General features: G+C 61.2%; 3 protein-coding genes across 12 annotated transcripts; all 3 read right to left on the bottom strand.

Annotated features, from left to right (window-relative positions):
- Positions 1 to 1127: 1127 nt before the first annotated feature.
- Positions 1128 to 79381, bottom strand: ARHGEF11 (Rho guanine nucleotide exchange factor 11). Of its 9 annotated transcripts, XR_006815521.1 has the most exons (43): positions 78660 to 79381; positions 40044 to 40058; positions 39651 to 39739; positions 38741 to 38839; positions 33097 to 33146; positions 32475 to 32532; positions 32063 to 32241; positions 31325 to 31396; positions 27209 to 27337; positions 25710 to 25755; positions 25190 to 25266; positions 24592 to 24729; positions 22800 to 22874; positions 22495 to 22596; positions 21558 to 21656; positions 20523 to 20565; positions 19443 to 19539; positions 19188 to 19310; positions 17662 to 17685; positions 17348 to 17492; positions 16688 to 16787; positions 16046 to 16075; positions 13845 to 13971; positions 11462 to 11641; positions 11333 to 11380; positions 10998 to 11185; positions 10637 to 10783; positions 10310 to 10389; positions 10085 to 10210; positions 9477 to 9594; positions 8656 to 8834; positions 8257 to 8332; positions 8001 to 8168; positions 7516 to 7606; positions 6892 to 7011; positions 6488 to 6549; positions 5478 to 5696; positions 4971 to 5297; positions 3822 to 3917; positions 2903 to 3111; positions 2543 to 2729; positions 2038 to 2175; positions 1128 to 1832 (listed from the first exon to the last, which is right to left on the bottom strand). XR_006815521.1 is itself a non-coding variant. In XM_045982503.1 (42 exons), exons 1-42 carry the CDS (start codon positions 78689 to 78691, stop codon positions 2117 to 2119), a joined length of 4626 nt encoding a protein of 1541 aa, XP_045838459.1. In that variant the 5' UTR covers positions 78692 to 79381; the 3' UTR covers positions 1128 to 2116. The 9 variants fall into 9 exon arrangements, 8 of the variants coding, with proteins under 8 accessions (XP_045838459.1, XP_045838458.1, XP_045838460.1 ...); XM_045982503.1 differs by having other exon boundaries at positions 1128 to 2175; positions 16688 to 16784; XM_045982502.1 differs by having other exon boundaries at positions 1128 to 2175.
- An 18244-nt stretch (positions 79382 to 97625) lies between these two features.
- ETV3L (ETS variant transcription factor 3 like) lies at positions 97626 to 102883 on the bottom strand. Its single transcript, XM_045983215.1, has 5 exons — positions 102823 to 102883; positions 102481 to 102718; positions 102162 to 102351; positions 101701 to 101818; positions 97626 to 99400 (listed from the first exon to the last, which is right to left on the bottom strand). Exons 1-5 carry the CDS (start codon positions 102881 to 102883, stop codon positions 98922 to 98924), a joined length of 1086 nt encoding a protein of 361 aa, XP_045839171.1. The 3' UTR covers positions 97626 to 98921.
- Positions 102884 to 121239: 18356 nt separating this feature from the next.
- Positions 121240 to 135390, bottom strand: ETV3 (ETS variant transcription factor 3). Of its 2 annotated transcripts, none has more exons than XM_045983037.1 (5): positions 135318 to 135390; positions 133494 to 133552; positions 132731 to 132968; positions 131407 to 131522; positions 121240 to 125925 (listed from the first exon to the last, which is right to left on the bottom strand). In XM_045983037.1, the coding sequence occupies exons 2-5, from the start codon at positions 133537 to 133539 to the stop codon at positions 124796 to 124798; spliced, it is 1530 nt and encodes a 509-aa protein (XP_045838993.1). In that variant the 5' UTR covers positions 133540 to 133552; positions 135318 to 135390; the 3' UTR covers positions 121240 to 124795. The 2 variants fall into 2 exon arrangements, with proteins under 2 accessions (XP_045838993.1, XP_045838994.1); XM_045983038.1 differs by having other exon boundaries at positions 133494 to 133549; positions 135318 to 135383.
- Positions 135391 to 137530: the final 2140 nt, after the last annotated feature.

Below are 137530 nucleotides of genomic sequence, written 5' to 3' on the forward strand. Positions count from 1 at the left end.
TGACCTGCGGCTGTCACAACCGCACAGGCCGGGTGAGGGGCACGGGGAGGGCTTGGGCTCTGCCACTGCAGGTCCCTCCTATTCTGCGTTTCCATGTCGGCTGAGGTGCCCGGTCACTTTGGAGGGGACAGGGACTCGGCTAGGGACATGAAGAATTGGAAGGCCACTCTGGAGTGGGTGTTAAGTCTCTGTGCGTCGACGTGGCAAAGGCCAAGCACCTCGAAGCCCACAAAGCCCAGTGCCTTTGCCCGCAGGTGATGGCAGCCCGAAGCCAGGGTCGCCCCAATGGCGGGAGGGCCGGAGGAGCGTGGAGAGCTGGGGGCCTCCCCCGGGATCCGCTGTGGATGGGGCCCAGGGAGCCTGGCGGATGGAACCTGGCCTATCCCTCAGCCCACGGAGATGCGCTCTCCCCGGCCCCCACTCCTGTCTGCGAGGCTTGGTGAGGCTCTGCGGCTCTCACGGGCCTCTCTGCGCGTCTGGGTACCTGGCCGCTGAGCTCCAGCTTGAGTGGCCCCCCTTCCCCTGTCCCGAGCACACAGCAGGGCTCCTTGGGGGGAGTGCCAGATGTCCCCTGGACCCTCAGCCCACGGGGTTGGCAGGTGGCATGCGCTAGGTCTGGGAGGGAGCGCGAGGCCGAGCTGGAATTCGGCCCTCTCGGTCTGTCAGCGACGGCAGGAGGGCCGGAGGTCTGGGGAAAACGTGGCTTCTGGGTCCCGTCAGAGCGGTGGGACGGAGTGGAGCCTGAGGCCAGTGAGGACTGGCCAGGCCTCGGACACGGCCTCCCCCCGCCGGCCCCCATTTTGCCTTAAAGTCCTGGGGCCCGTGGAGAGCAGATGCTGGGGTCTCCCGACTCTGTACCCATTGCCCGTGTGTGTCTCGATGGTGTGGGCTCTGTCTGTCCCCGCTTCGGCCGCGGGGCCGTGAAACGTGGTCTGCCCGATGGTGGCTCGGAGAGCGCACGTCGGAAGCTCTGGGCCCGGAGTCTCCGGCCACGGTGGGGCTGGCGGCTTGAAGCCGGGCGTGGGGGCTGCCTCCTGTGTCTTCCCCAATCCTGAGAACCACACTATCTTTATCCGAGCAGGTCCAGAAATCACACACACACCACCGCAATTGAAGAATATTTAACTTTTCTTAAAAAAAAAAAAACCCACAAAACTTAACCATGAGAGAAAGAAAATAAAAGAGTATACATTATTTTAACAGCAAAACAGTCATTTCCAGCTCTGCATTTTATATATTATATATATATTTATATATATACGTATATATACATCTAGCAGTGTGTATATCCTACAGGCCGTGGGGAGGGGGCTGGCACGGGGACAGGGGCCCAAGCCGCCACGGCCCCGCGGATGGGCCCGGGTTACTGCGGGGACTCCAGCACTCGAACCCCCTGCCCCACCTCCTGGACCTGGTTTTTGGGGCCGCACCCGATGCACTGGTTTTCCCCAGCGAGAGCGTGTTGAACGGCGGACACAGGTGGGCTCAGGAACCGCCCCCCAAAGAGGACTGTCCTGGGAGGGGAGAGACACTCTTGGCTCAGGCCACAGGGACCAGGCTCTCAAGCCAGGTGGGCCAGGACCTCCTCCTGCCCACGGGGGACCCAGTGCTCTGGTCTGGCTCCCCCTTTGCGCCCTGACCCCGGAGCAGGCCTGTTAACTAGGAGATGCAAGCTGTGCCCTCTGGGCCTGCCTCCAGCCCCCCAGGAACACAAACAAAATGGGTCAAAGTTATTTACAGAGCTAGACGCACATACAGTACGTACATATTTATAGGAAACCGAAGTGACGATGAGGGGAGAGGTGGAGGGAGCCCGCCTCAGCCCTGGGGTCCTGCGGGGAGAGGGAGGGAGGAAGAAAGTGCATTCACACAGAGACCCCTCCTTTCACCTGTGTCGGGGGGGCCCTTCAGATGCACTCAGCATTCTCGGGAGAGGCCTTCAGGGGAGCTGGAGGGCGGGGAGACGCTGAAGCTGCCCCGGGATCTGAGCAGACCACGCGACATGTGGGGCGCCCCCGGGGTCTCGGCTGGACCCACCTTCCGCGGCCCACGAGGAGGTCTGGGCTCCCACTGCCCTGTGCCCCTTTCGGGCCAGCCCCCAGAGGAGCGGGGACGGTTACAGTCCTGGGGACGAGGCTGGGAGTGCTGCACCGTCTTCCAGGGGTGTGTCGGAGCCTGTGGGGGAGGCGGGGAGGACAGCTGAGGAACCCGCCTGGTGGCGTGGGGACAACCCGCCCCGGGGGCATCCATCTGGAACAAGGCACAGGGTCTCTCCTGTGGCCCGGAAAGGGCTGTCTGCAGCAGCGCACTCCTGCCCGCCCTGAGCCCGCGGGCAGCTGTGTCGGGGCCCGCCCTGTAAGAGCAGGTTTCGGGGGGCGACCTCCCTCTAATCCAAAGAGAGTTTCCAAGTTTTCGGCGAGCTCCTGTGGGGGTTCCCTGCAGATCCCTTTCTGAAGCTGAGGGGAGGACTTCACTGTACTCAGGGAGGAGGAGGACCCCCGTCCGTCCCCCACAGGCACCCAGAGGACATCGCCTCGCTCACCATCCTCTGAGCACGGCGCTGGCTGGTGGCCGTCCCTGGAGTCGGAGGCCAGGGTTTCCCTGGCTGGAAGTGGCAGAGAGCTGTCTGTCCATCTGGCTGCCTCCGTGTGGAAACTGCCCACGGGCGTGGTGCCGCCGGACTCTCCCGCGAGGGACCTGAGCAGCTCTCGGTGGGCCAGCTCCATGTCCTGGGAGGGTGGCAGGGGACAAATGAGGCAGGGCCCGGCTGCCTCTCCCTCGCCATGCCCCGGGGTAGCTCTGGCTCCCGGGTGGCTGGCAGGAGGACCCAGGCCAGAGGACGCCCCTCCCTCAAGGACGGGAACTGAGCACCCCGCCACGCCCCCCACCACACTGGGCCCACCTTGAGCCTATTGAGCTTGACGGTGAGCTGCTCGATGGTGTGGAAGACGCTGCCCACGTCCCGGAGGGCCAGGCCGGGCGCAGGGCGGCTTGGGCGCCGGCGACCTCCACTGCTTCCCCAGGGCTGCCAGGCCGGGAGGCGGTCGGGCTGCGAGGGCTCGGTGCTGGAGTCGGGGGGGCCCACCGGCATGCTGACGTAGAAGCAGTTCCCTGTCCCCGTGGCAAGCAGAGGAGATGAGGGGGCACGGGGACGTGGGAGTCACCTCCCGTGCCCCCAGTGCACCCCACACTGACCCAGGGCCGCGGATGGCGTCCTGTGGACCAGCTCAGCGCACGCCGGCCTCACAATGCCCACCCGTCATCCCCTAAAGGCCTTCCTCCTCCAGAAAGCCTTCCCGGTGACCCATGTGGAGGGAAGATGCTCAGGGGCGGCGGCTAGGGAACCGGGAGTGCCCCCCAGTCCTTGAAGGAGGGGGAGAGGGGGGCTGGTCGGGGTCAGGAGCTCCCTCACGCCTGTCCCACCGCAAGCTCCGCCGATGAACGTCCACACAGCCCCCGGCCCCCACCACCCTCTTCCACGGGATCCCGCAGACCCCTTGGCTCCCACGGGACACAGAGGATCCCATGGGACCCCAAGGACCCCTTGGCTCACACAGGGCTGAGGGGAGACACCAAAGACACAGGGCTCCCGGCCCTCTAGGCCTCCCTACCGTCTCAACTCCGTTCCACCTGGTCTCCCGACTAGGGCCTGGGCTCTCCCCTGTCCCTGGGTGCTACTCCTCCCCCACGCTCTCAGGGAACACCCTGGGAATGCAGGCAGGGGCCAACCCCCCGGAGCCTGGCTCTGCCCATGCCCCACCCCCCTTCCTGCAGGCCCCACAGTGGGATCCTGGCTCTGGGTCCAAGGGGAAATTCGTTACCCGCAGCCTCTGCTCCGCCTTCCACGTCGGGTGGCTCAGGCCCTGACCGGCTGCGCTCTGGGAGCCTGGCCTTGCTGCCCGCCACCTCCGCTGCGTCTGTGCCGCCACCAGCCGCCACCACCAGCCGCCACCACCACCAGGGAGAGCAGAGACCAGGAGAGCAGGGCAGGGGAGAAGGAGGAGAGGAAGGGAGGAGGAGCATGGGAGGGAGAGCGGGGGGGGGGGGGGGGGGGGGGGGGGGCAGGGGAGGGAGAGCGGGGGGGGGGGGCGGGGGAGGGGGGGGGAGAGCGGGGAGGGAGGGGGGAGAGCGGGGGGGGGAGGGGGGGAGAGCGGGGGGAGGGGGGGGCAGGGGAGCAGAAAGGTGGGAAAAGGCAGCAGAGGAGAGAAAGGAGGGACGATAAAGTGAACACAGGTCGCACGTGCGAGCGCCCAGAGGGCTGCAGAGAAGCTGTCCACCAGCTCACCGAAGGGCAGAGAAGGAAGGTCAGTTCCCAGAAACCAGGACAGGGCAGACCCCGGGCAGACGGGGCCAGAAATGCAGCGGAGGTCGGAGGCCGGGACCCCTCCCTGGCCCCCGCCTCCAGGACCTTCTTCAGGCTTCACTCCACCCTTTCCATGGGCCGCCTCCCTCCTCCCACCGCCACAGGGACCTCCCCTCCCTCGGCTCCCTGCTCTGCCCAGAGCCCACCAGGGCACCCATCCCAGCTGCTCCAGGCTTTTCCGGCTGCCGTTGCCCACGGCCTCCATCCTCCACATCGGCTCGCCACGCACCCTCCCCTGCCGCGGGGCCCTCAGTGCGGCCACGAGCATCTGCCCAGTGTCATCTGCCCAGTGTCGGGGGAGCAGCCCCCCGCAGGGGAGCCACGGGACTTCCTTAGACCCTGAGCAGAAGCTTTCTGGGACGGCTGGCTCGTGCGGCCATCCTCGGGCTACCGTCAGGTTCGGGGGCTCGGCCTTTGTCTCGGGTCCCACAGATGTTAAGGGACAGGCTCTGAAGCCCTCCGACCCCAAAGCCTCTGCGTGGCGGCAGCGTCATCCCCAGGACCCCGCGCCAGCCTCCGCACTACAGCGCCGCCTGGCGACTTGCCCTGACCCTGGCGAGCTGGGGGGGGGAGTCTGTCTCCGCGGGAGGCGTCCCCTTCACTTTACCTTTTCTCACCACCTTGTAACCTCCTGCTGCCTCGGCGCTCGAAGCCTCCTCCTCGGGGTTCCTGTCCAGCTCAGGAGACTCCCAGATCCCCGAATTCCGGGCCCGCGGGGGCAGCCGCTCCAGGGAGCAGAGAGCCGCGTCCCCCTGCTCTGGCTCCTCCCCCGCCAGGGGGCCATGACCCGGGGAGCCGGCGTCCGCGGGGTGACAGGTGCTGCTCCCAAGGGACGGTGTGGGGGTGAGGTCGTCTTCAGGCTCCCTGGCAGGCTGTGCCTCAGGGCGCTGACCCTGCAGCAGGCTCCCCAGGATGAGGCATCGCAGGCTCTCCACTGGATGAGAAAGAGGGCGGTGGCGTTCCAGCACGGGGCGCGTCCGCTCCCCGACTCCCCACGGGCCAGCGCTGGGCACGGGACGTGGGGTCCCAACCGTCTGGGCCGCTTCTCTCCTCAAGCACATGCAGGGAGAGCCCTCTGGCCGGTGGCGAAAACAAGGGGCCACCAGGCACTCACCGTCCTCCAGGGCTGAGTCCGCCAGCCCTTCCGTGAACAGGGGGCCTGGGAGGGGCAGGAGGATGGGGTCTCTCGTCCGGCCGCCCCTGTGCTCTCCATCCAGAGACGTGGAGGGGCGAGGCAGGGCACGCAGCTCCTCCTCCAGGCTGCCCTCCCGCTCGGGATCCTCCGGCCCGACCGGGTGCATCCCCTTCACCCTCTGCTGGGGCCCAGGGCCTGTTGCGGGTGGGAGGGCGGCGTGAGGCAGGGGAGGGAATGTCCATGGGGGCGCTGACCCCATGCCCAGCTCTGGATCAAGGGGAACCAGAATACTGGCTGATTCGTTCCGGGGACGATTACTGATGTTTACTGAGTACCAAGTCCGGCCAGACACTGGCCCAGGCTCTGGGCCCACAGCGGCGATAAAACAAGGATCTCCGCCCACGGGGAGCCTAAGTTCTAGCGGGAGACACCCATGAACAACAGCACTCAGGGCCTCTGTGAGAAACAGGGCAGGCAGCGCGGTGGGCGTGGGGAAAGCAGAGCGCGGGCCGCGGCGGGGGTGGGCCGGGGCGCCGCTTACACCGCGGACCGAGAGCCGGAGAAGGCCCATGGCACAGACCCACAAGAGGCAGGAGGGACCTGGAGGTATCTCTCGAAATCCAGCGTCCTACATCCTTTCCCAGAGAATTGCTCAGCGGGACCCCATTCCCTTCCTCTCCAGCCCGGGAACGCTGTCCCCCGGCATGTCATTCTGCACAGAAATGCCCAGCAGCAGGAAGCGGGGGCCCCTGGACTCCACTCAACGGCCAAACACCTGTCCCCACAGAGCCAGGGTCAGAACCTCTGTCCACGCGAGCTCGTCTACACTCGCTCAGGTCGGTCGGACCCCTGCCCGCTCACTCCTCTGTTCTACCCAGACCTCACACATCAGGCCCCGAGGGCCTCCCCCGTCAGCTCCTGACCTGCCCTCCTAACACCGGACGGCGGGAGCAGGGGAAGCTTCTGCACAGACAGCTCAGGGCACATACCTCCGGGCAGCTCCCCGGGCTCTGGTTCACTGTGGAACACTTCTGAGCCATCCAGCTGGACCCTGACGGAAGAAGGCACCAGAGGTCACCCGCTGGGGTTCTGACTCTCTGCCAGTCAGAAGGGGTGAGGTCTTGCATGCCTCCTGGCCTCCTGCATCAGCACAGGCAGCGAGGGGGGATCTGAACAGGGAGGTATAAGGCTTCGGCACCTGCCCTTGGCCGGTAACCTTGAGGGGAGGACGGACGCTGCTGGCCTCTGCCAGTCCTGGCCGTATACCCCGCACCCGCGGCCAGTGTGGTCTCCAGGATAGCCAGGCAGGGGGAGAGTAGACAGGGCGGACGGCAGAGGTGGGAAGGGCTCGGAAGCAGCAAGCAGGTGGCCTGCAGGGAGGACGCGTGGGCACCTGCTGGGTGTGGGGCTCTGGTGCGCCGGCTCCTGGGTGGGCGGGGGATGGGCGAGCGTGGGGGCACCTCCCGGGCGCCGGGTGGCATTCCGCACGGCCTCCTCCAAAAGCTCCATCCATCTGTGGCTCGGCAGGAGCAGAGAGGACTGGTGGTGAGAACGAGGCCGGGCCGGGGTGCACCCCCCTCCACCACCCGGCGGCGCACGAGCCACGAGCAGGGAGCCTCTGCTGGGCTCCGGACTCAGCGCTGTCGAGCTGCTCGCTCCCCCCACACGACCGGAGAGACCAGACCCACGCTCCAGAGCACGGCCCTGACACCCAGACGCCGTCTGACTCCACCAGTCACGCCACCTCGTCGGGCCGCCGAGAGGCCACACAGGGCGGGTGGGTGACGGCCCGGGAGGCAGGCGTCTGCCAAGGGCGTGTGGATGAAGGGAGCTTAGAGGAGCAGACAGACCCCGACGGCAGGAAGCAGGCGGCAGCGAGAAGAGCAAGGGGCGCTGGTGACACGGGACTCGGGCGAGGACAGTGGCCCCTGGGGCCCCCTGCCCCCGTGGTGTCCCCGCTGGCCCGTACCCCGCTGGCCAAGGGGAAGGCAACTACGCGTGGCCCTTCAGTTCTCACGTGTTCTTGTCCGACGACGTCAGTGCCACCAGCTCGTAGATCTGGGGGGGCCCCAGCTCCGAGGTGCAGATGACGAAGAAGGCCCGTTTGTCTGTTGGGGGGGGAGGGTCGGCGGGGGCGACGGAGGGGACAGCGGCCCTGGAGCCCCGACCCTCGACCACGGCAGGACACGCACTGGGTCAGTGCACCCCGTGGGGCCCACGCTGGGACGGGCACGCACAGGTCCCTGTCACAGCCACCCCCCACCCTCCGCTCCTAACAGGGTGCGAGCACCAGGGCCTTCATCCCCGCCCCTGCCTGCGAGCCCCGGAGGCACGGCAGGTGTCATTCCGGGGCCCCTTCCTGCCTGTCTGCCTGTGTAGCCGGCATGAGACCCCCCGCCCCCCCGCGCCCTCCGGCCCCGTTCCGGCCGCATCCTCTGGCTCAGGGGGTCCGCGGGGGAGGCGGGGAGCTTGACCCCGGGCTGCCCCCACCCCTGTGGGTACCGGTGGCCACGGAGCGGACGAGCACGGCGTTGAGCTTGAGCACGGGGCTGAAGGTCTGCTTGCTGTCCGACGAGCCCGCCGCCGTCTTGCTGTGGCATTTGAGCAGCAGCTTCTCGTCCTGCCTCTGCAGCAGCACCAGGAGGTTCTCCAGCAGCAGCACGTGCAGGTCTACGGGGGGGGGGGGGGGGGGCTGCCGTCAGGGGCTGCTCCGTCCCCGCCCCCGGGGGAGCCCTGCGGCCGCCGTGCCAACACCTACCCAAGCTCTTGTCCTTGCTGATCCTCCAGCTCAGCGGCCCCTCGTGGACCATCCTGCTGGCCGTGAGGTCCAGGCTCTGGAGGGAGAAGCCACTCACGGGTCCACTCGTCGAGCACGTGCAAGACACGCCCAGGCGCCAGACGCCCCGCGGAGCAGCTGGGGGCCAGCGGCGGAAAGGAGGCCCTCTCCGCTCGGATGCCCCCGTGGGGCACGGGTAGGACCAAGGCCTCTCCCTGCCCCGACCCTGTCCCTTCCCTCCCCAGCGCCCCAGGTTCCAGCGTCTCGTCCCGCCACTGGGGCTGTCTGCCTGGGTGTGTGTGGGGTCCCGTCGGGCCAGCCCACCCCAGACTGGCCATGCCGCCCGCCCCAGGTCCCTGCAGGACCCGGGTCTGCTCCCACCTTGAACTCTGCCGCCAGCGGGTTGCTGGCCCTTTCCAGGGATGTGGTGTCCAGCCGCTTCTGGTAGCCCTCCAGCCGGTGCCGGTTCTCTGTCTGCTTCACTGCTTCGTTCACGTACTTGAGGATCTCCCGGCACCGGTCCCGCGCCCGGCAGAGCTTCTCGTGTTCAGCGGTGCCACCTGCCGACGGGGCGGAGGCGGCGGTCAGGGGCTCCTGCCTGGGAAGCCCGTTGGGAGCCTGACGCACCTGGCGAGCCGGCAGGCGTGGGCACGGGGCGCTGCCTCTGCCTGACTGAGGCCCTCAAACGTAAGCGTCTCTGTCATGCAGGGGCCTCGGTTTCAGACCGCCCCTCTCTGAAGAGAGCAGCTCTTGGGAATTGCCGCCTGACCTGCAACCAGCTCTGGGGACGGGGGCGGGGCAGGGCCGGGGACCGGCTGGGGGCAGGGACAGCCTCCGGGGGGGCCACTCCATACTCGGACTCCAACACCCCAAGTCCAAGGGCAGGGAGGCATCCAAGAGGGGGATGGGCAGGGTGGGCGCCGACTGTGCCTTGGCCCTGGGGTGGGACCACGGTCACGGGAGAGTCCACGTGCCAACCTGGCGTGCGTCCAGATGCTTCCTCGGACCCCACGCAGGCTGGAGGCCCCCCTTCCCTCCTCTCATCTCTGAACACCTTATCTTCCCAGGGCACAGCTGTGATCGCTTTCTTGGAGACGGACCCTAATGAGCCCAGGAAGCAGACCCGGAAAGTCTCGCGAAAGGTCACAAAGCAGGGCTGTGCTGGGAGGAGGTCCGGTGGGGCCACGCCCCCGGTGCCCTACCCTCTGTGTGCTTGAGGACGCTCTCCAGCAGCAGGGGGTACTTGGTAAGCCGCTGCATCTCCGAGATGATGAGGTCCCTGAGCTGCAGCCGTCGGCACTGGGGGTGGCTCTCAGCCTCCTGGACGGACGGGGGTGCGGACGGACGGGTCAGCCCAGTCAGGAGCCGGACGGACGGGTGTGCGGACGGACGGGTCAGCCCAGTCAGGAGCCGGACGGACAGGGGTGCGGACGGACGGGTCAGCCCAGTCAGGAGCCGGCCAGTGGGCTCGGGGCCCAGAGGGGTGTGAAAATTCCAAGTGGGTCCTGATCCCGGAGAGCAGCTCCTTAAATATTTAGGGGAGGTGGGTGCGGGCAGGGAGGGAACCCAGGCACCCCTTTCGGTGGCCAGACAGGCGCCCCTGTGCAACTGCCGTGCCCACTTTATGGACGAGGAAGTGGACATCGCCTCCGGGCCCGCGGGCCCTGGGAGTGAACGGGGCCTCCTGACTGCGGATCGGGTCCCTTTTGGGGAGCAGTGGTCTGTCCTGCGAGCGGGGCCCGGGGCCAGGTTTCTGAGCGTGGATGGGCAGGGGGCGGCCCGGGGCTCCCCCTGCTGGCCGAGGGCGCACCTGCATGAACAGCTGGAAGCGGCTCTCCTTGCGCTGCTTGGCCTTGATGAGCCCCAGCGCCGCTGACTGGCAGGAGCAGAAGCGGGCGGCCACCTGCTGGAGCTCCTCCCGGGCAGGGCCGTCGAACTGCGGCACGAGGGGCACCGTCTGGGCGTCACATGCCCCAAACCCTCCTCCGCCACTTGTGCAGCCGTGGGAAAGGGGACCCATCCCGTCCGGGCGTACCCGAGCCAGCATGAGGTCACCGATGTCCCTGACAATGGGGCCCTCCTCCCGGAGCTTCCTCATGGCCTCGCACCAGGAATCTGGGACGGAGAGAAGGGACGCGGGGGTCTGGGGCAGAGCTGTGTGGCCGGACCCGGCGCCACCCTCCGAGGGGCCTCGTGGCACCAGTAAGGGGAATGCTGGTTTCCAGGCCAGGGAGCACTGGTGAGGGGCGTCTGCTCGAGCGGGCCCTGGCGTGTGGGTGGACGAGGGACAGAGACCTGGAGGACAGCTGGAGCAGGCATGTGTGCGTGTGGGGGGCGGCAGGTGGGGAGGACGGCCCCTCACTGTGGATCTCGATGAGCTCGGGCAGGTTGGGGAAGAGCCGGGCCAGCTCCTCTCGGGGCATCAGATTCTCCTTCTTCATCCGCTGGTAGAAAATCAGGTCGAGGACCCGGAGCGTGCGCAGATGGGACGCTTCCGTCACAAACAGCTCTGAGCGGGGTGTCGCGGGACGGGAGGAAGACAGAGCGGGGGACGTCAGCGAGCAACCGAAGGGACGGCTGTCACCCCCAACCACCGCACTGCTGAGGCATCCGGGCGCTGGCGTCCCAGGGGCTATTTCCGCCACCCCCGGGGAAGGCACGGGGACGCGGAGCCAGTCCCCCCCCACCAGGGCACCGCCTGAGTGTTGGGCGCACACCCTCACCGTTGATGACCTCCTGCCGGTCAATCTCCCTCTGGCTTAGCCCGGCCACCACATCCTTGCCCACCGTGTGCTGCCAGTTCTGGGCGTCGGGCTCCGGCTCCAGGTCTGACAGCTGGCCCAGATCGTCCTCTAGCAGGTGCGGGAGGAGGGCGTCCGTGCAGAACCCCAGGCTGGGGGACTCAATGCTCCTGCGGGGAGAGGGGCAGCTCCGCGAGGAGGAAGAGTGCACACAACGGCTGGTCCGACCTGCCTGCCCCATGCTCGGGGGAAACCACCAGCCGTGCAGACGGGTGCATACACCCAACCGGCCGCTCGGGGCCGGGCGCCTCACTCACCTGCGGCCCATTTTGGGGGTGAAGGGAGGGGTCGGGTTCTCCAGAGACCTGTGGAGGAAGTCAGCCCTCAGCACCCGCTGCCCCAAGAGCGCACCCTCCCCCCTGTCAAGCCGCCCAAACCCTGCCCACCTGGTGGAGAGACTGGAGGCAGAGGAGGAGGCGGACTGGTGGAGACGGGCAGCTTCTGCGGCCGCGTCCATGTCCACGTCGCTGCGAGAGCGCGGCACGTTCTCCGCCTTCCGTGACCGCTTCATCTCCTCCCGGCCCTTCAGGCTCTCAGAGCGGCCCAGGCGGATCTCTGAGCGGGAGCTGGGGAGCAGGGCAAGAGACCCAGCGTCCGACAGCCTGGACGGCTTATACCTGTGACCCTGACTCAGGGGTCCTCTACCCCCAATGCACGGGGCCTGAACTTCCCAGTGACAACTCCTGCTGCTGCCCTACAGTCTCGGTCCAGAGGACAAGGGACATGTGGGACCAACAGACCAGACTTGTGCTGTGTTCAGCTGCCGAAGACCGGAGCCGCCAGGACAGCTGTGGGCCCTGGAGGCTGGATCCTGGGCCGTGCGGTGGCCAGTGCCCCTTGCCCTCGGCTCTGGAGCAGGTCAGCCCCTACCGCCGACTCTGCTGGAGGCAGGGCTCTCCTTTCCTGGGGTTTCCGCGACCCTCTCGCCTGCGTGCCAGCCTCCTCACTGGCAGGCCTGGCACAACGTCTACCCGCTGCTGGCCTCCTGCCCCAGCCGCGGCGCAGGGTCTCCCGCTCCTGCCTTTGCACGCTTCCCGGCTTCTGCTTCCCCTCCCGGGGCAGGCCGGCTCGGGGGGCGGGGGGCCGGCTTCTGACGGCGGGAAGCTGTGCCCTGGCAGCCACGTTTGCCACCGAGTGTCTCTGGGACGTGAGACGCCGACGGCCAGTGCTGCTCTCCTCTGCGTCCCGCAGTGCGGGTCCACGGTGGCGACCGGCACCTCGGACCCGATTGCCCCGGGGTGGGGCCTCCCCGCCCGGCCCTGCTGCCGCTGTCACCCCCCACCCCAGCCGGGAGCTTAGTCGCACAGCACGCTGCCGCCGAGAAAGAACCACGTAGCTCGGTCCCCGATTGTCACGTCTCTGCGAACCACCAAGGACCCAAACGGAGCTGCCCCTGGGGTCCTGAGAGCTAGGAGCCGCCGCCAGCCGATGGCCTCTGAACGCCCCCGGGGTCAGCGAGAGCGTCTCTGGCCGAGCCCTGCCACCAGCACTCTGGCCAGCGCCCCACAGTGGCCGCCGGAGCCCGGTGAGTGACACTCCTCCCCACCAGCAGGGAGCAGGGCGCACAACCACCTCCCGCCCCGTCCCTAGAAGGAAGGCTGCCTTCTGGAACGGCGGCTCCTGGCACCTGCCGAGCCCGGCCCCACTGTGCCGCGGAGAGGACCGAGGGCTCCGCCGACCGTGGACTCAGGAGCCTAGTGAGGGCCTCAGGGCACGGTTTGCTCCCTGGCAGCCTCAAGAACACGAGTTTGCAGAAGGCCTCACCTTACTCCCCAAACGTTATCACGTCTACAGACGCGTTCGTTTGACGCACTTGCTGACACACTCAATCTCTCAGCTCGGGACAAACGTAACCTCCCTCTTCCCCGACTCTCCGTCCGCCTCACTACGGCAGAGTCGTCCCAGCGCACGAGGCTCACAGACGCGGCCTGCAAACGAGCAGCCTCGGATGCGAGCGGGAACGGCAGACCCGGTGCGGTACTGGTTTCGGAGGGAAGACGGTCTGGCCCGGGGACTGCGTGTGCGCCTGCTCAGGGGCTCAGGCTCGAGCGCACACGCGTGTTCTTTCTGCACACGCAGGACCGCGGGGACCACAGCTCGAGCGTGACTGAGGGAACGTGCTCGGAGCTTCCCGACCAGAGCGTTTTCACTGAAGTGCTGGCTGCAGAGTCCAAGACGGGACGTGGCTGCTGTCACTCTAGGGTCCGGGGCAAGCCCAGGCCACGGCAGGGCTCTCATCAGAACCCAGCGGGCACGCTGCAGACCCTGCGTTTCCTGAGAGGGGAGAGTGCTGTGCTCGGCGGCGGGGGAGCCCCATCTCCAGCGCTCTTCCTCACGGGCGCCCACAACCGTCTCCGCGGGACCTCGCTATTGCCCAGGACCGCCTCCCGCCGCCCTGCCCCACGGCCTTCTCTCGCCTTGTCGCCCGTGGCGACCCGATCAGCAGCTCTATTTCAGCCTCTAGCTCGTTCCTGGGATGGATGCTGCTCAGCAGCCCCGGAGGAACCCAGAGCAGACGCGGAGGGTGAGCTGCCCCAGGCTGGGCGGTCAGGGGCCCGGCTCCGTCCTCTGCGGGCCTCACTGCCAGCACGGAGTGCGTCCTTTCCCAACGGTCCCCAGGCGGGGAGGCTGAGAGAGCGCTTGCGAGCCCTGCAGCGGGCACCTTCCGGGATAAGGAAGCAGGTGAGGCAGCGGGGTTGATGTTGCCTGCAGTCCCTGCCTGGGCTCCCCTCCTTGGGGAGATGGCCCCCACCACGTGGCCCCCCTCACCTGTCACTCTCCAGCAGGTCCTCGGGGAAGCTGCCGGTGGACAGCCGCTGCGTCCCGGGCTCTGGGGCGTCATACGGCTGGTTGTTCTCGAAGTGCTGAATGATGTTCCTCACATTGCCTGGCTTGACTGGAAGCAGAAAGACAAGGGAGGGCACTCGGCTTTCTGTCCGGGGGCGGCGTCCCGGGACCCTCGCTCCCGCCTGGCCCCGAAGATAGAGCTGTGAGCAAGCAGGATGATAGCAGCCCTGGGTTAGGAGCCGGGAGACATGGGGCTCCTCCTCTGCATTCGTTCCTGGGACCAGAGCCCGGGACCAGACTCGGCCCTGGGACCAGACCCCAGGACCAGCTCCAGATCCGCCCCCACTAATCTGTAGCATGGGTGGTCTCTCTCACACGTTTCTTATTCAAAGAAACAGGACAGGTAAGAAACTCAAAAAGCTCGTGTGATGCCCCAGAGAGGGGCTCTCCTCCTCAAAGACAGTGAGTTCAGCTCCAGGGACGTCAGAACAGGAGCTGGGGAAGCCCTGATCCTACCTACGCGAACCGGAGCCCGCCTATGGCAGCGCACATCTCCCTGAAGAGCCGACGCTGGGTTTTGTAAGGGGCGCCAGGCCAGAGGAAGCGGAACTCAGTACCTTTTGGGCAGCAGCTGGGGGAACAGTTTCCCAGACCCGCTACGAGGGGGCCGTGAGGGTGTCTGGACGAGGGGCTGCGATGCTACCCTCGTTCTGGGGACCGGGGCCACATCCACTGGGACCGGGGTCAGCTACGTAGCTCACACCCTGAGCAGCGCTGCTGGGACATGGCGTGGGGCCCCGGAACACCCTGGGACACGCAGCCGGCGGCAGAGCCCCTGCTCCCCTCCTGTGGGCCACGTGTCCTCAGCAAGTAGCCGCACGCCATGACGAGGGACAGCGCGGTCTGGGAGCCGGCATGAGCGAGTAAGTCAGGGTAACGGTCAAAAACAGGCAGGAAGGAACATAGTTTGTTAAGACGAGCCCATTTTCCCCTGCTGTCCCCCGTTCTCCCTCGTCCATCCTCTGGGTGACGGTGAGACAGGACAGAAGTCGAGTCCACGTTACTGACAACCAGACACACCCCCTGCTGACCAGGGGTGACCCCAAGCCGTCCAATGCTCAGTGGTGGGGTGTCTGCCTCGGGGAGGGCGGGCTGGTCCTCAGAGGCAGATCCAGACTTTCCTGAGGTCCCGGGAACTCGAGAACACCAAACCCAATCGTTAAATTACCGGGACTGCCAGGCCCCTCGCCCTCACGGGGCCCCAGGCGGCAGATTGGTGGGGCTGCTCTGTCTCGGGCAGGACGGACGGGCCGGGGTGTGGGAAGAACAAAGGACCTGGGACTTAAGCCGTTCTTTTATTTTTCTGCCGTTTTTATAGACCTTTTGTCAGAATTTTAAACTTTTTCTTCTTTAAAGTAGCATAAAGGATCTAGGAACTTAAAACCTTGAAAAAATTTTGAGTATCGCTATTTTAACTGTCATTTTACAGAAAATGATTTCCAGTGCCCAGATGACTTCCTGACTGCACCCCGCGCTCTCTCCATAGACACCCACTGCAGAGCCAGAGGGTCCCCGTCGTGATGGTGCTCGTGCGGGGGTCGGGGGGGCGCATCCATGGCACCTGGGCTCCCCCTGCCTGGAGACACTCAGCCTCTCGGGGATGATGTGAGGACGTGATTTTTCCGTGCGTGGAGCCTAAGCCACCCGAGGCTACCTGCACGGCGGGCCGCTCCCTCTAACGCCGTACTGACACGGCGCCGTCCACATTCGGAGTCAGGGGCGGGCGGGCGGGCTGCAGCAGAGCCGCGCACAGACAGTATAAAAGCCCCGGAGTACCGCTGGAGCCCCGCTGTCTACGCAAGGAAGCCCGCAAAACCCTCGAGAATGAGGAGTTCTGTCATTTCAAGGAAACAAAAATCCGAGGAGACCGTGGGACATGGCCTCCCGCGAGCACACAGAGCCCCAGCACTTCTGGAGCCCGTTCCCCGAGACGGGAGGGAGGCGGAGAGCAGCGCCCGGAGAGGGCTGTGTCACAGGGCCGCTGGGGCAGCAGGGACGGACAAACAGAGGAAAGGGACCGACGGACGGAGGAGGGGCCAACAGGGAGAGAAGGAGACACAGACTTGAGAGATGGAAACTCAAAGCTAAAGCAAAGAAAAACCCACAGAAAATGGTCCTTTTACCTTCCACAGGGGACAAGGGAATATGAAATGCTAAAAAAAAACAAACAGAAACAAAAGTAAACCATGAAAAGTCAAACCAATGCTTCAAGACTCAAAACAAAACTTACATCGAGCTGGAAAGTGAAAAGATAGCGGCAAACCTCCGGTCTTACCCAGAAGACACGCCCCCCCCCCACCCCAGAGCAATTTCCGAAGGGGCCGCCGGCCCACCGCAGGGCCCTTCCCAGACTCCTGAGACTAACGGTGGCGGCTGAAGACGCTGCCCGGGGGCCGGCGGCACGTTCCGGAGCAATGACAGAGCCGGGAGACTGCGAACGGCCCACCCGAGTTCCAGGTACGCGGGAGCATCCCCAAACCTGCCCCCATCCGCCTAGCTCTGCTGCATGGTCACTTGGATGTCCCATGTGCCCCCCCCCCGGAGAAGGTGAATGGGGCAGTTATTGCCGCTGGCAGGGGGCGGGGGTGGTGGCCACACGGGCTCTGAGTTTCTAGACTCAGGCCCAGGGACCAGCACGGCCTTCTGGTCCCTGTCCCTGGAAAAGCCCGCACGCACCGACCAGGGGAGACTGAGCAGCAGGGACAGGAAGTGGCGTGCGGGCCCGAGGCTGCACCCTGCCCAGGCCGCCGCCCCCCTAGACTCACTGCTCTGCGAAGAGCTTTTAGGCTTCCCGATGTACTTGAGGATAGGGTTTCGCCTCTTGTCCTCCAAGGCGTCCTTGTCTTTCTTGGAATTGCTGCTCTGCTGAGACAAGAGACACCGGGTTTGGAGAAGGTCCCAATCCCCAGACATGGCCAGTGGCCCCAAGGCGCGCCCCGAACTGGGAAGCAGACTTCCGCATGTTCCTGAGCCGGCCTGGGTGCTACCGGCCTGGTTCTGATCTCATCTGCGGGTCCTCACGGACACCCATGTGAGGGCAGTGGGGGTCAAGGGCAGGGATGGGTCAAGGGCAGGGATGGGGTGGGGGTCAAGGGCAGGGATGGGGTGGGGGTCAAGGGCAGGGATGGGGTGGGGGTCAAGGGCAGGGATGGGGTGGGGGTCAAGGGCAGGGATGGGGTGGGGGTCAAGGGCAGGGATGGGGTGGGGGTCAAGGGCAGGGATGGGGTGGGGGTCAAGGGCAGGGATGGGGTGGGGGTCAAGGGCAGGGATGGGGTGGGGGTCAAGGGCAGGGATGGGGTGGGGGTCAAGGGCAGGGATGGGGTGGGGGTCAAGGGCAGGGATGGGGTGGGGCCTTTCCCAGCGTGTCCCTTCCCCGCCCCCGCAGAGAAGCCCACCAGAGGATACTTTCTAGAGAGCTCTGTCACCTTCTTGGTCTTTGGGAAGAAGGGCAGCCACTTGTCCTTGTCGGGAGCTGCCTGGGCCTTTTCAGCTGCACCGGAAGGCCGTGCCTCTCGGAGACGGAGCCCGGCGTGGCTCATGTAGGTGTTGAGGGCGAAGTCCATGGGGGCGCTGTGACGGTGGGGGGGAGGGGCGCAGGCAGAGTGCTTGTGTCGTCCCTGCCACCCAGGCGGTGGTCCCGGAACAGCAGTGTCCTGACCCCCACACCCCGCTGTGACTGGGGGGACATGCAGACTGTGACCCCCGAGGCCAGGGGCCCCATAACATCACACTCACTCACCTCCTGTCCTCCTCGTACTTGGACCTGGAACAAAAAGGACAGGTGACTCGCACCGTGGGACACAGCTGTGTCCATCCGTGGCCGTGTCCGCCACGCAGATGTGGAGGACAGGGGACGGAGGGGGACAGAGGCTGGGCCTCGACTCTTGGTCTCCGCTCGGAGCTGGTGAGGGGCCCAGGCAGGGACGGCTCTCCCTCCCCTAGGGGCCTCCGCACAGCCCCAGCAAGTATTCTGGACAAAGGGGCTCTGCCGTACCCACTGAGGGAGGACAGAAGGTCGTACCCTGAGACCGGATCTAAGGGAACCGGTTTACCAGCAAACGGTACCGGCAACAAACGCTGGAGGGTCGGCTTGGGGCCAGGTGCTGCCTGCCATGTGAGAACTCGACGCACGTTAACGCATCGGATTCTCAAAATGGCAGGTGAGCCAGCAGCAGGTCTCCGTGATTGAGACCGAGGCTTCCCTGCCCGGCCCCATCACAAGCGGGCGCTCACGCTGTCGGCGATACCGATCGCCGTACAGGCCGGCACCGCGCTCACCCCTGGAGCGGTCAGGTGGACTCCTGCCGTCAGACTGCCAGGGCAGTGGGCCTGGGAGGTCCGAGGCGTGGCTGAAGGCTCAGTGGCTGCCCCTTCCGGCCCCGGATGTCAGCCCAGACCTTCTCCACGAGCCCCAGCCACGTGGCTCCCTGCGGCCCCCAGACGCCAAGCACGCCCCCCTCCCGTCCCGCCTCCCTCTGCCGGGGATGCTCTTCTCCCAGGAGCCGTGAGGAAGGGGGGCCCACGCCCGCAGGTGGCCCAGTGCTGCTCTCCGGGCGTGGCTTACCCTGACCCCTTCCTGGGGCCCGCTGCCCCCCACCCCCTCATTCCGGACGTGCTACAGAAGGTGCGCGTCAAACGCGGCCGTCTGCCCCGGCTACGACGTCGGCACCACGGGAACTGCTGTTCTGCTCATGAACACATCGCAGGAGCCCAGAGCAGACTCCATAAATCTCACTGCTCGGAACGGCCATGAGAACAGACTACGGAGACCGTCCTGTCCCCCTTTGGTCAGTGTGTAGCCGAGACCGAGGTCACACAGGCCTGAAGCCTGACGTGTGCCCACAAAGTCAGGCGGGGGCGCTGTCGAGACGGGTCGGAGAGGCACGGCCGCTGTGCCCCGAGCTCCTTCCTCGCGCTAGGCCGGTCTTTCGTTAAAAACGGCCCCTCGCCGGTCCTCCAGCTCATCTGCCTCCTGAAGGCGGCCCCCCTGCAGATACGCGGCGTGGGCCTCCCGCTGGCGTCCACGGAATGTGCTGGCAGGAGGCGGCGCAGGCAGGGGGAGGGCTTGCGAGGCAGCAGAAGGCTCCCGTGGGCAGCCCCAGGCCCCGCACCCGCCACGGAGTGCCACAGCCCTTGCCCAAGAAAGGCAGCGGGAGAGCCAGCGGGGAAGGGGCGTGGGGTGGACGTGGAGGGGAGACGCTGGGGCCCAGAACCACAAGCGCTCGTGTGTGTTCGTGCAGGGGTGGGTTTGGAGAGCGCACTCACAGAATGTCCGCCAGGGCGGCCAGCTGCTTCTCGGCCACTTGGCGTTCTCGCACAGGGTCCCCGTCCAGGCCCAGCAGGTCGTTCTCCCCGTACAGACTGCCCAGCCCCAGGGTGCGCTTCGCCCTGAGTCAGACGGAGACGCGCACACAGATGCCCGACAGAGGCCCAGCAGGGGCGAGGTGTGCGCGCACGCATGGGATGCGCTCGGCACGGGCACAGTGGGCGCCGAGGCGGAGGGGGCGGCGGGACCGGCACCTGTAATCCTGTATCTGCTCCTGGATCTCGGGCATGGCCGCCTCCTGAGCTTCACGGAGCGCGATGCGGACGTCCTCACTGGCGCGCAGACGTAAGTCTGTGGGAACCCAGGGAGGACAGAAGTGGGGCGTCAGAGGAGGGGCCCACATCAGGGAGCCCCCCAGCAGCCCAGAGGGAGGCCGGCTTTCTGCCCTTCAGTGAGCCAAGGGAGGCGGAAGCCTGGATCCAGCCGGTCACTCCTGAATCTAGGACCGGAGCCCTGCCGTCTGGGTTCTAAGGTGAGGACACAACCCCTGGGTGTTCCAAACTACATGACGTGGAGGGACCTTAGAGCCCTGCCTGCCGTCAAGATGTGCCCCAGGGGCTGCCCGGCCAGTGCACGAGCCTGAGGAGGCAAGACCCTCATAGGACCTGGGCGGAGTCTGTCCTGTCCCTGCGGCAGCATCACACAGGCAAGGGCCAGTCCCTGCCCAGCTCTGTTCACCCTCGACCGTGGGAACCCTATCATCTAGAAAGCTGCCTGGGACCCACCCCTTGGGCTGCTGCCCTCTAGGCCACCTTCCCTTAGCTCTTCTATTCACAAGCTGAGCGTGAGAAGGGAACGGAGCGACCACCGAACCGGCCAGGTCCTCTGGGGGCTGCTCTCAGCACCAGTGAGGAACTTACAGAACCCAAAATGCCGACCCTGAGGTGGGATGGAGGACGCCCCGGTTTCTGGACTTTGTAGAACTCCCCAAGGGATTCTGATGCTCGACCCCTGGGAACCCCTCAAGTCCCACCTCCCCTTGGTACAGACGACCCCGCTGGGTCCAGGGGGATGGAGGGCAGAAATGAACGCATGTTTAAGGGGGTCACGTCTTCCCTCCCTGGGACGAGCTCCCCAGGCAGGGCCTGTCCCCTGGTGCTTGTCCACCAGCCACCGTGAGGCACTCTGGAGGAACGGCCCCTACCTCCCCTTCCTGGGGGGGGTGCCCAAGGATGGGCTACGCGCCCTCCGTGCTCTGGAGCCCCCAGGATGCAGGCCGACACTGAGCGGCCCAGGACGCAGGCCGACACTGAGCGGCCCAGGAGCTGACTTACCAAGTTCAGCCTGCAACACCTCTGGGACGTTTACTCTCAGCGGCTACAAGAGGGGATAGTAGGGGTGAGTGGTGAGACCCCCATCCCAGGGCATGTGGGAGACGTCACCCTGCGGCAAGGAGGGCCTCCCAACCCTCCTCGTCTCCTTCCCTGACACCTGCCGCTTGTCCCCCCGTTACTCCCCTGTGAGTCTGCACATGAGGCTAGGGCGTTTGAGAAATGGAACCTGAAGCCCCAGGGCCCGCTGGTCACCTTCTGGGCGGCCCCGCAGGTCTGCCAGCTGCCCACTGTCGCCAACTGAGCAGCAACAGGGAAACTTCACTGGGCCCTCTCCTCTGCTCCCTCCTACGGCCGAGCGTCCCACGGAGCATGGAGCACGGGGACCTGGCCGCGGGGACAGGCTGGCAGGCGCCACCCTCCTCCAGACCCACGCAAGGGGACGGGCATGTGAGTCCCGAGGAGCACAGCTCACTCCCCAATCTCATTAATCCCACGAGCTCCCACTGGAACTGGAAGACTAAAGTTACTGGGCAGACTGTAGGCCCGTGGTGCCCTGTGTGGGGCAGGGGGGGAGGGGCACCGTCGTGGCCTTGTCCCCTCGCACGGTGCTCCTCTGCCCACACTCTGGGTTTCTTCCTTGCAAACCCCGCTTTGGGCGGTATCCCCAAGGGCTCTGGGTGTCAGCACCCTGGCTCCTTGTCGTGGCTCACTGATCTCGACTGCCACCGCGGGGGGGGGGGTGTTCTGTGTCTTTGCTGCTCTGTCCCCTGACGGGCAGGCAGGGAGGGTTGGAGGGAAGCAGCTGTGGCCCAGGGAACAGGCAACGTGACTTCTACCGTGCACATGGGGAATGAAGGAGCCAGGACAGGAGCTCAGGGTTGAGAGCAGGGCGTGAACACGACCCAGGAGCCCTCGGACCCGACTTCTCCTCAAGAACCTGTCTCCATCCAGCCTGGAAGTGTGGCTTCATTTTCCCTCTGCTCCTGAGTGGCCTCAAGGGACCAGTAAAATTAACTCAATCTGTGATTGCCTTACCGCATTTTTCTCTAGAAAAATGTTCCAGATGTCTTTTGCTAAGGTTCGAGAATCCTTGGGGTTTGCCTGCTGATATACATCTGTGCATAGGTAAAAAAGCTGGGAGGAGAGAGAAAACGGGTTGGAGCAGCGCTTCCCCATGCCCCGACTCTGGAGCGGGATTCCAGCCCCAGGGGAAGACGGGCAGGGCCTGGAGACCTCCGTGTCCCTTCCCGGGAGAGGTGCTGGGATGCCAGGCGGGCGCAGCCTCATGACGCAGCCGACAGGCCCAGTGAGCAAGCTACAGCTGAGGAGGCCACACGGAGGCTGAGAAGCCCTGGCTTCCTGTCCAAACCCTCCGGCAAATCCGCACCAGCCTCGGCCGGTGGCCTCCAGCAGAGGACTCTGCGTGCCCCGCCCCTGAGCTTTGGCCTCGTCCTCGTCTGTCTCCCGTCCTCTGAGGGTCCGTGTTTTGCTCCTGTCCCGCAGCTCGGTCAGGTGCTCAGGGTGCACCTGCGGGGTGTGAGGTTGACCCACACTCCCGGCGGCTGTCAGCCCCACAGGAACCAGCGGTCTGGGGCTTGCGAGGGACACAAGGTCCTCCTCTCTCATCCATCTTTCTCTGAGCACGGGGCAGCACGAGAAAAGCCGCTGGGGCTCCCGGCCCCGGGCGCCCCTCATCACCTTTGTCCCCTAGCCCACGGGAACGCTTGGATCTGCTGTCCCCAGTGTTGCCTGGGAGAGACCGTGTCCTCCAACCAGACCGAGAATGGGGGCAGGGGTCCCGCCTCGCCCCCCGGCACCTCCCCAGGCTACAGGAAGCCCTCCGGACTTGCACCTCCTCGGCTCGGTGTCCATCCCTGAGCAACCTGCTGTGGCCCGCGGGCCCGACCTCTCGAGGGCGGAGGCGGGAGGGAGGGCACCGCAGGCCCCAGTCAGGACGCTGCTCCTGACTCACCAGTGGACTGGGGTCAGCCTGAGAGAAGATGTAGCGCAGGAAAACGGCCAGGTGCGCGGGCCGAGCCTTCAGCTTCTCCAGGTCCTGGAAGACGCTGTCGCTCTGCAACGCAGGAGCACAGGGGCGGCTTGACGTGGGGCACAGCAGCTCGGCCTCCTGCCGCTTGGCCCCCATGGACCCTGCCGCCCCCAGCCGACAAGCGGCGGCGCCCACCCTGCACCCCCCCCACGGCTGCGGCGGCTCTCCCTGCCTCCAGCAACGGCAGCTGGCGGGACCATGACGAAAGGAGACCAGGAAACCGTTACCTCGTTGTTGAAATAACCCGGGTCATAATCTTCCTCTGGGCCAATAATTAAAGGCTTCGGGCTCTGGTCTGTGGCCTGGGGAGCGAAGCCAGTGGCAGGGAGCAGAGGTTAGGGGACAGGAGTCAGCAGCGCAGCACCGGCAAGGAGGCCGCGCGGTCTGGCGAACGTGGCATCTCCCCACCTCCCCCAAATCTCAGAGGACAGGACGGCGACTCCCACTTGCAGAAGTCAAGAGCTTCCGGGCGGGGCTGCCAGGGCACGTGTGCGGGGGCGCGGGAAGCGAGAGAAGCGGTGCTCTTCCTGTTTGCGAAAGCCCCGGGGGCAGTGCCGGCACCCGAGTCGGTGGGCTAAGTCTCCGCTGTCCCCTCGGCAGCCACGCCTGCGCCCACCACAGCCCCCACCAGCGCCTGCAGCCACCAGCCGCTCTGTCTGTCTCACGACAGCTCCCCACCCCTGCCTCCTGGAGCGGAAGGGCACAGAGCTGACCTCTGCTCCCTGCCGCCTGCCCGAGGCTATGACCGGTCTCAAATCCAGGTTTCTCAGTGTGACTTGCTTCTCTGCACCAATTTTACTAAGACTGAGCCCTAAACTGTGAGCCGACATTAGGAACGAGAGAGTTCATCCTGAGCAAGCCTTCCGGACGCTTCCCCGGATGGTTCCTTGAGCTTGCAGAGGTCCCTCCCAGCCATGTTCTCCACTCAACCCAACTGCCTCATTTCCACGGTCTCCCCAGGTCGCTCAAACCCACCCTCTCCCTGGCCTCAGAGGCCTCCCGCCCCTTCCCGCCAGCAGCCTCCCCTGATGGGCCTCCCGGGGGCCCCTCGCTCATCCTGTTCTCCTGGACGTTTGTGGACCTGACCCCCAGCACGGGAGTCAGAGAACCCAAGGCCCAGAAGGTAGGTCAGTGACCAGAGCCCGGCACCTGCTGACATGGGAAAGAGCGTGGCCCAGAGACACTGAATGGAGAGGCAGCCTGCGTTCCAGCCCCCTCTACCCGTCCCATGGCACCATGGGGCCCGGGATCCCCAGGGGACGCTGGATGACCACCTGTGGCTCTACCTGGCTCTTGGGCGAAGCGTGAAAACACCAGGTTTTTGCTTGTTGGGGTGGGGGGAGGGAAGGGTATTTTAAAAGTCTTTACAAAGATGCAGTTTTTCTGATCACGAAGGCAGAAGACGCTCGTCAGACGCAGGGAGACGCTGCGGCACAAAACCGGGAGCTCCTACCCTGCTGCTCCCACGCGGGGACCCAGCTTCTGCCTCCAAAACGTCAGACGACCCCACAACAGCTCAGAGTCCCTGCACTGAGCCCAGGACGCTCCTCCCGCTGCCCCCTGGACCCAGGGTACCCCTGCAGGCAGCGGCGGCCACACCAGGTTTTCAGGGCCGTGGGGGCACAGGGAAGCACCCCGGCGGGCGGACTCGCCTGGGGCCGGCCCCCAGGTAGCTGACATCTGTTTGGCTCCTACGTTAGTGCGCCGAACAGTACGATCTGGTGTAAGACCGAGCACTTTCCTAAAGGAGGAAGTGCGCGTGAGCATCCTGGAGACCCCAAACAAAGCTGCTCTGTGCGTTTCGCAGAGACGCCGCCTGCCCCTCCCCGTCCTGTCCCTTCCCCGCGGACGTGTCCGTGCGTCCTCACCAGCAGCCGCTCACACCACCTTCTTCCCTCTCTCGTTCTCTTGGCAAAGTCTCCCTTCAAGGGGGTTTAGCTGGAGTACTCCTGGCCAGACCCCGGGTAAGCCGCTTCTGGAGGCGGGAGGGAGAACCACAAGGGGCTCTGGACTCCTCACCTGGTCACTGGAGCCGGGCACCGGCGTGTCCGAGGCCTGCCGCCGGTGGTGCTGGGCCAGCCGGGCCATGATCACAGGTGAGGTGCGGGGGCTGTCCGGCCCAGGGTCCGACAGTGCAGAGTTCCGACTCAGTAGCGCCTGGAGGAACAGAAAGCCCATCCAGGAGGTCCCCCTCGGCTGGTCTGGTGATGCCCATGCCCAGGGGTGCACACACGCCCAGTGGCACGCGGAGCCTTCGGCTACAGGCCGCCCCGCTCGGCGCTCACGATGGGGCTCTGCGGCCGGCTCCGGGCACGCGTCCAAGATGGCACGGCCGCAGCCGGGAAGGAACCACGTGTGCGGCCCCGACCGCGGCCGCTTCCTCACGCCCAGAAGCTCGCCACTGTTCGTGCGCCTCTCTCTGCCCGACTCTTTCAGAACAGACGCCGAGTCGGACAGTCCTGCACGCAGGGCGCGTGTAAAACCCCTTCTGCACGCAGAGCAGAGCGGCTCAAAGTCCAGGAGCTGGGAGCGTGGCTGAGGCACAGACGTGGTGGGTCGGAGGCCACGGCACAACCGACCACGGTTTGACACGGGGCTGGCCGCCGCGGGCACTCACCTCGTTGAGGGACGGGAAGCGCTCTGTCCCCGAGTCCAGGCCGCTGTCCCCCTCCTGGGAATCCAGGGAGAGTTGGCCTGGGGAGGAAAGAGTGGACACGGGAGGTGGTGCCGTGGCCTGGGGGCCTGCGTGGGGTCAGGAAGGCGAAGCTGACACCTTCCCTCCTTTCCCGGTTTCCCTCAGGCCAGACGCTCCACACCCAGCTTTCGGCTCCCTGGGGGCCAGTGCCCGGTCCCACCACCTCCTGGGGCGAAGGTCCGCGGCTCTGTCACCGCCAGACTCGCCCTCAACCCACCGCAACCCTCTCTGGCTCGACTCGCTTCCTATCATGTGAGCGGCTCCCGGGCTCTCGAGCACCGGGGGCTGGTGGGCAAGCTGGGGTCCAGACCCCCATCAGCCAGGAGCTCCCCAGCATTCACCCTCCGCGGGAAGCTCCCACCTCTGCGGCCCCCGTCCCTGTGCGCCAACGCCGCTTTCTCTCCCCATTCTCCTGCCCGGAGAGCTGGGGTGAGGACCTCACCTTCTGATGCTCTCTGGCTGGCGTCACCATACTGGAGGGGCACGTCCTGCAAAAGAAGGTCAGAGGATGAGCACGATGCACGAGCCTCTCCCGGACTCGGGCCTTCCTGTGGGTCTCCCGCCCTCCCCTCGGTCTCAGCACCCGCAGCAAGCAGTGGCCCTTCCTGCTCTGGCCGCAACAACGCCCGGGCTGGGAGCTGCCACGTCCCTGGCAGAGGGTGAGGAGGCGGGAGCCCTAACGTGCAGACGGAGCTTCGCCCTCACAGGAAGCCTCCAGGCTCTCGGACGTGCCGCCCCGACCCCTCAGCGCCCACTGCCTTGGTCAGCAGGATGCGGGGGGAGCGTCCCGGCAAAGACCCGAGGAGCTCCGGTGCGGGGCCGCAGGTGGAGGAGGAGCGCCGGCCCTGAAGGACTGAACTGCGGTGACTGCGCACCATGCTCGCGAAGCACGCTTCTCTGGGCCTCACTCAGGCTGTCGGCAGTGCTGGGGCCCGTGTGACCAGGGAGCAAATGGGAGCCCAGACCGTGGGTGACTTGCCGGCCCAAGCCGCGCAGCAGGAGGACCGACACAGGGGGTGGAGCTCCGCCCCGCAGCCCTCAGCCGGGTGTGTCCGCCTCTCCACCCCGTGGAGCCTGCGAGCACAGCTGCGGGGCAGATGCACACGGCCGCGACCGGGGCTCGCTTTGGCTCCGACCATCAGCCCCCTGCAGGCCCTGCTGGGCTCTCCAACTCACAGACAAGGACACCGGGGCTCCCGGGGTCAAGCAGCTGGCCCGAGAGGCCGAGAGCTGGTGAGCTCAGAACCTGAACGCCTATCGGTCACCTGACACAGACGTGCCCTTCAGGAGACAGAGCAGCTTGAATTTGATCAGCCTGTGGCTCCCAGACGCTCTGATCTGGGTGTTCTAGCAAACAAAGGAGGTGACCCTCAAGTCCTCCACTGGCTTTGCGAATACTGTTCTTGGAGACCTTCGTTTCCGGAGAGTTCCTTCTTATCTGCCCGCAGGACTCAGGCTGACGGAGACGGTGCGGGACGGGAGGCATTCCCTGACTGGCGCAGGTCAGGGTGCCTCCTCCCTGGGGCTTCCCTACAGACGTGGCTGTGTGGCGTGGCTGACATGGGGGGGCCTACGGTCTGGGAGACCCCGAGAGGCCGCCATGAGTGAGCGGGGTATAACCAGCGTGGGAATGGCAACACTCCCCGGAGTGGACAACGAGGAGACTCAAGCCAGTGGTCCGGCTGAGCTCGCAGGTCCTTCTTTGCACCACGACGGCAGGCTCCCAGAGGGCGAGAAACGGTCCCCCGCCCGCCGGCGTGGCACCCCGCCCCGTGCCCCCAAAGCAAGAATCGCTGCCCCGTGTCTCTGAGACACTAACTGCCCACTGGTCCATCCGGGGTCCGGCATGACTCAGGAGGCCTCTTGCCCAGGCTGACCTCCCAGTTCTGCCCGCGGCCCCCCGCGCGGTTCCCCTCCCTGGCGCCCGGCCGTGGCACTCACCACGCCGCCGCCGCCGCCGCCCGTCTCCTGCTGGATCTTCAGCTGCAGCTGTGTGACGCGCCTCCGGGCCCCCTCGATCTGCTCTTCCAGCGGGCTGGCGGGGTTCCGGCTGTACACCTCGCAGATGCGCTGGGGACGGCGAGGACGACAGGCAGGGAAAAGCACGAGGTGGTTAGTGGGGAGCACGACTCCCTGGGGGGCAGCAGGCCGTGACCCCCAACCGAGAGAGGACACGGCGCGCTCTGCCTGCAGAGAGCACGTGAGCTCACGGTCGCTCGGGAGGAGAGAAAGGAGCAGAGGCGACGGGAAACGTCGCGGAAGGCCAACCGGAGACAACAGCACACAAGGGCCCGTCCTCTCTGAACCACCGTTCGAGGCCGGGCGTACGCCTCACGCTAACAAGGTCGTCCCCGGCTCCACCTCCGGCTCGGGCGTCGGGTGCTCAGTGTCCGTGCGCGATAGTCCACAAAGAGCTCCCGCGCAGCCGAGTCCCAGGTGCCCCGTCCGGCCGCAGGTGCAGCCGGGAGCTGCTCCGAGGCTCACCTGTGCGTACCTGGTGCGCACGGAGAGCACGGAGCTGGGCCTTGCCGTCGGGGGCGGGGGCTCCCTCCGAATCCTGTCCCCATGCTCGCTAGCTCTGTCAACCTGGGAAGCTTTCCCATGTCCTCCCGGGTAACACGGGCATCCGTCCTCGCCCGCTGGATGAGCCCTGGCCTGGGACGCCTTCCCCGAGCGCAGGTGCGGCGGCCCTGCAGAAGGAAGCGCTCGCGGGGCCGGCACGTCAAGCACGTGTATAAAGCTGGGAGCTCACCCGGGCCCCCAGCCCCGGTAGGCGCTGTCCCCCAGCGGGTTTCCCAGCCAGCATCTGCGGCCCCTCCGGCCCCACACAGCAACTCTGCCTCCAGCCGTGGGGGCTTCTGGGGACCCTATTTGCGCCCTCAGTCCCCCCCATCCCATAGTTCCTTCCCTCAGCCTGCAGGAACGCTCCTTTCTGTGCTTAAAACGGAAACCAGTCGCCACCACGAGGCCCTTCCGCCCTCCTTCCACAGACTCGTCCCCAGACAGTGCTCGACCCTCAGGGCCCAAGGTCTGAGGCCTGCACACGGTCTCCCTCCTCGGAAACCGTCCTGGTGCCCCCCACCCTCCCTCATAGCCTGTCCGCAGCTTTGGCGGGTCCCGTGCCCCGAAATTTGCATGGGCCATGTCGCTGACAGGAAACACACGCGGAGACGTGGTTCTGGCCTGGACGCTGCTTAGTCCCACAGACAGAAGGACAAACGAAACAGCCGACACAACAGGGATGCGGCGGGTGCGTGTGGTGGGCCGCAGAAGCCCCTTCCGGAATCCCACAGCATGCGCTCTCCTCCTCCCTATGCGGGCCCCCAGGGGACCCCACTTGGTCCCCAGTTCCGACGACCACCTTCACGCCGAGGACACCCGAAATGGTCTCAACCCTGCACTTTCCTTCGAGGCTCACCCTCTCACCTCCATGTGGCCGGTGGCCGGTCATTTTCTCAACGTCCCCTGAGCACGCAGAGCTGACCTTCCTGTCTCCCGCCAAGGGGAGGCTCTGCTGCCTCCCTTCAGCGCCAGCATCGCTGCCGTCCCGGCCCCCAGACTCGGGTTCTCCTGCTCTTTCTGCCCTGCTCCCTGCCCCCCGCAGGCCGCGTGTTCACCCACGTAACCTCCGCGATGTCCCCCACGGCCCTACGTCTCCTGTGCCGACTCCTACCCCTCCGGCTCGGTCTCCTGTAGCGGCCGCAGGACGTCTCTGGGGAACACTGGTTTGGGGATGGGACCAGTCCCTGCTCAAAATCCTCTGACGCGTCCCAGAGTCTTCAGAATAAACTCCAAGCTCAGCAGGGGTTCAACGCGCCTTCCAGAGCAGAACAGGCTGAACCCAAACTCAAGCGCCACCTCGGGAAGCCGTCCGCGATGGCTGTGGGTCCGTCCTCCTCTCGGGCTTCCGTGCACCAGCACCTCAGAGACGGCTGACGCGGAATTCACGTAAGATAGACCTCGGCACGAGGGAGCGCACCGCTGAGGGGCCTGCGCACACGGTCCCGGCGCCAGCCCCCCCGCGAGGTTCCGGAGCACGGCGGGTCGCGTCCCGGCCACCTCCTCCCCCGCCACCCCTGCAACCACTGATCTACTTTGCGTCCTCGTGGACGTACGTGTTCTGGACTTCCCCTTAAAGGGGCTCACATGACCCGTTGTCTTTTGTGCCCAGCTCCCCCGAGCCTCACGCGTTCTCGGTGCTTCCTGCCCGGGGGCGGGGGCGAGAGGTGAGTCGGTCCCGTGGTCTGGACAGACCACCCTGGGCTGTTGCTGGACGTCGCGTGGCTTCCTCTGGGGCTGCGCTGTCACGAACGCTGTTGTGATGGTCCGCGGACAGGTGCGCGTCTGGCCCTGTTTCCAGTTCTCCGGGGTCAGACCCGGGAGCAGGGCTGAGGGAGCGTCTCTGCGCGTCTCTGTGCTGACCGTTCTCAGGAGCCGCCGAACCGTGTCCGTGGCGGCCGTGTGACTCCGTGTCCTCCCCGGCAATGGTGGGGATCCATCAGGATGAGGGGCACACGGACGGTGCGTACACCTGCATTTCCCCAACTTCTCCCCTCCCCCCATACCAGCGCTGCCTTGGCTCTGGCCATCCTGGCGGGTGTGTAGTGCGGCTATGACCAGCACTGGCCTGACGACCAGTCGCCGCGAGCTCACCAGGCGTCCGTGCACGTCTCTGCCGTCTGTCCCACTGGCTCACGAGTCTTACTATTACGTTTACAGAGTCCCTAATGTATCTGGCGCCAGACCTGGATGGGACAGATGAGTTATAAGTATTTCCTCCCATCCCGGGGGTGGTCTTTTCACTTTCTTGATTGTGTCCTTCGATGCACAAAGACTTTTAAGTTGCACGAAGGACAATTTGCTTATCTTCCGGTTGCGTCTACTTTTGGTGTCACGCGTAGGCAAGAGCGGCCTGATCCAAGCTCATGAAGACTCACCCCCGTGTTTTCTTCCGAGCGTTCTGCGCTTTTCGAGAATGGTTTCAGTCCTTACGTCTGTCTTTGAGAGGTCTGGGGTAAGATTCCGCTCACACCGCGAAGTACGGATCCACGTCTGTCCTCGGCACGTGGACAGCCGGCTGGTCCAGCCCACTGCTGGAAGACGGTTTTCTCCACCGAGCGGTCGGGATGCCTTTGTTAAATCCAACTGACCCTCTACGTGTGCTTCAACGTCTGGACTCTGAGCTCTGTCCCAGGGACCGACAGGTCTGCCCCGACGGCCCCACGTTGCTGAGAACTTACTACGACGCAGTTTGCCTGCATTTCTGTCCACCCACAGACACCCCACCAGTTCATACCCCCACAGAAGGAAAGCCCCCCGCCCCCACCTTCCCGGATAACCCTCTGGCTTCTACCCCGGCGTCGCCCGCCCTGCCCTCCTCCCCCGACATGAGCAGCAGCTCAGTCCTGCCAGGCGCGGGAGCGTGGTTCCACACGTCCGTGCCCTTGGCCTGTGCTGTGCACTCACCGCTGGACCCTCCCCACCTGTCGGCCTGCAGGAGGCCCTCCCAGGGCCCCGCTGCTGAAGTCCCCCTGCGTCCCTGTGGTCCAGGGACTGCTGCCTTCTTCGTCCCCCCACTGACTCTCCTACTGTGCTGAGAGTTTTCTCTGCCCCGTCAGAGCCGTGCTGAAGGCAAGGACTGTCTAATCTCCCCACGTCTGTGTACCACCGACCTAAAACCCTGCTTTATATGCAGCTTCCAAAACAGTGATGAATGGAAACGAGGGGCCATGCACCCCACCCCCCACCAACGGGGTCCCGCTGCCAGCAGCCTGCCCACCCCGCCTCCCTCCCGGGAGACCCTGAGACCGCCCTCGGCTCTGGTGTTCCCTCACTGTGTTCTCCCCACCGTCTCCTGCTGGCAATGGGCTGCGCATCCACCATTTCGACCTGTTACCCAGGACCTCTGGTCCCTATTTACTGTCTCATCCGAGTTCTGCTTTAACACGGTCCCACGGTCACAACTGATCAGCGGGCCTCAGGTTTTGGGTGCCGGGGTTTGGGGGACAGGGGTCCCGAGAGCAAGGCCATGGCCGGCTGCCCTCGGCAGGACCTCACCTGTAATTCTTTCTCCTCCTGCCTCAACATGTTGCGAAGGATCTGGGTGGCATGTTTCTGGAATTCGGGATCCTGGAACGGAAGAGACCAGTGAGCGGTGAGGGAGGAGATAGCCTTGTGGCCGCTCTCCCACCTGCCGGATCTCGGCAGGAAAACCCAGTAAGGCTGTTGGGGTCGCCCGTACGTCTGAGGGACCCTCAGCCACTCACCTGACTTCAGGCACCTCCCGAATTCCCGGAGGCCTTGGCGGCAACCACCCCCAGTACCGAACCGCTCCAAGGCTCCCTGCCCCGTTCCTCACCGCATCTCGTCCCTCCTCTGCCCTGTCCCCCACTGCTGCCTGAGCGTTCCCGACCTGCTCTCCTTTGTTCCCGTTTCCTCCCTCAAGCAGCCTTTCCCCTACGGCTCCGTGTGTCCCATACTCTATGACAGGGGCTGGCCGTAATCTTTAACGATCACCTCTGTCCGTGCCTGGAGGGGTGCACTCTCCCTGCTGGCGGGCAGCACCCCCAAAGGCCTCCTTAGGGTTCCCTCTGTTGAGGAAGCACGCTGCCCTCCGCTGTCCGGGGAGCAGGGTGCATTCACAAGGCAGGCGGGCATGAAGGGCGGAGTGGCCCTCCCATGCGGCCAGCCCTCCCTCGTCCTGCCGACGCTCTTCCCGCGTCTCTGGCCCGCTTCTGCTCACCAGCACACCGGCCATTCCTGCTTCCCACCTCGGTGACGGGCGGGGACCATCACCTGCAGCGGTTTGGGCCCTGTGATGCGCTGCGGGGGCGGCAGAGGCGGCGGAGGCGGAGGTGGTGGGACGGCAGGCGTGGCTCGGGGCGCTCCGGTGGGGGCGGGGTCCTGCGGCAGCCCAGAGACGCCCAGGGGCGACGGGGAGGAGCCCAGGAGCGTCAGGGCGACGTAGGCGCCAGCTGGAGGCAGACAGACAAGGACCCGCTAGTTCAGGGCATGTCTGTCGTCCTGGAGAGCGGACACTCAGGCTACAAACTGGGTGGGAAGGGGGGTGAGGGGGGAGAGTCTTCTCCCTCCTCCTTTCATGAAGCTGAAAATTCTGCAGATAAAACCGCACTTGAGTGCCCTGCCGTCTCCTAGCTCCAGCCACCAGCCCTGCGTCCACGCCGGTGCCCCGTCCTCCCTGACTCACATTTGATAAGCTTCACCACCTCCAAGTGTGAGCTGTTGGTCACCATGGTGCCGTTCACCTGCGGCAGGACAAACACCGGAGTGACCGGAACGGACGCCACCAGTCCTTCACAAAGCCACTTTCCGGTGCCCCCAGACCCCGCCGGTCATTGTGAATCTGCTCCCGTTCACATCGCTGTACGTTCTGTCTTCCCGGGTGGCCCGTGCCCCTGCCCAGGGGCCTCCTCCCCACTGGAGGGCTAAGGTGTCGATTCACCTAGGATCCCCTGAGTGCCTCCAGGACTGTGTGGCCCCAGAGGCCGGGCAGGTCCCAGCAGGTGGCAGCTGGCAAGGCCCTCAGGTCAGCACCATGTGGCGACAGAGTCTGAAGGCCCTGGGCCCCTGGCTGGTCTCAGCCCCTCCCCCCCCGCATCTTAAGTGTATTTTGCTTGTGTGTTAAATGGGAACATAAAACCCATTCCAGAAGCTTGGTTAGAATCAAGAAAGGCCGAGGATGGGGCTCCTGGGGCAGGTCCCCACATTCCTGGGGTCCTCTTGTGGCACTGCCCCCAACCCAGTAGCCAAGCACCCTGGGGGCAGGGCAGGAGGGTGCAGGGAGCCAGCCAGAAAGGGGGGGCACTCACTTTGATGATCCGATCGCCCTCTTGGACACCGGCTCTCATGGCTGCCCCTCCTGTAGGGAGAAGATTTGGTCAGGAGGGCCCAGCCCCTCGCTCCTGAGGTCAGTGACTGCCCTGTAGTCCCTCAGCCCATTGTGCCAGGACCTCAGAAGCTGGGCATCCTCCTGCCCTGCTCCGGGGATGGCGGCCCGTGTGCTGCAGTGGGCGTTCTCGCTGGCTGGCTCAGAGGCCAGGCTGCTGGGAGCCAGGCCACGGGGCCAGAGGGACAGGCCCGACTCCGGGCCCAGACCTGTGCTTTCTTGGAACATGTCTCTGTGGTTCCCACAATCCAGCGGGACGAATATGTTCACTGCACGAAATGTAACCGCTAGCCTAACAGTAATTATTAAGAGTAGGGAACAATGGGTGAAAACAAGTTTTCAAACTGTACTTCCTGAGCCAAGACAGGCCCCTTTCGGAGTTCACAACGCCGAAGATGAGGTCACGGCTTTAGTGTTAAAATCCGCTTTAGGGCCTCTGCGATCCCTCCCTCTACTTATTGAAAGATCTCACTTATTTGGGAGAGAGAGGGACAGCACAAGCCGGGGGAGCAGCGGACTCCCCACTGAGCAGGGAGCCTGATGCAGGGCTCGGTCTCAGGACCCTGGGATCATGACTGGAGCCGAAGGCAGACGCTTCCCTGAGCCCCCCAGGCAGCCCACTAGCTCCCTTGAAAAGGGGCTGGACCCAGAACCCCTGCTGTGGCTGGTGGCTGTCCCTCGGCTGGAGGCCGCAGCAGTGGCCGCTGGTGTGCAGTTTCTAAGCACTCAGTCATCCAAGAAGCAAGAGGCAGCGGGGCCGAGGCAGGCTGACGAGCGGCCCACAGACTGTTTCTGTGGATCCGCCCCAGACGATCATTGAATCTGTCAGCTGCGTTCATCGGATCAAAACAACTCCCACGAAGCACACGGAGATGCTTCTGGTCTAAAAGAAGCTTCTCCGGCGGAGTTGCGTTCCAAGTCGGGTTTCCTTCGGGACTCAGGATCGCACCCTCGTCGGCAGCCCACTAGTCACGAAGGAGCTCGCAATGCTCCAGGCTGTGTCTGGAAACCAAAGCTGGGAAGAGCTGCCTCGCCTGCAAGTCTGAGACACACGTGGCGAGATTTCGAGAAAAAAGCAAAGTCTCCACAGGAACGGAACCGGAGCAGCTCTCCAAAGTCGGTGAGCGCGACGATCGCTGGGGGTTTTGTTCAAAGGCTTGTCCCCTGGCCCCCTTGCCAGAGAGTGACTCAGCCCTTCTGGGTGTGGGCCCGGGACAAGGATGGCAGCCACCGGGGGTCGGACAGGCTCTCGAGGCAGCACGGACCACACGCTGAGAAACGGTGAGCTAGAGAAGCCTCGTGCCGTGGAAAGATGGTACCAACCGCTACTCCTGCGACGTCCACGCTGATGCAGGTGTCTCTTCGCGTCTCCTCCAACACACGCATGCACGCGCGTGCACTCACACTTTCCACAACTCAGGCTCCACCGGCAAGCCACCTGTCTGCCGTTCTGTCTCTGGGTCAGGCCTCTGGGCCATGCGAGCTGCTCCGAGGCGGCCACAGCTGCGAAGACGCGTGACTGTCCTCCCAGCAGCGCCGTCCCCGACCGGACCAGGGAGAACGAGGGAAGCGGGAACAGACTGTCTCCTCGCAGCTCCGCCTCCGGCAGGAAGCTGAACAACCGCGCCCCCACGGAACGGGCAAACAAGCGCAGCCAGTTCCGTCCGTGCGACCCTCACACCCGGTTCTGGTCCTAAGTTTGAGACGCTCCTTTCCCCTTCCCCATAAATGAGTCGCAGATATTTCTCCAGAACTACGTAAAGCACATTTTTCCTCCCATTTTGCCACACACTGAGAGTGAAACGCTAACCTGCTCCCAACCTTCCTCGTGCAGACCTCGTCTCGCAGTGCTGGGCCGTGGAGCGCGCGGCCGCTGTTGGGTTTTTAGAAACGGAAGGTTCGGGGCCATGGGTCGGCGCCGGTGTTCCGACGGCAGCTGCTCTCCCGGTCTCTGTCACACTCTGGTGACTCTTGCAGGACCTAAAATTGTTCACTGTTCCATGTCCGCGGGGATCCGTGCCGGGCGGTCGTGGATGGCACCGGCGTCACTGGGGACCCCGCAACCTGCCCCGCGAGACGGCAGACCTGACGGACGCACCCGTGACGCCGGCTCCGCCCACGGCCGCTCCTCCGCCTCCCGCCCCGCGGGCCTCCCTCGTCCCAGAGACGCCGCAGTGTGTCCACCAGGCCAGTTCGTAACCTGACGACGGCCTCGACGTGCTCGTGCGAAAGGAAGAGTCGCACGTCCGAAGCTGGAAGTCAGAAGCGAGCAGGGGTGAAGCTCGGCGAGGCAGGCGTGTCTGGACCCAACACCCCGAGAGCCTGGGCCGGCCTCGGGCGCCAGCCGTCAGCCGGGCTGTGAGCGCAAAGGAGAAGCGATTGAAGGAAACGGAACGTGCGGTTCCAGTGAGCACACGGGGCGACGGGAAAGCTGGCTGGACGTCGCCGATGTGGGGAAGGTCGGAGCGGCCCGGGCTAAGTGACCCCGTGGCCACCGCATCCCCTTCGGCCAAAGTTCAGTTCAGGGTCAGTGGGGTCTGAGCCAAGCGTCCCAACGGCCACCATGTCCCCTTTGACTAAAGTCCAGTCCTGAGTCAGAGCCGTCTGGGCCAAGCGTCCCAGCAGCCACTGAGTCCCCTTTAGTTCAAGTGTGGTCTGGGGTCGGAGCAGTCTGGGCAGGCATCCTGGCGGTCACTGCATCCCTTTTAGCTAAAATCCAGTCCAGGGTTAGAGGGGTCCAGGCCGAGCGTCCCGGCGGTCAGCATGTCCCCTTCGGCTGAAGTCCAGTCCAGGGTCGAAGTGGTCCGGGCCGAATGTCCTGCTGGCCATCATGTCCCCTTCGGCTTAAGTCCAGTCCTGGGTCAGAGCGGTCTGGGCCGAGTGTCCCAGCAGCCACCACGTCCCCTTCGGATGAAGTCTAGTCTTGGGTCAGAGCGGTCTGGGCCAAGCGTCGCAGTGGTCACTGCGTCCCCTTTGGTCTAAGTCCAGTCCTGAGTCGGAGGCGTCTAGGCCGAGTGTCCTGGTGGCCACTGCGTCCCCTTCCAAGTCTGGTCTGGAGCAAAGCCCAAACACTTCCGCCTCTGGGAAGGCCAAGCGCGGGGAGGACGCTGCGGGAGCGCGGTCTGGAGCAGGCAGGGGTGGGTTCAGGGGGTGTCGGGACAGAAGCCGTGTCCGTGACCCAGAAGTGGCCGGTGAAGCAGCAGGTGCTCCAGAAGGCGTAGCTCCGAGAGTTCCTGAAGGTGCCACACTGACCAACAGATTTTCCGTGGGGACGAAGCAGCCTTCCCCGGGAAGGGGGCGCAGCCAGGACTCCCGCAGCTGGAGAGCAGAGGGCAGGGCGCCTGTGTCATTGGGGGCGGTGAGCGGAAGCCGACGCTGGGGGCCGCTCCCGGAATCCCAGGGCCCTGCGGGATGACGCGGACTCCATGCCGCCGGGGCTCGAGAAACAGCCGGGCAGAGCCCGGAGGGCCACACGCCTGTCCCCGGCAGGGTTGACGGAATGTCTGCGCTCCACCGCCGAGACCTGCTCGGAACACAGACCCCTTTCAAAACGCTCCTGACGGAGGGCCCTGGCTGCTCAGTTGGTATAGCATGCGACTCCTGATCTCAGCGTCGGGAGTTCCAGCTCCACGCTGGGCACGGGGCCCGTTTTACAATAAAATGCACGTGGCCACCCGGAGCTCTGCCGGAGACGGATGAGGGAGCGGTGTTGCCTTCGTGCCCGCCGATACACCTGCTCTGTAGCTCATGGGATCAACAAGTGGTTTCACCATTCAAGTCTTTGTTTTTAAAGACTTTGTTTTGTCAGAGAGAGAGCACGAGCAGGGGGACCAGCAGGCAGAGGGACAAGCAGACTTGCCGCTGAGCAGGGAGCCCATGTGGGACTCGATCCCAGGACTCTGGGCTCACGCCTTGAGCTGAAGGCAGACGCTTCACCGACCGAGTCCCCCAGGCACCCCGACTCTCAAGTCTTATTATTTGACAAATACGTTTTGTGAGGCCGTGGCTGCCACAGAGGATTCTGCTGAGGGATCCGGGCAAAGTCACCAGGAAACCTCGTGGAAAGGATTCGTCATTCCTGATGTCACTGAGAACATCAACGGTTCGTGGGAAGACATCCAATACCAACGTTCCGTGGGGTTTGGGGACGGATCGCAGTCCTCCTGGAGGACCGTGAGGGGCTCCGAACTCCGCAGGAGCAGAGGCCGCCGACGTGCCAACAGCAGCGGAACCAGAGCCAGACCCGGGGCCGGGGGAGGGGTGTGAAGCCGGAAGGGCTGCGGTCTCCCTGTGAGATCGGAACGTGCTCCTCGAGGAGCGCTCCTCACAGAGGCCGCGAGCTCGAGCTCTCCCCCGGAGGGGGTGCTGTGAGAGCCGCCGCGACCACTGAGGGTCTGGGGAGACCCCGCGGAGCGCGCCGCGGCAGGCGGGAGAGGACCGTCCCCGGTTCTGGGAAGCGCTCCCGGGTCTGCGGGGCTATCGGGCCGCCTGCACAGGGCACGGTGCTGCAGGGGCCTCGCTCACGGAAGGGGGCGTCTGCTGAAGCCGCAAACTTCACCGTGTGACTCTAGGAAACGCAGCCTTCAGCGGCCGCCAGCATGGAGCTCACGACCGGTGGATGAGCGAGGTTTCGTGAAGACGCGAACACCATGCTTCTACGCCTAGTGCGACCGCACCCGGCAAAGCAGTGTAGCGTACACGTGCTTCACCTGCTGGGAACCCGAGACACGCGTGACACGCTTGACGGCGCGATCTGCTCTACCGCGGCCGTCCGCCGGGTGCCGCCGGGTGCCGAGCCCGCCTCGCCTTGCCGGGGCTGTGTTCTGGAGCCCGTACGCTCTCCACGTCAGCGGCCCGGCCCATCTGCCACAGCGATGGTCACTCCTTCCGGGACACGGGCCTCACAGGCTTCCGTGCTCCTTCCTGCGGGTCGGCGTCCGCCGCAGTCACCGGCCAGCACGGTCCTGCCGCCTGGTGGCTCTTCCTCTGGTGCGCGGTGGCCGGACTGACCTGTGTGCGGGCCCTCACTCCATTCCCTTCCCACCGGATCCCTGTCCCACCAGCAAGCTTTCATTTCCACCTTCCAGACGAGTCCCGAAACCACCTCTTCCAGGAAGGCTTCGGGCACGAACGGCCCGCACACAGATCTCCCAACACTGCCCTTCCCAGCTGTCCCGCACTCGTCATTCCCCCTACGGTCACGTTTAAGGTCGCTGCACCCACCAACGCGGTGACCGCAGGGACTGGCACGGTCCATCCTGCACGGTGAGGTGCCGCGCAAGTACGAGGAAGAGGGGCTCTGACCCAGCGCGGGCCCTGCCATCCCAGGGTCGCCGGCTGTTCCCACCCTTCCCAGCAGCGACGCGAGCGTGCAGCGCGACCCCAGGAATCCCCTGCAGGTGTGCGGCGCTCTGATGATGCCCCCAGGTGCCCCCGGGGACCGTGTCTAGAGGCAGGCATTCATGCCCAGAACTCGCCACGCCACAGCGAAGGCACGTGCCGCCTGGCTCCGGGCCTGCGGCACACGCGGCTGTCGCACGCAGACGGGCCGGGGAGGCAGCACTCACCAGGCCGCACAGACTGCACCAGGACGATACGGTCCCCGCTGACCGTGAAGCCGAAGCCATGCTGGTCCTTCTGGATGATGACGCAGCGCTGGACGAGACCTGACAAGAGGCGACAGACGACTCGGTTACGGAGGCGCGGCTGCTGGAAGGCTGGTGCGCACAAGCCAGGACAAGCCCAGGAAGGCCGCAGCGCTGCCTCCTCCAGAAAGCCTTCCCAGACTGACTCCCCAGACTCCTCCTGTCCAAACACTACGCTCGGCGAGGGACAGCACCCGGTCCCCGACTCTGTGTTGCGCCCCAGGAGCGACCCTCCTCTGCGCACTGGGCTGGCTCTCTGGGTCTGGCTGAGGACCGGCATGACAGAAAGCAGCCCTGTGACAGGCCCGAGGGAGGCTGGGGTTTTCCATCAAATGAAGCCCCATGGGCACGGCACACTACACCAGCTCACTGACGGGGGTGACCCGGGGGGACCCTGCCAAGTCCAGGGAAGGGTGCGTGGAAAGAGAAAACCCCTCCTTCTCACACGAACGTCTGTGCACAGAACGTGGAGGACAAAAAAGCTGGAACGGTCGGCCGGCCCGTCCCTGTGGGTGTGAACGGACTCACACGCGCCTGCCGACGTGTGACCATCTCCTGTGATGGACGGAGCGTGAGCTCTAGAGTGGGAACCCAACGGGCTTCATACCTGCCTCCGTCCCCTCTGAGCTCGTGCACGGGGCCGGTTTCTGAGCCCTCTGTGCCTCTGCTTCCTCAGCTATAAAGCACGGCAACGTCTACTCTCTAGAACCGACAGGAGGACGACTGAGGCAGTTTACATAAAACGTGTAATGTCACACCCCACACGCGTCGTGAGCTCAGACCTGTCTGTGGCGGCGCTCCCGTCAGTGCCGGTGTTCACGCGCAAGCTCACCTGCTGTCTCAGAGGGGTCCGACGGCTGGCGGAGCTGGGAAGGGGACCTGCGTTCGGGCGCCGGGTCCCCCAGAGACAGGCTGCTCAACCTGGGGGGTAAGGAAAGCACACTGGTGAGCTGCGCGGGGAGGGACCAGCTTTGGCTCTGGTAAAAGGGGCCCCGAGTCTTGGGTAAAGAGAGGCCAACCCTCTCAGCCCAGACCCCGCTGAACCTGGTGGGAGATAAACCAGGTCTACGCCACTGGCAACACCACCTATCTGGAAGCCTGGGCAGGCAGGGCAAGCATGGTCTGATACCCAGCGAGGCATGAAGGGCGAGAGACCTCCCCGGAGTCGGGAGACAGACGCGCGAAGATGGGATGTGCACAGACAAACACGCTTGTTGGGTCTTACCAGGCCGCAATGGGGCTGATGGAATGGAAGGAAGCAGCAGGGAAATGAATGCAAGAAAAAGGAAAACAGGAAAAACAAAACACTCGTTAGTTCAAGGCGGTGATTTGTAAAGGAAAGGGAGACTGCAGAGCGAGACCGTGGAGGGTCAGAGCCACAGGGAGACCCACGTGCACCCAGCAGAGGACGGCGGTGGGTACGGCGGACGGCCTCCCCGCCTCGGGTTCCATCTTGCTCCCCCCCAAAACCGGCATCTCCAGGAGGCTCACTGGGCATCTGATACTGAGCTGTCGGGGAACCAGCACACGCCTCTCTAGAAAGGAGGGGCCCAGTGACGGCCCGAGCCTCTGAATACGCACCTATCCTGTGGGCTACGGAAGGAGCCCAGCCTGTCCAGTGGCCGTGTTCCAACCCACACACACCCCGCCGGCAGCCAGCCTGGGGTACCTCGTTCAGCAACCGTTATGACCCTAAAACCTCAAGGTTACCAAACCAGATTTACCACCCGAGCTTGTGTTGAACGAGTCCCCTGTGGGATGCAGTGAACTCGGTCACGGCCATGCCTCTCCCTCCTGGAAGAGCGCACCTGCCGCCCTCCGACGGCCTCCCTCAGGGGCACCTCCAGCGAGTGACCAGGCGGGCACCGTGGGCAGAGGCGAAGCGCGGACTCGTGGGACGGCTTCTGTGGGTGGTCGGGCCAGTCCACCGCGGTGTGACCGGGGGGGGGGGGGCGCAGCGCTCAGCCGGGTGTGGGGGGCGACTGGCGAACCCAGTGGCCTCCGGGATGTCTGGTGGGGTGAAGGGAGCAGAACCGTGCGCACAGAACAGGTGTGCACAAGAGCGGGGGAGGGAGCCCTGTGCTTCTGTGTTTACAGACTCGTTGGCGTATAGGCAGGTGTCGGAAGCACCTCTGGGAAGACCCGAGAGAAGCCCCCGCCCAGGCCGCCCGAGGCCGGAGGCTGAGTGTCCGGGGCGCAGGGCGGGAGCGGCGAGCTTGAATGCACCCGCCACACCGTCAGCCCTGCGAAGGTCGCTTCCAGTAGCACACGCGCAGTGTGTAGCCCAGTTCCAGTAGCCCAGCGTGAACAGAGCCCTCGGACACTTCGAAGAGAAGTTCCCCTCACGCTGGTGCCCCTCCTACCCGGGCAGGCGAGACTGCCATTTACTGGCTGGTCTTTGGATCAGAGAGAGGACACCAGGGAAGAGGGGAGCGCGGGGCCCAGGAGAGAGTGGGAAAGGAGGATGAGAAACAACCAGACCAGACATTGGAGCGGCTCGTTCAGAAAAAGCCACAAGGGAGCCCGGAAAAGCCCGGGAAGGAAACCGGCCACAGCACAGCAGAGTCGCCTCGCGGAAATGCAAACCCGCCTGCGTCCTCTCGCTGCTCAGGACCTCGCAGAGCTTCCCAGGGTCCTCGGGAAAGCTGGGCCGCGGCGTGGAGCAGGGAGACTGCCGGCCCCCACACGGCCCTGGGCCGCCTGCGCCGCACCAGCGAGTGCACAACGGGGCTGCCCCCTCCTTCGACGGCCGGGTGGCCTGGGGCAGTTGCAGGCCCAGGGTGGCGCTGCTTCTCACTGTCGGTCTACGGTCCCGTCACCTGCTCTGGTTTCTGGCTCCTGCCTCAGCCCGAGCTGGGCCTGCTCCCCGGACGCCAGACACGAGGGTGCAGGCCTGCTGCTCCCACTCCGGCTGTGTTCCAAGGACCTGACTCCGGGGGTCCCTGCCCACCTGACCCCTCCACCCACAGCGGGCTCTCCGCTGAGTTCAGCATCCAGCGTTCTAGAAGGTGCGGGAGGGAGCGGCACTCACCCCGTGACCATTCTGTGTGACGTGCGTCCCGCCACCATCGCGCTGCAGCCCGCGTGTCACTCGCGGTGCCGTGAAACTGAATGTGTCCTCGCACCCAGACCCGTGCCGTCGAACAGCCGCCAGCCACAAGGAGCTACGCAAATTTACACTTGAAATAAAATTTAAGACTCAGTTTCAAAGCTGCACGAGCCACACTTCAAGCTCTGCAGCTACGTGGACCTGGACCACGCACGGCACCACAGAACGTTCTACCGGACGGCGCCGCTCCAGACACGGCGTGAGGCGCAAACCTGGGGCGCGGTCGCTGCGGCGAGTGGAGGAGGCACCGCAGAGCTTCCACAGACTCGGGGTCAGCGCTCCGTCGCGGCCCCCCGGCCGGGTTCTCAGAACGGGTCTCCGTGGGAAGTCTCTCATCCCAGCCGCTCCTGTGCTGTCTTGGGTTGGATCCACGCCGCCCACCACGGGGCGACCCCACACAGGTGTGAATGCCTCCTTGCCAGCTCAGGATAAGGCCCGTTTCGTCCTGGGGCCGGTCAGGCCCCCTCGAGGCCTCTGATGAACTCTGCGGCCCTGGGGACACGCCTGTCCCGAAGCCGGAAGAGATGGGGACTCTCGGCCTGCTTCCCTCTGCCCCGAGCCAGGCCGAGTGCTGTGGCGCATGATCGAAGGCCCCCCAGGCCGTGGGGGGAGTCCGGAGCGTGGCCAAGAATCCCTCCAGCAACAGAGACGGACACTTTTCTCTCCGTGAGAGCTTCATGGAAAGAAAACCCACCCCAGAGCCAGGGAGGGAGACTCGCCAGCGGCAACAAGCTCAGCTGGACGCAAATGACCCTTGGGCTGCTGGGTCCCTGGGCTTGGAGCCTAAGCAGAGGCAGGAGGACAGTTTGGCATGAAAAGAAACCATCAGAGAAGACGACGACTTCCACGCGGGCCCCCCCTTCCGACATGCCCACGGAAATGTGGCGGCAGAGACGGGATTCCAAAGGACCGACACCTGACAGGTGTGGAGAAGGCCTGGGAGAGAGCGGACTCTCCCCCCGAATCTGGGGCTTGCTAAACGGCCATTGCGAGACAGCGGCTGGCTGGCCTGGCTTCTCAGGGAGCCCTGCGCCCTGGAGTCCCCATCAGATGCGGCCAAGCCTCTGGCCTCGTGCCACTATGGCCGACCGTGGCTTCCAGCCACTCGCCTGGACGACCGCAAGAGCCCCGTGTCGGCGGCCCTGCCGCGGACCGGCCGGTCATTGCCACATCACTCCCCAACGCCCCGGTGTGCAGGCCGTGCCCCCAGCACCGAGCGCCGAGGCCCCTCTCCAGGCGGCTCCAACGCCGTGCTGGCTCCGTGGTCCCCGCCACCACGGGACCCCATGCTCACTGTGTGGCTGCGGGCGACGGCCCCACCATGCTCCCCGGGCCGCGGCAGCCTACACGTCCTCCACCCCAAGATTTTATGCTGAAAAATTTCAAACCCACGTTAACGCTGCGGGAGTAGCCGGCGAACACGCACGGACCTGACGCTGGAGTCTCCCGTTAACGTGTCACACCTGCTTTATTTTTCTGTGATTAGCATTTTTTCCCTTTCAAAGCCAGAAGACCGCACGGTACTTTATCCCTAAGTACATCGGCATCAATCTCCCAGGCCCTTCGGCTTCCACACGACCACAGTGATGTCGGGACAGCCAGGAGCTCACCTCTGACCCCATAAGGTGACCTCGGACGTGTCCCCACTCCACCCCGGACTGCCTATCACTCCTCTACACGGCTGGGCTCCAACGGCCTTGGCCAGGGTCCCAGCGCGGAGCGCGTTTACTCGGTCTCCGTGGTGTTCGTCCGATCCAGGACTCCGCCCACGCTGGTCGTCCTCGAGCACGGCCAGCAAAGGACTTGTCTCCACACCAGGGATTCACATCAAGCCTTTGAAAGGAGTGTCACGTGAGCGATGCTCACTTCTGGTTCCACTCGGCTCAATCACTCCCGGGAGCCGGCAGCGGTACAAGCAGATCTCGCGTCCGAATGAGCAGCCGACCCGCGCTGAGGTTTGAGCTGGAGGCGCACGTTCTCCGGGGCCCCACGCCCAGCGGCTGCCCCATCCACGGACGTCCGTCCCTGACCCGCTCGATGCACTGAGGGCTGCGAACAGGCCGTCTGCTGACTCGATCTTTCCTTCCAGGTCTACCAGCTTGCAGCGCCGTGTAGAGAACACGTCTTCACCGTCCCCTGGAATGGTGCGTGAACGCATGAATTTTTTCTCCGATGCAAAATGCGTTATAGTCCGCTGTCGTCAAGACCTTTTTCATAAAAAACATCTCCATGCCCAATACGGGGCTTGCGCTCAAGACCGCGAGATGAAGAGCGGCACACTCCACTGACTGAGCAGGCCAGGCGCGTGTCGTCATCGCTTTTTCAAAAAAGGATTTTATTTATTTGAGAGACAGCGAGAGAGAGACTGACTGAGCAGAGGGCGAAGCAGACTCCCCGCGGAGCAGGGAGCCCGACGTGGGACTCGATCCCACGACTCCGGGACCATGACCTGAGCCGAGGGCAGACCCTCCACTGACGGGGCCACCCGGGCGCCGCACTCGGCTTCGGGAAGCTCTTGCCCAAGGTCACCAGCTGTGTCCGAGCACAGCCCTGCAGGCTGGACGGATGCTCCTGGCTCAGCTGGTACCTTCCCTGAGCCAGACCCGAGTCGAACACTGCTGCGGGGAGTCCTGGCTGTCCCTCCTCTGGCCCCTTTGGGGGGCAAGATATTTGTGCAGAACGGGTGAGTTCACACGGAAATCCCAGATGTGACTGCAGCACGACGGGGTCCTCCCTCGTCTTCCCCGAGCCCGGGGCAGACTAGCTCCCACAGTGAGAACCCGGTTCCCACACAGAAGCGCTTACTGGTTCCCCCGCTGCGGGGGGGAGCGCCGCCCAGACTCCCGGAGTGCGAGTCTCCTGCGGTTCCGTCTGGCCCCAGACAGCCTCCCGCCGACCTCATGCCACCCACCCAAAACGCGGGCAGGCTTCCTTTCAGACTTGCGCTTAGTTTGGGGTCTGCTTTTCTCTTTCATCTAATTTCATTTTTTGAACTTGCTAAGCGTAAATGTGTAAATGCAGTCGAAAACTCAAACAAGACTTAGAAAAAAGTACATTCAGGGCACACCTGGGTGGCTCAGTGGGTTGAGCCTCTGCCTTTGGTCATAATCCTGGGGTCCTGGGATCAAGCACCGCATCGGGCTCTCTGCTCAGCAGGGAGCCTGCTTCCCCTCTCTGCCTACTTGTAATCTCTCTCTCTGTCAAATAAATAAATAAAATCTTTAGAAAAAAAGTATATTCAGAACTGTCCCTACTCTGTCCTCCCCTTCCTCCAAAGACACTTTTTTAAAAAAAGATTTTATTTATTTATTGGACAGACAGATCACAAGTACACAGAGAGGCAGGCAGAGAGAAAGGAGGAAGCAGGGTCCCCACCGAGCAGAGAGCCTGATGTGGGGCTCGATCCCAGGACCCTGAGATCATGAACCAAGCTGCAGTCAGAGGCTTTAACCCACAGAGTCACCCAGGCGCCCCCAAAGACACGTTTTCATTTGCCTTCGGCTTCCCGTCTGGGTTTGCTCCTGGGAAGTTAAGCAAACACGCGGAACGTTCTCATTCTCCCCTCCTGCTCACCAACCGGCAGTACCTCACAGGCTCACACTTCGTCTTTCCCATATAACCAATCCTCGAAGTGACTCTGGGTCAGTCTGCAGGAATCTGCCATTTCCTTGTCCTTCCACTGGGCCCACACCTACGCTGGCCTTCCCGCCCCCTGCCCCCCTGCTCCCCGTCACCTGCTAGAGGGCAAAGGTCGCGCGTGTACTTTCCGGAGCCCTCCAGCAGCACCGGGCACCGGGGACAGCCACACTGCAAACACGTGCCCAAGAGCCCCTCCACCCGCCTCGTGGGAGCCTGCGAGACACGTGAGAGCGCGGAGACGGCTGGCGACCTTCCAGAGAGCAAAGTCGAAACTGCCCACATGTCCCTGCTGTTGGCCTATGGGTGGGTGTGTGCGTATTTTAAAAAATTAGTTAAAAACTGCAGATCAGGCCATTTCACGTTAACAAGACACAGGTGTCTGGTGTCTGGGAAACGGGGGGAGTTCCGACACCACTGTGTCCCTGGGCTCACTCGGCGACTGTCGGCTGCCCTCCCCACCCTCACTCCATCCCGCCGGCCACGTGGGCCTGAGGAACCGCCTAGCACGTCCCTGTTCCGTGGTGCCGGTTACTAAGTGCTTCCCACCTTCCAGGCAGGGGCTGACACGCAGCGAACACAGGGGTGAGGCGGAGTCAGGACACACCTGACTTCGAGGTCTGGGCCCCTAAGGGAAGAGCTATCTGACCTGTGGCCCTAGGAAGAGCTAACTGTGTTTACTGGAACTTCCCTCCTCTTCTTTTCCATACACGCATACATGGCCACAGAACACACGCACACGGGACAACACACACCTCACACGCGACACACACACCCCAGCTCACGGGATGCAGACGTAGCACACACACGTCCTACGTGTCTGGAAAGATAACACGATAAATACAGAGACCAAATCGCACACCACATGTGAGCTGGAGGTCTCCTGCGTCTGGGGAAGTCACATTCCCAGGCCCCTCCCCGAAGCCAGGAGCAGCCGTAAAGCAGGAAAGAGCTACCTGACCAGGACCTCCGTTCCAGATAAGTCCACACGCGCTGAACCCTGCCCTGGTCTTACTGGACTGGTTTTCCTTATCTTCCAGGGTGGAGGAGCTCGAAGCAGCCTCCCAGGGCCCTCACGGCCCCATGATTCCGTGTCTGGGTGGCCTCCAGGTCAAGGTCACACAGGGTGCCCGTGCCGCACGTCTGCTGAAGGGCCGCGCACGTCCCTCCTTGCAGAGCTGGTGTGAGGGTCACAGGGGCCTCGTCCATCGGCTTCCCTGACGGTGCAAATGCTTTCGAGGTCCACACCGGACGGCTGACCGTGTGGTAGCGGCGAGGGCCACAGACCGGTGAGTGCACGAGGGACAGAACAGTGAGCACGAGCCTGGTGCGCCCAGTCCTCCCTGCGCCCACACAGCTCTCAGAGGGCCGGGTCTCCGCGGCTCACAGCCACGTGTGGGGGGAGGCTGAGCTTCCACAGCAGTGTTTCACACGTGGCCCCCACGGACTGTTCGGCAAGCGCACTTTCGGGCGCAGTGAAATACGGGCTCAAGCCCAGCCTTCTCCTGGCTGTCACCGCGCCGAGAAGCCCCAGTTTCTCAATGACAAATGTGGAGAATAACGACTTTCCTCCAAGGGAGCGCGGAAGCACGGTCAGCGAGACTCGAAGCCAACCTGTCTGAGCGGAAATCCAGCTCCCAGCCCGAGCCCGGCCCAGCCTGAGCCCAGCCCAGCACCTGAGCAAATGTGTCCTCCCCAGGTGAACGCTGGGGCCCGACAGCCATCTCCGACAGCCCTGCAAACCGCATCATCCCCAACTCCTATGGCTACTTCCCTCCTCTAGGTCTAGACCCTCCTGTCTCTGTCCCTCCTGCCCCTCCTGCCGTGCAGTGTCCTCTCCCCAGAATCCGCCCGTTGTCTACAATCAGCGATCTTGTTAAAAGACAAATCAAAATGTCACCCAGGAGGGCTTTCGCACCACTGCCTTCTAGCGCAGTCTATAGGTCCCCCAGCAGGCAACCCAGGCCCTTCCTCCCTGCACCGCAGCCCCGCCATGCTTCTCCCCTGAAGCCTCCCCCGGGCGCTCACTCAGAGCTGACCTGTCATTTGGTGCTTTCTGGGATCGGTTCAGATCTACTTTCCCGGTTTGCCAATCAGCTTCGCTGTCTCCCGCCCTAGAGCACTCGGCTCCAGGACGTGGCACACAGCAGCCAGCCAACAATCGGGAGGTTAGAGACAGAATCAGACACATCACGCCAAGCTCTGCAGACAGCCAAACGTCGGAAGCACCCGCTTGTCATCAACAGTCGGGAGTGACCGCCGCAGTGCCCAGAAGTGAGGACCAAATTGACAGCCTCCCGGTTTGGAGGAAGGCCAACCGAAGCGGGAAGGTGCTCGCTTCTCCAGGGTCCGCGGGGAGGGCCCCCAAGCTGGCCATTGGGACTGTTTAAGGTCCAAAGCCTTCAGTCTCCCCGATTTCCAGAATGCCCGCACACAAGGCGCTCAAACAGAAAATGTGTGTTGGAGTGTGTAACGACAAGGTGGGCTGGGGAGAAAGCAGGCCAAAGAAGGAACGGGAGAGGCGGCCCGCCGTGCCTGGCGGGAGGATGCTGGAGGGGAGGGAGCGTGAGACGGCAGCTCCGAGGCTGTCTGTGCCAGCGGGGGCAGAGGGAAGGCTCAGACAGGAGAGAAGAGGAGAGAAAGCGGAGAAGACGGAGAAGATGTGGGTCTCCACCCCCGCGCCGCCATGTGCTAGCGGGGGGGGGGGGGTAGCTCAGGAAACCCTCCAAACGCTGAGTTTCTGCGCCTGCACCCTGGACAGTCCACTTGCCTGCTCCACCTGTCCCAGGAGCGGCTGTGGGAATTACACACGGGGGCGTCGGGAGGCTCGGGAAATGCTGGGGCACAGGGCAACGGCCAAGGGGAGGCTGGGCCGGGCAGCGGCTGAAGGCTTCCTGGGGCTCACGGGATCCGAGCAAGACCTGAGAAGTACAGGTCTGACGGGGGAGGCCCAGAGAGCCTGGGGGACAGAGCTGGCGTGCGCCTGAACGCGAGCACTGCTGTGGGGAAACCCGGGAAGGGCACGACCGCCCCCTCGCTGTCCAGGGGGGGTCAGGAGCCTCGGGGGCCACTGCAGGGCACCGCCAGCGTGCTGACTGGAAGTGAGAGACTCCGTGTGAACACCCACAAGGTTGCAGAGACTTAGTACGAACCGTGGAGAAGTGGACGGGATCAGCACTTGCGATGCTGCACGTCAAGACGGCGACCCTCGAGCACACAGAGCCAATGACACGTGACGCTGAAGTTCGTTTCTCCGACCCCTCCCTACGGTTCCGACTCTTCCTATGAAGTGACCTCCACACCCAACGTGGGGACCTCGAATCACAGCCCCGAGGGAGTTGCACCTCCCCGGACTGAGCCAGCCGGGCACCCCCTCCTTACTACTTTAATGTGGCTACTAGAACGTTCCCAGTGCCACATGTGGCCTGCGTTCTGCCCCACCAGGCACACGGGCGCTGACCTCTCTCCCCTACTCTTGTCCGCTGGGCTGTGAGCTCTGGAAGGGCTCCTCTCGGCAACCCCGGGAGGAACGAGGGAGGGGCTCTGTGGGTTGGCCCTCTCCAGTGCTTGGCAGAGAACGGGATGCTGGCGGGCACGCAACCTTCACGCAGGACCAGCACCCGCTGCCTCCCCGCTCACCAGCACGGGCACAGACTCACGTTCGACTCACCGAGCTGGTCACTGGTCCTCAGAAGCAGCCCCGGGCCTGGGCCGCCCCCAGGAAGTCAAGGGGGTGTCGAGGAGGGGGCGGGCGGGCGTGGAGCTGGACGGGGTTCGTGGGCATCGTGGCTCTGGCCACCCGTGGGGCTTAGGGCAAATCACTCCCTGGCCATGACCCTCGGTGTCCTCACCCCCACAACGGGAACGCTAGACCCCCGTCCCACGGGACGTGCTGCGCTGGGGTAAGTCTCTGGTGTAGGTCCGGGACGTGGCTGAGCCCGAAAAACAGTTGCCGTTCCTGCCCCAAGGCCCTCGGTCCCGCAGCAGGAGCGCGGCCTGACAGGAGAGATGACCCGGAGCGCTCGCGGGTCCATGTGACTGTGCCCGGGCCTTCGCAGGACAGACACCCCACCGCGGGCTCTTCTCCCCGGGGCCCACCCCCGTGCTCCCGGCTCCGTGTCTGCGGATGTCGGGGCCGAAGTCACCCCCCACGGACGTGAGTGCGGATCGTGAGACGAGTGTATCCCCAGATCCGGCCGGACGTGCGGGTGGGAGGCGGCGCGGCCAGCACACGTGAGGGAAGCCACGGAGGCCGCCACGGCCGCAGGGAGGGGGTGGCCGGGCCGTCTAGACATGTGGGCTCTAGACCAACTCTGGCCCCGTTTTATCGTACGCCCTTGGAGAAGCAGAAGAAAATTACACGGATAAGCATGTGATAGGACACAGGCCTTCATTTAATCCTCGGTCAACCTGACGAGACACACGCTGTTATTTCCCTTGACAGGTGAGGAAAACCCGAGTCCGAGAAGCCGGGAAGCCACTCAAAGGACACGAGCTACTGAGCGGTGCAGCCGGACGTGGGAGCCGAGCTTCTCCCCCGGGCGCCGTGGCTTCACCCCGACGCTGCAGGGCTGGGCCAGGTCTCCCCCCCCACCGCCCGCCCGGCTTGTTCTCATCATGCCCCTCCTTCTGCCCCTCCTGGGTGTCCCGGACACACCGGTCTGCGCACCCCGGGCCACGCACGCAGAAGTGCAGTTACTCAATGGACAGGAAACCGCCAGACGCCGTCCTCAGCAGTGACCCAGAAGCACGTCAGCGTCTGCGCTGGGGACACCGGCAAGCGTCAGGAAGACACAAAGAGTTTTACTCCGTTTCCCGGTTTTCACAAGGGCCAAGGAAGAGCAGAGCTCAGAACCCACAAGACAGGCTGAGCCCGTATCCCAGGGCCTGAGGGTGGAGGGCCTCGGTCTGGGGCTGGACGTGTCCTCGCCTGCGTACTGCCTGTAGCGTGACAGGGGATGAGCCACCAAACGCCTCCAGGTCCCAGCTTCCGTGGCAGCACCGTGGGAAGACGGAGTCCTGCCCCTCGCATGGGGCCCTGCAATGGCGCCATTATTTGGAAACCCCGAAGCCCTCTGCAGGTGCACGCTGTCTCTCCCCAGGTTTTCCTGAAACGCGACTACACGTTCTTAGCGAATCCTCCGGAAGTGGGGATGGGACACAAGGCGCGGTTCACTGGGGACTTGTATCCACAGAGCTGTGTCCATTCCCCTTTAAAAAGTCTGTCATCTGGCTCAAAATTCACTTTCCTAATTTACTTTGTTCGGGTGGATACACCTGGGCGGCTCAGTCTGTTGGGCGTCTGCCTTTGGCTCAGGTCGTGATCCCAGAGTCCTGGGATCGAGTCCTGCATCGGGCTCCCTGCTCGGTGGGGAGCCTGCTTCTCCCTCTCCCTCTGCCTGCCTCTTCCCTGCTTGTGCGCCCTGTCTTTCTCTCTCTTTGGCAAATGAATTAAAAAATCTTTAAAAAAATTTGTTTTTGCTCCAAGTTCGTATCAAAATTGAGGGGAAATGGTGGGAGGGGAAAGCTGGCCCCTGATTTGAAAACGGATGAACTTAAGCCACAGAATGACAGCTGAGGCACCTGCAGAAATGGGGTCACAACGCAGGAGCCCCCAGTGGTACTGGGGAGTCCCCAAGTCAGAAGAGGAACAAAGGTGGGCGGGTGGGAGAGGGTCCTCTGAATTCCTTTCACCCTTCTCAAGACTGCCCGGAAACTCCCTGCCTTCCGGAAGCTTCCTTCAGCTAACGCCCGGTGATAGCCCCTCCTGTTGTCTGCACTGCCCGGCCCTTGGGCTTCTGACTTGGCTGTAAGGACACATCCTTGCCCCCAGGTTACTTTAGAAAGGAACCAGTAAGAAAACACCTGCTTGGCAGGCGGGACTTCTGTCCTCTATTTTGTGTTCCTTCGGCTCCCCTGACCAGGGCCCCCAACCAAGAGCCCGAGCTCCACACCGGACGCTTCGCAGACATAGCTGGTTAGGACGCCGACGGAAGGGCAGCCAGAACGCTGGGACCGCTCTGAGCCGTGCACCCCCAGGGGACCCCTGGTGCTGGTGGGACGGGGCCTGCGGGACAGGACAGAGGGTGTAGCGGGACCGGCCCTGGCCGTGGACTCTCCCCAAGTCTGACACGCTCGGAGGCCGTGTTGTGGGAAGACAAGCAGGGCTCCCACCACTTCCAGCAAGGGTGGCCTCGTGCCCTTTCCTACGAATCCTATCTTCCGAGTGGAGGCGCGTCAGGAAGATGGAGTCACCGGAGCTGGGAGACAGGAGACGGGACACGGCCACCCCGTGTCGGGGAACAGATAGAAGCATCTGTTCTGTGAGGCTACATTTCAGGGCCCTCTGTGCGCCTCAAAGGTTACCATCGGGCCGTGCGTATGTCTCAACATGGCCTCCCGGCGATCCGAAGCTTGGGTCGGAACCTCAGCGGCGGGTCTTGGCTTCTTCACAAGCAGAGCAGTGCATGTGCACACCTGCGCGGGGCGGTGACGGGGCCGCATGAGCCAGAGGGTCCCGCAGCTCCTTTCTGGGACCTAGACACACACACTCACTCCCCCAGGCACGAATCACACCACAATGAGGGCCCCCACCCCCGGCACGGTGAGAAGGGTATTTCAAGTCGGAACCTGCCCATCTGCGGGATATCATCTTGAAGGAACCAACTGGACTGACCGGGAGAGGGTCCCCGGCACCTGGGATGCTCTGCGGATTCTCCCCGTCGGGCCAGACACGTAGGCATGTCCGTGAAAATGCGCTGAATGGCGGAAGACCAACCTTGACATTCCAACTCCTCCCACACCCCTTGTGCAAAAGGCAGGCCTGTGCCCCTCGCCCCGTCTCCAACGGCGGAGCTCACGTCCTCCCCGACCTCCCTGGTCAGCTGGTCTGGGGACCTGTGGTCGCGTGGCTCCCAGCCGCTGGGCCTGGTGCCAGTGTGTCTCGGTGCCTCACTGCTCTGAGTCACCTCTCCCGACTCCATCACGTCTCCCTCCACAGGCAACATCGCACCCCGAGTGCAGCCGGGCTCCAGCCAGGCTGCGACACGCACGTCTCGAGCACCTCCTACGACAACACGTGGCTGCTGAGCGCTGTGGGCCCCGGGGTCCCCCAGAGGAGAGGGCCGGGCCTGCGGCCCCTGAGCGCGCCCCATCCCCGTCCCCTGCTTGCCCTCTCCGGGGCTGCTCTGAGGACCGGACTGTCTGAACACGAGACAAGGAAATGCTCGGGCTGGGGCAGGCACGGAGAGAACTCAGAACTCCAGCCGTTTATGCGACTCACACTTCACGACGCCGCCGGGGGGGCAGAGATATTGGTGTGGGGTGACTTCACAGCGGAGGAAGCTGGCTGCGGGAATGCCGCCGCCAGGCTGGACTTCACGTGCGCAGCGGGCGAGGGGGCACAGGTCCACGAGCCCCGCCAGCCCCGGCGGCCCAAGAGCGTCCTTACCACCCGTGCCCCCTGCTCAGACCCGTCCTCTCCCTCCACCTGCATCCCGAGGCCCAGAGGGCAGAGCCGGCCGCTCACTCCCCTCCACTGGTGGCCCCCCAAGGTCCCGGGGTCAGTGGTGGTCTGTGCCAGGGCTGGCACTTAGAGCCCCAAGCCCCAAGCTCGATGGCAGCCCCACGAGGCCAGGCCGGCTCTGGGCGTTCCCTGGCCGCGCGCACAGCACCACGGGCACTGTGGTCTACGCGTCTGCAGGCCAAATGCTCCGGCTTCGCGGTCCCCGGGTTGGACGTCCATCCTGCGGCCGACGCTGCCCTGGGACCTCAGGCGCCCTCGCCTGCTGCAGAGGTCACGGCTGTTTCACAGATCGTCTCGAGATTGCATGGAGCCGTTCCTCCCGCGCTGGGCATCCGACAAGCCCTTAGAGTAGCCTCTGCTCTGACTCCCGCCGCGGAGAAGAGAGTGGAGCTCCCGCCCCGTCTGAGGTTCGCACTTCCCAACCCGTGACGACGGATGTCCAAGGCACAGAGACGGGTCCTCCCCTGAGGGCAGGGCCGATGGGCTCTCCCAGGCCCTGCTGCCTCCCTGAGCTCTTCCGTACCGTGCGGGGTTTCAGAGTACACAATCTCGCACCCAGAGGAAGGCCTTACGCCCTACGCCTCTCCTAACTGCCCCGTCAGAGCTTTACGGGCTCACCCTACCCCCCAACTGAAAATGGGGGCTGGGCACACTGTTCCAAGTGGAAAATCCAAGCCCATCCCAGGCGGAAACCCCAAGTCTCTGCTGCTGCAGCAGATTTCCAACATGCGCCGGCTCCCCGAAACCACAATTGCAGGCAGCTCGAGGCCGAGGAGTAATTAGGCCCATACCGTGGGCTCAGCAGTCTCGGCCTCTCCCAGCCCTCGGCCGAGCCCACGGCAGCCCCGCGCGGCGGGCCGACATGTTGGGGGATCTCCACTCCTCCTCTCTTCCAGGAAACTGAGGCAGCGTGGGTGAGGGAGGAAAGAAGCCGCCTCACGGGTGAAACTTGAGAGGAATGGCAGCAGAAGCCGCAAGTACCTTGTGCAGAAAGCAAGCTTTCTTGAGGGCCCTCCCTCGTTCCACCGCTTTCCACAAAGACGACACTGGGAAGGAGTTCCCTGGTGAGACCAACGTGACAACGAAAGGGACGCCAGAGAACAGGAACACGGTGTCCCGTTGGTGTCCTCAGACAGGGAGCGCTGATGCAGGAGCACGGCGTCAGGGGCCAAAGGAGTCCGGGCTGCGGGCTCTCACTTCAGTATCCTGGAGGGACGGGGTCCTGAGTAAATACCCGCCCCCAGGGCCCTTCCTAATCCTGGTGGGCAGGGAAGTCGGACAGGCTTGCCCCGTGTCGCTCCCAGGATGGCTCCAGACACACCATTAATAACAAAACGCTGTCCCTGCTGTCCCCACTCCCACCCGCTTTATGTTGTGGCTTTCGACGGGGCTAAAAGCCTGGGATCATCCACGGGGACCCCCCAGAGGTGCAGTGGGTGCTGGATAGTGCAGAGGACAGGGACAGGGACATCCCAAATAGGGCATGGACCTCAAAATCCTAAAGGACCCTGAAGCAGTTATGGTGGGACAGGAGGCTGTCCGGGGGGGGGGGTCTCTCGAGGCCAGTCCAGAGGCCCCAGAATCGTGGCTGACAGAGCAGACTGGCGAGGGCAAGTCCCCCCATCGAATCCAACCGCAAACAGTAAAATCCCTAAAAGCTTTGCTTGGTGCGGTCTCTCCTGGCCAATCTCCCCTGGGCCCAGGCACGCTGCACCCCCGCCCGCACAAACTCACCCGCGTCCCTGGTTCCACGCAGCAAAAGCGGCAAGAACAAACAAGCGGTCCACCCACGTATCCCGAGCTGCGCCTGCCATCCCGGGTGGCGGCAGAGATGAACACAGCCCGGAATCCCTCTCCAAAGACCTGAGTTGTGACCGAATGACACTTGTGTCAGCACCCTAAATCAGCTTCCGCGCCTCGGGGCCCCAGCTACGCTAACCCGTACACGGCTTGAGAGGAGGGCATGTGTCTTGCCCTGCTGGGGCTTCTCTGCATCTCTCCTCCCCACGGGCCATCTGGACAACCTGGGTGTCCTGGCACAGGCAGGGACATGTACGCACACCCACAGGACCCACGGACGGCACCCACAGACAGGTGCGTGCACACACGTACACACATACGCACAGCACCCACGGACCGGTGCACACACATGCACGCATGCATACCCACGGACTGGTGCACGCAGACACACATGCACACACAGCACCCACGGACAGGTGCACACACAAGCACGCAGGCGCACAGAGCACCTACAGACAAATGCGCGCGCACACGCACGCACACACAGCACCCACGGACCGGTGCGCACGCACGCACACACAGCACCCACTACAAGCTCCGGGACTCTGCGCACAGAGCACTGCTCGTCCACCTCTTGGGCAGACCAGCTGATATGCAGTCACTGGCACGCGTCCAAGGGACCAGAAGCCAAAGAGAAACAAGACACAGAAGACGGAGCCACGGCCACGCCGGCTGAGAATCACGGCCGGATTCCATGCGGTCCCAAGGCTGTTCGGGATGGGCAGACAGAGGGGACTGAGGGAGAGTGCCAGGAGCAAGGACACGCCCCATCAAAGGCGCTGGAATCACCGGATGCAAGTGGCAGAATCTAGTTTCTCCGGGACTCTTTCCAGTTCTTAGAGGACTCCTGGGGCGCCTGGGTGGCTCCAGGGGTTAAGTCTCTGCCTTCGGCTCAGGTCATGATCTCGGGGTCGTGGGATCGAGCCCTGCATCGGGCTCTCTGCTCAGCAGGGAGCCTGCTCCTCCCTCTCCCTCCACCCCTTCCCCTGCCTATGCTCTCTCTTGCTTTCTCTCTCAATAAATACAAGAAGAAAACCTTAAAAAAAGAAGGAAGAAGAAAAGGAGTCCTCTCGGGGGCAGACAGCTGGTGGGGAACCGGCCTCAAGGCTCTGGTTCTCGGTGGCACCAGGCGGTCAGGTGGCCTGCCCTCCTGGGCCCTTACGCAGGCCTCAGGTCAGAGACGGGGATGGCCAATGAAGGTTTCTGCCAACGGCCGGACCCTTCCCCGGAGCAGGCTGAACCTTCAATGATTTGACTGACAGGGGACACCATCCCCATAGCCACGGGCTGTAAAAGTGCCCGGGGCCTGAGCCAGAGGACGAAGGACCCAACGAGGCAGCCCGGGGTCTGCAGTCTGAGTCCCACGGAAGGCCAGTGAGGCCAGGGCTCCTGCCGGGCCAAGGGCCCAGAGCAGCAGCCGTTCAGGTCCTAACCGACTGGGGTCAGTGCACGACTGGGGGCAGTGTGGCATGACCCGGCGCGGGGACCCGGAGAGCTCCGGCCCCACAAGGAAAGGGGCGGCAGCGAACACGTGAGGCGAGGCGAAGAAAGAGAGGAAGGCCCGAGAGAAAAGCAAGGGGAATGCCTGCATAAAAACACCTGGGACGGACGGCTTCCCAGAAGGATGTGGAGACAGGGGTGAGCCAGGGCCACAGAGGCAGGTGGCCAGGGAGGAGGGGCTTAGGGGCACTTCCAGACACCTGACGACCTCAGGACCCGGTCTATAGCCTCTCCCGACTGGCGGCTGGGGCGAGGTGGAACTCCTCATTACCAGCTTTGGGTGGAGATTTTTTTAAAAAGGCTGCGAAATCATTAGTTAGCGCAGAGTGTCTGGCACAGAAGTGGGTGATGGGGGTGGGGCGCAGGGCTGCGGGAGGAGACGCGGGCAGCCCGCGAGCAGGCGGCAGGCGCGCTGCGGGGTGCTGGGCCAAGGCACCGGCCTCCGTGGGCTCCCAGCTTCCCACCCCGCCGCGCAGACTCCCACCCCTCGACTCAAACAGCACTTTCCCGAAAACGCCAACCCCACGTTCCTGACACTGTCTCTTTAGCACGGTTACCTAAGGCACTATACTTTAATTTCTCATTTTTTAAACAGATTTTATTTATTAGAGAAAGAGAGAACGAGCAAGGGGAGGGGCAGGAGGAAAGGCAGGCTACCCGCCCCCCCGCTGAGCACAGAGACCGAAGTGGGGCTTGAACTCCCCACCCTGAGATCATGACCTGAGTTGAAATCAAGAGTTGGACCTTAGTAACTGAGCCACCCAGGCGCCCCAATTTTATTTTTTTAAGATTTTATTTATTTGACAGACAGAGATCACGAGTAGGCAGAGAGTGGGAGGGGGAAGCAGGCTCCCCACTGAGCAGAGAGCCCGATGTGGGGCTTGATCCCAGGACCCTGGGATCATGACCTGAGCCGAAGGCAGAGGCTTTAACCCACTGAGCCACCCAGGCGCCCCCCCAATTTTATTTTTTTTATTTAATTCGCCTCAAATGGGAGCTCCAGGAAGGCAAAGAGCTCTGCTCTGTTCCGAGCTCACAGCACCAGATGCACAGAAACACCCGGGCATGAAGGAACACACCCAGCTCCCATGACGGCAAACGGTCCGGTTCTGCGCGGACAGAATGTAGTCGGGGGCATCTCGCAGGGCTCAGAACAGAAAACAGCGCCCGCGCACCGCCCGCACCGTCATCCTTAGGAGGGAGGGAGCTTCTCGACACCCCCACTCTCGTGTCACAGACAAGGAGACGGAGGATCCTAAGAGCCTTTGTTGCGGGCCACACGTGTGTCCCTGCACAGCACTGGGCCCTGACCCCCGGTGAGTGGAAGCCGGGCCTCTGGGAGAGGAGTGTGGAATGAGGTCATGGAGGGCCCTCCTGACACGGGACAGCGGGCCCCCAGGTGTGTACACGCCAAGGATAGGCGGCGGCCATCTGCAAGCCAGGACAGGGCTCTGCAGGACACAGACACACGGCTGACCTCGGACTTCCAGCCCCCAGCACCAGGAGGAAGTCACCACCCGGTCTGTGGTACTCGTTACGGCAGCCTGAGCGCAGCAAGGCAGCCTTGGCGTGACACGTCTGGGGTCCCCTGGTGTCAGAACCGGAACCCGGGGCTCCGGGCTCAGGCCCAGGGTGTGCGAGCACACCAGCGTCAGCGTGCTGGCCATTCTGGAAATGACCACCTTGGGGGAAGCCGCAAAGGCGGGCTCGGCGTCTCGCCCTCTGTCCGACCCAGCAGATCCTCCTGCTCTGGGCCCAGAGCCCACGGCCTCAGCCCGGGGAGGCCCGCAGGGGACTCCTTCACAAGGTGGGGAGAGGACGAGAGCCGGCCCTGGCTCTGCTTTCGTGCCCCCCACCCCCGCTGGGTCACGAGGCTGTACAACGCGTGGCACTTGGTGCAGATCAAGTCCACGGGAAGTGAGACGTCGGACGGCCTGAACTTAAACTCTAGAGGCAGCTTAGAGTAACGCCCCACACGTCTGTAAAACCCAAGACTGCACGAAACTTAAACACCTGGACTTTCAGGTAAAGTCCTTCTTCTCTGCCAGAAGTCTGCTGACCGAGGACAAAACGGATTGACACTTTATGTACTTCCCAGTGACTCAGTCACCCGTGCGTTTACCATCAGTCACGAAGGACCACTCATCAGTCCACGGAGGTGAGTCAGAGGCCCAGGCACACAGCCGGCGCGCGTGGGACTCTCGTCCTTGGGAAATTCGCCAGCCTGAGGCGTCAGGGCCGCAGTGTGCAAGGTACAAGTGCGAGAGCCGAGCGTGAATCCACAGCCAGCCGTCTGCGGAGAGCACTGAATCACCAGCGCTGGGACCAGAAATCGGGGCTCTCTGGCGATGCCGGGGGCAGTGGACCGTGCCGAGCTCTTAAAGCGGCAGAGAGCGCGGATGCCTCGTCTGATCTGCCGAGCTTCTCCCCCCCGTGTGAACCACGAACGGACCCCAACGCTGGAAGACTCCTCAGCGCGGACTCATTCGCCGGTCGAAGCTGGCGGATGATTCCGCCGAGATGCAGCCAGGCTACCTGACTGCGAGACTGAAAACCCACGGGGTCCAGGACTGGTCATCTTCGCGCCGAGCTGTGCGGCTCACCATCGTTCACCATCAAAGCACCCACCCCACCGCCAGGCTCAGCATTCCCTCGCTGAACCTCTCCTGCCGTCTCCCAACATGACCTTGCTCCTGGGGCACCCAGCTGATTCCTCTCACTCTTCCCCCAAACAACAAAACCCACGGCATCAAACTCCCATCCTCCAGTTAAAGGACGACATCAAGACAGGGAAGCAGCACCGTGCACAGCGGAAGAGAGATGTGCCAGCCGTGTTCTGGGAAGGGACGCTAACCAGAATACATACGAAACTCTCACAAAACAATAAAAAAAGGTTTTTTTAAAACAGAGAAAGATCTGAATAGACCATTCTCTAAAGGAGACACACAGATGGCCATAAGCATGAAAAAATGTGCAATATCAGTCTTTCGGGAAATGCAAATCAAAACCACAATGAGACGCCACCTCACCCCACTAGGATGGCTGAAGCCAAAATAATGGGAAACAGCGAGCGTGGGGACGTGGAGAAATGGGGACCTGGTCTGCTGCCGGGGAGGATGCGGAGTCACACGGCCGCCGTGGACACGGTTCGGCGGCTCCTGAGAACGGTCAGCACAGAGACGCGCAGAGACGCTCCCTCTGACCCCGGAGAACTGGAAACACGGCCAGATGCGCACCTGTCCGCGGACCATCACGACAGCGTTCGTGACAGCGCAGCCCCAGAGGAAGCCACGCGACGTCCAGCAGCAGCCCAGGGTGGTCTGTCCGGACCACGGGACCGACTCACCTCTCGCCCTCGCCCCCGCCCCGCCCCAGACAGGAAGCACCGAGAACGCGTGAGGCTCGGGGGAGCTGGGCACAAGGACCGCACGTTACGGGGGTCCTGCTGCACGTGCCGTGTTCAGAAGAACCGTGTTCCTGGACACAGGAAGGGCAGCAGGGGCGCTCTGGGGCTGGGGCGAGGGGGGCAGGACAGGGGAATGACTGCTAATGAGCACACGGCTGCTTCCCGGGAAACTGGAAAATTCTAAATGACTGGGGTGATGGCCCCCCCACTGTGACTGTCCCCAGACCGCCTAACGGTTCACTCTCACGGGTGAATTTTATGCTCTGGGGACCAGAGCTCAATAAGGCTGTAAAATACACACGGCTCCCCTGGTTTTGCTGAGTGGAGGAGAAGGGCGCCAGGACGCTGGTGGACACCCAACCCTTCATCATCCCACGTCAGGAGTTTCTCTCAGAGCGGGTTCAGGGTTTGGGTCGAATCCCCTCTGCTGAATCCAGAAAGCACCACTTCACAGGCTGGTTCTGAGCCGGGCGGCATGTGGGGCCGTGGCTGCTCGGGCTCAGTGACCCGCAGGACCCCCTGCGCGCCGCTCCCTCCCGGCCCGCGTTGCCTCTCCCTCCCGGCCCGCGTCGCCTCTGTCACAGGCGCCTGAGAGCGGGAAGTGCCCCCCCCAATCTGGGGCGCACAGGCTCCCGTCTGTGGCCATCCTGCCACTTCCCCTGCCTTGCCGGCCGCCTCACCCCACTCCGGCCACTGCCCCCGGGCGTGTGTGCAAGTCACCCTCCATCCCCAGGTGGGCTCACCTCCCGCCTCACTGAGGAACGAGGGCCTCTTCAGTCCCCCCCGAATGCTTCTCAGGACACACTTGGCCGACTCCTCACCCCTTCCCCCATCCGGACCCTGCCCTGGCCCCACTCCCCTCTGCTTCTTCGGGAACCTCCTAAACCCTCACCGTCCGTCCAGTTCCACAGTTCGACCCCCAGCCCAAACGGACCCAAATCCCTCTCGGCCTTTGGAGAACGGCTGCCCGGAGGCAGAAAGCTCCTCCAGCCCCACCAGCTGGCCCCGGCCCCCTCGCCTACCCGGGCTTCTGGGAAGGGTCGTCTATCCTGCTGGCTCGCCCTTCCCCTCCTATGCCTCTTTAGCCCGCTGTGCTCTGGCCTCTGCCCCCAGAACGGACTGTTCTCAGTGAGATCACTGACCCCCAGCCTGGCGTGTCCCACAGCCGGCAGGCCTTCTGCACATCCAACCAGGCCCCGCTCCGTCGGACCGTGTGGACCGCTAGCCCTGCCCTCCGCCCCCTTCGTAGGGACGCTGCCTGCTCCGGCGCCTTCAGCCGGCTCCAGAACACGGAGGATCCCACATCCGCTTGCCCTCAGTCTCCCGCAGGTTCCCGACTCCCATCTGTAACTTTCAGGGGCGACACTCAACCCGCAGACACTCAGTCGAGGCCCCGGAGTCCTCCAGCCTCCTCCTGCAGCCTCTCCCGCAGGGCAGACTCCCGGGGTGCCTGGGGTCGTCCCTCTCTCCCGCTGGCCAGCGGAACCACGGCTGCCATCAGTTCCGTGCTAAGGTCTGTTCCTCCCACCGCAGACGGCAGTGAAGACCTCCAGCCTCACCGCCCGGGCTTGGGTCCTCCTCCCCGACTTCCCAGCCGTGCGACCCCGACTCCCCTGCAGCTGCGACGCGGGGACGCTGCTGGCACCTGCCTCACAGGGCCATGGGCAGGCGGCTGAGGGAGTCATCGGCAGCAACAGCTCCCGCTGGGTCAGCGGTCTCCGCGCTGGGCCCGAGCTCTGCGCAGCCCGGCCCCGACCCGCGTGGCCGACTCTGGGACGGCAGGGGAACCGCGGGCTTGTTCCAGAAGTACGCTGAGCCCCGCGGGGCGCCATAAGTCGTCCCCGTGGCCTTCACAGTGTCGTCTTCCCTCCAGCTCACTTCACAGGAGGAACACGGCGTGGGACACACACAGCCGACCAAGCGCGTCGTCGCCACGCTGTCGGCGAGGCTTCCGGTGATCAGGCTACTGGCAGTTAAGTGTTTGGGGAACCAGAAGTCCCCAAACCCAGAAGGTGGGTTTCTGCCCGGGGCGGTGGTTGGCGCCCGACGCTTGCGCTGTTCAAGGGTCAGCTGCGTGGTCCGTCTAACGGCCTGCGAGCTCCTGGAGGCCCGACCGCCTGCTCCGTGTTGGCAGCCCACAGGCTGCCGCCATCCTCTAGGGGCTCCACAGGTGGGGTCGTGAGGTCATGGACGGCCCCATCACGCTCGGCCCAGTATAGGCAGGGGCGGTCTTCCTAGCGCCCCAGGGGAAAGAGGACCGGGTGGAAAACCCACCGCCAGCCTGACGCCCGCTCGACCGCTGGGCTTCCCTGCGCTGGCCCGGGAGCACCACCCCCGCGCCGCCCCCACGCGCCAGCCGCTTCCCGGTCAGTCTGCGCCCTCGGCAAGGCCTCGGTTCAGGAAGGGGAGAGACTTCTCGCAACAGGGTGGTAGGAAGCCGGAGGTCACGGCTGCCCGGGTCTTGGACACAAATGGGGAGCAGAGGCATCGGCAAGCTCCCGTCAAGCCGCAAAGAAAGAAGCTGGGTCAGGCTCTCCGCGGGGTCCGCAGCACCAGCATCCGCCTGGCTCACCGCCCACCCCGCCGCTTGCAGGCCTGGCCTCCCGCCCTTGCGCTGGGGAGGGCGCACTGTGGAACATGGCTACTCCTCAGGTTGCTGGTTTTCAACCGTCTTCCTTTGCTAGGCTCCCCACCTCCGAAACGAGCGGTGCTGGTCTAGGTTAGTGTCGCCTAAATCATCCCATTTTAACAAACCCATAAAATATGAACTTCTCGGGGCGCCTGGGTGGCTCAGTGGTTTAAGCTGCTGCCTTCGGCTCAGGTCATGATCTCAGGGTCCTGGGATCGAGTCCCACGTCGGGCTCTCTGCACTGAAGGGAGCCTGCTTCCCTCTCGCTCTCTCTGCCTGCCTCTCTGCCTACTTGTGATCTCTCTCTGTCAAAATTAATAAATAAAATCTTTAAAAAAAAAATATGAACTTCTCTACCGAAAAACGTACCTGCTTCCACTCACTCCCTGGTACCCACAGACATCTCCTTATCTGCAAAACGGGAACGATCCCATATTACACGAAAGAGCGCAGAGCAGGACAACCAGGCTAAGAAGAACCAAACCAGTACCCGTACCTCCCACACACCAGGTCCTGGGAGATATGCTGGGGCCACAAGGTCAAAAGCGGCTTCCCCATTCCACGAGGGAGAAGAGATGCAGACGTCTCAAGAGCCGTGGGGCGCCCTGGCGGCTCGGCCAATCATGCATCCGACTCTTGGGTTTTGGCTCAGCTCCAGATCAGGGTCTTGGGATCCAGCCCCAGTCACCTGCCCCCCTCGGCCCAGGTCAGGTCTGTGCTCGGCGGGGAGGCTGCTTGGGATTCTCCCTCTCCCTCTGCCCTGCACGCACACACGCATGGGCTCTCTCTCTCTCAAATAAGTAAGTGAATCTTAAAAAAACCCAAGATCTCAAGAACTGCTACGAGGACAGGCACTGCCGTGTGTTTAAACGAAACAGAGCCTCGCAGAAGGGGGTGGCAGGACCCAGCTCACAGGGCCCTCCCAGGACGTGGCATCTTTCGGGACCAAGACTGATGCTCACGTTGCCCTTGGCCTTGGGTCAGGGAGGTTTCCGGCCAGAAGCACACGGAGACTGTTAAGAGAAAAAACAGGAGAAAGAAAAAGAAGCGCAGATAAAGGTAAATTCTTTCAGACTCTTGGTAATGAACTGAACCACCAGTGCGGACTATAGGAGGTTCCACTATTTCCCTGTCGACTGTCTGTGAGTGCTCACTCCTGCGTCAACCACGCCACCCAGGGCGGCAGGCCCGCGACACCATCTCCTTGTCCCCGGCTCTGAAAAGTCCTGCCTCCAAGCGCCCGACACGCTCAGGTCACAAGCACGGTGGTCCAGTCTCTGCTCACCAGCTCCCATGTCTGCCTCCTCCCCCGTCACCAGGGAGTCTGACACACACACACACGTCTGATCCTGCTGGAGAGAAGGACTTAATGATCTTCTTGCTTCCTTGTTTTTAAGGATTTCCTGGGGAGGGAGAACCCAACATCTACTCCACAGGTCTAACAGGAAGTAGAAAAATCCCGACTTTCTCCAAAACTCAAAAATACACAGATTGGAAACGACGAGGTAAACTGATTTAGAACCAGACACGTGGATTCTAAAATCCTGGGGAATTAACAAGAAATGTGTAAGACCTAAAAAGTGAGTTCCGCAAGGCTGCAAGATCCAAGGTCAACATACAACAATCAGGTGTGTCTACACATACTGAAATAACGAAAAAGTGGTTTGTAAAAACTGCCCTTTAAAATATGAACCACGGATGGGAGTGGGGGGCAGTGGCGGGAGGCCTGGGTGGTGTCATCAGGTAAGTGTCTGACTCTTGGCTTCTGCTCAGGTCATCTCAGGCCCTGGGATCGAGCCCCCGCTTGGGCTCCACACTCGGTGGGAGGTGTGCTTGGGGTTCTTGCTCCCTCTGCCCCTCCCCTGCTCATGCACACTTTCTCTCTAAAATAAATAAACAAATAAATAAAATAGGGCCAAATCTGACAAAAGCTGTAGAAAGACCAGCACATCAGAAAGCACAAAACAGTACCGAGAGAAACAAAGGACCTCCGTGCCGGGAAACCCGCACACGCTCGTCTGTACAAGACGGGGTGGCCTCAAACGGTGCTGAGTGACAGAGGACGGACAGGGAAAGGGTCACCGTGTGTGACACAGAATTACACAAGACGTGAGTCAATCTACCATGAAAGAAAGCCAATCTACGCCGGAAAGTTCCAGGTGGCGGACGAGAGAGAGACTACAGGAGCATCTGGGGGAGACGAGAAGACTCGTGGTCTTGGTGGGGGGACGGCATTGGAAGCACACATCTGTCCAACTTCGTCGGGGCACGTACTCTGTGCATTTTGACGGAACATCAAATATACCCCAATAGAGCTATCAAAAGGGTAAAAAAGCAGCTTTAAGGGAAACAGGCCCTCTGGGCCCATAGCAGAAGCGAAACGCTGCCCTTCTCTGTTGTCCAGATGGAAACAGACGCTTCTGCCCGGTAATTCAAGCCTCCACCCCGAGACATTCTGCTCCTGACCCAGGTCGCAGCGCTGCTAGGTCATAAACGAGGCAACACGGCTTTGTATTTACAACAGGGGAAACTGCCACACGCACACACTCCTTTGCGTTCTATCTCACACGAGCGGGGAGCTAAGGCGATCACAGCACGGCGGCCGGCGCGCAGGAGGCAGCTGAGCGGCGCGTGGACAGTGAGCGTGCGGCAGCCTCCGTCGCATCCGCCACGGTCACAGCCCTACAGGTGACCGTCCACGTGCCATCCGCTCACCCGCCCGAGCTCCCCACAGCCGTTCCGGGTCTCCCTGCGCGTGCACCTCAATGGGGCCTGCACTTCCGTCTGCTGATGCTCACATCAGAAGAGAGAGAAAAAGCCAAAGATTTAATGCTGAGATTCTGTCCGTAAATTCTCAGCAATTACAGTCTGATGACCCGGTCGCGCTGTGGGAAGGAGACAAGCATGACAGGGCACACGGTCCAGGCAGAGGATGCCGCCAGGTGAGCACTCGACCAGCCGGGGACGCTAGGGACATCTCAGGGGAGCTTTCAGGAGGGCGCCCCGTGCACCCCTCCTCTCCCACGGCCTTTAGTAAGGCTTCGTAAGTTATTTCTCTGGACGTGGGAAATGCTGAGCACTCAAGGACGGAGCATCACACCTATGATGCTCCTGACTCCACAAAGGGACAAGGACACGTTTACAATCAAATCAATGACCCTCAAGGATATAAACTTCATTATCATCCAAAGCGTACCCAGTGCGGAGTCCTAACTGGGGGGGGGGGGGGGGGGGCATGGCACGAGCACTCCTGAGACCACACCCTCTGGGAATGCTCAATCTCCGACGTCACAGAGAAGTTTCAGACAAGGACAGTGCCCAGGAGAGGAAATCAGCTGCTGGTTGTCTGCACCGAGAAGAGGGCCAAAGTGAAGCACGTTCGAAAGTCTGCGTTCCCAGAACGCGCCGCCGCTGTGCAGTCCCAGGCACGCTGCCTAGCTCGTGTCAACCTCTCCATGGGGACCCTGACCTCAGAGCGTTGGCATCACCATTGAACAAGACTCTGCACACAAAATTCTTCAGAGTACGAGCGAATCCAATCCAGCGACGTGGGAAAAGGACTGCGCGTCATGAGCAGGTGGAACCCGAACCAGGAACGCAAGGTCGGTTCAGCACAGACGTTTCTCTCAAGCCGGTATGCAAAGCAGCGACAGGCACATGAAAAGCTGCTCAACCTCATTAGTCATTAAGAAGATGCAAGGTCAGGGCGCCTGGGTGGCTCAGTGGGTTAAAGCCTCTGCCTTCGGCTCAGGTCATGATCCCAGGGTCCTGGGACCGAGCCCTGCATCGGGCTCTCTGCTCGGCAGGGAGCCTGCTTCCTCCTCTCTCTGCCTGCCTCTCTGCCTGCTTGTGATCTCTGTCAAATAAATAAAATCTTAAAAAAAAAAAAAAAAAGAAGATGCAAGGTCAGGGAGCCTCCCCCCCACCCCACCCCCAGGCATCTGGAAGACACTCAAAGGCTAGGAGTGGACGCTGACTGACGGAGGGTTGCCAGTCAAAGTGAGACAGGCTGGAAGTCTGCCGGAGGGAACAGAACCTCGGATTCCTGTGGCATCCGGGCTGCCGGTGGCTGTCTCATCCTTGCCCCCTCACCCCGTCTCCTGCACGCTTCCCTGAAGCTGTGGGCCCCTGGCCCCAGAGCCGGCCATCTCTCCGCCCTAGCCAGTTGATTTCCCAATCCTGTAGCTCTTGTAGAAAAGGCTCTCCACACGACGATGGGGACAGATGGGGCAGCCCGACGAGCGGGTCCCCCCGGGGAGGGACGGTCCCCCACCCGCGGGAAGACAGAGGCGCAGTGTTGTATCAGAATGGGGGTAATTCCAATTCTGAGAAGAGCTGTCAAGGTCGTGTGCCCCGAGGCCACCAGGCCCAAGGAGGGAGGGGGGAAGGGAAACCAGGTCAGCCTCCTGCCGCGGGCTCTCCGCAAGCCCACGGTGAGGTGAAAGTCCAGGACAGGGGCCGAGGGGAAGCGCCGCACTGGTGCTCGGGGTCGACGGTTGCCACGTTACCGGGGTTCTCAGCCTCGGCCTGCAGCCGGCTCGTGCCGCAGCACCGGACAGCCTGTTATCTTGCTTAGCGAGGCAGGAAACGCGACGCAGCAGGGCCGACCACCCAGCACGGGTCTGCAGGCCGTGAGGGTTGCCAGCAGGTCGGACGCGCACAGACTGTCCGTCCTGCACCTGCCAGGACTCTTCTCCTGGGAGGAAGGACTTCACGGTCACCGCCTCCCTCTTCTCTACCCTCCAGCCTCCTTCCCACCCTGTCACCCACCACTTCTCCAACCGTTCCAGAACGGGCACACGCGCATGCACACGCACTCTTGCACGCACACACTCTATCCCGTGCTGGAGCACACTCTTCCGAAGTAACTGAGCTCAAGGGGCTCCCAAGCAGGTCAGTCTCTGGGGTAACTGGCGGGGCAGTGGCAGGACCCAGGGGCGAAAACAAAGCTCAGAGTCCCAGGTCAGCACGATGACGGTTCCAGACAACGTGGCGACCGCATCGCAGACATCAACTCCCACTCCTCCACGTGACGGTGAAACGGAGGCCTGGCGAGGGTGAGCGATTTGGCTTAAAACTATACGCGTTCCTGGGGCGCCTGGGTGGCTCAGTGGATTAAGCCTCTGCCTTCGGCTCAGGTCATGATCTCAGGGTCCTGGGATCGAGCCCCGCATCAGGCTCTCTGCTCCATGGGGAGCCTGCTTCCTCCTCTCTCTCTGCCTGCCTCTCTGCCTACTTGTGATCTCTCTCCGTCAAATAAATAAATAAAATCTTTAAAAAAAAAAAAAAAAAACTATACGCGTTCTCAACAACACAGAGAGAAACAATCCAAACAAACCTGGGCCAGGGGTTTGAACGGACGTTTCTCCAAGGAAGACCCACAAACAGCCAACGGGCGCACGACAAGATGCTTGATGTGAGCTGTCCCCAAGGGGACTCAGATGCGAGTCACAAGGAGAACCCGCCTCAGGCCCGCGAGCGCGGCTCCAACAGACACACATCAGCGGGCGTCGGCGAGGACGCGGGGCTCTGACACTTGGAGACGGGCTGAGGGTGCCCGCGGGACTTCTGCGGAGCCATCGGGCAGTTTCTTTAAAGCTTAGAACACGGAGCTGCGTGGGATCCAGCAATCCCTTCCCCCTGGGCACGGACCCGAGAGAGCCGAGAACACATGTCCCCACAAAAACCCACATACGAATGTCCCCCATGGCGTCATCCACACCAGTGGAAGCGGGAGCCTCCAGGTGCCTGCGGGCAGAGGACGGGCGGACAGGTGGACGACCCACAGGGCGGAGCACCCTTCGACCACAGGAAGGAACCGACGGCTGACACACACACCACGACGTGGATGAGCCCTGGGAAGATCAGGCCAGGCCCAAGGGGCCACGTGCTGCCGGATCCCTTCACAGCGAGAGTCCAGATTAATGAACCCGCGGACACAGAAAGTAGATTAGTGGTTTGCTGGGGCTGAGCGAGGGGCGGTGGGAGCAACCGCTTTGGGCACAGGGTTCTCTTCGGGCTGATGAGAATTTTCCACAATTAGCGAGTGATCGTGCTGAGCGACAGCGCACGGCACACTCGAACGTGTGGAATTCTACGCGCAGGATTTCTCGCTATGAAGCTGCGAACGGAGACGCCGTCGGGGCGCCTGGCCCCGCTGGTGCAGTGAGGGCCTCCCAATTTCGGGCTTATCAGTCCGAGTCCCACGGTGGGTGCAGAGATCACGTAAAAGTAGAATCTTTAGAAAAGTTGCATCCATTCACTCGAGAACTTCACAAGCGACCCCCGCGACACAGCCCTGGCACCCCAGACGCAGAGAAGCTCCGCAGCTGCTGGCAGGTGTCACACCGCGTGGTCGCGCGCACAGTGACCTCTGAGGGCACCGCGCCCCCACCCGCGTGCCACCCTCTCCTGGCAGGGGACCAGGCAGGAGGCAGGAGGAGGGTGGAGTCCTCTGCCTCCGGGACAGTCCCGAGTGGCCCGGCACACCTGCTGGGAAGAGGCCCGCTGGGTGAGGGAGGCCGTGCCGGGCTCTCATCCCTGCGTCCAGACTCTGGTGAGTGGCCAGAGCCTCTCTGGACTTGCCTCCCTGTCTGCAGTGAGCACCAAGCCCTGCCTGACGACCGCTGTAACACAGGACAAAACCGCACCACCGACACGTCACCGCCCAAACCCAGAGGAGCGCCATCGGGGCCCTCTCTCCTGGGTCCCGAACCTTCCATCCCTCTCTCTGACACCCGCGTCCTCCCCTGCTTGGAACACTGACCACCCTCTCGACTCTGATCTTCCCTTCTGCGCAGTTCTGAACCCAGCTTTTACCAAATTCACTTACGTCTGCATCATAAACAGGCTTCCCTGTTGTCTGTCTTCCCTAACGGCCTCTAGTCCCCACGCGTCCCCAGCGCTGAGAACACGGCATCCTGTTCATACGCGTCTGATGAACATGTTGAATACGTAAAAAATCCCCGCATCCCAGACCAAGGGCTGTGCAGGGGGATCTGACAGGGGAGGGGTCTCTGCCCCCATACCCCGTGCAAGCGTCTTTCTCACGCTCTCGGGCTCTGGGTTCGGAGCCGGAGAGGGACCAGGCCCGGCACACATCCTGCCGGAGAACCGGGATCTCCTCTGGGTTTCTGCCACGATGATCCAGAGGCCTGGAGTGGGGTGAGGAAGCTCACGGGGGCCGGTAGGCCTCGTCCTGCACCAGCCGCGGTCCGCTGAGCTACGCGGACAGCTGCGCAGACGCCACCTGGGAGGTCGTCAGAGACGCAAACGCTCGGGCCGAGCCCAACCCCGCGTCACCGAGTCAGACACAGCCGGGTGCGGCCCTGCCCTGCGGGAGGGACGAGTCTGGCCCATACTGCGGCATGCCTGCCGGCGTGCCTGCTGGTGTAACTGCGCCTCAGGCCGCCAGGCTTGCCTTGGAAAAGTGAACTCGAAGTCCTACCGACAGGGACCAGGAGCCAAGTCTTCCCCCCGCTTCCTCCTGAGCCAACTTCAGAAACGACTGGACGGGCCCATCACCATTTCTTTCTTTTTTTAAAAAAAAGATTTTATTTATTTATTTGACAGATAAAAACAGCGAGAGAGGGAACACAAGTGGCGGGGGGGAGGGGGAAGCAGGCTCCCCGCTGAGCAGGGAGCCCGATGTGGGGCTCAATCCCAGGACCCTGGGATCACGACCTGAGCCGAAGGCAGACGCTTAACGTCTCTATCACGGTTTCTTCATCTCCTCTTCTCCGGCTCCTGCCTGCCCCCACACCCAGAGGCCACGGAAGTACCCCCACTTCAGACAGTTCTCTCTCCCTTCTCTATGCCCCCTCCCCCCAGCCTCTTCTGTGGGACCCCCCCGTCTGCCTCACCTGCAGGCGTGAGCACCGCACACGTGTGCTTCTCCACCCCGGCCCGCCAGGCCCAGGGCCCGGCTCACACTCAGCAGCTGCCCTTGGCTCCGCCCCGGAGGGCTGCGGCCCACCCTGCGCCTCCTTCCCTCCAGAACCCTGACGCGTGAGCGGGACTCCCAGCCCACGCCCAGACCAGGTGCGCTGTCCTCCCCCACACAGCCACCTGCTGAGTCTCCCACCCGTCCTTCCCCACCTGTGGGGACGGCTCCCTGCCCCATCGCCCTTCTCCGCTGCAGCTGCTGGGACGTGGTTTCCCAACAGCACACCTGACCACGTCCCTCCCCACGTGAGTAAGTTTACCGATGGTGCTCTGTGGCCCTCGGGACAGAGTCCAAACGCCCTAACCCAGGCTTCCACAGTCACCAAGCCCCGGCTCCTTCCCGTTGTCCAGGCTCACGGATCTGTTGCTCTGCGGTCCCATGACAGAGCTCGGTGACCCCCAGCCCATGGCAGCACGTGTGGCCCTCTGCCTGGACCCTGGAGCCCTCTCAAGCCCTCTCAAACCCGGCTCTCTGATTTAGGCCTCCATTTAAAGTCCCTTCCTCCAGGAAACCCTCCTCAGAGGCCCTCCCATGTGCTGCAGCCGGACTCACAGAAGAGTGCGCTGTCACGCACCCCCCCGGGTCCTGTCTGCCAGCCCCCAGCCACGGGCACCTGGACGGCACAGCGTGCAGCTGACTCACGCTGAACCCCACGGCCTGAAGATCCGAGAAGCTGACCGATGTTCTCATCTGAGGGACGGCGCGGACGCTCTCAAACCTCGGCCTGCTGCTGGCGACCCTGGAAGCTGAGTGGTTCCTGTCCCCGGCCTGGGGCCTGAGGAGAAAGGGTCCCATTCACAAAGCTACTTACTCCACTCTCTCCACCACCTCCCCTAGAACAACAGTGGCCTTTCTCTGCAGGGCAGGCTGCTCTGGGAATGAATGGGGCCAGCCCGGGGCAGGCGGGACAATGGCAGGGTGGGCCCCGGTGCCGTCAGACCCCTGTGGGGAAAGGCAGCCGGAAACCGGGCCGCCGAGGGGGAAATCCCCCAAGCAACCCCAACAAGGGTGCTCTGTCCCTACAAGAAGTACCAAGGTGCCAAGTGCCCCAGACCTAGCAGCACCAAGAACAAGGGCAATTTTGGTCTTGGTTCCCGGCAGCTGTGCTTAGAGCTGCTTTCCTGAAAACCCCGGCTCGGCAGGCAGGGGACGCGGCAGGTCCCGAAGCAGCGGCAGGTCCCGAAGCAGCGGCAGGTGAGGGCGGCTCGCGGCGGGCAGGCGTGCGCTCCTCCGCAAGCCGATGGGGCACCAGGAAGCCATCCAGAAGGACCAACAGACACTGCTTCGAACCCCGGGCAGCAGAAGGCGTGATCGCCAACACAGGACACGGAAAGAACCGAAGATCGCCAGCTGGCTCACCGCGGCGGACCGTGGGCAGGGCAGCGCATTCCGCGCGAACCTCTCCACGAGTTACTCTACACACTCAAGTAAGACAGAACAGAGTCCAGACGCTGTGTGCGCGAAAGGAACGCTGAACGACGGAAACGTCCCGGTCCGTGGTGTGAGCCTGCAAGGTCCCCCTGCAGCGGGGGACCGGGGGACAACACCTGTGGACAGGTGCGCAGGGAGGCGCATGGGCCCAGGAAGCCGGTGGGGGGCCCTGGAACAAGACCTGTGGCAGTCAGAGGCGGCTGAACTGAAGGGAGGAGCCGCAATCCCCGGCTGCGGAGTCAGGGCCGGAAGGGAAAGGCCACGCGGGGGGCCAGCGAGGAACGCGGTTAGGATGAGATCCCACACCCCGTGTTCGTGCGGGGTCCCCAGAGCCATGTCTGCAGGTCCCCTGTGTAGGGCGAGCACAGGCCGGAGCCCCCAGCCCCAGGTTGTCTGTGGCAGCTGAGCAGAGCTCAGGCCAGGGGGGTCCTTGCCCAAGCAACCGCCTTCCCAACGCCCACCGTGGCACGCACCACGGAAGCCACTCAGCTAGTTAGTGGCCGGCGGGGGGTGGGGGGCTCCCCCAGAAACCCTCTTGCTCAAGGTCCCAGACTCTGGAACGCTGGTCCCAGCACCCTGGGGCTGGGTGTGACCAGTTCATGGTGCTCGGTCAGACACCTGCGCTTCCGCAGATCAGGACGTCTCCTGAGCCATCTCTGGCCCTGGCTTCCTCGCTGCTCCCCTCAGGACGGCTCCAGGAACCACTGCCTGGGGGAGGCCCTGCGGGAGGGCGACACTGGCCGGGGGGGGTCCTCACCAGCCGTGCCTTGGCAGCCCACTGCTGGGCGTCCATGGAGACGGGAGGACTTCTGCGCAGTCTTCTCTCTAGCGACAGCCCGACCCTTCTCCCAGCCAACCAGCCTCAAAACCACAGGAATCAGGGGCGCCTGGGTGGCTCAGTGGGTTAAAGCCTCTGCCTTCGGCTCAGGTCATGATCCCAGGGTCCTGGGATCGAGCCCCACATCGGGCTCTCTGCTCTGCAGGGAGCCTGTTTCCTCCTCTCTGCCTGCCTCTCTGCCTACTTGTGATCTCTGTCTGTCAAATAAATAAATAAAATCTTTAAAAAAAAAAAAACAAAAAACACAGGAATCAAAGTTGATTCAGCCTTAACAGGCCCTGCTGATTTTCTTTCCAAAACGTGTTTTAGATCCTGCCCCTCCTCCTTCCTCAATGTTATCTCTCACCACGACTCTGCAAAACCTCCCTGCTGCCCTCCTGGGCCCAGGTCCTCTCCCACGACCGTTTCAACGTCAGAACTGTCTCTGCGAACAGTTTTTCTGACCTTGTAACACAGGACCCTCCCCGGCACCCAACACCTTCATCCCCTCATCCTGCCCACCCCCACGACCTGTCCTCTCTCCGCTCCACCAAGACCAACAACCCCGCCATCCCGACCCACCCCTCGCTTGGTCCCACCTGCGACGGCTGCCCAGGCTGCTCCCGTGTCCGATGGGCCCCGCTCTTCTGTTCCCAATCTCTAACCACCGTCCCAGCTGTGCTCCTCCACGCCAACCTCCTGCTCGTCTCTAACTGTACTTCCCGGTACGCGACGAGACTCGGCAGTTACGAACTACGCCTTCGCTGTTTCCTGCTGCTTCACCAATAACCTTTCACACCAGGAACGTGAGCTCGCCATGCTTGCGCGTCACCGGCTGCAACAGTGAGAACCGAGCGAGGTGCGGCTCTGGAACCAATACTTGTGGTGCCGCACACTGACTGCAGGTCGGGCCGGGTCACGGGGCTGTGTACCCTGGGTGGTCGTTGGAGCCATCACGTCCCCCCGACTGGAGCCAGGCCACGACTGGTGATTGGAGGTCCCATCAGACCACTTTAGGGTAGCGGCACTTAGTGCCGGAGAAAGTGCTAGAAATCACAACTCGGAAATCACTTGCTCTGGCTTTTCAAAGCTCCTCCCTGGTGCCTGAGAGTCTCGGTTTCCTGTTCTTTAGAACGAGACGGGAAATCCTGAAGAAGTCAGTAAAGATGACGGGGGAACACTTAGATTTTAGGGACTGCGCTGAAATCAGGGTTAAAAGACAACGAAACGAGCTTAAACTGTAGCAGGGGTAAGTCTGAGACCCTAAAGGAGGCTCATACAGGTACTGCATGGTACTTCCTCCCACGATGGAACACGGGACACGGGACAGACCCCCACCTGCTGTGAGTAACTCCAAGGGAGTCCTCTCAGAGCCAAGAGGAAGCCCCTTCTGACTTGGGAGGCATGTGATTTTCGGGCCACGGCTCCAGGTGCTTCTCCAAGCGGGAGAGTGCCCTTCGGGTCCCACGAGGGCCACGGGTCTGCAGCCCTTCCTGCCTCCCTCACAGTCCTTCCACGCTCCTCCCTCATGTCGGCGCCCAGCGACTCCCTGGTCTCTCCAAGCTTTCATTTTCAGCAATTCCGGGAAGGCCAGACAAGATTCCTGGAGAAGAGCCCCAGCTCTGGTGTTCTCAAGCGGCCGGGGCACTTGCCGGGAGCTCAGAGCGTGGAAGGTCCCCTCTCCTGGTGGATCCAGCGTGACTGTGAACAGGGAAACAGTTCCTTTTTTCTTCCAAGACAGAACCCGCACCTTCTTTAGGGCTGCTCCCCCCACAGGGCGCAGGAGGGACCCGGGAGGCCAGAGCCGTCGGGGTGTGGGTCCTTCTGCACATGACTCGGTGAAAAGGAAGTGTGCATGGTTCCCGGGGCGTGGGGCTGGCAGGCCACAATAAATCCTGGAATCAAGCTTTTAAAGTAACAAATCAATAAATGGAGTTTTAAAGGCAGCGAGTGCCCTGTGAAGACCTGAAGCAGGTTCCGCCAACACAGATGAAATGCCGCCTCCTCCCTCCTGTCCTCCAGGACTGCACACCGAGCAAAGCCCTTCCCGCACTGGAATCCCAGACCTTCAGAGGGCCAGCCGGGGAGCGCCCCTCAAAGCTTCCAAAGACCGTCCTGCGCAGGTGAGGGGCTTCCAGGACTCCCCTGTCTTTATGCTAACTTGGGAGCTGGCTATTACCCTTCATGGAATCTTTTTTATTTTTGATGAAATCATACTGTCACGTAACTTTTCCTATTTTCTAACGTACTCTCACAAACGGATGGCAGGGACTCTGACCACGATCTGACAGTTTAAAAAAAAGAAAGGCTAAAAAATTTGTTAATCAGAGGGTACTCTTGCAGAAACGTTTCTGAGTATCTGAAGTCAAGCTTAGCCTGCTCCTGCCCGTCACGGTGATCACCCACCAATACGCACGCAAATCCGTGGCCACCTCTCGTCTCACCCAGACAGCACAAGGGTAGGTTCTGGAGAAGACTCAGCATTGCAGGGCTTTGTATCTGCAGCTCTGAATAGGACGCCAACCACGTCAACCCTGCTGACTGCGGATTCTAGGGCCCATGACAAGAACATGAGGCCAAGGTGGGAAGCCACCTTGTTCTAGGAGCCACCCCTTTCCTTTCTAGATAAGCCCAGTCTGAGCAACCAGCATCTCCTCTCTGAGACCTTCCCTGAAGCCCAAGGCCGTCTCCCAGCACCTGCGACCAGCCTCCCTCCTGTGCCTCTCCTCCGACCTCACCGAACACCGTGCGGCTCCTAAAAGAGGGAAAGGTACCTTCAACCTCAGATCCCTGATAAGGACGGTTGCTGGCTTGGATTCATTCTGAACTGGGAATGGCCAGAGATTACTAAACACATCCTTTCTATTCCGGTCTAAGGGAGCCAAGGTAGCGGCAGCCTCTCCCACTCAATGGAATTCTAGGCAAGGCACCCAGGACCATCACCCGATGCTCTCCTCCAGTCCCAGGCGCCTCCGCACACCAGGCCTGCTCACTCTGGCCACACGCTTCAGAACAGCACGACGCTCCCTTGGCTGCTCAAACTGTTTGCGGCTCGTTCGGAAGGTGGTGTGTGAAGCTAAACCAAACTCAGAAGTCAATGGCCTGAAATGAAGAGCTTTACTGCTCAGAAAGCGATTCGAAACATATGAGCGCGTTTGCTTGGCTCTTCCCAACAGTCCCACGAGACGCAATAAATGTTATAATCCTCAAACGACGCACGGCGTGAAAGTGCTTGTGAACCAGAAGGCCTTTCATGTACGTGAACGCTCGCAACGCCCAGGAGGAAATGACAGGAGGTACGTGGCATGTCCAAGTGCGCGGAGTTGAGCGAAATGCCAGGGTTCAAACCTTCCCTGTCTGCGCTGGCACAGAGGACAGCGGTTTTACAGATGCTGATGTCTAACCGCCAGCTGGGAAACACCTGCCACGGGAGACGAGGCCTAGAGACGGCTCAGCAAAGCTCATCATCACCCCCACAGAAGTAACTCGGCGTCCTCATCTCTGCTTGCAGCATCAAACACGCTTTCAGAAATATTGAGAACACGCGTCCACGGGCAACATGCCGTCCGCCGACAGAAGGACGGGCTGAGCAGCTGCGTGAGCCCACGTGTCAGTACAGAAAGATCAAGAGTCGTCGCAAACACTTGTCCATCCTACGGACCCAGGTGTCAGTCCCCAAGAGGAAGTTAAAAACGCTTCTGAAGAAAAATTCCAGAGGCTTCTTTGGGCCACACGTCTTCTCCACACGTCTTCCGGCACATGGCTCCTCCCTAGGAAATACACACCAGCAAGGGGGCCGTCTCGGGCCTGGCTCTCTGTGGGCAGCCAAGCCAGGAGTGCTGGAACACTGTGAGGGGGAGGGACGTACACTTGCTGCCACGCTTGCTCACCCCAGCATTCTGTCCCGCACGGATGGAATGCTCACCGCAGGCCCACCGCTGAGCCAAGGGGAGGCAGTCCCTGCCTTTCTGGGGCTTACTGTTGAGTATCAACAGTTCCTCGGTCTTCGTTGGGAGCCCTATCCTTCCCTGGCTCCCCAACTGGACTGCGCACCCATTGTGACACCCGTCGGGTACCTCCCACTGGACTCTCTGCAGCAAACCGGGGGTGCGGTATCTAGGTGACCCGAGCCTCTGACCAGGCAGAGGTGGCGAACGCTCTGTCTGCAAAGCTATGCTACCCCAGAGGAGAAATGGGCGCTTTCCTAGAGAAATGACAGCACCGTTCCCAAGACTGTTGAAAAGACCAGTGCAAAGGGAACACCGGACAGTGTCATACGCTACCATCAAAAGGAGATACGGAAAGCACATTCCACAGGACCAGTACACAAACCCACTAAGCCAGCATGGGGCAAGCAGAAGAGCCTGCAGGGGTCAGGAGATCCGCATCTGGGCTCAGATTCTGCCCCTAGTCCAGCAAGATGGCACAGGGCAAGCCAGGTGTCCTCCCAGAGCCTCAAGGACCCCCCACTGGATAGCGGGACTACCACCATCCACCTTCAGACCCGTTCCACGAAAGCACATGGGGAGAAACGTCCCACGCCGTACCTCGCAGACAGTGAAGGTGTACGAGCTCCCCCAGGAGCATCTCACATCAGCCCAGGAACCCTCCTGCCTCCTTCCTGCACCCCCAAACCTGGGTTTCCATCTGCTCACATCCCTATTTCAGAGAAATCACTCACCAACCCCATCTCACAAAAGGCAGATGTACTAATTCCCAAACTCCAGCAGGATGAAATGAGAAGGTGGCCCCGGGACCATGTCACCCCCCTGCCCGGACGCACCTCGGGCCTCCCTTTACAAGACGCGAGCTACAGGGAAGCCAATGACAAGGGGAGGGGACACGCGTTTTATGCCCTTTGTGGCTGGCTGCCTTCAGCCCACTGACAACTCAGGGTCCAGGTGGGGGCGTGGAGCCGATCAAGCAGGACTCAGAGGCGATCCACACATTAGTGTTCAGGAGGGACTATGTTTATACCCCATCCCACAGCCGGAAAGAAACCACTACTACCATGGATCATCAAAGGTTAACTGGCATGGAGAGACCTCGGCTCCCCGCTGTTCCCTGCGTATCCAGCAACACGGCCAGGGCTTCCATCTGCTTGCTCGGTCCTCTAACCTCCACCCATCCAGTCAGGCTATGTACAGAATCCAAGATTTTTAAGGAGAAAGGGTGTGTGGGGGGGCTGGGGAAACAGTCACCTCACAAAGTTGTAAACAGCAGGGCTACCGGCGCTGCCCAGGCTGGTAAGGGGGCTGGATCCTGGGCCCGGGGCTCCCAGGACCAGGACCTCTGCCCATCAGGCCTGAGAATCCCAAACAACTCATTCCCGCTCTAGGCGGAGGGAAGGCCCACCCTGCAGAGTCAAGCTTATTAAGGCCGGCTTGGAAGATTAAACCCTAGAGCGTCCCCTGGTCCGCGGGTCTCAAGTTAAACCCTAAGCTTGGAGAGGAAGAAATTCTAATGCACCCTGTGCATTTGGGGGCCATTATCATCAGTCCCTGGCAAGAATCCAGACCTCTATGGGTGCAAAGGGTGCCTCTGTCCCATCAGTCAGGCCTGGAACATCCTCCCCGGCTCTGGAAATGGAATGACCCCCCCACCAAGCCCCACCATTCCGTAGCAACCAGCCCGCAGAGGCCCACGCCCCTGCCAGGGCCCTTCCCCCAGCAGCTCAACACCTAAAGCCAGTCCCAACCCACCCTGGGGACTCACGTGACCAGGCCCGGGCGGCCTCCAGCCCCTTAAACAGGCAAGTTAGGGGCTCAAATTCAGCCTGTAGCAGGGCAAAAGTCAGAGACCGAGGGAAGCACTTCCCCTCTGTGTCCTCTCCCGGCCTCACTGTTTATCGCTCGTTCAAAAAAAGCACCGAATCGGGACACCGACGCACCCAGAGGACACATCAACACACATGGCCGTACTGTCCCCGAGACCCGCGCTCCCACCCCAACCCCTCCTTTGCAACCTTTTACCCAAATGCAACACCCTCTCCCCCAGTCTCCGGTTAGGAAAGTGCGGGAAAGCCCATTCCCAGCGCGCCTACCTGTCTATGCTCTGGGGCAGCCTCACACTCATGGTTTCTCAGGGTCTCCGCGCGGCCGGGATCCTGCAGTTCTGGCGTCCTGATCGCGGCTGGGTCGGCTGCAGTCTCCAGGGCAGGCGCGGGGGGGCCTCCCAGCCTCGCGGCCGGACAGTCGGACGCTCGGACGCGCTCCGCGGGCCCTCAGGACCCCGGGAACCGAGGCTCCCCGCTCCGCGGACCGGCCAGCATGGTGTCCGTCCCCAGCCCCCCGCCCCTCCCCCGTCGCAGAAAAAAAACCGAAAGAAAAAGAGGAAAAACTGTGACCTCCTCAGAAACCAAACACCCCACCACAAATCTGTTCAAGCCTGGCGCCGGGGCTAACGCGGGTCACACAAGAATCGCCCTCAGAGCGGCCGTCCTCGCTGCAAGACCCAGGCGGAGCCCATGCTCGGGACGCCGCTCCCGCCGCTGTCCTGCCGCCGCCGGGCGCCGGGGGCCGGCGGGGCCGTGCGGGGTCGCCCCGCGCTCAGCACGACGGAGGGCCGGGCGGGCGGACAACCGAGCGCAGACGCCGGGCCGCCGCGGCCACACCGCTCAGGTCCGGGCCGGCCCCGCCGCCGCGCGGATGCAGCGCCTTCAAGACAACAACAGAAACAGCCTTTGCGCCACAGCTCGGGGGACCCTTCCCGGCGCCCGCGCCCCCCGCCTCACGCCCGCCGGGGCCCCGGCCTCTCCGCGCCCCGCGCCCCGCGCCCGCCGCCCGCCGCCCCGGCCGCCATCAACCGCGGACGCCGCTCGCGTGCCCGCCCCGCGGCCTCCTCCGCGCCGGCCCGCGGGGGCCCGGCCCCGGCTCCCCTCCGCCCCGCGCGGCCCGGCCGCTCGCCCGCCGCCGCCTCGGCTCCGGCCCCGCGCGCGGAAGGCGGCTCGGAGGCTCCTTCCGGGCCCTTCCCCCTCGGCGCGCCGCTCCTCGGGGCGCAGGCCCGGCCGGCCGCCCGTGCCCGCGCCGCCCCCTCCGGCCCGCTCCGGCGGCTCGGCCCGCAGGCCCCTCCCCCGGCCCGCCCCGGCCCTCCCCTCCTCCGCCACCACCTCCCCTCCCCCCGGGCCCGCCCCCCTCCGCCTTTCCTCCCGGCCCTCCCCCTCTCCCGACACGCCCCTCCCCCTCCGGCCCCTCCCCCCGCGCCCCTCCCCCTCCTCCCGCGGCCCGCAGCCCCCCGCGCGCTGCCCTCCCTCCGTGCGGCCTAGCCGGCCCCGGACGCGGCGGGATCCCCGGCTTTGCCCGGCCCGGCCCGCCGGCCGCCCCGGCTCGCCGAGGCAGCCCGCGCCGCCCCCGCCGCTCCCCCTTCCTCGGCCCGGGGCCGCCTCCCCACTTTGTGCCCCTTCCCAGGTCCCCCGGGCCCCGCCGCCCGGCCCCCTCCCCGCGGGCGCGCCTCTCTCGCGCCCCCGCGCCCCCGCGCCCGGCCGCGGCTCACCCGCTGTCCACCCCTGTGCGCGTCTTCGTCTCCAGGAATGCGCGCCGCCTCCCTCCTGGGTGCCGGGAGCTCCGGAAACTGGCCCCGGCGTCGGCGGCCCCGCGCGGCCCTGCGGGCAGAGGGCCGCGGCCGGCTGCGCTCCCGGGCGCCGTGGTGCTTCTGAACCCGGTGGAGGAGCCTCTCAGGGCCGATTCTGGTTTCAGAGAATCACAGTTCCCAAATGTTCGCAGGTAACGCGCTCGTCCGAAGGTCCCTGGCGTCGTCGTTAAAAATAATGAAGATGAAAAGGAAAGTTTTCCATTAGGACTGGGGAATGGACTTGGTCGTCTTGCCCAGGGAAACGCTACTGTAAACCCCCCGCAGGCAGGGCCGGTGGCGGTGTCCTCCCCCTCCCTCTCCGGCCGGATTGTTCCTGGGGGAAATGCAGGCACAGTCGCCCGGCCCAGACCCGCACACATCTGGGGCTCGTGTGCAGGGAGCCGGGGACCCAGCAGTGTTGGGGGGCGGGTTTGCAAATTGCAAGAGAGGAGAAAACTAATAAGCATGGCTTGACCATTGGAATAATCCAGGAGCTTCCCTAAATTGTACCAGCTGCCGGTTGGCAAATGAAGGAAAGACCCACTGCCTGCGCCCATCTCCACCACCTCCTAGGTCAGAACTTCCAGAGACGCGGGCTCTGCTGGTGTCCGAAGCACCCAGCCCGGATTGCTACTGTGCCATAGTCTGGTCCCTTTCCACACACCTGCCACCAGGGTCCCCCCCGGGTGTGGGCGCCCCTCCGGAGAGACCAACCAGTGGTCACCAAACACATACTGGGCTTTCTTAAGAGATGCAGTATTTTAAAATAATTACGTCACCTGTTTTATTACATGTTTTATGAAACATGCCCTAGAATGGGAATAAGAACAGGAAAGATCAAAATAAAGAGAAGGACATTTTTAAATTCCTACTCCTCAGTGACTATTACTGGCTGTCGTAACTGAAAGAGATTCTTGTCCAAGGCAGATTAAGACGGACAAGTGCATCCTTGATGGCCTTTATTAAATCATGACGTTCATTTTCCAATCTGTTCACCACGATGCAAAGGTTTTAACTGAAATTCTTCTAGTAAATTAACATTTTAAGTCAATTAGTCCTTGAATGGTTGGAAGGTACTGCATCTTATAATTTTTTTTATAAGATTTTATTTATTTGGCAGAGAAACAGAGAGAGACCACGGGGCTCTGGGATCATGACCTGAGCTGAAGGCAGAGGCTTAACCGACTGCCTTAACAGGTGCCCCGCATAGTTTTAACAGATGGGCTCAAACCTAAGAAATTCCATTTAGTTTTTTTTAATGTTATTTATTTTTCTAAAAAATATTTTATTTATTCATTTGACAGAGAGAGAGAGATCACAAGTAGGCAGAGAGGCAGTCAGAGAGAGGGGGTAAGCAGACTCCCTGCATTCTGAGCAGAGAGCCCGATGCGGGACTCGATCCCAGGACCCCAAGATCATGACCTGAGCTGAAGGCAGAGGCTAAACCCACTGAGCCACCCAGGCGCCCCTCTATTTAGGTTTTTATTTATTTTTAATTTTTTTTAATTTTTAAAAAAATATTTATTTAACAGAGAGAGAGAGATCACAAGTAGGCAGAGAGGAAGACAGGGGTGGGGTGGGGTGGGGTGGGGGGGAGTAGGCTCCCTGCTGAGCAGAGAGCTGGATTTGGGGCTCAATCCCAGGACCCTGAGATCATGACCTGAGCTGAAGACAGAGACTTAACCCATTGAGCCACTCAGGCGCCCCTCTATTTAGGTTTTTAAAACAGATTTTAAAATTCTGTTTCTTAGTTTCTCAAGCATGCAGACAAAACTTTTTTAACAGCTGATGGGACACCTGCCAGGCTCTCTCAGTAGAGCAGGTGGCTCAGGATCTCGGGGTTGTGAGTTCGAGCCCCACCCTGGGCGTAGAGTTTACTCAATAAAAATTTTTTTAAAAAAGTCTTTCAGGTGACACGCATTGCTTTTGATACATACATTTTCAAAATCACGATATTGGGAGCATCTGTAGTCATATATTTTTCAAACTTTTTTCCATGGGCGTGACGTTCCCTTAGAAAAGCCGTGGCTTTCTCACTCATTAATAGACTGTCGTGTTCACTTTGAAGGACCAGATTAAGTGGATGGTGGTTGTTTTTGAAAATACGGGCCTGGACCCTCTTCCCAGCTAATCCTCAGCACAGGACTTGGTACAGTAAGAGTGTGTATTTCCTCTATGGTTGATATCTCTTGTTGGGCCTTTCCCTGGAGATAAGCAGTGACGCTCCGCAAAGCAAGGATTTTCAGGGTCATTCTCTCTGTCTTTACTAAGAATTGTCAAATTTGTAGCAATTAACAGGCTCGTTTTTGTCTGGCGGATGGCATCACATTATAAAGAAAGTGAATGTCTGAACCGCGGCCTGTGGCCTGACTGCTGGTTCTTGGAAATGTTTCCCTCATGGCCCGGGACGGATGCCTTCTGAGGCAGGGACCCCCTAGAGCAGGTGCTAGGTGGCCCAAATGTCAAAGACAGGTATTATTAGTAAAGCTTAGACGGTTATTTTTGCCCTCGTTAGATACCACCGTGCACGCGTTCTTGAATGCCTTCCCCGTGCACACCTGACCATCTCTTTGTCCCCTCCACTCTGAAGTCTATGGGGCAGGGGGGTGGCTTTAGCAGGATCGAGTTCCCTGAAGTTAACCGGCCGCTGAAGCAGATCGTAAGCCTTGGTTTAGGAAAAAGACGTAGATTACGAGATTGGGCCCAAGACAGACTGTATGGTAGGAAGCTGGAAGCGGGGGTTGGTTAATGGAAAGAGCACTAGACCAGGAGTCCAAAGAAGGGAGTTTGGCGGGGAGTAGGGTGGGGCAGGTGCGTTTTTAGGTCTGGGACGCTGTGTGCGGGTTGTGAGGGCTGAGTATCGGGCGTGGGCTCTGTGAACGCTGCTGGACAGAAGAATCGGGATAAACAGGAAGAAGCGATGTCCTGAATGGACATGATCCCTAGAACCTTTCCCCACAGAACTCCTCTAATAGATGAGTCCTTGTCTCTGCCCAGCGCCCTGTGGGATAGGAGGACGCTGGTTGTCCTGTCCTGTCCGTTCGTTTACGCTTGAGGAAACTGTACCACAGGTGGGTTATAGGTGATTTGCCTGAAATTTCATTAATGAATGGTTTGGAGCAAGAATTCATACCTCCTCATTTTCAGGTGTGAGAAGCAAAGGAAACCAGCGGTGTGTCAGCTTCTGCTTGTGGGAGGGCTTCTAGAAACGGGATAGTTAACTGGACAGCGGAGGGAGAGGAGTGATCCAGAAGCTTGAGGTGCTCAGAGCGTGAGTTCTAGAGAAACGGCTCCTCCTTCCCGGGCAGGCGTCCCCAGGCCCGACCCGGTGTGGCCCCGAGAGTGTCGGCCCCAGGTCAGGCCATTCTCCTTCTGGAGCACCGTTGGGGGACCGGCCTCGCAGGACGACATCGCGGCGGAAGGCAGGGTGCTCCCCTGTACCGCAGACTTCTCTCCCTCTTCAGCCTTTGTCCATTTGGAAGGCGGTGCGGATGCGCTTGCTTCATTGAGGCGTTGTTAGCCCTAAGGCCGAGAGTTAGCTTCCAGTCCATCTCGATTTCTCTGGAAAGCTCCTGGGTAGCCAGTGTGACGGAGATCATCTCACTGTCACTCAGACCTGATGCGTTCCCAGTAGTATTTTAAAATGAAGGAATCGCAACACCCACGCCCGCAGAGTCTTTACTCCGGACCAACCGCCGCCACTAACCACCGCGTCCTCTCCGGCCACCTCTCGGGGCCCTACGTCTTACCCTTGTGCTCAGGTGGGAAACGAGGCCCAGAGAGGTAAGAATCTTGCTTAGGGTCGCAGAGCTGGAACCCAGGCGGTCTGGCTCCAGAGTCCGCTTCTCTGTCCCCTGGACCGCCTCGATGTTGCAGGCACGGAGCGAGCCCTGGAGGGAAGAGGAAAACCAAGGAACAGGGCGGAGGCCGGAGCTTCTCGGCAGGACCGAGCACAGGCTCACCGCGATGAGACTGGCCAGGGCGCTGCGCCACGCGGAGAGCCACCTGGCCCGGTCCTCCGGCCCACGGGGCACTGACCGACGGATCTTACCGGCGCGCGCTCAGCTCTCGGGCCCTTGGGACGTGGGCCCAGAAACTTGCTCCCTCGTGGCTTGTGAAGCTCTCGAGGCGTTTGGTGGGGAAGGGGCTTCTCACCTTACCTCCCCTGAGCCGAGGTCAGCATTGCCTGCGGGGCCCAGCCTCCCAAGCTGGTGCCTCACTGTCTGTGGTGACCTTGGAAACCAACTCTCTGCCACCGACACCCCTGGGAGCTGAGACCAACTGCTAACACGGAAGGTGCCAAGACACCTTGTCAAGGAAAACGTGTGAAAGAAAACCGGTTTTAGATGGAAGGCTAATATTTTGGGAAGTTGGGTGTGTATGTGTGTTATTTTTTTCCCTCTGAATTAGAAAAAGTTCCTGGGATCAAAAGTGAGCTCCAAGAAAGGTGAGATGTCAAGGGGAGGATAATTTTTAAAAAACTGCCCAAAGCTTGCTTTAAAAACAGAACTATGTTCTTAAATTAAAAAAAAAAAAGTTATTGATATGTAATAATTTTTTTCATGTTTAAAATGTGCAACTTGGTAAGTTTTGACACTTACAGACACATGAAACAATCACCACAGTAAAGATAACATATTTACGACCTTGAAGTTTCCTTTTGCTCATTTCTGGTTCTTCCCTTCTACTCCTTCCCACTGGACCCCCTTACTCCTCCTAGCTCCTGGACAATCACAGATCTGCTTTTTGTTCTCGTAGATTACTTTGCATTTTTTAGAATTTTATATAAATGAAATCATACAGTAGGTATTTTCTGTGTGACCTCTTTTACTCAGCATATTTTCAGGTTCATCTATGTTGTTGATTGTATCAATTTATTGCTGAATGGTATTTTTGAAATTTCAATTTCTTTTTTTTTTTTAAAGATTTTATTTATTTATTTGACAGACAGAGATCACAAGTAGGCAGAGGCAGGCAGAGAGAGAGGGGAAAGCAGGCTCCCTGCTGAGCAGAGAGCTGGATGCTCAGAGCCCAGAACCAGTTGTGATGTTAACCTTTTATTTACTACTTGATTTGGTTGGCTACAATTTTATTAAGAATGGTTATATCTTACGTTCATGAAAGATATTAGTCTATCCCTTTCTTTTCTTGTAATATCCCATCTGGTTTTGAGTAATGTTGGCTTCATAGAATGAGTTGGGAAGAATTTCTTCCTCTTCAATTTTCTGAAAGAGTTTGTGTAGAATTGGTGTTAGTTCTTCTTTAAATGTTTTATACACTACCCCAGTGAAGTTATTTGGGCCCGGAATTTTCACTGTGGGACTTTCACTGTGGGAATTTTCACTGTAGTTTTTAACTACAAGGTCAATCTTTTTATTTAAAAAAAAAAGAAAGGAAGATGGGGAGAGGGGCGCCTGGGTGGCTCAGTGGGTTAAAGCCTCTGCCTTCGGCTCAGGTCATGATCTCGGGGTCCTGGGATTGAGCCCCGCATCGGGCTCTCTGCTCAGCGGGGAGCCTGCTTCCCCCTCTCTCTCTGCCTGCCTCGCTGCCTGCTTCTGATTCTGTCTGTCAAATAAATAAAATCTTAAAAAAAAAAAAGAAAGATGGGGAGAGATATGGCATGCTAACACTAACCAAAAGAAAGAAGGAGTCGCTGTATTCATTTCAGACAAAGGAGACTTCGGAGCCAGGAAAGTCATCGGAGCTCAAGAGGGGTATTACGTGATAAAGGACTCGGTATTCCACAAAGACATAATATTCCTTACACGTAGGCATCCAACAACACAGTGTCAAAACGCATAAGGCAAAAGCTGAGAGAACCGCACAGAGAAACAAAATGCATTCACTGTGCCAGCTGAAGACTTCGCACTCCTCTTCACGGTGGACAGATCGAGCAGGAAACCAGTGAGGACACGGTCGAACTGAAGAGCACCACCAGCTGGATGTGATGGACGTGCATAGACTCCTTCACCCAGGAACAACGAAATCTACATTCTTCTCAAGCTCACATGAGACATTCACCAAGGTAGACCACATTCTGAGCCACGAGACACACTTCAACGCTTTTTTTTTAAAAAAAGATTTTATTTATTCGACACAGAGCGGTCACAAGTAGGCAGAGAGGCAGGCAGAGAGAGAGGGGGGGAAGCAGGCTCCCCGCTGAGCAGAGAGCCCAACGCAGGGCTCGCTCCCAGGACCCTGAGATCACGATCCGAGCCGAAGGCAGAGGCTTAACCCACGGAGCCAACCAGGCGTCCCTCAACAAGTTTTTAAAGGGCAGAAATCATACAATGTTTGCTCTTAGACCTCAATGAAATTAAATTAGAAACAAATAATTGAAAGGTAGCCAGAAAGTCTCCCAAAACTTGGAAATTTAACTGTGCTTCTAAGTAACAGATCGAAGTAGAAATCTGAAGATAAACTTTAAAATATTCTGAATTAGATAAAAATGCAATTCATCAAGATTTGCAGAATGCAGCAAAAACAGTGCTTCAAGAGAAATGTGTAGCATTTAATACATTTTTAAAAAGATTTTATTTATTTGTCACAGAGAGAGCGAGCGAGCACAGGCAGGCAGAGAGGCAGCAGAGGCAGAGGGAGAAGCCGGCTCCCGCCGAGCAAGGAGTCTGATGCGGGACTCGATCCCAGGACGCTGGGATCATGACCTGAGCCGAAAGCAGCCGCTTAACCAACTGAGCCACCCAGGCGCCCCATATTTAATACACTTTTTAAGAAAAGAAGATTTAAAATCAGTAATCTAAGTTTCCACCTTAGGAAAACAGAAAAAGATGAGCAAATTAAATCCAAAGTGAGCAAAAGAAAAGAAATAATAAAAATCACAAGAGAATAATGAAATTGAAAATAAGAAATCAGTAGAGAAAATAAACACAAAGTCTGGTTCTTTGAAAGGACTGATAAAATTGATAAGCCCTTTACCAGGCTAACTAAGAAAAGGAGCAAGAGGACACAAGTCACTAATCCTGAAAAGAAAGAGGGGCATCACTACAGAACTCGGGGACACTCAAAGGGTAATAGGGGCGCTTGGGTGGCTCAGTCAGTTAAGCTCTGGTTTCAGCTCAAGTCAAGATTTCAGGGTCCTGGGATCCAGCCCCATTTGCATCATGCATGGGACTTCCTGCTCAGCAGGGGGTCTGCTTGCTTCTCTCCTTCTGTCCCTCCCCCCAGCTTGTGCCCGTTCTCTCTCTCAAATAAAATCTTTAAAAAGGGGCGCCTGGGGGACTCAGTGGGTTAAGTCTCTGCCTTCGGCTCAGGTCATGGTCCCAGGGTCCTGGGATCGAGCCCCGCATCGGGCTCTCTGCTCAGTGGGGAGCCTGCTTCCTCTCTCTCTCTGCCTGCCTGCCTCTCTGTCTACTTCTGATGTCTGTCTGTCAAATAAATAAATAAAATCTTTTAAAAAATCTTTAAAAAAAAGAGTAATAAGGGACTATTATGAATAGTTCTATGCCCACATATTTTATTACCTAGACCAAGTGGAAAAACTCCTTGAAAGGTGTAATCTACCAGAACTCACACAGGAAGAAACACACAATCTGAATAGGGCTATGTCTTTTTTTTTTTCATTGCTCTAATAATTAATAACCCTTCACAACAGAAAGCACCATGCACTGATTTGTTCCCTGGTGAATTCTACCACACATTTATGAAAAAAAAAATTATCCCAATTGTCTTTAATCTCTTCCAGAAGGGAGAAGCAAAGGAAGTACTTTGTACGTCATTCTAGGAGGCCAAGCGGATGCTCACAGTCAGACAGACGACAATGAGAAGAATACCGCAGACCGATGTCTTTCGTAAACAGAATTACAAACATCCTCAACAGAATCGTAGCAAATCCGATTCAGCAATGTGTAAAAAGCACTGTACACCACAACCAGGTGGGAATATATGAGGTGTGTTAGTTTGCTTCAACATTCAAAAATCAGTTACTGTGCGGGTGCCTGGAGGGCTCAGCCGGTTACGTGTCTGACTCTTGATTTTGGCTCAGATCATGATCTCAGGGTCGCAAGGTTGAGTCCTGCTTGGGCTTCCTACTGGGCATGCAGATCGTTAAAAAAACAATCTATAAGTAATAGGGGATTATAGAAAAGTTGCTGAAGATAAGATTAATATACAAAGCCTGTTGCTTTTCCACATACTGGCAATGAACGAGTGAAACTGAAATGAAAAACACATTACCATTCACATTAGCATTCTCCAAAGTGAAATACTTAGGTGTCGATCTACAAAATGAACACAAAATCTATCTGAGGAAAACTACAGAACTGGTGAAAGATACTGAGGAATATGCGTGTCCGCCTGTGTGTATGGGAAACTATAGGTTAAGAGATTTTATTTTAAAAAGATTTTTGTTTATTTATTTGAGAGAGTGAGAGAGAAAGACGCCGAGCAGGGGGAGGGGTAGAGGGAGAGAATTCCAAGCAGACTCTGAGCAGCGTGAGGACCCTGCCGTGCTGCTTGATTCCCGGATTCTGAGATCATGCCCTGAGCCGAAACCAAGAGTGGGACACTTAACCAACGGAGCCATCCAGGCCCCCCAGATTAAGAGATTTTAAAAAAACATATCATGCGATCATAATATGTGGTCTTTATGGATACTGATTCAAACAAACAAATTGCTAAAACTTAAAAAAGCATATCGCATTTGTGAGTCAATTAGAAATTTGAACTCTGGATATTGGGAATTGTTGATAAGAGCGATACACTGTTGGGGCATCTGGGTGGCTCAGTGGGTTAAAGCCTCTGACTGCAGCTCAGGTCATGATCCCAGGGTCCTGGGATCGAGCCCCGCATTGGGCTCTCTGCTCGGCATGGAGCCTGCTTCCCTTCCTCTCTCTCTCTGCTTGCCTCTCTGCCTACTTGTGATCTCTGTCAAATAAATAAATAAAATCTTTTTAAAAAAAGATTTTATTTATTTATTTGACAGAGAGAGAGAGCGATCACAAGTAGGCAGAGAGGCAGGTAGAGAGACAGGAGGAAGTAGGCTCCCCGCTGAGCAGAGAGCCCAATGCGGGGCTCGATCCCAGGACCTTGAGATCATGACCTGAGCCGAAGGCAGAGGCTTAACCCACTGAGCCACCCAGGCGCCCCTATAAATAAAATCTTTTTTTTAAAAAAGTATGATACACTGTTAATACTATGGCTATGATAACAGTACTGTGGTTATGTTAGAAATAGTTATTCCTTAGAGATACATATCGAGATATTTACAGAGGAAGATGTTTTTAAGGGGTTAGAGAATAAAACTGATGTCTTTAAAAGTGGCAACATTTAGGAGCACCTGGGTGGCTTAGTCGGTTAAGTGTCCGACTCTTGGTTTTGGCTCAGGTCATGATCTCAGGGTTGTGAGATCGAGCCCCATGCTGGGCTCAGCACTCAGCAGGAGTCTGCTTGAGATTCCCTCTCCCTCTTCCTCTGTCCCTCCCCACCAAGGCGCATGAGCTCTCTCTCTCAAAATAAATAAAGAAATAAAATCTCAAAAAAAAAAGTTGCAACATTTAGACTGATGGCTGACTTCTCAATATCGACTATGGAAGCCAGAAACCGGTGGAACGATGGCCTCCGGGAGAGAAACACAAATCCTTGCCAACAACTGAAAACACCTGTACTGGGGTAGTTGTAGCTTTCACCAGAAATCCCAAGATTTCAGGGGCTTCCCCCGCGGGGCGGGTGAACGGAGGGGCATGCAGCCTGTGTGTTTAGTGACTACCTTGTCCAGGCGGGCAGAGCCGCCGCGGAGCTCGTCAGACCCGCACCTGCCCCGCTGTCGATGACTGATTACAGTACTGTGTGTTGGCTTCACTGTCCTAGTCCCACGGTGAGATTATGTCATCTTTATGATGTGATATTATGACAAAACTTACCTTCTAGGGGTTTTGGTGATCATGGTTTGTAATAGTGGAGTTGTTAGAATTTGACCTGGCGTATAGGAAACCCTCAGCCAATGTTCATTATTCTGCTGTGTCCTCCCCAGCGTGGAGTCCGTGTGCTCTCCTCACTGTCTGAGGGCGTCCCCGGGCCGGCTTGTCCTGGGCGGGTTTGTACTTGCTTGCGAGAACTAGTCGGACCTGTCTCTTCCCAGTTCCATGTTCAGTGACGTCACGCAGCTGACAGGACTGTGCCGCGAGTGTTTACACCACGGTCATTGGCACAGGCTCGAAATCAGGGCTTTCTGGGGCGTCTGGCTGGCTCGGTTGGCGGAGGGTGCAGCTCTTGATCTCAGGGTTGTGAGTTCAAGCCCCACATTGGGTGTGGAGCCTACTTAAAAAAAAAAAACAAAACGGGGCTTTTTAATTTCTGTTTTTGGAGAGCTGGTTTACTAACACCCCATTATCTGGTACTTAGTAGACACTCGATGAGTCTTCGTTGACTGGAAGGAACATGTCCTCAGGTGGGCGGGTCGAGATCACGAGTCCAGCCGTGCGCCGCCTCCTGCCAGCTTCCCCTTCCGAAAGCCGTGTGGGCTTGGTCCTCCCCTGCGAGCGTGGCGAGTGTGGTGAGCGCGGCGAGTGTGGCGAGCGCGGCAGGGCAGTGCGGGGCGGGGCTGGGCAGACACGGGACATCTGTCCTCACCACTGTTAGCAGCTCCGTAGGAGACAGCCTCACCACAAAGTCACCGTTGTTGCTTGGCACCTGACCACAACGGCCCATGGTTTTTCGGTGTTTACTTGGTTTTCCTGCCTGATCCGCGGTGTACTTAGGGCCTTAATATTATCATTCGTTCTTAAACTCATTTACTTTTTATGGAAGTGGTACAATCTCGTAGTTTAAAATCACGGGTACAACACCCGTGCAGTGGAAAATCCCCTCTCACAGCTGTGCTCTGTCCGCCCGTTCCTTTTCCCTAATGTGACCTGCGATCAGTTCTTGTTTGTCTTCCCAGACCTTTTCATGCGCAAGCAAGTAAATGTGAGTAGACATCCTCCTTTCTGGACAAAGGCACCATCCTGCACGCACCGCTATGTCCCTGCTTGCTTCTCTCAGGGCAGATCTCAGAAGCGTTTCCACGTCGGTCGGTACCCAGCCAGCTTCCTCCTTCCGTCTGTGCGTGCGTTCCCTCATCCGGGTACGCCGTCATACTCTGCTTCGAACCCGTGCTGTATCACGTTACCTTGAATTTTGCTCGGGGGCCACTTTTTTTTTTTAAGATTTTGTTTATTTATTAGAGAGAGAGCAGAAGCAGGGGGATGGCAGACAGGAGGGAGAGGGAGCAGCAGGCTCCCTGCTGAGCAAGGAGCCTGATCTGGGGCTCCATCCCAGGGATCCCAGGACCCGGATCCCAGGACCCGGGGATCACCACCTAAGCCAAAGGCAGAGTCTTAACGACGGAGCTACGCAGGCGCCCTGAGACTGTGCCAGTTTATCTGTGTGGTTCTAGTGTTGTAGATGGAGTAGCTGAAGCTCAAGGTCATGAAGTGACATGTCCAAGGTCACCACGATCATCGTAGCACGTCAGGCAGCTCAGTGACAGGGAGGGCTCCCTTCCCCAGCAGCACGGAGCCTGAAGTTTTGTCCATGCTGGAGGCGAGGCCCGGTATGGGGCGGAGAGACCCTGTCTGACCCTGCCTCAGGGATCAGGACGAGCTTCAGAGTGAAATTCCAGAGGATGACAAGGAGTTAACTTAGGAAGGGGGCAAGAGAGGGCCTTTCCCTGAGGGATGCTGGGGACACAAACAATTTGGCGCCACTGGGATGTCAAGTGGGGGGTGGGACGCCTCTGCAGAGTGTCTCTGAGCGTCTGTGTGGGGTGCAGCGGGGAGCTCCTGGTTCCCACGTTTTCTGAACGTGGACTTGGTTCGGGGGTCTCAGCCTAACGTCCCCGAGTCTTCTGCGGAAAGGATACGGGAAGACTCAACAAGCTAATCACGGTTTGGGCTATACGGGATACAACCTCTGTGCCGCCCAAGATTTCCGTGCCTGCGTTTGCCTCTGTGTGTGACGAGCGGCCCCAGGAAAGCTGCTCTGGCGGGCTCAGTCCCCAGCGGGGAACAGAGGACGCGGGTCCTGGCAAGCGTGAACCGGCCTTCAGCAGCGGCTCTAACGGTGAGCAGGGGAGCCGTGGTGGGAGGAGGGAGCCCTCACCCAGCTGCGGATCCCCGCGACCCTGCCCCGGAGGGACCCCCCAGTGCGGTGCAGCCATCGGTTTCAGCAAATACCCTCGGTTGCAGTAAATCAGTGTGGTCATTAAAAAATGTATCAGCTTGATAACTTAGTTTCTATTTGGTAAGTTGCTGCTGCTTTTCCAGTTTGATGTGCCGTAAGTATATATTTATACCTACTTTTATGTCTCTATGTCTTTAAATGACACTATTGTACCAATAAATTATGACGATGTTGGGGGAGGGGCACGGAGGAACTTTTTTCCTTTCAGGGGAGCCACCCCAGGATTTAAAATCACATGAGCAAATCAGCATTTTAAACAGAAACGTATGGAACGTGAAGGGCGCTCTCCGCAGGCTGGCGAGGGCTGGCGAGGGCTGGTGAGGGTCAGCGTGGGGCTCTCTGGAAGAGGGCAGATTCGGGAAACGCTTCGGAGATCCAACTGGGAGAATTGGTGGCTGATCGGGGGTAGGAGGTGAGGGCCTGACCCCCGAGTTTCTCCTTGGGTGGAAGTGGGGATTTCATGGTGTCAACTGAAGCCAGAAACAGAAAGGAAAGGGCAGCAAGGGGCAGCGGGGCGGGGGCGGCGTGGAGACAGAGTCCCCCTGGCGCAGGACGCGGGCGAGGTGTGCCAGTGCTCGGGGCGCGGGGCAGATGCTCCAAGGGCGGTGGACGGGGGAGCCTGGGGCTCAGGGTGGACGGAGCGGACGGCTGTGTGGATGTGGGCAGGGTCGGGTGTAGTCGGTGGTCAGGGCGACGAGAGAGGACGGAACGGAGGCCGGGGAAGCAGGTGCAGGGTGAGCAGGGCTGTGGCCGGTGCCCTGGAGAGCCCTGGGGGTGGGGGTGTGGAGGGGACCCCGGAACGGACTTCGAGGCAGAACGTCTTAGGGATGGAGACCTGGAGGGGCAGAAGAAAGGTTGTTGACAGAGGTGCATGCAGGGAGAGGCTGGACGAGATAAGGACCAAAGTGTGATCACTGGGTCGCGTAACACGGAAGTCAGGGAGACACACGGCACTGCCCCCTTCTGAGTCCCCGGACACCGGCCTTGGACTCGTCCTCAACCCCCTGCGTCTCAGGTGGGGCCCCAGTCACTTCGGTGCAGTGGGCAGGAGAGGGGCGCCTGCCTGACCTTCCTCGTCTGGTGGGGGCAGGGAGGGCTGCGTCGCTGGGGAGACACCCCCCAGAGGACTGGAGGGGAGACCCAGTGGGGTGGGGAGCCTTGCTGGGGAGTGGGGGGACCACCAGGAGGAAGGGGGGATGGGAGTGAGAAGGAGGATTCTGGCGGAGCCACTGGCAGGCCTGGGAGCCGGTGCTGTGGGCGGGCCGGGTCTCCATCAGCCCCAGGGCTGGTGACCAGGACACCTGACTGTGACGGGGTGACGGCACAGGGCTTCACTGTTCCTCATGATTCAGGACACCTGCTGCCTGGGGACCGGGAAACCTCAACAGGAAACCCATGGGCCCAGCCGATGGCGTCCCAGGCTTCATCTCTGAGTGCCTGGTGGGGGTCTGCGGTGACTGTGCTCTGGTCTCATCTGTTCATTGGAGCAGAACGTCCGGCCCAGGGCCGGGGCTCAGCCACTGAGACGGGAGCTGTAGCTTCCTGGGCTGAGCCCTCTGGGACCAGTAGGCAGGGGAGGCCTAGCTGGTCTGACCCAGAGCGGAAGGTCGGAGCAGGGAATCAATTAGATCAGAGTTTTGAATGGGAACACCAGCTCCCAGCCCAAGTGGGAGGCGTGTCTTACAGAAATTATTTACCTTTCTAACAGCACACGAGGTGAGTGAGTGGTGGCCTGGAAAGCGCTCCTTCCCCTTTTCCTCCAAGCCTTCTGAAGGGCTCTGTGTTTTGCTTTCTGTCTCTCTCTGTTTTCTCAGTAGGCTCCACGCCCAGCGTGGATCCCTGTGCGCGGCTTGAACTCAGGACCCTGAGATCAGGACCCGAGCTGAGATCGGAAGTGGGACGCTCAACCCACTGAGCCCCCCGGGCGCCCCTGCTTTCTCTTTACGTTTCTATTTCCTCTCTCTCTCCTTACTTGGCCACATAGGAATTTAAAATCTTTTATTTCTTTTTACTTTTTTAAGATAAAAAAAAAAAAGATTTATTTAAGCGATCTCTATGCCCGGGATGGGGCTCAAACTCAAGTCCCAAGCTCAGGAGTCGCATGCACCACCAAAGGAGCCTGCTGGGCGCCCTGAGGCGTCTTCTAAGTATTCAAGGGGGGGGGCAGTGCCCGGTCTTCAGGCAGGAGAGTGCGGAGTGGAACCAGTGAGTGCGGGGTGTTCGGTGGCCCTTGCTGTTCGCTGTTCACCGAGGATAGAGAGTGGAGGGACGGAGCAGTTTGCCTCACTAAGAGAAGCAGGGGCAGGTGGGGCAGGGCTGGGCCGCAGGGGGCTCGGGGAGAACCCGTCCCTCGCTGTTGCCATGTCAGCACAGGCCTCGGAGCGGCTGGCCGTCTGCGCTGCGCCCGGCTTGGCCCCCTGCTGGGGACGTAGCCCTGAGCAGGTGTTTGCCTCTCTGGTGGGTGTCGGACGGGCCCTTGACGGCGTGGCTGGTTCACGGGGAGTGGGGTGTGAGGTGGCTTTTTACAGTATTATAATCCGTTCTGAGGACAGCGGGGCAGTACGTATCTACAGCCATTAAAATGTTGTGATTCTGGGGGCGTCTGGGGGGCTCAGTGGGTTAAAGCCTCTGCCCTTGGCCCAGGTCGTGATCCCAGGGTCCTGCTCAGCGGGGGAGGGGACTGTGCTTCTCCCTCTACCCCTCCCCCTGCTTGTGTGCTCTCTCTGTCAAATAAATAAAAATCTTAAAAATAACTAAAAATGTGATTTTCGAGCCAGTTATTTTATTCTTGAGGATGTAGGTCAAGGAACTATTTCAAAAAAGAAAAACAGATGATAACTTTGGACCAAGGTTTCGACACATTGTATTTACACCGCAGATAGCGGGAGACAACCCAGAAGGCCAGCGGAGGCTGTTGGCCGAGTGCCCGCCACACCGGCATGACCGAATGTTCCGCGTGGCGAGAGGCCCTGCCGGACGCCGACTGTCCGTGCTTGGCGAAGTGCCCATGAAGTAGCCCTCGGGGAGAAAAGCAGTCCCGGACGCATGTGCGTGTTGGTGACTGGGATAGCGTTGGGCACATGGGGCCCGGCTACTTGTGTTTGGGGTTAGAAATGCCTCCTTAAGAGTCACTTTTAGGTACTTTAAAGTAGGTTGGTCACTAAACACATTGTGTCTCTGAATTCGGTGTTGGACGTGACGGAGAGGGCGTGTGCTCAAGCTCTGTGTACGGGCTCTGAGCCCCGCGTCCCTCCCGGGGCCCTGCGGCCGCGCTCAGCTTCTCTGCCGGGCGCTGGTGTCCGCAGCCCCGACCCCTCCCAGAGGCTTCCGAAGGGCCGTCGCTTGCACCTCAGTGGCTCCCAGCACGTCGTAGGCCCTTAAACACTCACTGGGTTATTATGTCCGTGTGTGTGTACATGTGTGTATGCGTGTGTATATGTGCGTACACATGTGTGTAAATGTGTGTATACGTGTGCATGCACGCGTGTGTGTACATGCGTATGTGTGCATGTGTATGTGTGTGCGTATACGTGTGCATGTGTGTACATGCGGGTACGTGTGTACACATGTGTGTATGTATGTGGGTACGTGTGTATGCGTGTGTACCATGTGCGTGCACGAGTGTGTACGTGTGTATACGTGTATGTACGTGTGTGTGTGCACTGGACTCTTCTTCTCCCCCGTTGGGCAGGTCCTCATTTGGGAACCGAGGAGGGAGAGGGCAGGGATTATCCTCGCTGCCACCAGCGATTCGGGGCAGCAAACGACTTGCTTTTGGGCCTCGTGCCGGTGCCCGTCAAGGTTCTAGTGACAAACGCCTCGCCTGAAAGGAGCGTGTGCTGTCACCCTGAGAGTCCCGGCTTCGTGGGGGACACGCTGTTTTCCACATCACGCAGCCGGGGTGAGCACCAGCCGACGTGACCACGTGTGCGAATGCACAGACACAGCGAAAAGTTTGCTCCTGCGGCCGCACTGGAAATCACACCGGAATCGTGGAAAATCTCCCTCTCGGTACGTAATATGCTCGTACCGCTAAGGTAAGGGGTCGGAGGGCCGCCTAAGCCCTCGGTCCTCGGGACTGTGGTGAGGTGGGAGTGGGGGGAGCTCCCGTTTTCCCCGTGACCTCGGACAAGCCTCTTCCCAGCTGCGGGCCACGATCACCACGGGCCCTCTGGCTCCCAGCAGTCTAGAGCTCGTGAGGCCAGGGTGGGCGACTTCCTCAAACGCTGCTCGAACCCACGGGTGTCCCTGTGCTTGGTGTCACAGCGGCGGCAGCAGGGGTGTTTGGGGCGCCGACTGCCTGTCTGGTCCTGGTGCCCGCTGCTCCTGGAAGAAGGCTGAGCGTCCGCTCTGACTCTCCCCGGGGCGGGGGAGGTGATGGCCACAGGCAGCCAGAGGCTGTGACGTCAGGGCTGATGGCTGCACCCCGTTGTCCCAGAGGGGCTGCTAACGCTGTTTGTGGCCACAGGAGACCTGCGGACCCTTTGGTGGCTCGTCCGTGATTTGCAAAGGGGGCTTGGAACGGGACAGTTTCATAAACGGTTTTCATCCTGAAACTCCCTTCCCAACCTGAGAAGACCCCAGGGTGCCCATCACCCCTTCTCAAACCTGGCCATGTCCCCAGGCTGCGCCCTGCACGTCCCCCCCCTCCCCCGCCCCCAGTCCCTGGACGGGCACGGCGCTGGTGGACTCTCTGGCCACCAGAGGGCACTCTCACGACACATAACCCCGCGGTGTCCTGCGCGGCGGAGCCCGCCGGGACTTGCTGAGGCCACCCTCTGCTGGACTGACTCTCAGCCGGGACAATTTCCTCCCCCTGGGGACAGCTGAGGGCATCTGCTGGCATCTGGAGGGTGGGGACGGATGTTGGCGGCCACCCAGGACGCAGAGCACAGCTCCCACCACAGCAGAAGAGACGCCGCAGACGGCCGCGGTGCCAAGGCTGGGAAAGTGGGATTTACCCACACGCACAGCATCCCCAGCCCCGCCAGGGTACGTCTCCTGGCCTGGCCTGTCCCAGTTCACCTCCCCAAAGGGAATTTTGGATACTGGCAAACATTGCTCATTGCCTGAAAGGCAGCGGTCCCAGAAGGGGTGGGTAGGACAGAGGGCACATGGGGTCCCTGGTACGGGACCCTGTCCATGGGGTTGGCTCTCCAAGCAGCGCCCAGGCCCCCTGACAGTGCGAGCCAGTTCCTGGGCCGGAGGGACAACACCAGCTCTTTGTCTCCGGGACTGGGCAGGGTGAAGGGACGCCCCGGCCTGGGGGGTCCTCCCTCCCACAGGGCTTGGGCTGGGCCTGCAGCTTGAGGAGCCAGCGAGAAGCAGCTCCTGACATCTCCAGGGGGGGGGGAGACCTGTTGTGGGGGGAGGCGAAGACGGGGCTCTGGCCTGTGTCCAGCCTGCAGGCCCAGGCGCTGGGCTCTGGCGCATCTCGGCCTCTCCGTGGGGTGAGGGCCTGACTCCGAGCTGCTTGGGGCCTCTCCCTCCCCACACGTCAGCCACAGAGAGGGACAGGGCGGCAGCAGGAAGCAAGGCGCACACCCACTCCTGCACGAGGGACCAGGACCCTCTGTGCCCCCTTAGTTCCCGCTCCGCACCCAAGCAAGGAAGGGGAGACAAGTCCTGACCCTGGCCTGGGCAGCCGAGAGACAGGAGGGCGGTCCAGTCCGCTCGCCTTGGCTCCGGGAACGTTCTGCCCGTGGGCTTTGCCCTCGCACAGCAGGAGCCCCCGCTCGCGTGTCCCCCTCCCCTAGCCACCCAGGCTCTGTCAGCTCCGCGGGCCACTCTGAGACCCGGGGAGAGAGGAGGGGACCCTGCCAAGGCCCTCCATCACCCCACCCGCTTCGAATGTGCTCGGAGGTCACGCAGGGACACGTGGGTGGTTCCGGGAAGGCCCTGCTCTCTGCGCTCAGGGTCCGTCCGTGGCGGCCCCTCTCTCCACCCCTCGCCCCCGCCCAAGAACCCTGGGGGACGATTAGCCCTGCGCCAGGTCAGGGCAGCAGGAGGGGGTGGGGACATGGCAGGGGTGGTCGGCCAAGAGGGCAGGTGGCCAAGGGCGTTTTATTCACGGTCTGCTGGGCAGAATTACAGAACCCACGAGGCCAGTCCCTCCCTGCCCCAGGCCCTTGGGTCTTAGGGGTTGGGGGGAGGTGACGACAGAAGGAAGAGTCTGGTGGCCAGGAGCTCCCAGCGCTGGTGGGGGAGGGTGAGGAGGGCGGGGCAGAGACTGCCGGGCCTGGAGGAGGGGCCTGGGCCCTAACACTCCGTGGCATGCTGACCCCCTGACCCCCGAACCCAGACGCCCAATTTCTCCCTGGTGTGGGCCGCTGGGGTCTGGGCCCCTTGAGAAAGTGGAGATGAAGACTGTCTCCTTAATCTGATTGACACCTGGGGGGGAAGAGGGGGCCTTGCCTCAATCTTCCTCACCCCTGCCATGCTCCCCACCTCCTCTTGTCCAGCTCCACCCCTGCAAAGCCGGGCCAGGCAAAGCCAGAAAGGGAGCAGACGGGAGGAGGGATGGAGTTTGGGGGACCCCCACCCCCTATCTGCTCCCCACCTAAGGAGGGTCCAAGGGCCATACTGCCTTGAAGTTCTCCAGCCAGGGGGACACGAGGCTTTTGTCCCCAGTTTTGGGTCCGTGAATGTCTGAGGAGAAGCCCTCCCTGGGATCCAGGCGTCTCTTTGCACCCATCATGGGATGGGGCTTCACCTCCAGGCCCTGGGGCCTCAGCGACAAGAGCCGGAGCCTCTCACCACCCCCCTGTCCCAGCCCAGCCCACAGGGGGAGGCCCAGAAAGGGGCGGGTCCCCGTGGGGCCCCTGGGCCCTGGGAGCAGGATGTCTGGCTTGGAGACCCCTGGGAACGGCTGCTCTGGGGGGGCAGGAGGCAGGAAGGGCCCTGAGAGGTGGGCCCAGTCGGCAGGGAGGGAGGGGGGGAGGGGAGGGGCGAAGGACGCCAGGCTGGGTGGCTGGTCTTGGAGGCTCCCCAGGAGGCAGCAAGGGCCGAGCTGGCAGGGGCCCGGGAGAGAGCCGAGGCCTGGAGAGAGAGCGAGAGCGGGAGAGGTCAGGCGGGACGCCCCGCATCTCCACCCACTTCCCTTTCCTCTTCCTGGAAACTTCCTCTCCCCACTGTGCACCTTCCTGTCTTCTTCGCTCGGAGTCCGTTTCCTGGGGAGAGCCTGGGTGCGCCCTGCATGGCCCCTGGACTCTCCCGGGGGCCCCGACAGAGTGCGCACTTGGGCCCTTGCCTCTTGTAGGGCGTGTCCCTGGCCCAGCCCAGAGGGGACAGGCTGCCCGCTGCGCTCTCCCTGGACCCGGCCCCACCGGGCACTGTTAGGAGCTCAGTGCCCGTGTGTGCAACGACTGGCATGAGGACAGCCTTTGCCGAATCTCCGTGAATCTTGTCCTCACTCCGTCTGGCCTGGAGCAAAGGGCTGAGGCTCTAGTGTGGGGCCCCGGGCTTCTCCGGCTGCCTCTGCTGCTCCCTGCCGCCCCTCCTCCCAGATCTGCCCTCATGCCCCCTGCCCTCCTGCTCTGCGGGCATCCCACAATGGGGTGCCCAGCCCTGGCCCAGGTCTCGGGGTGACTAGCAGAACCTCACAGCACTGTCTACGTTTCCCAAGGCCCGACTCCAATCCCTCCAGGTCCCTCCTTAGCAAGGCCACTTTTAACGGAAAAGCGGGGTGAGTGCGGCGGCGGGGCTGGAGTTACAAAAACTGGAAAAGCACATCAGTTACGACTTCACCCACCGGACAGACTGGACAGGAACACTCTTTCCGAAGTCGGGCTCTGAAGGGGAGAACAGGATGTGGTCCTGCATGGGGCAGGGGTGTCCCCTCCCTGGGTCCCCAGGGTTACCATCCTCCATGTCCCTGGGTCTCCTGAGGCCACGGCTGTGTCAGCCCTGGGCAGGAGGCTGAGTCGCGCACAGAGGAGCCAGTTCTAAGCGAGCTGCCCCCTGCCTCACCTCCTGGCGCTCGCTGCCCCTGCCTCCGAATCCTGACCACTCTTCCTCCCCGAAGCAGCGTCCTGCCAGTGAGGGGCGGCTCTAGCCTTCTGGAATCCCAGTCCGGAAGTGGGCCCGGGGCTGCTCTCCCCTCCTGGGGACCTACGCCGGGCAGGGCATGTCTGGGTGCCCGCAGAGGGCAGGGAGGAGCCCGGAGCTCCCTCCAAGCTGGGACTCGCCAGGGACACCGTCTCGCCCTCACGGTTTCCCAAAGAGAAAGCTGTGTGCCCGAGGCATTCCTGGAGCCGGGGAGGGGGGCGGGGTGGAAGAACAGGGGTGCCATGCGGGCTCCGTCTAGCTGCAGGGGCAGGCGGGTGGCCATGCGAGTCCCGGCATGCCCTGGGTGGCCCACACCACAGCCTTGGCGGCATCCGGGGCCCAGAGCCAGGCCCTTCTGGGACCCCAGCTACCTACACTGCGGGTCGGGCTAAGGCCGAGGGTCTACCCCCATGAAATTGCTGGGTGAGGAGGAGCAGGTCTGAGACCTCTGTATGGAGCCTTGGGCTACTGGAGTGTCCCTGGGATCTTCCTCACAGACAGTCACCTGCCTGTTTACAGCCCGGGGAGAGCTGGCCTCTGCCTCCATTTCCACGGTCTCCCCCTGGGCAGTGCTGGCCTTTCCCAGAACCTCTTTCCTGCCCCAGGGCCTTTGCAGATACGTTCTCTCTGCTTGCCATGCTCTCCTCCCTCTCTCTTCTGTTGGGCTTCCTTCTCCACCTGGTATGGGTGGCTTGGTTCCGGCTCATCCGCTTCTGCCTAAGTCACCCTCCCCAGCCGGCCGGCACAGCCACAGGCCTCCTGGAACCCCAGCTCTCCATAGACCCCAAGTCATCTTTCTGAGATAAAAATCTCAGCGCCTCTCCCCCCCGGGGGCCTCCCACCCATGGGGTTCAGTCCCACCCGTTAGCGTGGCTCCGAGTCCTCCGTGACGGGACACCTGCTGCTTGGCCGGCTTCATCTGCCCCCTCCTCCCTGCCCCCACGCCCTCTGCATCCCTCGTCTCGAGCACGGCAGGCCCCCGGGCGCTTGCTGCGCCTGCTCTCTGCTGTCCCAAAGCTGTTCCCTCTGCCTGGGCACCTCCTGCACCTGCTTCGCCAGCCCAGGGGTTGCTCTCCGGCAGGACGCCCGCCCCTCCTCTGCGTTCCCGGAGCTCCTGGCTCTTCCCTGAGTCTCCGCCCAGGTGGCTGGTAGCCGGGCTCGGTTTGTGGAAGGGTGAATGGCCGTAGCATTCCCTGTCTCAGCCTCCCACCCGAGCGCCCCGTGTACTGGGCCTGGCGGTCCTCCCCTCCTCTGCTTTCTGCCCCTGGGCCCTCTGCAGCCCCAGCACTCACGGGGGCCGCTGCTGCTCCCCTTCTTGTCCTCGGTGGCCTCTGGCAGCCCGTGGGGGGTCTGGCGTCCAGCCAGCTGCTCCGCCGTGTTCCGCTGGGCAAGCAGCAGGCCGTGCAGGAGCTGGGGCGGGGGTGAGAAGCAGGGGCGGGGTGGGACGGGCCCGGCTGGCCTGCGTTCCCCAGTTCACGCGGCCCATAGCCACTTGTTAGCACAATGGAGTGTTCTCAGGATGGTTGTTCAACGGTCACTGCCCACACGCCCAGGGGCCTCCCCTGGCTCCCACCACCGCGGGACTGACGCCGGCAAGGAAGGAGGCGCCCTCACTCCCAGGTGTGCGCTGCACCGTGAGCCACGCAGGGGTGAGTCATGGCGCCGCTCCTGCCCTTGGGCGCTCAGGGACTACAAGGCAGGGGGAGGGCAGGGGTTCTCCTGGGCCGAAGGGCCAGGGCTGTGGGGCGCCTACCTCGCTGGGCAAGCTCGTGGGCAGCAGGGCTGGCCGGAGGAGGGCGGGGGCCCCCAGCAGCACATGGGGGGGCGGTGGAGCCCACACCTCCCACAGCGGGTAGTTGACCACGATCAGCCGGCTGAGGTTGAACTTGTACGTGAACCGTTTGCCTTTGGTCTTGTGCAGGATCCTCTTATTGTAGTAGTATCTGCAGGGTCGGAGGCGGAGGGCGCAGGCTTGGCCCAGGGCCAGCGAGCCAAACCCCAGCTGGGGGGGGCGGGGGTGAGAGGGACCCTGACCTCTGACCCCTCAGCCCCGCCCCTGCTCGTTCAGTCACCTGAGGGCCCGGCTCAGCTTGTCGTAGTTCATCTGGGGTTTGCACTTCCTGCGGCCCCAGAGGCGGGCCACCTCGTCGGGATCCTTGATGACGAACTCGCCGTACTCTCCCTGCTGCCAGGCGATGACATGGCGGAACTCCTCCTTCTGCAGCAGCTCCAGGATGAAGTGCCACAGCTGGATCTGCCGGGAGCCCGGGGACCACTCGGCCTTGCAGGCCCAGTCCGGGAAGGCCACGCCTGGGGGCAGGGGTGTGAGAGCTACCCGGCTGCTCGCTCGGAGCCCCCCCGCCGCCCCCTACCCCTGCTGCGGGGCGGTGCTGGGGGGCTTGGCAGAGGCTCACCTGAGATCCAGGGGCTGCCCGGGCCGGCAGGGGCGCCCTCCACTCTGCAGCTGCACTGCATGGTCCTCTCGGGGGGCAGCGAGGGCCGCGTCCGGGCCCGGTGGGAGGCGGGTGCTGCTGACGCAGGAGGCGGAGGAGGAAGGCAAGAGAAGCAGGGAGACTTGAGGGGCAAGCCGAGACTGAGGCAGGACCCTGGGGCGGCCCGCCGGCAGGAAGCTCCCCCCACCATTCCGAGGGCCAAGCCGGCCTCCTCTGGGGGTCTGCCGCCTGCCAGGGCTTGGGGCTGAGCCACCTACAGGTGGGTCCCCTCTCTGCCCCTGCGGGGGATGCACACAGGATGAGCTCTGGGCTCAGGGCTCACGGATCGGAGGTTTCCCCAAGAGAAGACGCGAGAAAATGTAATCAATCGGTGGGTCCTGGTCAACCTGGAGGAGATGCGCAAACCCGTAGCTCTGTGGCCCGGCTAGGTGGTCGCGAGTGTGGGGAGACCCGGGATTGTGCTTTTCTCAGCGGGGCTCTGCCAAGCGGGCCCAGGCCTGGCGGGCTGGGGCTGTTCCAGGAGTGGCTGACAAGGGCATCTGGGGGGGGGGGGTGGGGGCAAAGAAGTTATCCACGGCGTTCAGTTTCTGTCTTCCCCTCAGGGTGGCAGCTCGAAGGCGTCAGGAATCCCCGCCGTCTGGTTCACGGCCGGCCGGCTCCTCAGGGCCTGCCCAGCACCGGCCTCCGACCCGCAAGTGCTCTGTCCGTGTCCACTGAGCTACCGACCCCCGGCCCTTGGATAATGCGATCTTGTCTGTCCCCAGACTGGCGGAAGGCACGGCGGTGAGATGGGGAGGAGGACGGGGAGTGGCCCCCACGGCTGGATCTTGCCAGATGCAGGCCGGGGCGGCGGGAGGAAGTGTCCATGTCCTAGAGCCTTCCAGATGGCGTCCAGGCTGGCACTCCGGGCTGGGTCCCACTGTCACTGAGGGCAGAGTGTGGGGGGATGCGGGGTGCGGACCCGCTCCTGGCGTAGATGGTCCCTGCACGGGCAGGACGGTGTGTGCACTGGGGACCAGCTTAGGTGACCTGACTCTGGTTTGCAGCTAGGGGAAGTCGGGCAGAGGGAGTGCTGCTCTCGGCTGGAACTTAGGAGGCCGGCAGGTCTGGAGGGCATGTGGAGGCTTGTCCGGAGTGGCCGCCTCACTTCCCAGACGGCTCACCAAGGGAGAGTCTCCTGACGCACGGCGCTTGGCCACTGTCCCTCCGCTCCTAAGGCACAGCACCTGCTTGCTTGCCGCGGTTCTCACACGTTAAGGATCCCCTGGGAATCTCTCCACAGAGCAGATTCTGATGCTGTGGGGCTGGATGGTGCCCGAGAGTCTGGATTTCTTTTTTTTTTTTTTTAAATATTTTATTTATTTATTTGACAGAGAGAGAGGTCACAAGTAGGCAGAGAGGCAGGCAGAGAGAGAGGGAGAAACAGGCTCCCGACTGAGCAGAGAGCCCGATGCGGGGCCAGATCCCAGGACCCCGAGACCATGACCCGAGCCGAAGGCAGAGACCCAAACCACTGAGCCACCCAGGCGCCCCGAGAGTCTGGATTTCTAACATGTTCCTGGGTCCGTGCACCTGCTGTAAGCCGGGACCCTCCTGAGAGCGGAATCGGGGAGGGGGTCAGGATGGCTCGGGATCCCAGACACCTCAGCTGGTGAGACACTCTGGCCCCCCCCACCCCAGAGGTCATAGGGGTCTCCTGCTTTCCCTTTCCCAAGGGGTCAACGGACAAACCGACAGCTCCTGGGGAAGGTGCTTCTGGGGGTCCCCAGTCTGGCCTGAGCAGAAAGCATCCCTGGAAATTAAGGTGGCCGAGGGTGAGCGGGTCCACGCCCACTTGGAGCCTGCAGGAGTAGGTTTTTCTACCCAGCCCTCTGCCAGCTGACATTCTGGAAATTCTCCCGGTTCTTTCCTCCCCTGAAGCGGACGCCTCCGCCCCCTCCCACCTTCCTTTCCTACCTTGTCCATTGGGAAGTTCCTCCTGTCTCAAGTGGGTTGGGAACCCTCCACCTCACCTTAGGAGAATGGGTTGGGAGATGATGGAGGGTAGAGCAGGGAGGCGCGTGAGGCGAGAGGTCCCAGGGGAACACTGTTCTGTGGAGGGAGCTGGGGGGATTCCTACGGCTGCCCCCGTGCCACTGGTCTGGAGGACTGGAGACTCCGGGGAACCTGGGGGCTCAATTATTTAAGCATCTGCCGTTGGCTCAGGTCATGATCCTGGGGTCCTGGGATCGGGTCCCGCATCAGACTCTCTGCTCAGCGGGGAGCCTGCTTCTCTCTCTGCCCCTCCTCATGCTCTCTCTCTAATAAATGAATAAAATCTACTTTAAAAAAAAAAAAAGGAGAATGATAAACCCACTGCAGAGCAGACCCTCAGTGTGCCCTGTACCCCGCCCAGGAATTGACCTCATCGGAACTATCTGAGATGGAGCTCAGAGAGGTGGAGGAGCTTCTCCAAGGCCACACAGCCCTCACGTAAAAGAGCGGAAGGCAAGACCTTAATTCAAGATATAAAATATTCTGCCACCCAGGTGGGCTACCAATACCCTGTCTGGCCCCCAAAGGGGAAAAAAACCCCCAAATACAAAAACCGAAGTGGCATCAGCGGCGAGGTCAAGCCTGCCCTCCCGCCCCTCCCCATTTTCCAGCCTCCCCCATGTTTAAGGGAATCCCTCCTGGACCCCCAAGTCTTTGAGGAGCTTGTCGCCTGGACGTGGACGTCCTCCCTGCTGTTGAGTCCTGCCCAACGTCTCCCCTCAAGCCCCCTCCTGTGCTAGAGCCCGGAGGAGCTGACCCAGCCTCAGACAGGCTCTAACCGCCGCTCTGGTGACGAGGCTGCAGAGGCTGGGGGAGGTACCCGCTCTGTCCCCCAACCCTGCACCCGAGGCCCCTGGCTTCATCCCTCCGGTGTTGCCTCGTGCCCAGGGTGAAGGGCTGCGGGGCGGGGGTGGGGGCGGGCTCTCACAGCCCCTACAGCTCGGGGCTGGGGTGGGAAACTATCCAGCAAGAAGGGTCCTAACTCTGGGAAACTCTGTCGTTAAAGGGTGGTAGCAACGCCACCGTGGTCCGCTGCCCGGGCTCCAGCAGTCTCCTTGGCCGTTGTGAGGGCTCCTTACAACACATGTAGGGTTTAGGTCAGGGTTGAGTAATGCAGCCCAGAGAATGCTGGTGACAAGAGAGAGGGAGCCTTATGCCAGGGCGTGGAGCTCGAGGAAATGGCCCCGGGCAGATCTGATCTTTCTGAGTTGAGTCGAGAGGACTGGGGTCCCTATCCCGCCCGGCACGGGGCTTGACGTTTCCCCCAAAGCTATGGCACTGAATATTCACGATAACCCCTGACGTGGCCACTCACATCCCCATTTTACAGGTGTCGGAAACTGAGGCTCTGAAGAGGAGATGCGCAGAAGATCCCAGGGCGAGGGGCAGAGCTGGCCGGCGGGGAACGGTCTGTCTGCCTCCGAGCTGTGAGCAGTAATCACTCAGGGGGGCCGGGGAGCTGAGGCCGAACCCCGGGAGTGGAGCGGGCGGTGGGGCCCTGGGCCCTGGAGACTTCCCGGTCTCAGGGGAACTGTGACGCTGGGGGACGCTCCGTCAGATGGGGGGGGGGATGGGAAAAACAGGGACACACTCAAGGAGAAACAAAGTTGCTAGTTCAAGACCGAAGCGGCCTCCCTAATGGAAGGGCCAGACTTGCAGCACAAGGGGCTTTGCGGCTGGGCCGGCCTGGGTGACTGCACGGTCGTGTCGTTGGCCTCAGCCGGGTCCTCTCAGCGAGCCCCTGACTGATCCGGCAGGAGAGCAGTGGAGAGGAAGGGTGCCTGCGGGGCCGGGGGCTGTGGACACAGGCCAGGACAAGAGGGTCACAGTGCGGAGACAAGCCCAGAGGGGGACAGTGGAAACACAGAGATGACAGCCTCCAGGTGGGGGGCAGGGGTTAGGCTGGTCAGCGCGGAGCCAACTGCCCAGCCCCTGCCCCGCCATCAAATCCCAATCTGATTAGAAGCCTCTAGTCTGTCCCCTTGATCTCAGTCCCAAGTGGAGAGTAGGTAGTGCTGAGACCTCCCTAATGCTATTAGCTAAAGCTGCTTAGGTAGGGGTGCGAGGGGTGGGGGAGGGGGTGCCAGGGAGGGCCAAGCCAGCCTCCTTTTCCCCTGGGGGGTCTGGGGCAGGGCCAGGGATGGATGTTCTTTCTTCCCGAGCCCCCAGGGCATCTTGCTCCTTGGCCGAGTCCCCAAGCCCAGGGAGCCCTTCCCGGTGCTCCTCCAGCTGACCCCCCCCTTCCTGCCAGCGCCCCTCCCGGGAGACGTGCCCCTCCTTGCTGCTCCCCTAGAAGGGCTCCCAGGCCTGCTTCGCCCACAGCTGTGCCCCCTCCAGGCGCCTTTGGGTCTCAGGTTGCTGTGTCCCCCACACACCCCCAGCCTGGTCCCTTGCGGACCCTCCGGCTCTGGTCTCTGCGTCCCCGGGGGCCGTGGCTGTGGGCTGGAAAAGGTTTGTGCAACCATGAGCAGAAATGAAAAGCCAGACCTGTCAGAAGGGCCGGGGAAGGCTGAGGGGAAAGTGGCCCAGCCCTCGGGCCAAGGCTTGGGGGAAGGGCCGCGGGGGTCAGGAAGCTCCCAGCCCCGTACCCTCCCCTCTCCCCTCGCCAGTCTCTGTTCCACTTGCTTTGACCTTTCCATCTTCAGCTCATTTCCCGCTTCCTGACTCTTCTCTCTCCTTTCCAGTCCCGTCCGCCAGACTTCTCGAGTCTTCCTTCCAGGCGTCTCTGTGGCGTCTCTGCTCCGTCCTCTTCTGTCTCGGTTTCGAGGCTGTTCCTTCTCGTCTATTTCTCGAGACCGCACCGTGCGACCCCCCAGCCCCTCCCCCAGCCTCTCCCCGAGCTCCAACCCTCTGTCTCACGGAATGCAGGCCCCCCCCCCTCCCCGCTGCCTGGCCCGACCTCTGCAGCCTCCTCACACCCCTGCCTTCCTCCCATTGCCCCCCAGCGCCGCACCCCTCCCCGGGGCAACCCCAGGCTCAGTTCCTTTCATCTCATTCCCGGCAGGCCGCTGCGCCCCGGGGATCCCCCTGCCTGGACATCCCCGGTCCTTCCCTTTGTCCACCCCCAACCCACCCAGGGACAAGAAATCCCCTCCAGCAGGCGCTGAGGTGGCCGAGGAGCCAGGCCGGCCAGAGGAAGTGAAACTCTCAGCCAAATGCTAAGCTGGGACTGGGGCCCGCGGGGTGTGAGCACACCGGGGCCAGTGCTTCAGGACCTCGCCGGCTGCTGGGGGCTGATGCCACCTTCTGACTCACCCCCCAAGCCCCAGCTGACGTCCAGCCTCCACCTCAACCCTGTCTTCCCCCCAAGCCTAGTGGACCCTGACTTCCACTTCCACTAAGCCCTGAGCCTGAGTGAGGCCCCACTCCCCACCGGCCCCAAGGCCCCCCCGAGCAGGGCCAGAAAGGCGCTTGGACCTGGGGCAACCGGGGTCCCACACTCCTCCCTGGCCCTTTCTTGTCCTTTGGGAGGGGTGAGGCGGGCCAGCGTGATTCACTCTGCCTCTCAGCCTCACGGAGCCTACACCTGCCCTAGGGTCCAGGGCCCTCAGACTTCAGTCTTCTTGGACCTAGCTCTTGGGAAGGATGCCAGGAGTCAGAGGAAGGGAGACGAGCCAGCACAGGGGACAGAATCCCCCTACCCTGTCTGAGGTTTCCATCCAGTTCACACCAGCCTGGCTTGGACGGGAGCCCAGCCTTGACTGTCCAACCCCGGGACATCTGCCCAACCCTGCTCCTCCCCACCCCCAGGCTGGGGCGCCCACACCCCCACATCTGTCCTCACCCTCAGCCCTGTGGACGGCGCGGTGAGCGCTGGGTGAGCTGCTGCAGGTAGAGCCCACGGGGAGACCCCGAGCCCATCCTCCCCTCCGGCCCAGCCTGACCCCATGAATGCCAGGAGTCCCATCTGCCCCAGCAAGCTGACACCTGACCCCACCAGCGCCAGAGGGGGGAACAGCTGTCTTTGTGAGCTCCCCACTTCTTTCGGCCCTGGCTGCCTGGCCCCTGGCTCTGCGGCTGTCCCACAGCCCACGGAGGAGGCGTTGGTCCCCTTGCAGATGGCCTCCGTGTGGCCCCGGGGCGCTCGTCTCCACCCTCGCCCCTGTCTCCTTACGAGCCCCCTTCCCCCGCGTCTCCGGACAAGCCCCCTTCCCGATGGCTCCACAGTGGGATCCATGGCTGGGGCAGGGCAGGGGCGGGCAGGGCCGTCCCCCTGCCACCAGCGTCCCTTACCTCGGTGCAGCGGCGTCCCTGGCTCCGTCCCCGCTTCCGCAGGCGCACTCTTCGCCCAGCGGTCCTCGCGCATCACACCCGAGTTAGGGTTACTTAAAATGAGAGCGGGATCTCCAAGCTCCCAGGGGAGCTGATGTGGTTTTCAGTCAATAGCATTAACCCTTCGGGGGCCAGTGGCACGATGGCCTGCGCCCCCTCCAGCTCAGCGAAGGCGGGAGTGGGAGGGGGTGTCTCTTGGCAGGTCCTCAGCAGCAGGAGCCTGCCTCGGGGGCTAGTGGCTCCAAAAACATGCGGCCAAGGCAGAAGCTGCTGAGAAGGCTGTGTGTCCTCAGTTCCAGGAAAAGGGACCCCGAAGGGTGGGGAAGTCCTTCCGGCTGTCTACCCTTCCGTAGACAATCAGCCCTTCTCTCAGGGAGGTTTCTGTGGTGATAGAGACCAGGCCCGGACGAGCGTCCCACCTTCAAGACCTGGGCCTCTTCCCACCTGGGTCCCAGGCCCTGGACCTGCTCACAGGGCGCCCTGAACCCTCAGCTCGGACGTGGTCTCCGAGCTGCGCCCATGAGAGGCTACGAATGGTTTACCCCATGTGTAAGCACTTAGCCTGTCTCTTTCTTCCTAGAGTTCTGGAAGATGGTTCTTCCTTTTCTCTACTAATGTGACTCAAAGCCAGACAGCAAGAAGAACTTCCAGCTCAGGCATAATAAACCAGATTATGGGGCATCAGAGACCCTGCTATGGAAGCAGCAGGACGGAGCCCAGAACACACTGGGAGGGGGACGCTTGACCTTGGGAGAGGCTTCTCGGGGGAAAGGAGAGCCTCTGTCTTTAAAGTCCTGGGGACGACTGACTGTTGGGCCGGAGCCCGTCTCCCCGGTGTCCCGCGGGGAGGGGAGGTTGACGGCTGTCATCGGAGAATCAACATGATCTTCTTGTTTCCCTCCCTCCCCTCACCATGCAGCCCCTCCCAGCCCCGAACTGATGGAGGGCCACGGAATTCAATCTGGGGGTTGTTTTCTGGTTAAATCAACCGAAGCTAACGTGACGGAAAGGTGAGAGAGGGACAGGGTGATTGTTGGGAGAGACAGGTCGCTGGGGGCCACAGGGAGAGGGTCCAGGGCGGGGGGGGGGGGGGCGAGTGGGTGTGCAGTTGTTGGATGCAGGCCAAGGGGAGAAGGATTGGCAAGGACCGGGCAGCCTTGACCTCCAAGGAGGACGCAGCGTGGCCGCGCAGGGGCTGAGCTTGGCCCCAACACTGGGACCTGTATCGCCCTTCGGTGCTGGGGGCCTGTCCTTACCCCCTAGGTGGTCCCACCCTTCTGTACCTTCACCCCACCGCAGCTCCCTCTCTAAGGGCGCAGGACCACTGCAGTGAGGAGCCGGTAGGGGCCAAAGCCCAGAGGACACAGGGAGGCAGAGTTCTCCCCGCCTCTCCAGCGAGGCCCTGCCCAGTCGAAAGCTCTGCTGGGCTCCGACTCCGAAGGGGGCCGCTGGGACCTTGGTCCGGGCCTGGATTCGACACGGAGTCGCTCAGGTTCCCCTGGGAGGCGGCATCTGGGCGGCCTCCAGGGAAGGAGGCTCCTGGCTTCTCTGCTTCCCCACTTCCTGTCGTCACCCCAGCTCCCAGGAAAGTCCCCCTGTGTCACCAACTGTGAGTCCTTGCGGGAACCAGACCAGCTGCCTCTGAGCCGAAGGAGGGTTTTCACCTTTCCTCTTGGGCCGCTCTGCAGACTTCCCTGCCCGCTTCCTCCCATATTCCCAGAAACCTGGTCAAAGCGGCAGCCCCCGGCTCCGTCCACGTCCTGCGCTGACAGGAGCCTGGGCCGGGGGTCAGGAAGCGAGCACTTGGTGCAGACGCTGGCTTCTGGGCTGAGACACAGGACCTCCTGTTTCTTCCCCAAGACAGAGGCGAATGGCCTAGTGTCCTCTGGGGATGGGGTCCCCTTCCCAAATCCAGCCCTTTCCTTTGTTCTGTGAGCACCTGAGGGCGGACGCTGGACCTGGTCCAGAGCCTGCGCCCAGGGCTGCCCTCCCAGGGACCGCTGAGTGATGTCCCAGAGGGCCCCCGCCGGCTTCTCCGGCTCTAGCCAACCCCGCCCCCCTGGCTGACAGCGGGGACCCTGTTCAGAGCTGCCCTCAAAGCCCAGCTTAATCGCCACAGACTCCATGCGGCTGCTCTGGCTCCCCCCCATTTTCCGGGCCAGAGACGCAATGACGGGCGCCAAGCAAGGAGACCCCCGCCCCACCAGGCGGCCACGGTCTGCAGAAGGCAGCCCTTCCCACACTGGGGGTCTCGCAGGGCCCACCTGGGGGCGACTCTCCCAGGGCGGAGGGAGGGCTTGGGGGCACAGGCTCAGGGAAAGCCAGGACGCTCCCTCTGAGCCTGAAGGGGAAGCTTCCCGCTGCAGATAGTGACCGTCATGTGGGAGTCACGCGGCACCAGCCTGAGGACGCTGGGTGACACTTCGGATCCAGACCTCATCGCCTCGCATGGACCCTCTTAGGCCTCACTTGGGATTCGACTTACAGCGGGCAGGCCGGGAGACACGGGGGCGGGCTCAGACCCGGGGAGGCCTGCTCACGGGGCTGCACAGGGGGCGGGTTGTCCTGGCAGCCAGTGGAGTGGGGCAGGGGACGGGTCTGTTGGCTGGGCCAACCGTGACAGTGGTGACTGGATTCAGCGGGGAGAAGAAGACTAGGGACAGCCCTGAATAGAGGGTCAGGGGTCAGGGACACCCCTGAGTAAGGGGGTCAGGGACACCCCTGAATGGGGTCAAGGGGCAGGGACCCGTAAATAAGGGGGTCAGGGGGCAGGGACACCCCTGAATAAGGGGGGATCAGGTCCCCGGTGGCCACTATGGAGGAGGACTGGGGACCTCAGGAGTGGAGGCCGAGGCCGAGGGAGGACAGGAAAAGGAGGAGGGCAGGCTAGGCTGGGGCACCTGGGAAGCAGCCTCCAGACCGGGGTGGGGGAGGGGAGGCGGCGCGTGCGGACGTGGAGCCCGTGGCTGTGGTGTCGCTGGAGGCTCTTCATGTCCCATTAGTGGCAATGGAAGGTGACATGCGGGATCGATACCAATCGAGGCAACAGACTCCCAGTAATAAACCCATTTCACTCACACACCCCCACCCCAGCCGGCCGCCCCCAAGAGAGGGAGGGGGGCTTCCCCCGCCTGACCCTCTCGCCGGCGGGGCAGCGCCCAGATCCGTCCTCCGCCCTGGCACCAGGGCAGGGTGGGGGCCCCAGCCTGGGGAGGGTCGCTGGCAGGGCGGGCTTGTGTGTAGCCGGTTCTGTGGTGTGTGGGGCGGCGGCCCCCCCAGGGCCTGTCTGGGCGCCCTCTACCTGCCTCCGACAAGCCAGCCTCACCACGCTCTGTCTGGGGGCCCGTGGAGCCCACCGCTCTCCCCCCTAGCGTGTCCGGGGCTCTCCCGTCCCCGAGCTCCGGGGAGGTGCCGCTCAGCTTGGGGGTCCCCCTTGTCCTCCCTGGGGGCTGGGGGGCGTCGGGAGGAGTGGGGCCCCCCTCCCAAACCCCGAGCTTACTTCCAGTGCAGAGCAAGGAGAGCTCTGGAATGCGCTGAGCGGTTCCCCTGCGGGTCCGGTGAAGGCGTCTTTGTGGCCCTGGCTCCTGGGGCTGAGCGTGGGCATCCGCGTGGGTGGCTGTCTGGGTCTGGCAGCGGGCACGTGTCTGTGTGTCCCTGGGGGCCAGCCCTGCGGGTTCGCACGTGGGTGTGGGAGCCTGGCTCTGTCCATGGTTCTGGGGGTGTCCGCCGGAGGTGTGGGTCCTGCTTTGTTGTGGAGCCCGTGAGCGTCCCTGCGCAGCTGTGCGCACACCCGTCTTGGTCTCCTCGTGCACGAGGCAGATGCCATCCAAACTCTGTGTTTGGACCCAAACCGTGCCCTGCTCCAGGCCCCTGAGCTGGGCCTGAGGCCTGAGGGTCCCGCCTTGCCTGGGCCAGAGAGCTTGCCCAGACGTGGGAGTTCTGGCGCCAACACGGACGGGCCGCACACCCCGGGACGGTCCTTCCAGCTCCTTCCAGGCCTGGGCGGCAGGAGGCCGGAGCCAAGGGCGGGAGTGTGCGGAGAGGCGGGGCATGGAGGCAGACGGAGGAGCTGGGAAAGTCGAGGCCCCGGAATGGGAACGGAAGAACTGGGAAAGGACAGAAGAGCTGGGGCAGCAGCAGGAGGGACGCAGGAGACGCAGGACCAGGCGCCTCCCCGGAGCTCGGGGACGGGAGAGCCCCGGACACGCTAGGGGGGAGAGCGGTGGGCTCCACCGGCCCCCAGACAGAGCGTGGTGAGGCTGGCTTCTCAGAGGCAGGTAGAGGGCGCCCAGACAGGCCCTGGGGGGGCCGCCGCCCCACACACCAACCCCCTGCTTGCTCTGGCTGTCACGGGTAGGGGCGGGTGTGCAGTGTGGGTGTGGAAGCCCTGCTTTCCCCGCGGGGGCCTGGGCGGCCCGGGGCGGTGGGCACGGGTGGAGTCGGGGGCGGGAGGCTGGGCTGCTTCTAGCATCTCCAGGTCTCACGACTGCACCAGGACGGTCCAGGCCAGCGCTTTCCCATGGAATTCCCGGTCCTCACCTCTGTGCCTGGCCCAGGTCTCCAGAAAATCCCATTGACGAAATCTGTAGCTTTGCCCCTGCTCCTGAACGTGACCTCTTCTCTGGGGTGGAGGCGAGAGGACGCCTTCCGACCCCGGCTGCTCCCCCCCCCCCCCCCCCCGGGCCCCCATCCCTCCTCTCCCTCCCGCTGCTGCCCGGGCTGCACAGGTGAGCAAAGGCGCCAGCAGGAGGCTCCCTTCCGCAGGAGTCTGCTCAGACAGTACCGGGGGCTGGCCGGCCGAGGGGCCCCAGGCTCTGCCCAAAGATGTCCCCCGCTGTTCAAATCACCCTGACATCGGCCCTTTGGCACCTTGGAGGTGTTTGAGGGGTGGTGCCAGTGATCATGGAGATTTCCTTGTCTTTACAGGTCACCCAGGGCTTTGACCTGTTTTATAAACCGAGTTCTCCGGAGAAGGTCTGAAGACGGAGCTGCTCCAATGTCAAGAATCTTTGCAGTCTGGTCCCCTCCGGACACGGGCAGGTGCTGTGGAAGAGAAGGAACAGGCACCCACTCCCCGCACCCCTGCTGCAGAGGTCGTGTCTGGGGTGTAGACTGTTCACCTGGGCAGGGACTCCAGGGTGCCTGGAGCCCCGACTGCGGGCTGGAAGGAAGACGTGGCTGCGTCTTCCCTCGGCCACAGACCCCAGACCCCGGGTCCAGGTACCGTTTGCAAATTATAATCTCAGGGTCACCTGCCCCTCTGGTCGACGGGCCTGTGACCTGAGTTCTGGAAGACGGTCAGGACCCTTCTCTGCTTGCTCCCCTCTGGGCCTTGTCTTTTTGTCTTTTGTGTGGGTCTTCCCGTCTGTCCTCAGATGGCTCTGTGTCTTCCTGCAGATGGGGGTCCAGGAAGCCAGGAGCTGTTGCTTCTCAGATTGGGGGCTCCATGGGGGGGCTATCTCTCCCCCTTTCAGGCTGCAGACCCCTGGGGAGGGTGAGCTCCCTTCTGTGCCTGGGCTCTGGGGGTGGGGGACTGGGCCGGGGCAAGGATGGGGAGAGCAGGAGAGGTAGGAAGGGGGGCACATGGGGCTTCGGGGGTGGGGCAGGTCCGATGGGCGCGACCCTAGTTGAAGAGGTGGGAGGAGGCAGGACGCAAGGGCTAGTGGAGGGACGCCCGTAAGCCTGGCTGGGGGGCAGGGGGCTCGAGGTCCCAGTCGGGGGGCAAGGGGTGGTGCGAGCTGAGGCCCTGGGATTCTATTTCCCCAGCTCTGTCCTGGGCCTCGGAGCCCAGGAGGGCAGACACTTTCACTCTCTGGCTGGAGCCAGGGAGGGCTTCTTGAGAGCGGAGAGCTGGGGGGGCTGGCCCCGTCCGCCATCCGCCCCAAACACCAACCCAGGGCAGGCTCACCAAACTCGGATCTATACAAGCTGTGTGTTAAGGAGCTCTGTGTCAGGCTGGTAGAAGAAACAAGGAGAGAGAAGGGAAGCCAGGAGAATGCAGAGCTCAAATGAGACCCGAGATAAAGCAATTACCTGATCAATACGGGTGAAATTGAGTAATCTAGCAGATCAATACCGTGGGCAGGCGGCGGGAGGTGGGGGGCTCCTGCCCATTCCTGCCGCAGCCCCCATCCACTCCTTGAGACTTCATCTCTGCGTCTGCCTCAGCCTCTGGCCCCACAGAGGACCCCCTGCCCACCCCCTGCCCTGGGCTTAGGCTGCCAACCACCCACCTCCTCTCCCCGCATCCCCTCCCTCACCTCCCTCTCCTCCCTTCCCAAGCTGATGCCTCCTCACCAGTCCTTCTGGGCCGCTGCCCCTGATGCCATCCCTCTTTCTCTTACTCCCGCACTGGGGGCCGCAGCCCAGGCCAGCTGCGTACCCCGCTGCCCGCCTGGGTCCTGGGGCATCAGCTAGGGCTCTCCGAGGACAAGAACTAGGTCTGCAGTGGTCAGACCTGACTGGAGGGAAGAGTGCCTCGCTCACTGGAAGCACAGCCTAACCTCTCCGGGGCGAGCACTCCCCTCTGAGCCCCGATCGGGGGGCAGGGAGCTGGGGGGAGGCGCCAAAGGTGGCCTGCAGGGCGGCAGGGAAGGGCACTAGCCCACCAGCCCGTCTGGGGACAGCCCATGGCTAGATGGGGACTCAGGGCTCTGGTTTTTTTCCAGAAGAGGGGGAGCGTGGGAACAGCTGAGCCCTTGCCTGCCGGCCGCGGGTCTAGAAAACTCCCCGGACCAGGACCGTGCTGGGGATGGAGAGGCAGGCCCCGGCACTGGGGGGCGGTGAGGGCCTCTTGGTTGCCCCGTGGGACCGAGCTCCTGGTGTGTACGGAGTGTCTTGACTTCGAAACCCCAGGACAGAGCGTGGCACAGGGTGAATACATGAGCGACTCTTGTCACCAGGCCATGGGCTGCCCCGCATTTCAGTGCGTTCTGTTGGCTTGTCTGTCCCTTGAGAGAGGATCCCTGGAGAGCAGGGACCTGCTGGCTGCAGGACCCGTGTGCGGCCTGAGGCGGTTCCAGGAGCCTCCCCCACCCCTGTCCAGTTTGTCAAGTCCTGATCCCACCAGATCCCCTTAGGGAAATCAGGGGCCTCTTTTCAGCCACTCATACCCCCGCTGCCTTCTGTCCAGGGGCTGTCCCAGGGCCTGTGTGTCACTGCCGGCCCAGAGGCAGGGAGGTGCTGGCGGTGGGGCGTGGACCTTGGAGTCAGGTGTGGTGACTCACCAGCAGGGCTGACCTTGAGCAATTCGTTCCACTTCCTTGACCTTCCTTTCCTTCACCTGCAGAATGGGCGCAGTAACAGGTGTGCGCTGCAGAGGGCACGTGGGGAGTAAGTCAGTGAGTTCAAGCGCCTCCGGCTGTTTGCGGGGGCGGGGGGGGGGGGGGAGCAGAAGACTGCTCCAGGGGAGAGCCAACACGAACTCCTCACCTGTGGTATCCTCGAGACAGAGCAACATCGCAGGTACCGGACTCCCCTCCCCTCTCCTTCCTGCCAGTTGTCACGAGGACACAAGTCACACAAAGAAGACACATCTTGAAACACCAGATTGGGCTGGTTTCCCACCCCAGTGCCTGGTTCCATGCCTCTGAGGACTGGGCGGGGGGGGCTAAGAAATTCTTAACGGTGCGCAGGAATGAAGGGTCCTGCCCCCCTCCCCAAACCTTGGTGCAAGGCTGATCTGGCCTCCGGGAGGGCGGGGTCCCTCCCTGTCCTTCCTCCTCCCCACCCCTCTCCAGTGAGGTCCCCGCAAGACGCTGGCGAGAGGCCAGAGGCAGCCGCCCAGGTGGCCCTCAGCTCTCCGGGACCAAGGCTGTTGTAGACCAGGGTTTGGACTGAAGTCGGACTGGGGCCAGCAGCTGCCAGCTGAGGGGAGGAGCAGGGCCACCGGGCGGAGGCCGGCTGCTTCCTTGGCCTTAGACCTTCCCTTCCCAGGCTCCGTCCGGCGCTCAGGCTGTAGGCCGCCCCGCTGTTGTCTGAGCACACCCCCAGATCCTGGAGCCCTAGGGAGCAGAGACCCCAGGGGACTGCTCGCTGGCGCTGGGGATGGCTCTGGTCTTTTATTGCGCTCCTCCCCGGCCAGCGGGCAGCCCAGCCCCTGCAGCCGGTCCGGCCCGAGCTCGGGGCCCCTCCTGGGGCCTGCTGCAGAGGCCAGCTTCCCCTCCTGGGCCCCAGACTGGGCGGAGAGACACCAAGGCTGGGGTGCGCCCCTGCTCCCGATTCTGTTTCTGATTCTTGGAGGTGTGGTCACCCCTGCCTCAGAGACCCGAGGGCAACGCCGTGGGGAAAACATGGGATTCAGAGTCGGGAGGCCTGTTCCGGCCACCTGGATGGGTCGCCCACATGGGGCCTCATTTCCCTCCTCTGTAAATCAGGATCTGAGCATCTCCGTGCTCTTGAGAGGGGCTGAAGAGGGATGTGAAGGCACAGAGGCCAGCAGAGCACGGGAACCAAGATCACAGAAACATCCAGTCACTTCACCGAAAAAATAATTCTGAGGGGCTCCTGGCTGGCAGAGTCGGGGGAGCGAGCGACTCTTGATCTCGGGGTTGTGAGTTTGAGCCCCATGGTGGGTATGGAGATTACTTAAAAGTAAAACCTTTTAAAAAATGATTTTGAGGGGCCCCTGGGAGGCTCAGTCGGCGGAGCGCCCGACTCTTGATCTCGGCTCCGGTCTTGATCGCCTGCCATGGGGGGCTCCTGCCCCTCTGTCCCTCGCCCTACTCGTGCAAGCGCGTGCCGTCTCTCTCACAAATAAATAAATCTTTAAAAAAATGATTTTGAGTACGAAGTGCTTTGTGTGCGTATTTAATTCCCGCAACAGTCCCATAAAATTGGGAAGTCGAGGCACAGAGAGGTCGTTCTCCCTGCCGGGCGGGGGCGGGACTGGGGGCGGGACCGCAGGAGCGAGGCGGGCCTGGCCTATCTCCCTCAGGGCGTCAGCCCGGGCAGAGCAGGGCGCAGGAGCTGGACTGGGGAGGAGTGCTGGGTTGGGGGCTGTCTAGACCACAGGTCTGCTTCCGGCTTTTCAGCTGCCTTCTCGCACACCCTTTATTTTTAAATTATTATTATTTTTTAAAGATTTTATTTATTTGACAGACGGAGATCACAAGTAGGCGGAGGGGGGGTGGGGAGGAAGCAGGCTCCCCGCTGAGCAGAGAGCCCGATGTGGGGCTCGATCCCAGGACCCTGAGATCATGACCTGAGCCGAAGGCAGAGGCTTTAACCCACTGAGCCCGGATTTTCTGTCTGTTATCAGCTCAATAGCCTCTGTCCCTTTGTACGCTGCAAATTTTTAGCAGGTGTAAGCTGTTCACTTGGCATGTGTAGATTCGGAGGCACGCTGACCCCGTGCAAGTAGGTGGTCCTTCGAGCACCCCAGCTCTTCTCTGACATTAGGCTCGTTCAGTTTCTCTGGCACCTCTTCAGTTCAGCCAATTCAATGTTTTGGGATTTCCCCTTTCTTTCTTTTTTTTTTTTTTAAGAATTTATTTATTTATTTGACAGAGATCACAAGTAGGCAGAGGCAGGCAGAGAGAGGAGGAAGCAGGCTCCCCGCTGAGCAGAGAGCCCGATGCGGGGCTCGATCCCAGGACCCTGAGATCATGATCTGAGCTGAAGGCAGAGGTGTAACCCACTGAGCCACCCAGGCGCCCCTTTATTTTTAAAGACTTTTATTTGAGAGAGGGAGAAAGGGAGAGAGAGGAAGCATGAGTCGGGTAGGGGGTGCTGGCAGAGGGAGAAGCAGGCTTCCAGCTGAGCAGGGAGCCCAACAGGGGACGCGATCCTGGGACTCCGGGATCATGAAGGATCAGGACCTGAGCCCCAGGACCTGAGCCTCACGGACTAAGCCACACAGGTGTCTGCACACACCCTTAAAAAACTTTGTTTTTGCAGCTCCGGAGGCAGGTGAGTGAAGCTGGCACGCGTGGGGCGATCCTGGCAAGAGGCAGGAAGGGAAAGACCCCGGGAGGCTGTCGGGCACGGTCCGAGTGGGACTGGTGTTGGCTCCTCCTTCTCCGGTTGCCGTGCTGAGTGGGACCATCAACACGGGGCGCGCCGGGCTGGCGGGCAGGGCGGCAGGGAGGGAGACCGAGCGTGCGGATGGAGGGTGGGAGGGTGAGCGCCGGCGCGCTGTCCCCCGCTGTCCCCGAGGGGACCCAGGTGCTGCGGCGGGGGCTCAGTGCCTTCAGCAGACGGCACCTATCCGGGGCCTGGAAGCTTGCCACCAAGACCCCGTGTACCCTGCGGCGCCACTGCTCCCTCGTTCCCTCGCCTGTCCAGTTCCAAGCTGCGTCCTCCACCCCAACAACCAAGCCCCCTCCGTGCGTCCAACAGTCTGTCCGGCATCGGGGGGCTCCGGCGCTCGGCTTCCTGACCGTCCTGCGAGCGGCCAGTGCACAGAGTGCCGGCGGCGGCGCAGAGGTCCGTGTGCGGCAGCAGAGCCCTCAAGGGTCCCGGGAAGGAAGGGACGGTGTAAGTGGCCAGGCAGAGGGGAAGAAGGGAGGGTGTTGCGGGCAGCGGGACAGACCAGAGGTCGGCAGGCCCTCAGGCCCTCAGGCAGAGTGGCGGAGAGCATGGGCACCGGGGCTTGCACCCCGGTCATACCAGTTACCAGCTGTGACTCTGCGTCCCCTCGGTAACATGGGCCTACACAGTACCTGCCTCCGCCGGCCGTCATGAGGTGGAACCTGTGGACTTCAGGCAGTCCGGTGCGGGGTCACTGCCCATGTCTAGTGCAGACTGTGCGACGTCCGGGAGGTAACCTGGAGCCACCTCGGAAGGCCCCAGTCCCCACCCAGGTGCCTGAGGGCTGCCGCCCGCCCTCTCCTCTCCGGCCGCCACCACCTCCAACAATTTTGCGAGCAGAACGTCAGCACAGGATGGCAGAACCAGACGCTTGGGGCCTCGTCTCTAACCTGCACTGGGCTGTGTCCCTAACCCAGCCGCCTGCTTCTGCTTCCAGCGGCGGCGGGAGGCGGTCCGGCAACAGGGTCTGCTTCCGAGCTCACTCCCAGCTCGCCTGGGGGGTCCGGGCTCCACCAGTCTGTCCCTTCACTGGTTCCCGAGCCCCGATCTTGACAGGCGGGGTGGGTCCCCAGAGCTGTGATCGCCACGCTCACCGGCTGGTAGAATGGCCAACTCTTGGGAAACACCGGGGACAGCCACTGCTAGCTGAGTGAAATGTGGCCTCCCCAGGCATCGCCTAAGACCTTTCATGACCTGTCCTAGCTTGCCTCTCCAGCCTTGCCCCTCCCGTATGCGAGCCTACCCAAACTCACAGGCCTCTTCCCGAGGAGTCAAACTGAGCACCCGGCTACATTCTACACACGTGGGGACCTTCGGGGTGAAATGAGGGGACTCAGCCTGGCACCATCTTTTGCTGCGTCGTGGGACATCCAGCAAGACCCCTGCTGTTCCCTCCAGACTCCCGTCCTCCCCCGGCTTCCCTGGTACTGGCTCGTCACGTGCTCCACAAAACCACCTTCACGGAGATATAATTCACACACCGCAGAATTCACCCTTTCGGAGTGACCGTGATCAGGGGTTTCTATTACGTTCGAGTTGTGCGACCACCAGCACGAGCTGCACAACAAACCATCCCTCCAAGGACACGTGCGTCGACAGCCCCGTTCACCTTGGCCACCGCCGGCCTTGGCTCCGTCTCAGCAGACTTGCCTATTCTGGGCATTTCCTATCAACAGAACCAGACAAAGTGTGGCCTGCTGGGTCTGGTTTGGTCAGCAGGGCTTGAACTCACCACCCTGAGGTCGAGCCGTGTGTCCTAACGACCCAGCCAGGTGGACGCCCCTATGCCATGCACTCTTCATCCTCGGGACAATCTTGAGGTAGAAATTTTCCCCTGCACACCGGTGTCGCTGGCTTCAGCTGTCCCTTCTCTGGCAGTGGCCAGTAATGCCAGGATAGGACAGTCCCCGAAGCCATCAGACCTGCCTCCTCCCTGCGCGACGGGACGAGGCGGGGGGTGAGGTGGGTGGGCACAGGCTTGGCCAGTTCTCGGCCACGACCGTCCTGGCGCAGCATGTCAACACCACCGATGCCCTGCAGACGTTACTTAAAAGTATTTTTTTATTTAACTTTAATTTCTGAGGTAAAATACTTTTTTCTTTCAACTTCCATAACAAAATACAGAGCTATCAGATACCCCTGGAAAAAATATGTATATTATACATATATCTCTATAACGTTACATCATATATATATATAATATATATGCGAAAATCTGAAGACTGTATAGAAAGTGGGACGTCTAAAAGGCACTGCACGATGGAGTCGGTTACGCACACCTATGTACACGTACACACTTCCCTCCGCTGCAACGGGCAACTAGCGACTCCCGGTCGCACGCGAAGGTCTCACTCACAAATCCGTGCCTCACAATTTTATGACTCAAACAACGCCCAGGCATTCAAAACAAATGAACTGATAACTCTCCCCACCCACCAAAGTGAAAAACAGAACAGTTCTTGAAAGACTGGATCGAAAAAATTTTTAAGCAAAATTAAAACGTTCCATTACCCTTTACAAAACAGAAAGTACAAACATAATCACGGAATAAATAAAAAACGAGGGACAAACAGCCAACTGACTACCCGCTTGGTGAGAAGTGGCGTGCTCGACTGTGACTTAATGCTTCCCAACGCCTCCCGGCCCACGGAGGACCGGCGCGCAGAGCGTCCCTGCGCGAGCTGGCGAGCCGGCTTAATGCAGTGCAGCCTGGAGACTGGGGTGAAGGGACCTGGGGAGTCACTTCCGGGACACCCCAGCCGTCCCTAAAAAAAGAAAAAAGGAGCTCAGCAGCGGATGTTCTTAAGAGATCTGTTTTCTCCTACGGTAAAAGCAAACTGTTTCCATGAAAAAGTTCTTAATGAAATTTCAAGATTTATATCTGCAAAGTTTTACATGTTTGGCACATTGAAATTTGGAAAAAATCGGGGGAGAAAATGGTCTGGTTTTATCCCCCCCTTTCCCTTCTGCTGCCGGACGCTGACGAAATGTGCACGAGAGGAAGGCCTGGCTCTGTGCCCGACTGGCGGCAGGTGCCACCAGGAGTGGGTCCGGCAGGGTGAGAAAGTACCCCCGATCCCTTTACCCCAGGAAATGCCGATGACTTCCCATGCCCGGTCCCCTGCCCGAGCAAGCCCAAGTCTGGCTCTGCGGGGGGACCCCCAAGCCCGGCCCCGGCGTGCAGCGCACATTGACCAATGACTCACTGCGGAAGGGCAGTCAAAGGAAGCAGTAAAACACCAACCAATTCCTTAAAGCCGAAAAACATGTTTCATGGAGTCGAACATTTTTCGTGTGTTTTTTCAAGTTAAAAGCAGTGACTTTTTGTTCCAACAGAAGCAGCATCTAGGAGTTAGTTCCGGCACTTGGGTTCCAGGGGTTCCAGATATGCCTCGCGGATTTCTCTCCCTCTTATTTTAAAGGCCTCAAGTTTCTATTCCTGAGTTCGTACCGACACGTGCCGGCCTTCTGCTCTTGCGGACAGAGCGGGGAGCCAGCCAGCCTCCCTGGTTAGACTGGGCAACGCCAAGCAGAGAGCCATCCCGCACCTGCCCAGGCTTGCTTTCCGCTCTGAGGTAAGAGGTGCAGAGAGAGAAATGGGCAAAAACATAACCAACCAAGAGGAGCCTGAACAGGGAGCCCTCTGCAGCCCAAGCAAAGCCTGAGTTGGTAAGAGACCCCACTCCCGATCCCTTCCCTAGGGAAAGACAAGTCACATTTGGAATCTGAACTGAACAAGGAGGACACTTGCCTGACAACAGCTCGATGGACTCGTCATCCCGAGCCACCTATCAACCCACTCCCTGGCTGACCGCTTCCCGCCTGCATGCGTGGGCTCCTTCCAGAAAGATCCCCAACCCCGAACGCTGCTCAGGGTAGAGTCCACTTAAGCTAAGGAGGAGTCGGGGTCTCTCCAGTCCCTAGACAGTGCCCCCGTGCCCGCTTCTAGCCTTCATGGGCCACACAGCCCTCCCCTCTCTCCCGCCTCCTTGACGCCAGGCAGACGCGAGCCGCCTCGGCACCACCTCCGCGTGCACGTGACCGCTCGTGCGGGCTGGTCGTGCCCCGTCAGCCCGGTCATATGCGCGCACAGGCGAGTGGCCGTGGCTTCTCTGCACACCCCCCCCCCGCCCCCCCCGCGGCTGCTCCTTCTGCTTCATGCAAGAGCGCCACCTTCCCGGGCCTTCGTGCTGACAGGAGGGGCCTTCCCATGGAGAAACCGCTCCTGCCTGTGAACTGGTCTCCTGTGCCATCGAATCGATGGTGAGGACGAGAACAATCTACGGAAGTGGGCGTGGCGGGGACGGCACCAGCACAACGGGACAGCCGGCTCCCTCACTCCCACCAGGCTCTGGCGTCTGGCTACCCGCCGGGTCTCTGTCCGCTCCGCCTTCAGCCTCGACAAACATCCCCTCACACCCCAGCTACCTTCTGCGCTTCGGGGTTCCATCGGCCCCGAGCTCCTGCCATCCCGCCTTTCCGCTCCCCGGCCCCCTGAAGTCAAGAGGGGACCACCGAACCCCAAGTCCACATTTCAACACTCCTGGGTTGTCTGAAGAGCTGTCCGTCCCTTTCACAGGTTTACGCTGACAGACCCGAAGCACGTGGCGGAAGTACGCTCATCGTTAAGGCTTCACTTAGGACACGGTCAGACCCGGCCACAGCGCAGACGTCTCCAGGGTCGGGCCGCTTGGTGGACTCACTCAGTCACTCTGCGGTCTGGCTCCCCGAACCCACAATGGAAAAGGAAAAATGAAAATCATTTCTGTGTTTTGTTTTTAAAGGCATCGGGTTACTTCCTCACGCCCTCTTCTTTCTTCCCTGAACGAGAGCTTACGAGTCCTCATGGCTTCTTAGCAGGTGAAGGAGGGGCGCGTGCGAGGGGCCCACAGCCCGGCTGCCCGCCCCCCACGCCGCCGCCCCGCGCCTCGGCCCTCCCAGCCCCCGGGACTGGCGCCGCGGCTCCTGCTTCCTGCAGCTGGTTTTTTGAGAAGGAAAGGAAAAAAAGTTGCCAAACAACGAAGGAAGAAAGAAAAAAAAGCAACATCCGAACATGCCCCTGTCCCAGTAAGACTGAGATGACCTTCCTCCTCCCCCAAAGGAACTACCCAGAAACACTTCAGGCAACACTCGGCGCAATGGTCTCTCACTGCTCAGCCTCCCCACCACGCTCTACTCCCTTCTCCCTCTCTCTCCGAGGAAAAGAAATTCATTAATGGCTTTTCAGAGATAAATACAATAGAACAGAAAGAAAGAAGTCTGGAACCTGAACTATAACAGGACCAAGGGCACCTTGGCCCCCTGGGAGTCTGTCAGAAAGTGTAGAAGCTTCCTCCCCGGGAAGCAAAGGTGCTTCCTCCTTCCAGTCCGCCAGCCTTCCCGGGTGCTACTCACCAGGAAAGAGGGTGTTCGCGTCCCCCCTAATTTACAACAGAAGATGCCCATCCCATTCCCCAGACATAAAAATACAAGTCTATGCCCCTAGAAGGATCAAACCAGCCTAATTCCCTCCCTCCCTCCCCCCGACCCTGACGTCTCGCTACATAAATACATGTACGCATCTGAAGACGGCAGGAACCGCTCCCGGGCCGCTCCAGTCCTAGGCATCGGCGGCGGCCGTGGCCAGGCCCCGGGGCCCGGGCCCGCTCCAGAGGACCCTGCTGCTCTTGCTCGGCTCTCGGGCTCCAGGGGCGCCATTCCAGCGCCGCTTCAGCCGGAGCTTGGGGGGCATGAGGGCGTCTTCCTTCTTCTCAGGTGCGCCGGGCTCTCTGCCAGGCCTGTCCTCGCTGTCATCAGTCACCTCTAGGGCTTCTTCACTCGGGCTGCTCACGGGGCCGGGCGGCCACACTGGCGCGGCCGGGCGGGCAAAGACGGTGCCCTTCTCCTCCTCTGTGGTCCTGCTCGGCGCAGCGCCCTCCTCGCGGGAGCGCTCCTCCTCCCGCCCCGACGGCCGGAGACTCTCGGGATCCTTGTCAGAGGCGGGCTCCACCTTAATTCTTGGGGGGCCGGGAGCCGCGGCAGGCGCGGGGACGGGGGCGGGCTCCTCACTGCTCCCCGCCCTCTCCCGGTTCTTCCGGCCGGCGGGAGGCGGCTGCAGCTTGATGGAGAACTGGGCTGACTCCTCGGGGGGCGCCTGGCGCTGCAGCGGCGGGACCATGAGTCCTGGGTAGCGGGGAAAGGTCCGGGGACTCAGATGGTAGTTGAACACAGAGCAGGCTTGAGAGTGAAGGTAGTGTTTCATCTCCTCGGGGTTGAAGGAGAAGCAGCTGCTGCCGGTGAAGGGGCTGAGGCCTGGCGACGGGCTATAGGAGAAGATGGTGGGGGTCAGGGAGAGGGCCGGGGAGATGGGGACGTTCAGAACACCTCCGCGGCCGGGGAGCGGAGAGACCGCGAAGGGACTGTGCGGGTCAGGGTACACCCCCGGCCTGCTGAACAGAGGAAGCATGATGTCAGGCTTGCGTTTCTGATGGCCGAGCCCTCCCGCGACGGCGCTCCGGGACGACAGGAGATCCACGCCCCGGCGCCAGTCGGCGGCAGAGCCGTCCTCCAGCTCCGGAAGCTCCCCCTTCCTATCGGCGCCATTGCCCGACTCCTGGCCAGAAGCAGTGAGGGCGCTCGCGGAGAACCGGCCCGGCGGCACGTCACTCGGTGGAGAATGGGGGTCCAGAGGTGGGAAGTGGAACCGGGAAGAGGCGGTCGGCACTGGCGGCGCGCTCTGGGGGACCGCACCTGTGACGGTGGAGAAGACAAAGGCCGCTTTAGAGGACGGGTCATGCATCGTCAGCACGGTCCCTCACGCTGCGGGAGCCCAAGATGTTTCCATCTGGTCACGACAGGAAGCCAACGCTCCAGCCGCGCTGAATCCCCCTGCTCCCCGTCTTCCCGGGAGCACAGCTCAGCTTCCTCTGCTCGAGCCGGCTGCCATCTCTCCCTAGCCCTTGCCCACTGTGTCTTCACAGTACTCTCTACTGCCCGACACACTCATTTCTTGGTCGTCGGGACTCGAGAACATCGATTCCACGAAGGTGGGGACCCCTACTGCTCACGACGAGACGTAAAGCAGCTCGTGGTTAACACCTAGTTGGGGCTCAGTACGCGTCCGCTGAAGCAGCGGACGGACGGGCACGCGAGCCTTCGCTCCTCCGACTCTAAGTACTACGCACAGGCCACCTGCGGCGGTTCTCAGCTCGCTAAACGGTCTCCTCTTATTTTCACAGTTTTGGTTTTATCGATCAAGCAAGAAGCAAACCAAACACAAACACTGGAAATGATGCACACGGAAAGCAATGCATTAGAAGCCCCAGGACTCTGGACCTCACATAGGTAGAATCGGGCAAGGCCAGATTTAAGAACAAAAGCAGATTAAGAAAGGAAAGGCCGTATGTTCGTTACAGTGAGTTCTCATGGAAGAGCTTTTACCATTTCCGATATAAAATCACCACAGAGGGGCGCCTGGGTGGCTCAGTGGATTAAGCCGCTGCCTTCGGCTCAGGTCATGATCTCAGGGTCCTGGGATCAAGCCCCGCATCAGGCTCTCTGCTCCACAGGAAGCCTGCTTCCTCCTCTCTCTCTGCCTGCCTCTCTGCCTACTTGTGATCTCTCTCTCTGTTAAATAAATAAAATAAAACCTTTAAAAAAAAAATAAAAAAAATAAAAAAATAAAATCACCACAGAGATTCAAGTATTTCTCGACCTCTCTGAATCTGTTCTTCTCTAACGCATTCTACACAGCGCTCTCCATTCCCGTCCTGCTTGCACTGCCACTCGGGCCCCGAGCAGCCTGGGGGACTCTACGGGACCGCCCCCACCCCATCCCTCTCCCGGGTCTGCCTGCTAAAACTGAAACTCGCCTCAAAGCAGAAACCGACATCCAACTCAGAGGCCCCCAGGTTCTCCACTCCCCCAAAAGGTCCTTCTCTGAACAAGGCCTAAGAAAGGGCCCCCAGAGGCCTCAGAGCCCCTTTGGGTTCCTGGGAGGCACCGCAGGCTTCGATCAGTGACGTCAGGAGGACTTTTCACACTCTGAGGCAGAGATAAGGGAGAAGGAAAAACAAGGAAACCCCAGTGAGGGTATGGTGATCCGGAAGAAGAAACAAAAGAGGGTGTGAAGCCTGCCGTGACCGGCAAGCGCCCCATCAGCTGCCTCCTTCCGCTTCTGAGTAACGGGCCATCCTCGGCCGGGACCCTGGGTTTGGCTGTCGTGTACATCGTGGCTTCCAAGGCACATGCGACCGAGTGACACTGCAGAGCGGCACTCCCCAAACTGAAGTTCCACAGAAACTGCTCTTCGTCCCCTAAAGCCAATGACCTGATCCTTCAACGAGGAAACGCTGATGCCGGACCTTGCGTGCAGGGTGACTGGAATCAAGAAGGTCCCAGGCCCAAAGTCTCTCTCCTGCCAGCCTACTAGAGCAGCTGAAGTTCTAGCTACGGTCTGATTCACGCGGGTCTGGATATTGTGTCAAGAGCTCATCTACTGAAAAGCTGAAAACCACCTTCCATGTGTGCTGAAGGACTACGGGAGTATAACGTGGCTGGGGCGGGAGGGCGAGAGAAGGGCCTGTCTCCCTAACGATTTACTTGTGTTTCTTTTCAAACTGGAGGGTCCTCCCTTCTCTACGCAGGTTACGGTGCACTGTATGTTTGCAGGAAGAGCAGAGAACACGCCGCACGTTCCAAACGAACTTAGGGAAGGTGTGACCGAGGAGCGATGTTGGCGGGGGCGCTCGGGACCCTGGCGGGGACCCAGTGCAGTCGTCCTACTGTCACGTGGGGTATGCGGAGACAACAGACCTAAGGCTTTGTCTGACAAAATAAGCTTCCTGCGTCCACAGCTCTGAGTAACGCCGCTCTGGAAGCAGACCTTCAAGGAGCCACGCGGAAACTGGAGCGGCGGAGCGGAAACATCCGGGTGAGAACCGCAGCTCCTGCACCTTCTGTTGCGTGGCACGTGACCAACTGGCTTTTGACCCCCTTTGGCAAAGTGGAAATAACAAGACCCTTGCCTAGGTTCAGACCCTGGCTCTACCGTTTCTTAGCTGTGTGACTCTGGAACACTTACTTACCTTTCTGTGCCTCCGTTTCCTTACCTGTAAAAGGGATAGCGACAGGACTAATCCTGTTACGAAAACTTAAAGGGTAACCATACTGGCACAGGGCAAACTGCTCGTCAGGTGTTTGTTAGGACAAGTAATTTTTTATCACACAGCAATCACACTTTGAAAACAAAAACTGTAAAAGGCACATACTACTGGAATATGCACCATATAGGAGACAAGAATCGTAGAGTCATGTTAAATTTCCCAGGGGTGGGGGTGCCTGGGTGGCTCAGTGGGTTAAAGCCTCTGCCTTCAGCTCAGGTCATGATCTCAGGGTCCTGGGATCGAGCCCCATGTCGGGCTCTCTACTAAGTGGGGAGCCTGATTCCTCCTCTCTCTCTGCCTGCCTCTCTGTCTACTTGTGGTCTCTGCCTGTCAAATAAATAAATAAAATCTTAAAAAAAAAAAAAAATTTCCCCGGTGTGTTAATGTTACTGGGGTCATGGAGGAGAATGTCCTGTACCTAGGGGAAGTACACAGGGGACAAATGTCACGATGTCTGTAACTTAACCTCAAAATAACTTAAAAAGTACGTGTAAGAGGAAAAACGTATGTGGTAACAGCGTCAATCATTAGTGAATCTAGAGAGAGGACACATGGGTGTTCACAGTTCTGTTTTTCCCCATTTTTCTATGGGTTTAAAGTTTTCTAAAAGAAAGAGAAACACAGCCCACCAGGGTGGGGGTGGGGAGGCACAGAGTGAGAGCTCCGGACCTGGCCCGCCCTGCCAGCTGAGCACCGCTCCTAGTTTCCTCTGGATGTTCCCACAGCTTCTTACGAAGGACGTTAAATGTTCAAAAGCACAGAATAATGTATTTTACAGCTTTCAGGAGTCATGACGACACCCTGTATGCAGAAGTACTTCCCACACCATCCAAACATCAAACATTCTACCCTGAACTGTCCGAGGGGAGGAGGGCCCTGTGGAGAGCCAGAGAGAGCACTCGCTTCGCTTCTTACTCCAAACCTCGGGTTGTCTGGGCAGGAACCACCGCCACACGGACATGACCTCTCCGAGCTCCGGAGTCCACACAGCGGGGCCACCTAGAGAGCTCGCCGGTCCACAGGGCTACTCCGGTTTGTGCTCAACTCACCTATCTTATCTCTCCTGCTAATTCTGAAGTTCCTCGAGACAAAGACCTCCCCCATAATCTCTTCTTTTTGTCTTTAGGACTTAACCCGGCATTTGCTGAGCACACCAGTGCGTCCCAGTCTGGGGGAGGAACGCGGGACTGAGGATGTGCGACTGTTCAACACGAGCTGGATTTCTAGCGCAGTCTCTCAGGAATGGTTTCCCGAGAAGCCATTCAACAGGTAACTGTGCTCAACCTGCCCGTGTCCATCTTCGACTTCGCTGTCCTCCGTAATTTCCTCATGTGTAAAATGTGAATACTGAGATACACGCTTTACAGCAGGCTGGGAGAGTTCAAGGTGGTCACTCACAAAAACACCAAGCAAAAGCACGTCCATGAAACAAACGCTCAGTACACGTCACCTTTCCTGTCACCATAAAAGCTGAATCTGGAACGACATTTGGCCCCTCTGGGTAAATTTCTTTATGAGCTAATGACTCCTGCTCTTTGGGGTTATCTATACCCAGGATGTAAACAACCAAGTATTTCCCTAAACAAAATGCACACAGTTCTGCCTTCCCTGTGACTTCATTCCCCTAGGCTCTTGAGCTTTGCTAAGGATGTTGGTCCCACTGCTTTCAGGGAGATGAGGCTATGGTAGGCCACTGCCGCTAGGCTAGAAGACTAGAGTCTTCCCAGAGTGAGGATCCAGATTTTCTCACCCTGGAAGGGCACATTACTCTCAATGTAATGGGTGTGCCCTGTTCCAGGCTGCCCAAGTGCTGGCCTTCCGGATTTTCAATGGACAAAAATGGGTCAAAGACATAATAACAAACCGACCAAGCCCTTTCTGATGGGGTAGGGGTGAGGGATATGAACACCAACACGTTCTCAGAACTGCTGGTATATCCACGTAGAGTCCCAATTCCTCTAGGTACACAGGAAGGGGGCAAGAGTGAAGACTAGAGGAAGCAGGATTCCAGTGGCTAGAATAGGTCTGATTTCCTAACACCTCTTTCTCAGGCACCAGGAAAGAAAACAGGTTGTAATTAGAGAGATGCATTCCAATACCACTTTTTTTTTTTTTTAACACATGCCCCAGGGACAGGAGGGCGTGGCTACAGGAGAGATGAGATGGAACTGTACCGATAGCAGCATCAAGCCCGAACTGCCCTAACTTGTTGTGTGTAGTTAGTGACCTATCTGCAGTGGATCTCAGCAGTATAGTCCCAGCCACACCCTGCTCCGATTTTTCAAGTTTCTTCCGACTCTTCTCTGAGAAGTCAGAATACTGCTTTCAGCTTTCTTGGCTTTAACACACATGGCCACGGAGTACTGACGGACGGGTCAGAAACTAGTTAAACACAATCTACTTCCCTAGGGAGGGAGAGGTCTTGACTCTGAAATGAAACCAACCGAGCCCCTTCCGAGACAGTGGACAGAGCTGTGATGGAGAGCTACGCGCGGGCAGCCTGGAGGGGAAGCCTTGCTGCACTTGAGAGCAAAGAAGGTCAAGTAACCCCGGATCTTACTCTCTGAGGTGCTGGTGCAGATCAAAGCCACTGCTTCTCACTGCAAACACAGACCTCCCCTTCTGTGATTAAGGATGCTGTGGTTTTGATGATATTCACTTGATAAGGGACAGCTTGGTAGTTTCATAGAAAATCGGAAGTGCTTGTAGAAACCGGTTCTCGTCTACGAAAGAGCCGTGGGGCAGGGCGTTAACACTCTGAGTTCTAAACTGAGAGACATGAATCTACGGAAAGTAATTCCTAAAGAGGACAGAAGGAGAGTATCTCCGAGACACAGATAACATGCATGAAGAGAACCAAATAAACAACTCAACAAGTCTCTCTCTCTCTGTCCAGCAGAGCCTGTCACTCCCCGCACAGGACGAACAGAGAACCAGGGCAAGACCATGGGGCCAATCCACGCGACTCCAGTCTTTCTAAAAATCCTTTAACGTGCCAGGTCTTAGACTTGGCCTTTTAAACTTTTTATCAACTCGGAATATCAAACAGAAAGAGTTTGCTTCTTACCACTCGACCGAATGTTGATGAATGGGTAGTTGGGCATCACCAGCTTGTTGAAGTTAAATTTATAAGTAAACCTTTTCCCTTTTGTTTTATGAAGGATCCTCTTGTTGTAATAGTATCTGTAAAAATAGGAAGAAGGGTCACTAGATCTTCTAACTCCTGACAATTTCTGACACACACAGGTAACCACTGATCAACAGTTCCAGCTCTAGGCATGACATGGAAACATCACTACTGTTCTCACGCAGCCTGGCCTTCGGGTGAGGGCTGGGAGACTTGATCAATTTCAAACGAAGCTCTAAGTCCTTGGTTGGAGTTTACAAAGGCAATCTCACTTTAAGATCCTGAACAGCTACCCTAGTCCCAACCACCTTTTCCCTCTGCCACACTACAGTTTCAATTCCATAGTCCATTTCCTTCCTGTTCCCCTGTATGTCACTGCCCAGCCCAGGTGGGGGCAGACAAGTCTCTTGGGAGACCTGATCTGGTGAGCACAAAGTGCAGATGAAGAAACGCACAACTGTTTTGTGGTGGCAGGTCCGACAGCCACGTACCCCGGCGGGGAAGACAGCAGGCAGCCTGGCCGGCTTCACTTTCACAAAGATGCGAGGCCCGAGCACAGCGGCTGCCCAGCTCTGACATTCAAGGTCACTAAGAATGAAGAAAGGCAGGGGACTTGGGCGGCCCTGCAGCCTCTGGCCTGGCATCTCCTCGGCAGCACCGCTTTCACACGGCCTTCTGGCCCCTTGAGGGCGAAGAGGTTATGAAATGTCAAAGCTGGCCAGGGGAAAGTTAAGAACCTGAGAGAAGCTCAAGTGGCCAGTCTTTAGACATGTCGGAGCAGCCTGTGGACGGACAACCGAGCTCGCAGACGTGGGTCCCGAACCGCGAGGTCAGGACCGTTCAGGGAGCCCTCTCCTGTGTGCTCTGCTTGCTTGGCTTCCCCCAGTTTCTTCCAGGAGAGCCGAAAGGAGAAATTCTAACCGACTTCCCACAGGGAAGCCTCAACTAATCTGGATTACAGATGAGCTCCCATCGGCGTTTCACCACACACGCTCGCCCACGACAGAGCAGAATCGGTTGTCTGTCAGGCCCCAGTGCCGACGGCGCCGGAACTCCCTCCGGCAGAGAACCGAAGATCCGCCTCTCCTCCTCCCGCGCCGGTGCCGCTCGGACCCGGCAGCTCCTCTACTCCCACTTCAAAGCTACACGATTCACGGGGACGGTGCGTCTCTTACTGCTGATGCCCTTTTCGTCCAGCGTTCACCAGCTTCTCCGTCTCCCTCCCATCTGGTAACAGCACCGGTTTGGGAATCCTGTCCCTCACCTGAGGGCCCGGCTCAGCTTGTCGTAGTTCATCTGGGGTTTGCACTTCCTGCGGCCCCAGAGGCGGGCCACCTCGTCGGGATCCTTGATGACGAACTCGCCGTACTCTCCCTGCTGCCAGGCGATGACATGGCGGAACTCCTCCTTCTGCAGCAGCTCCAGGATGAAGTGCCACAGCTGGATCTGCCGGGAGCCCGGGGACGACTCGGTTTTGTAGGCCCAGTCCGGGAACTGATACCCTTAATGGGAAAAGGGCAAGGTGCGGGGAGTCAGCAGTTAGGTCCACACGTATCCGTACCCCTGACCTCAGATCCCGGCGCTCAGAATCTCTGGAGTGCCGTGCAAACGTGCCACAGACACCCCTGTGGTCAGCCGCGGCTGACCACACCAGGGGAGGGGAAAGCACGGAGACGTCACCCTTCCTGTGGCGATCCTCTGCTCTGCTAGCGCGGGACACCAGCACCCAGGCGGGCCAGCCTCTTGCTCTTTCCTGCATTACTAAATCTCACACCTACTTTCCTTGTCCCTGAGGGTGGAACCGTGTCTGCCACAGGGAGGAGACGCCACAGCTGGGGATAAAGGTGCGGAGGCCAGACACCTTAACAGACATCCCAAGAAGCAAGCCCACAGCTGGGCCGGCAGCGAACGCCCGGGGAGAGGCTGTCCAGTCCCGGTCTGACATTTGTGAACAGAGCCCGAGCAGAGAGACAAGGAACCCCTGAGGGACATTCCGGGTACCCGAGAGCTGATTAGCTTGCGCTCACCTCCACCTCCTTCTGGCTTTTCCGCGACGCCACAGCCTGCTTTCATGTTGGCCCTCCTGCTGAGAGACACAAGCGCACCAATTACTTCACGGTACTATTGATTTACTCTCCTCCCGAGGTTTCCTGGCACAGCCTTTCCCCAAACTTCCTTTCCCTGTCTTCCCCTCCTCCTGTAATCCTTTTTCTTTCCAATGTGTGGCCTCCAAACTGCTAATCCCCGAGTCACCAAATGATGGTCCTCAGGTCATCGGCTTCGGAGGCCGTCATTACCTCTCACCTGACTTCAAACCACAGAGTGCAAACACGGTCTTCAGGATTTGCTTTCTTCCTCCTGACCAGCCTTTCCGATGTCAGAAAGGAAGGGCGCAGTGAAACGGGTCCAGAAAGGCGGCCAAAACAAGCCAACAGTTTTCTTCTGGTACGAGACAGGCCCAGATGCCAAGACACACAAGCCTGAGTTCACCCAGATGGACCAGTTTTAAAGAGGAGTAAAAAAACCCAAGTCCGCCCGACTGCAACTCCAGAAAACATCTGATTTTGATTTATTTTGCTGAATTAGGGGAGATGGGAGAAGGAAAGCGCCTCCCCGTCAGACACGAACCCCCTCCTCCCTGAAAACACCGTGGGACACAGGAAGTAAACACACCGCAGGCACAGGTACTCATCACTTTGAGAAACACTTCTACACTTTCTCCCTCTGACGGGAAGGAAAGGAGGCGAGCACTTCTGAGAACCTTCTGTTCCAAAGGCGCGGGGAGTCCTGCTGCGACCTGAGCGCACCCCGTCCAGATTCACAGTTCCCCCATAAATTTCCTGTTCCCGGCGGCCAGCAGCGCCGCATCACTCAGTCCTTCAGCAAAACGGAGGGAGGGGTGAAGCTGCCCGAGGGAGAGGCGGGCGGGAGAGGGCAGATCTCCGCTCTCCGTTCCCCAGGGTGGATGGCAGGGCCCCAGCACCCACATTAGCCAGAGCGCTCCAGGACGGAATGCAGGAGCCTCAGTGGCCTCGGGGTGGGGTGGGGGCGAATTCCTAATCTTGGAAATTTCGTCTAACGTCGGATTCCTCCGGATCCTCGGAGCTTTTCCCTGTCCCCACCCGAAGATAACCCGCGAGTTTGCCTGCGAAACTCTGAGCACGACACAAACGCCCCAGAGCAAGGGGAAAACACGCAAACACACCCGCGCAGTCACACACACAAGACACAATCACCGGCGCCGAGGCAGCGGCGTCCTCGGCCGCTGCCCCCATCTCCGCGACAACCGGGGAGGGAAACGCCGCTCCCTCCCCCAGGAGGCCTCCGTCCTGCCGCAGGAGCGCCCTCCAAGCGCACGACTCGGGGGTCCGACCCCGCCGCGGCAAGGACCCGACCAGGAAGCCTCCTCCCGACACGCCGGCTCCCCGGTCGCCCCTCGCAGGAGCCCGCAGGCGCCTGTCCACGCCGCCCACAAATTCACCGCGAGTCGCTCGTCTCGAGCCTGCAACCCCCCCGGGCCCTCGCCCTTCCCCAGCTCGCGGCCGCTCCCGGGAGGACAAGGCGGGCCGAGGCCGGCGCTGCGACTGCCCCGCGGCGGCGTGCTGCCCGGAGTCCGGGTCCCCGGAGCCTCCCTCCGTCCTGCCTCCGCCCGGGCCGGCCTCGCCCCGGGGCCCAGCGAAGCCACCGCACGAACGCGCCCCGGGTCCCGGCCGCCCCTCACACACAGGGGGCCTGGTCGTCCCCGCGCTGCCGGCGGCCCAGCCAGGCTGGTAGGCGGCCCGGCCCCGAGGACGCAGCCCGCGAGGCCCGGGGTCGGCCCGGGAGGGCCCGGCGACGAGGCCGGGACTCACCTCTCCCCGGCGCGGCCCGTCTTCGCTCCGGTCTCCTCCGCGGCGTCTCCGGCTCCTCCTCATCCACCCTAGCAGGAAGTGACCTCCGCGGCCGCTGTCGTCACTTCCGCCCACGACCAGGGGCGGGGCCGGGCTGGGGCGGGGCCCAGTCCCGGTCCCTCTCCTCGCCGCAGACGCCGACTTCCGCCGCCCCAACCCTGCGCCGCGCTGCGTCACGCCGCGGGGGCACGTCACGCACGCTCGCGGGGGGCGGTGCGGCCCCGACGGACGGACGGCCGGGCCTAGGGACGCGCGGCCGGGCGGGGGCGGGGGCGCGTGGCTCGGGGCCGTCCTGCCGCCCACCCCGCGGGAGTCGGAGCGCTGTGCCCGCCGGGTCCCCGTCCGCCGGGTTCCGGCCCGGTGTCCGGGGCAAGCGCTGGCTCGCCTCTCCCCGGGTCGCTGGGAAACGTCTCCCTTTCCTTGCCTTGTGCCCCGTTACCGCGCGAGCGGTCGCGAGTGTCTAGTGCAGAGCGGTCTGGGCCTGGCCCGAGGCTCGTTCGTGGGGAGGGCCGCCGGCAGCTCCCCGGCCTTCGTCCCCAGCGCGGGGCCCACCGGGGGCGGGAAGGGGGGAGGGGTCGGCAGGGTCCACAGAGGGGCGCTCGCCGAGAGGGGCAGACGCGGAGAACGGGGACGGAACCCAGCAGGACCGACGCGGGTGGGGACGAAGAGCAGGCTCTCCTACACCTTTGCCTCCCGACGGCCGCAGAGCGGGGGGACGTCACCATCCCGTCCCCTCCGTCGGGCTTGGCTGTGCCCCGAGCCGTTCCGTAGCTGGTGATGGGTTAACTAGGAGGTGGGTCCCCTCTGGACCTCAAGTTGTCCTTTTGTTTGTTTAAAAAAGAAAGGATAATAGCTTGGGGTGGGCGGGATGTAGGGTCTTCTGTAGTTAGAAAAGGATACGACACAGGTGACCAAAAGGAGCAAAATTCGAGTGGCCTAGCGAGGATTGCTAGCAGGGCGACTGTACCATGACCTCTTTGTAGGAACCGTCATATGTCCTTTGTCTTCAAGTGCCTAGAACATTTCTGCCTAAATAGATGTTTGGTGCAGCATTCTTATGACAATACTGGGATTTAGCTGAACAATGTAAATTGTAGTTGGATTCTAGGGCCTTCAGGTACTAGCTGTGTGACCCCCATTACGTTACCTAACCTCTCTGTGTCGGTTCCTATAGTACCTGCTCATGTGGTTGTATTAAATGTATTAATACATGCAGAGTGGTTAAAAGAGAAGAGCCCGTTGTAAACAGGGCAGATGAGCAAATATTACCAGAAGTAATCCTGAGACTCATCCTCACAGAAGCCCTTAATCTTACTGGTTGAGTCAACTCAGAAACCGCAGTGATGAGGAGCAGCTTCCTCTGAAAGTCTGAAATCGCTAAGCCTTGGCTCCGGGCTCCAGTTGTCGTGGTTAGAGCCAGCCCTTCGCCTCCAAGGACTCTGTGTTGTACAGAGAGCCAGCAGCCAGAGCCAGGCAGTCTTGGTAAATCCTTACTCACCCTGGTCTCCTAGTGGTTCTCTGCTGCTGCTTCTCTGGCTAATTAGGGTCACAAAGGATGACTTGAGTAAGTAAACACAGTGCACAGAGACAAACAAATTTCTCTGCCTGGCTGGAGTCTGAATGGATGTATCCAAGAAATGTTTATGTCCCAGCAGAGCTCAATGCAACTTTTTAACATTAAAATCTAATCCCTGGCCTCAGACTCAACAGGCAGATTTGGGTTTGACTGTGCAAACTGGGAATTCCCTCAAAATTCCTGGGTCCGGATAAGTAAGTTTTGCATTGGAACCTCTCTGTGGTGGCAGAATCTGGAAAGACTGGGATGGTTAGGGACTCCTTGCGCAGTGCACTCAAGGTCCCTGTCCCCTCACTCCCTCACCTGCTGCCTTCACCTGCTCCAGACAGGCTTCCACAACCATGGAGTTTCTTCTTGCCCCTGAAATACAGAGAGCACGAGCTTTCTGAAAGCATGCGGTGCAAACACACAGGCATAGTCTAGGAGTCAAGATAGGTCATAACTGCTCTTGAATTTCCACTTGCTCCAGGCCCTCTCTGGCCACTGCCCCTGCCCACTGCCCTGCTTCCCACCCATCTTTGCAATTGTCCCACACGCTGGGGATGAGTTCTGTTCCAAATCTCACTCTCCACTCTGCCCTTGGCACAGCACAGCTACT

This window comes from Meles meles, chromosome 17 (assembly GCF_922984935.1).
Source record: "Meles meles chromosome 17, mMelMel3.1 paternal haplotype, whole genome shotgun sequence".
Taxonomy (NCBI): domain Eukaryota; kingdom Metazoa; phylum Chordata; class Mammalia; order Carnivora; family Mustelidae; genus Meles; species Meles meles.

Excerpts from the sequence above, each read along its gene's own strand:
- ARHGEF11 (XM_045982502.1), bottom strand. The coding sequence starts at position 78,691 with ATGAGTGTGAGGCTGCCCCAGAGCATAGACAG. Across the intron at positions 19,540-20,522 it reads GGTGTTGCAGGCTGAACTTG|ACTTACGTCTGCGCGCCAGT; the intron begins GTAAGTCAGCTC and ends GGGTTCCCACAG. Across the intron at positions 17,686-19,187 it reads GCCGCCCTGGCGGACATTCT|GTCCAAGTACGAGGAGGACA; the intron begins GTGAGTGCGCTC and ends TTTTTGTTCCAG.
- ETV3L (XM_045983215.1), bottom strand. The coding sequence starts at position 102,883 with ATGCAGTGCAGCTGCAGAGTGGAGGGCGCCCCTGCCGGCCCGGGCAGC. Across the intron at positions 102,719-102,822 it reads GGGCAGCCCCTGGATCTCAG|GCGTGGCCTTCCCGGACTGG; the intron begins GTGAGCCTCTGC and ends CCCTGCCCCCAG. Across the intron at positions 102,352-102,480 it reads AAGCTGAGCCGGGCCCTCAG|ATACTACTACAATAAGAGGA; the intron begins GTGACTGAACGA and ends CCGACCCTGCAG.
- ETV3 (XM_045983037.1), bottom strand. The coding sequence starts at position 133,539 with ATGAAAGCAGGCTGTGGCGTCGCGGAAAAGCCAGAAGGAGGTGGAG. Across the intron at positions 132,969-133,493 it reads AAAGCCAGAAGGAGGTGGAG|GGTATCAGTTCCCGGACTGG; the intron begins GTGAGCGCAAGC and ends TTTCCCATTAAG. Across the intron at positions 131,523-132,730 it reads AAGCTGAGCCGGGCCCTCAG|ATACTATTACAACAAGAGGA; the intron begins GTGAGGGACAGG and ends CTATTTTTACAG.